Raw genomic sequence first — 121,896 nt, 5'->3', positions numbered from 1 at the left:
CAAGACCCAGCCCTGGACGTGGGGCCCGCCCGCCCGCGCTGCAGCCTCGTGAAAGTCACGTTCACTCTGCCCGTCCTCTCGGGTACTCTATGGTTCTCGTGGTGACTCTACTCTAATTCTAGTTCCGGTCTCTATGGCGGCGGCGGAGGCAGGAACGGTTGTAGGTCGGCCGAATTAGCCGCCTAAGAGCCAATGAGAATGGAGGAGTGATAAAGTGTTAGCCAATAGAAGCCAGGAGTCGGGGTCAGGTGGTGAGATTGGCAGCACTAGTGGCCAGTGAACGATGCTTGGGGCGGGTCGCTCGCAGGGCTTATCCCGCCCGTCCCGCCATTCTCGCTAGTTCGATCGGTAGCGGGAGCGGAGAGCGGACCCCAGAGAGCCCTGAGCAGCCCCACCGCCGCCGCCGGCCTAGTTACCATCACACCCCGGGAGGAGCCGCAGCTGCCGCAGCCGGCCCCAGTCACCATCACCGCAACCATGAGCAGCGAGGCCGAGACCCAGCAGCCGCCCGCCGCCCCCCCCGCCGCCCCCGCCCTCAGCGCTGCCGACACCAAGCCCGGCACCACGGGCAGCGGCGCAGGGAGCGGCGGCCCGGGCGGCCTCACATCGGCGGCGCCTGCCGGCGGGGACAAGAAGGTCATCGGTGAGGGCCGGACGGGACGGGGGTGGGGCCGTAGGGAAGCCTGGCGGCGGAACCGTTACCCGAAGCGGGGCGAGCCGGCGAGCGCGCGGCCGGCGGGGACCGACTCGGCGGCGCGCGGCCGCCCCTCCCCCAGCCTTCCTCACCCGCGCCCTCGCGGACGCCGGCCCGCCCGGTCCGCGTGCCCGGCGGGCGCGCGCGCGCGCCGCCTCCCGCGCCCCCTGCGGACCCCGCGCGGCCGCGCGCCCCTCCCCCCCGCGGGCCGCCGCGCGCCGCCGACCGCGTGTGCGGCGGGGTCCCTCCCCTCTCCGGCGGCCGCGTGCGCTCGGGCCCGCACGCCGTTGTTCCGTCCCCCCCGGCCCGCTCCCTTCCGCGTGTACCCTGAGGGCGCGGCGCGCCGCCTACGCAGGCCCGTGTGGGCCGGACGCTTCCCCTTCCCTCACGTGCTCCCCGCCCCGCAGCCGCGCCCGCCCGCTGAGGCCCGCGCCCAGCGCCTGCCCACGGGCCTCTCCGCCGCCCCGAGCTCACCCACGTGTGCCGCGGGGCCCGTGCGCGGCCTCGGAAGAGAGAGGCTGTCAGGGGGTCTCTGGCCGCTGCGGAGCGCATGCGGGGCCGGGTGCCCCAGCGTGGCGGGTCTAAGAAAGGACGTCTGGTAATCGTGCGTTTTTTGTTTTTGTGTGTGTGTGTGTGTGTTTTTTCCCTCCAGCAACGAAGGTTTTGGGAACAGTAAAATGGTTCAATGTAAGAAACGGATATGGTTTCATCAACAGGTGAGATGACCGCTACCGTAGTCTCGGTCCTACCTTTTCGCTTGCTCTGCTCCTTGGGCAGGCCCTGCGGGCTTGGAAGGGGTTAAGCAGGGGTAGCTTGTTCCTTCTGGTGGGGTAGTGAGGTTTTGTTTTCCTTGAAGACTGAAGGGATCAGGGATCTGGAGATGGTCTTTTGTTTTGCAGCTAAATATTAATTTAAAGCTAAGTGAAGAGGCTGCTTCTGGTACAGAGCAATTTAAAAGGCGAGCGCAGTGGACGAGCCAACTCTCAACAGTTAGGGCAAACTCAGGTAACCAGGATCTAGTGTGATTCTCTGAGGTGCATTTTTATCCTTGTCACGTTAGTGAAATTGGTATTGAAAAATGTGATGTGATCCACTGGATTAGTACGTGGGGATTATTTCTAAGTGGTTAGCCTTTGGAGGTAACAAGAGTTGACAGTGCAGTAGGGGAGGTCTTGTCATCTTGACTGCTAAGGTTATATCGCCTTTGTTTAACGTTTCAGTGTATGATGTCTTGAGGGCCTTGGAGAAATTTCACATTAGAACTACAATTTCTGTTTGTTCCTGTAGTGGCCTCTGGAAGAAACTACCCTTTTCCCTTTCTCAGGTTTTTTATTTCTCCTACTTTTTTGTTCTCATCTTTAGGATTAGTCCTTTGAGTCGTTTGTAGCAGTAGTGATGATAGCGTGCAGTTTTCGTACACCGTACTCTTCTTCATGGTCTCCCTTGTGAGCCGGGCATCATTTCCAAGATGGCTGCCAAGCAAGGCTACTAGTGCATTTGCATATGGGTGTAGGGCATGGTGTGTGCTCGTAGCACGTTGGCCTTACAGGTGGGATACCTTCATCTCCTCCGCGTTTTCTTACATTCTTGTTTCAGAAGGGATTAAACAACTAGAAAAGAACACCTAAGAGTAGGAAATAATACTGAGTGTTTGTGTAATGGACACTACTGCAAGAAACCAAGTGGGCAAGATCAAGCTTAAAGACAGACGTAATTGGCTGATGAACAACCTTTCATTACTCAACCATAAAATATTGTTGAAATGCTCAAAAGCAAAAGAGATTGTAAGCATTTGATGGTCTGTTTTCCACGTTTGCAGTTGTGGGGAAATAATTTTGTTTCTTCCAAAATCTTTGGGGAATTTTCCATCTGTTATTAACACTTTTTGTGACAGGTCAAAGCTACGTTTTTTCCTCAGTTTTTTGATAATTGGTTACTAGTGATGAAGAGAATGCATGGGTGCTTATATTTGACCACTTTTTAGCTGCTCTCTGAATGTTAGCATTTCAGTTATTATTTCCATCTTACCCTGATTCCTGATTCTCTTTAGTGGTCTATACCTTAAACCAATAGTTCTCAAATTAAAGTATGCTTAGTACCTTGGAAGGGTGTTAAAAATGCAAATTCCTGAGTTCTTCCCAGCCTAGATTCTTTGGTTCTGGGGTACATTTTTAACAAGAATTCCAAGCGATTATGTCTTGTGGGCCATTCCTTGAAAAATAATGCTTCTAATTTTTGACCCAGTGTAATGCTGGTGTATACATTAGAAGGGAATGTAATGTGCAGCGTTTTCTGTGGTTGGATCGTAGTTTGTGTACTTTTGAAAGTGTATGCGCGTGCCTTATTTTTGCTATATTTTGTTAAATGGACAGAGGTTATGATTTTTTAAGTGAACAGTTTCTGTCCAAGGGTAAAAGTAGTTTATTTACATATTCTAAGTTTTTTTATTTCATGAGATGCCATTCCTTGAGTATCTTTATTCCAACCTGCAATTAACCCAATTGGTAGTCCTCCAGGGCAAGTTAAATGTAGATTGACTTTCGATGATCCTTCGCTTGGACTATCCTAACCTCAACTATTTTGTCAAGCTAACCGGTTTAAATGTGCTTTGTGTTTCTAAACTGGTTTCAATGATTGTAAGACTTTCAAGTCACTGTAAAATGTGACTATAATAAGTCCAAGAGAGGTTTACCTTGATGAAGGGAAAATGTAGGTCTTAAAGAACTATAGTCTGGAAGTTTGCAAGTTGGTTGGGTATGTAGACATGGGTGGAGGTACCTGGCTGTCGATTGGGAGGGGGTGGGTAGACACTGCTGCTGCTGCTGTGTAAGGGAGAGGATGTAGTCTTTGGGATGATGGCTGTGACTCTAATTTTAACCTTGGGAGTTCTGTGAGTTATAATCTAGGTTCTTCAGATTTTTATAATTAAAATTGAAGGTATTTTTATGTAAACTTTTTTACTGTTGAAGAATGTATTTTCATTGTAAATATTGTGATCTAAATTATTACCCATGAAAATAATGTTAGTTTTGTAAGGATTATATTTAAAAGCGTTTTCTTCTGGTGGTTTTATTGTACAAAAGGCATAAGAGCTTTTAAAACATCAAACGTTTGGCAGCTTTTGTTAGGCTGCAGAATCTAGGAATGGTGAGAAATTCATGGTTAGTCTTCCTGTGCTGTCTTGAACAATAATTGGATTATGTGACTAAGAGGGGTTTGTTGAACACCACCACCACTCCCCCCCCCCCCCCCCCCCCCAGTTTCTTTTCAGTTTATTATGAAAAACTTCACTCAAAACTGTTGGAAGATGTCATTAGAAGGATGCCGCAGGGGTCAGTGGTTTCAGGGTTTGGTTCTTTGCTTTTTAAATCTGGAAACCTGATTTTTGTCTTTTGCTTCCAGCTGTTGAGGATTAATCCATGCTCACCAAACTCATGAAAAGTTACCATGAGTCGGTAACAATGGGACATGCATCTTTCATAGTGACAACAAGAGAAATACTCTGACTCTGTTCTCCAGAGTACTTAAAAATGCTTAATTAATCATCCTAGGGTTTGGTGGTGAGCGAGGGATTTGGAGCAAAGAGGATCCAGTAGGGCAGAGGGCACAAACTAGTGACCTCCTAGCTGAATCTACCCCCAGATGTTTTGTTTGGACAATAGTGTTTTAAAAAGGATTAGAAATAATTACTGACACTTAGGGAGATAATACCCAGATTTTCAAGTTATCTTTTTTTAAGATCTGAATTTTAGCTTTGGGGCCTGAAGTCCATGTAAATAAAAATCAGCTGGCCATGAGTATTATTACAACTTTCAAATAGGGCATACATTTTTTTTCTTTACCGCAATATGACAGGTTGGGTTTTCTCCTGTTGTTGACTTCCCTTCCTGCTTCGCTTCTGTGTATGCATTTGAATATATTACCTGTGGTCTAGGAAGATGTATGATAAACCAAGCCAAGGAAGGACTTAGCTATCTCTCTTTAGCAAAAATACTGAAGTTGTGGTTATCAAGTTTAGTCTCCCTTCTAGGGATTCCATGTGTATGTAACTGATGAAGGTGACTTCCTTCACACAGTGATGGCACATAAAAGTAGCTAATATTTCTCAAACACTTAACACCAGGAACTATTGTAAATGCTTTAGGTGAACTAAACTGTTTAATTTTTTAAATCTTTGAGGTGTAGATACTATTCTGAAGACAGAGGTTGAGTGATTTGCCCTAGGAAACATAGTAAGTGGCAGAGGTAGGTTTTGAACTGTTTTCTTACTGTGGATTTTGTTCATTAGCTGCTGTTCTACTGTCCCTGAAAATACAGGCCCTTAGTCCTCTTCAATTTGGTTGGTGTCCACAAAGTTACAGGTAATTTCTTAGTGTGGCTATTCTTAGCCATTGAAAGGCTGTTTTCCTAAGTGATACCCAGCATGTCACTGGAGCTCCTATATGTGCTCACTATTAGTTCCCTGGATTTTAAAAGCTTTCTGCTTTGCACTGCCTGTTTCATGTAGTTTGGTATTGGCTATAATAGTCCCAGTTTAGTGTGCAGATTGGCCTTAACAATTAAAAAGGACTTGCTTAATAGTCAGTATTGGGATGCAGTTGAGGAATTAAAAGAGAGAGCCTTTTGACCCTCATTTCTTGGATCTTTTCACTCCGTCTTTGTATGACCTGCAAGCTAAGAATGGGTTTTACCTTTTGAAGGGTTATTTAGGAATATGTGACAGTCTGTGACCTTACGTGGTCTAAAATATTTACTGCCTGGTTCTTGGATTTTAAAATGTGTAGACTTATGGAAAAATGATTGCCAAGTCTTTTGGGCTATTGAAAATCAGACTGAAGTTGATTACGCACAGTAAGGTCTATCTAAATCATAGAAGACACGGGTAGTCTGTAATATAACTAAATGCTGTGGCACTAAGAAGACTGTGCTACTAAGGCAGGATGGGTGGATGGAAGCATAAAATATGATACCTAAATAGTCCTTAGGTCATGATGTATCATTGGCAGTCTCGAAAAAGCAGTTACTGGTTGTGGAGGGGGGATTTGTTTTGATTTCAGAACTGAGGCTTTTCAGACAATGGCTTCGTATACAAGGCACTTGAGGATTAATTTACATGCTGGTTGGGTTAGTTGCTCATCTTAAGTTGGCCAGAAGTCATCCTTGTTCACCAAGTCACTGATAATGTAAAAGCTTTTCATCTTAAGTCTAGAGAATGAATGTATTCACGTGCTGGTTTTTTTTATGACTATAGAATTAATAATTTGTGCAATTGAGCAATTTAAGTTGTTAAAAGGGCATGGTGTAGTAATCTGCAGCAAGGTAATAGAGCGTTTAGTTATGGATAGATGAACTTATGTATATGTTAGGTTTCATTTAAGGCAGTGCTGTGGATTGGCGCAAAAAAGTTTCCTGAAATTTTAGGACATCTTAAAACACTTTAATCTGGATAAATTTAGTAGTATAGGAGTTTAGTGCTAGCTACATGTTTTTGCCTTCATTGTGCTGCATTAGGAACTTTTAAGAGACTTGTATTTATAAATCCCAGCAGTATTTCTCTTTAGCATTTTCCCAATTTAAAAACGGTAGCCTCTTTTTTTTTTCTTCAGCTGCTCGCTATCTGTGATTCCTTTTTTCCTTGAAGTCAGTACTGTGTCCTCATTTGCTGAATAAGGACAATACTAGTTAAGAGTGAGAAAACCTAAGAGGAGGGGTTTTTGTGAAAAATTTTCAGTATAAATAATGCCCTTAATAACAGCAAGAGGTGGAGTAGAAGAATACAGCAGAGAGCATACATCTGAGTGCAGAACAGGACTGTGTGCTATATGGAATGACACTGTTGTAATATTGTGGGCCTGTGCTGTCTATACAGTAACTATTAGACTTGTATGGAAGTGTAGTTAGTGCATGCATCTGAGAGACTGAATTATTTTTAACTTGAATTTTAAAACATACCCAATTTAGTATTTGTTTTGAACCACTTTCTTTTGCACAGCTTGCATTTGTGAACCTACTTTGCAGAAGTGTAAAACATAGAGCAGATTATGAAGGCTTAGTATGAAAAAAGAAATGTAAAATACTTGGCATTTTTAATAATTGATTTGTACGTGTTTAAATGCAAAACTCGTTTTATCTGTTTTTACTTTTTTTATTGTGACTACTGGAAAATAAACTTAGATACAGATTTCCCCATGTTGCCCAAAAGTAGTGCATTTCTGTGAAACCTTTCATGAAAGTGAAGTGGTGTAAAAGTTAAAGTGAACTTTTAGGTAACTAGGCAAACCTGTATTTATTTAGCTTGCATTTGATTTCTTTTGGACAGCAGTACTAGGCACTGAACAGCAAGTAAAATAATTGCCTCAAGTGGCAGCAGTAAGGAAGGGTTGAGGTTTGATTATATTGTGGCCTGTAGGTAAGTGTTTTATCCCCACTATGCGTATAAGGTAACTTGCCCCAGATCATGTAGTTAGTAATGGAATAGCCAGAATTCTAGCCTTGGCTCCAGTGGTTCTAGTAAGGAGTTCTAAACCACTGCTCTATGTATATTGCCTGCTCTTCTCTCCTCTTCACCCTCTCTGATCAGAAGGACTTAACGTACTATATAGTGTGTGGAAAACAATACTTGGTAATTCTGCTGTATTGCATTGAATGTGGTGGCCTTCTAGGTTGAAATCCTAGGATAGACCATGTCCTATTTTTGTTACTGTTGTTAGCCTAGTGCCTAGCTAGCTAGTTAGCCTGTTAAAGGGATGCATAAACTAGTCTGCCCTGCCCATAGTCTTCCACCCTCAGTAAAGTACGGTAAAGACAGAAAGAAGTGTACCTTTTAGTTCTCGTGGATAATACCGCAAAAGGTAAGGTGTAGTCCTGGGGATGTCTCTCTGTTCCTTCCTTATTATGTTAGTAACAGCTAAAAGTTTCAAACATACTTCTTGATGATCCATTTTGGTCAGCTTATTTTAATTGCTGCTTTTCCCTCTTTGGTAAGCTCTCTCTATATAGTAGCCGTGAGCATGCATTATTTCCCAGTGTTACTGTAGATAGGGGTCTACTCCACAGCGATTTGTATGACTTGTGAGGCCAAAATGGTTTTTACATTAGGGGAGGGGATATGTAGCAGAGCCTTGGTCTATTTACAGGGAATAATTTGTAGAGTGGGGTTAATGATGGTGCCTACCTTGGGTTGTGAGGATTGAATGGTATGTATAGTTAAAGCACTTGGGACAGTATCTGGAACCTAAATCCCTCAGTAAGGTATGCCTTAGACTTGTGTCTAAGGTTTTCCCGTTTTGCAGGTGGAGATACAGTAGAAGGGGAGGCAGCTTTCCAAGGTTGCACAGCTAATAGTGGAATGAGAACTAAAGATTGGATTTTCTTTTAGCAGTACCTTGAATTTGTGCACAGTCACTTAATAAGTTGCAACTAGATTGATTTGGTGCATCCAAACTGTAGTATTCTATCTTGGCTAAAACTGCATTTTTTGAGCTGTCAAATTTCTTCCTAAAATCAGATGCACTTTGGCCATGGTAATTCCCCTAACAGGCCGGTTTGTTGTCAAAAGAGTGAGTGCTGTTGTTGGCACCACACCAGTTAATGAGCCCATATTGGTTTCCACATATCTTTGTACCTGCAGAATATGTTAAGCTGTCTTCCAAGGGACAGCATTGTGTATATTGCCTACCTTGTACTGTTTTTAGGAAGATATGTTCTAACTAGATAAGTCATTTTGGTAAATTTCTTAATTCCTTTTACAACCTTGAAGTAAAACTGTAGATAAATTTTTATTGCAGTGCATAGTATATTCTGTATGTGCATAGTTACTTGCAGCTATATTAGAAGACATGATGAATAGTCAGTGCCACCACAAATACTGATTGATAAAAGAAATGATGTATTGGCTACCCAGATATGCAGGTCGCATTATCAGTAATGAAAACTTCTTTCCATGGAAGTTGCATTTTTAGTAAATTCAGTGCATGTTAAAACAATGTAAAATACCAGATTCAAAACTCAAATATACTGGGGTGCCTAGGTGGCTGAGTCGGTTAAGTGTCCGGCTTCACCTCAGGTCATGATCTCACGGTTTGTGGGTTCGAGCTCCACATAAGGCTCTGTGCTGTCAGGTCAGCTCAGTCTGGATCCTGCTTTAGATTCTGTGTCTCCTCTCTCTGCCCCTCCCCGATCACACTCTGTCTCTCTCTCTGTCTCTCTCTCAAAAATAAGTAAACATTAAAAAAGATTTTAAAAAACCCTCAAATGTACTTACATGAAAGTCTAGTAGGGTACCAAATAATTCTTTACCTAGTTCTCTAGTGCCTGACACCCTTCACCCCAGTTATGGCAAATAGTGCCCATCTTTGGAACAACTTTAAATGACCTGTGGTGGTCAGCACTGCCCCTGTTGAGAGTTCCTGTTCTAGACTTTCCTACTCTACTAGTTTTTCATTGTACTTCTTCTGAGGGCCCTAGGGTTCAAAATTAAAGGGTTCACTATTAAAGATCTTAATAGTGATGGCTATGGAATTGTTTGTAGGATGCCTGAGGACCTATTTGACAGATGGGCATTTTGGCAACCATAATTCCCTAGGTGTTCCTAATATTCAACTAGCTTATAGAGGTCAATTTTCGGTCACCTGCCTTGAGTAGCTTTTGCAGTGTTCTGCATTTGTGTGTAGGTTTTTCTTCTAAAAATTTAAAATTTTGTTCCCATAAATTAAATGTCCTCATGCTACGTGGGTTCTTTGGCGCGCAGCATTTGTTGCTCCATGGTTCAACAGGAAGCCAACAGTCAGTAAGCCAGTCAGTCTAATTCACTGTAACCTTTGTTCCTTTTGTCATTAAACATTAGAACTGTTTTTAAGCCTATTCACTCTGATCTACCTGACAAAATGAAGAGGGTAGGAGGAGGTCAAAAAAGATCTGGAAATCTATTTCTCCTGTGGTGTTTACTTACAATATCATTGCCTTCACTCCAGCGTCCTAGGTGAAAAGCTAAAAGCTCATTCTCCTATTTTCCTCTCACTTCCAAAATCCACTTGTTCATAAAATTTCCCCTGCTTTTACCTCAAGAAAGAGACCTCAAATACTCTCCCTCACATAGGCTTCCATCAATCCTGGTCTGGGCTTCTGGAATAGTTTTTTATAACTAACTGGGCTTCTCTTGTATCTGAAATTTTCATAGTTGCTACTAGGTTTTAATATTTGATGATGTTATGCCATATTCCTCTACTCAAAAAAGCCTTTGCTGGCTCCTCTGCCTACATAATTTAGCTCTTGTTCTTTCCCTCCTCCACAGCCATATTCCTCATGACCCAGCCAGTTTGAACTCTTCTTGCATTGAGTTTGCTAGTTGCTGGTTTACCCATGTCCATGACCTCCTTTCTGTCTACCTCGGGAACATCTTTCTCATTTCCGTTAACTTCTTTAAGACTTAAGGCAAATGTTGTCTCCTTTAAAGTCCTGAAGCAGGTATTTTCAACCATATTTCTTTAGCACAGTTTAACTAGACATTTAATGATTGTTGCAAAATGGTGTCTGATAAGAAGTTAAAGGGGTTGTGTGCTAGTAGGAAACTCATTCATCTTCACCTCCTTAGTTCTCCAGCACAATGCTTGCCTGCTTGCCACAGGAATGATGGGGGTATTGATGGCATCCATGTTTGTACCTCATTGTGGTCTTTTGTTTTTCTTTAAGAGCAGTTTTAGGTGCATGACAAAACTGAGCAGAAAATAGATTTTCCATGTACTCTGTGCTCATGCATGCAGCCCCCCCAACAGGGTCGACTCCTGCACGACCTCCACCTGCACTATCCACCACAGTAGTGACATTTGTTAAAATCAACAACCTTACATTGACGTGTTGTCACATCACCCAAAACCCATAGTTCACATTGGTACTCATTCTCGGTCTAGTACATTCTGTGAGGGTTTTTTAGGAGTCACCTTTATGACCTCGAGGAGATCTTGGAAATTGGAAATGGTGAGGAGGAACTGAGAAGGAAGCTAGTAATTAATGGAATGAGCTATATTTTTGGTCTCCTACTTAAATTAGTAACAGTGCTCTTAGGAGTAACAGTGGGGTGTGCTGGAACATTGTTTATGTTTAGTAGGATAAGTGTGACAGTTGCTAGTCACACCTTAATGGCTTAGTAGGTCACACTTGGACTTTTTTAAATCCTACAGTAGTAACGTTACAACTGTTGGTAATCTCTTGGTCTTAAAAAATGAAACAAAACAAAACTTTCTGCTTTAAATTTTCTAATGGCTGTATGGCATCCAGAAAGTCCAAGTGATGATAGGAAAAATGGGGGCGGGGGGAGATGTACAGAGAACCAAGCTTATGCTTAATCTTTGGTAACATGAAATGTATTCCATTTTCTGACTTGTTCAACTTGGTTCTGTCTTGTAGGAATGACACCAAGGAAGATGTATTTGTACACCAGGTGAGTGCTTGTGTGAATGTTTACAATTCTGGTTTTAAGGGTTGTGAGAAGGGATGCATGTTTTCTCAACTATTGTTCCTTACAAAAAGGTTATTCTATCCAACCACCAAACAATTTAGTTCCCACAGGAAGTGCTAAAATGTATACATTGAAATGTTGTATTGGCAGCTCACTTAATTAAAATAGGTGTATCTCAGATGGGTATTTTGTTAATAGTAGTTTTTAAATGATGAAGTCTGCTCAATTCATAATAAATTTTTAAACCCAATTTCAGAGGAAGAAAAAAAATCTCCCATTAACCTAAACTTGAACTAATAATGCTATAAATACACACAAAACAAAAAAACACAAAAACTTTGGTGAGGTGTTTGCAAATGCTGCTAGGTTTTATCTCTGTGGTGGGACAAAATCACAATAATCATGGGGGAGAAGTAGGACTAAGCTGCAAAACCTATAAATTTGAAGTGAATGCTGGGGGGAAAAAAAACTAGCAAAGTAGCCTAGGTCCCTCTGTTTATGTTAAAACACTTTGAATAGGAATTACCTTCGGAGAATTTTGTTCTGGCTTGAAAAATTTAAGAGTCCTTAGTTTAGGGTTGAGGTGAAAAGGCGGTGTGGCAAAGTTGGTAATTACTCATTAAATAATTTTTAGATTGGCTTCAGTGTTCTGTGGGTAAAAAACTAACACAGGATTAGGTGCTACAATGCTAAACTTTGACAAGTACATTTAAGAAAACTACTTTGGAAAATGCGCATTGAGGAATTTTATTAAAGCCACTGCCAAGTAAACACTAGTATCTCGAACTTAAGTACATCATGGGCTCCGTTGGACTTCATTATCTTCACAGGTGTGCTGTGGGTAGGAAAAACACATTTGTATGTGTGTACTTGAAGTTTTTTCACTAAGACTATTGAAGTATTATCAGCTTGTATTGAAAATCACTTTAAGAACTTTTTAGCCACTTTATCTTTTTATCCAGACATCAAAAGACATAGTTGGTTTTCACACTCACTGTTAATCAGGCAGGTGTGAGCTTGGATGGCAGCATACTTCATAGGAAGAGCTGTCTGAGGTTGGTACTTTGTCACCTTCTGAGGTATCCTATGCAGCATTCAGTGGCAATCAAGGGGGGAGCCAGATCAATTTCTTGAATATCCAAAGCCCTATCAGATAATCTCAGGGTCAAATATATAAGAATGGAAACAAATGTTCTAAACATAGGGGCCCCTGGCTGGCTCAGTCAGAAGAGCATATAATTCTTGATCTCGAGCTCATGGGTTCCAGCCCCATGTTGGGTGTACAGATTACTAAAAATAAGTAAATAAACTTCAAAAAACAAATTCTAAACATAAATATGGGACTGTTCAATGTTACTTTGAAAACAAGTGTTTAATAAAATTGAATGCCAGCGCCTTTGTGTTCTTAATTTCCCTTCACATGTTCAAAAGAATATGCATAATTAGAAACAGGAGACAGCAAGGCTGGTCAGTCTTGTTACTTGTCAGCAACATTAAAGAGTTTGGGGAAATTGGGGTGTTTTGAAGATGCTGACTGAAAGAAGTTTTGAGATTATAATTCTCCATACTTCTGCTATCCCCTATGACTGCAGGTAATTGAGAGTTGGCTATATATGGAAGGTATGAAAACTTTGTGACAGTTTAGATGACAGATGAGCTCAATTATTTGGCTGAACGCATGTCACCCACTTGGTACTGACAGGTGTCACCAATATGCTTTCCTCTTTATTTTGGAAGTGGTTTCAACATTTAGTTGTTTCTTGGGACTTTGGATGCTCAGGTCTTAGTGTATCTGGGAGACTGTAGTTCTGGGCAACTTAGCTTAATTGGCTTCAGCTTTGTTGGTTGTCCTGCCTCCTATGGAATGGAAATGCATGAGTGATCCCGTAATGGATACCGCTGTGATGTAGTAGAATGAACATGGGATTTGGAATCCCAAGACCTGGATTTAGAAAAGTCCATACTTTTCGAAGTGCCACTTAGCTGTGTGACCTTGGGCAAGTCACCTAAGTTTTTTTAAAGCCTGTTTAATTGTCTGTAAAAAGGGAGTAGTAATAACCTCACGTCATTTGTCATAATGAGTTTGAGTAACACATGAAAGAACTTTATTAAGTAGTACATTCAAATGTGAGGTGTTACTCTTCCCCTTTTACTTTGTTGTAGCAGCAGTCTAGAGAACAAGTAACAATGTGAGATTTCTTGTATTCTGAGGAGGTAATAACTGACTATCCCACACGGTCAGATAATGTAAAGAGTGGCGCATAGTCAATACATGTGAATTGCATTTCCATTGAAGTATTATCACAGAGCGGTTGGAAGGGATTTTGGTTGACATTTGTAATTGAGTTTGATACGGTTAACACAGGGACAAAGTTGGTTTGGTCAACTTTGAAGCATGCAAAACTAAACTCGCCTGTCATCTAAACTGGCCCTGTGTGGGGCTAGCTTCTACTATTAAGTGCAGTCTTTGGGGGATAGATGGATATCCTCATTCTGTCTAAAGCTACATACGATGCTTTTGCAAAAAGCGTGTAAATACATATATATATATTGTTGTGTCTTGAGTGTTAAATTACTTGTTTTAGTTTGGAAAATAGTGGTAAAATGCTGGGGCCTTGTAAGTTTAGAGTATTTTGGTTGAGGTTGGGGGTAGCATTGGTCCCTGTTTTCCTAAATTTATTGACGGTTTGGTCTTATTTAAAGCTAATATTAAGTGTATATCCAAGCTAAAATAATATTGACTCTGGTACATTTTGAATGAAAAAGCACATTATTCTCCCCTGTTAATCTATTTTTGGAATGTGATATTACTAGACTGCCATAAAGAAGAATAACCCCAGGAAGTACCTTCGCAGTGTAGGAGATGGAGAGACTGTGGAGTTTGATGTTGTTGAAGGAGAAAAGGTGAGGATGCTTTTTGTGTAAAGGTTTGACTTCAGTATGGAAATATTTTGGAGATCTCATCCGTTAGGATGGTGGCTCTAATGTGGATGGATGGGTCAGGTGACCACATGAACACAGGTGCATCAAGCCTTATGTGCTGGCTGCAGTTAGAGGGCAATCTCTTCAGAACAGTGAGGAACTGATACTTAATCATTTCTATGCACCCCTGGCCACATAGACCCTTTATTTGCTTTGTGTAAATTTTGTTAAGTGTACTTAATTCTGTTGTCACTGTCAATATATGATGGCTTTTGTAGGGTGCGGAGGCAGCAAATGTTACAGGCCCTGGTGGAGTTCCAGTGCAAGGCAGTAAATATGCAGCAGACCGTAACCATTATAGACGCTATCCACGTCGCAGGGGTCCTCCACGCAATTACCAGCAGAACTACCAGAATAGTGAGAGTGGGGAAAAGAACGAGGGATCGGAGAGTGCTCCCGAAGGCCAGGCCCAACAGCGCCGGCCCTACCGCAGGCGACGGTTCCCACCTTACTACATGCGGAGACCCTATGGGCGTCGACCACAGTATTCCAACCCTCCTGTGCAGGGAGAAGTGATGGAAGTAAGTTTTCACCGAAAAAAGTAAAAGAATGAACAGCATGCAAAAACTTTGAATAAGTCTGCGTTTTAAGCATATTGTGAGTGTCTTCTCCTATCTGTATTGGAGCAGTTAATCTAATGGGAAGCATTTTTTTGATTCCTAATAAAAACCCAAAAGATTAATTTATAATATAATTACAGTTAGATGATTTCTTTATTTTTAACTCCTGTATGCAGACTTTGGATTTGTCTGATGGGGTTCATTTACTGTTACTGATTGAGTCAGCTTGATTGTCTTTCCAGGGTGCTGACAACCAGGGTGCAGGAGAACAAGGTAGACCAGTGAGACAGAATATGTATCGGGGTTATAGACCACGATTCCGCAGGTATGGTTTGTGTTAAATTTCTCAAGCATGTGTTAGGACTCAGCAGCATCATAATTCTCCTGCAGCCTTTTTGAGTCATTTATTTGTTAACACTTAACATTTTCTTTCATCAGATGCCTAAGAGGTGAACCTGAAGTCAGTTATCTTTGAGAATGTGTTCTTTGCATCTTCTTGCTGGTACTCATTAAAAACAGCTTGTATAGATGAGGTCTACTTTATATGATTGTGTCTCCCCCCCCCCCCCCCTTTGTAATAAGGGTGTACGGAATTTCAGTTTTTCTGTCCTTGCACAGGTAAGAGAATAGTTCAACCTGTATTCTATTACATGTTTTAAGACCTTCATTAGGAGGGAGAAAGGTAAAGGTAAGCATTGCCTTTCAAGCGTTAGAGGAATATCTGAACTGTACCTTAACATAAATGAGGAATCGATAGCGTAACCTCTTGAGATGGTATAATTTTCCATTAATCACGTCTCAGTTGAGGGTTTTTTGTCACCCTTAAATTGCAAAATAAAATCACCCAGTAGAGTATAGAGTAATTGGAGAAGCGTTTCATGAGCCAGATGTGTTTGTTTTAGTATATAAATATGGTAGTCCTCTTTGAGGCAGTATGCCCAGTCTGTCCCACAGTGGGTGGATAGAATGGTGTAACAGGTACTTTTTAGGGCTCTTTTTTTTATTAAAGCATTGAGTCTCTAGGTGTGATCCTATAACTGTTTACTCAAGGCAATACAGTAATAACTCTTAACTAATGATGACTTATATAGCAACTTTAACCGTTGATGCCTAAGTAAGCTTTAAGAAACAAATTCCTTACTATAAAAAGTATCTAAAATACAATATAGAAGTCTTCAAAATACATTGTGATTCTAATTTCTATTAAAGAGGTTTCTGACAACACCACCACCCCAATCTTTTGTGTACTTCAACAGAGATGGAATACTGAAGCTTTAGAAACTAGGGAACCCAGCTGAGATTACCCTATCTGCATCAGTATATATGCATTGAGAGTTTTGCAGTAGCCAGTGTCTATAACGTATTCTTGTTTCCATTGATGTATGTTGTGTCCTGAGTTTTTAATTCATGAAAATAGCCTGGAGCTCTAGCTGGTTCATTTAAAATCTCCACCAGGAGTTTGTTAGCTGTGTGTTGGATGTTGGAGATAGATGGTGTTTCCCTGTTGAGTGTGGAAGATTATTTTTGATGCTGACAGATGAGCTTTGTTGATCTTGAACTCAGCTACTGTTCAAAGTAGTTTTAAGCCAACACAAAGATACCTTGTTGAAATACTGCAAATGATATCACAATGTCATTTTTCAAAGTGATCAGTGTTTTTAAGATTGGTCTAAAATAGGCTCTCGTGGCAGTTTCCATTATATCCAAGAATGCCAACAGCAGAAAACTTGGTTTGCCTTTTTGTTAAGCTATAAAGTTGCTTAAGTTTTCTGCCTAGCTTTATTGGTGTCTTTAAAAAATAGCCTGTGAGTTTTTATTGTTGAGTGCTTTGGTTTTACTGTTTGCCTTTTAATTAGGCGTAATAGTCTTCATTTGGTGGATAGACGGGTTGACAGAGCCACATACGATGCATGGGGTTAAAATCCTGATTAGTGTAGGTTCCAGGGCAAATTGAAAGATCTAAGGCAAGTATAGCAGTTTCACTGAGGAGACAAATGAAGTGGCAAGAAGGGAGAAGTGGCATCAAGAAAGTGTTTTTGAGAAGTAAGGGCACTACTATAGGCTGGAAAATTCAGTAGAAGACAATTGTCAGGAAAGTGAGTGTAGAACCATCTTCAGATAGGGTAGGATTTTGTCCACACTTAAGGGGTGGGCCCTTTGTTAGGAACCCTCGGTATTTTATGTGTAAGAAGCCCGAGTATGTGGGTATGATGTGTTAGTGGCATCAAAAGGAGGGGTCAGTGAAGAGGTGTGAGGAGTTTGGGCCAAAGATGTGGGATTATCTCAAGAAGAGAAATCAGGAAAATCAAATAATAGAATAAGGGTCACAAATTTAAAGTGGGGCCAACCAATGTGGTTGTGTTTTCCAGCCATTTTCGAGCAGCAGGCTCAGGTTGAGCAGAGTTGAATTTGTCCTACATTTGTTGATCCAAATGAAGAACCTGGGGTTGGGATTGGTTATGCTTAATTAATGGTCAGCTTTTTTACTTGGGTAAAAGGGGAGACAAATATTAAGGGAGATTGGGAGATAGAATAATTGTAGCATCACTGGATTATAAATTCTCATGGAAATAAAGAATGGACGAACAAGAAGGAATTAAACTAGGAAAATCGGAAAGGGTGTTTGGAGAATGGAATACTTGGAAATTGAGAGAACCCAAATAGAAGAAAACTGGATAGGAGGTAAAGAACTTAAATACCCTACCCAGGTTATTTGGGGCTGTCAGGATAACGATAACAGGAAAAGGATAGTAAATGGAACATAACCTAACCTAAGATGTGAAAGCTTGGGGTTTTAGAAAGAAATGGGGAAAACTGACTTAGAAGCCACAGTGATAGGTGTGGAGCAGCCACTCTTGAAGACTTCAGGGGAGAGCTAGAGCAGTTTTGCCTAAGACTTGCAGCGAGGTCCCAAAACGGGGGGGGGAAGGAATTAGAACCCATGATGACCAATATGTATAAAAGACATGATACTAATCTTGATGTTTTTGAGGTGATGTAATGTATGGATGGAGGAAAGGCCAAGAAAACCTCACTGGTTTCTAACACTTATAGTTATCAGCTGAAGAAATTCTCATCTTTTCTTTGGTGATAGAAGTGTTGATAATTTCTTTGATCCTGATCACCTTAAATTTCAGGCCATTGACCATAATATTGCTATAGTGTAAACTTGAACTTTGTTTTCTCAGTGTATAGCTCTGGATTTTCGTAGTATAGGCACATAGTTATGCAACCATTACCACTATCTCTTAATTCCAGACATTTTCACCCACCTCCCGCCAAAAAATACCCTTGCATCCGTTAGCAGTCACTCATTTCCTTTTTCCCTGTACCCCAGCCCCTGGCTACCACCAATTTCTGTCTGGATTTGCCTGTTTTGCACATCTCATGAATGGGATCATAGATTTGTATGTCTGCCCTCTTTCACTTTAGCATATTTTTTAAGATTCATCCATGTTGTGGCATGTAGGATTTAATTCCTTTTCATGGGTAAATCAAGGTCCACTGTATGGATATCCTATTTGTTTCTTCAGCAGTCAGCTGATAGGCACTTGGATTGTTTCCACACTTTTGTTAATGTGAGTATTGTAATCATAAAATAGATATTTTCTTGGGTATAGACCACTGAGTGGAGTTGATTGCTGGGTCACATAGTAACTAACAATTTGAAGAATTGCTGGACTATTTTCCAAAGCTGCTACACCATTCTTATATTCCTGCCAGCAGTGTGTGGGTTTCCGGTTTCTCCCTATCTTCACCAACACTGGTTATGCCTCTGATCTTTTGATTATGGCCATCCTGGTGGGTATGAAGTGGTCTCTTACGGTTTTGATTTGCCTTTCCTTAATGACTGATGGTGGCTGTGTGCTTTTGATTTCTTTTGAGAGAATATCTTGTCTTTGATTTTGATTTCCTGCCTTTTTAGCAAGTGCTCATCTATCTGTAAAGGGTTAGTGGCACTTGTTCCCAAACCTGATTACCATGAAGCCCATTTAAAATGACCTCATCCAAGTGTCTGTGGTGTGCCATTTTTAGTCAGCTCATGATTTACTCACTGTATCATCTATTAAAAAGTTATAATTTGCTGGTCCATTAAAACCAGTTTTAAACTCTCATCTTCTAGTTTACACTTCCAAATCCTTGCACTAAACCCTCTCATTCAGTTTGTGAAATGCGAACCAAGTTTTGCACTTCTCATTTTTGATAAACAGGCCAGATATGGTGTTTAGTTGTCTGAACCAAGTGATAAACATTGGTGGGTGGGTTAAAGAAAGCGTGAAGGTTTTCTGATTGCAGTTTTGGCACAATGTTCATTCCAGGGGTCCTCCTCGCCAAAGACAGCCTAGAGAGGACGGCAATGAAGAAGATAAGGAAAATCAAGGAGATGAGACCCAAGGTCAGCAGCCACCTCAACGTCGGTACCGCCGTAACTTCAATTACCGACGCAGACGCCCAGAAAACCCTAAACCACAAGATGGCAAAGAGACAAAAGCAGCCGATCCACCAGCTGAGAATTCGTCCGCTCCCGAGGCTGAGCAGGGCGGGGCTGAGTAAATGCCGGCTTACCATCTCTACCATCATCCGGGTAAGTAAGCTTAGATGGCCTCTGGCTTCTGAGCAGTCATGCGTGGGGTCCATTAATGCAATAGAAAGATAAGCCATTGTGACTTAGGGTGTCTTCACCCATATTAATTTTCTAATTCCCTAAATACGAAGTTTTGGTAGTGGCAGGTATCAGGGCCATACTTAGCCTCTCGCCCACCTCAGTTCTGACACTTAGAGGCCTAAGTATTTCTTGAATATTAATTAGAGCCTTTGTCAACTGTTCTGAATGAATTCTGTGATTTTACCAGTAAGCTGAGGAAAGTCTTGCTAACTTTATTTACCCTAAGAAGTATGATGGTTGCGTTGTGTTTCTTCTCAAAAAGAGATGGGATAGCTACTAGAATTCACAACCTGTGTGGTGATGAGCAATATAGTCTCTTTGGGGAAAGTGGCAGTTTTGACATCATACCAGTTCCAATATTAAAGGATTCCTTTGCATTCAACCTTTTACTGATACTCAGAGGCATGTAATTGTCTCTGTTTTGTTCCGGAATTGTCATTTTCAGCCAGTAATGCTTTTGTTTTTTTCCCCTCTATTATTTTGTGATAAAAAGTGGTAAAGGGGAGAAGGCATGCTCTAGCATCCAATAACTGGACTCATGCCTGCATTATTTTCCCCTCTGAATGGCAAAAGGTCATTCAGAACTTACAAGTAGCCATTCTTGTCACAGCATTGTCAGCCCCCTGTTGGAAAATCAGTGTCTTGGAATAAACATAGATTTGTTAATGCCTTCCTACTTAGCTAGTGTGATCTGGAGCAATTTGGTGTGTACTAAAAGAATGTTGTAGACGATGTAGTGCGAGATGATCTTAAATTTATTTATTTATTTTCTACAGTTTAGTCATCCAACAAGAAGAAATGAATATGAAATTCCAGCAATAAGAAATGAACAAAAGATTGGAGCTGAAGACCTTAAGTGCTTGCTTTTTGCCCATTGACCAGATAACTAGAACTATCTGCATTATCTATGCAGCATGGGGTTTTTATTATTTTTACCTAAAGATGTCTCTTTTTGGTAATGACAAACGTGTTTTTTAAAAAAAAAGAAAAAAAAAGCCTGGTTTTTCTCAATACACCTTTAAAGGTTTTTAAATTGTTTCATATCTGGTCAAGTTGAGATTTTTAAGAACCTCATTTTTAATTTGTAATAAAAGTTTACAACTTGATTTTTTCAAAAAAGTCAACAAATGGCAAGCACCTGTTAATAAAGGTCTTATAATTGTCTTTGTGTATATTTCTGTCTTGTCTTATTTTAGTTTGTAAGTCCTTAGCTAGCTTAGATGATACTGGTAATTATTACTCAGGGAAATTTCCTTAAAACATGTAGTTCTTTAAGGGAGAGTATTTATTTTGACAACTTGGCCATTTTCCTTCTTGTAAGATTCCTTTGGCTGTGGGGGGCAGTGGTAAAGGGGAGAGGGCATGCTCCAGCATCCAATAACTGGACTCGTGCCTGCAAGCCACTTATTTCTGGCCTTTTGGAAAGTTATTTTACCCTGCCAGTTGAAGATACCCACCTTAAGAGTTACCATATACCTGCCACAGAGCCTATTGTGCTCAGTAAAGAGGTTCAGCTCCTGTGTGAGGTTGACTGAAGATGGTAACAACAGATAACGTAATGCCTATAGGAAGACTTGCTAAAGAATATGGAAATTGGTGAAGATAATTTTGTGTTCTCAGCTCCCTTCTACCCTAAGCCTCTTCTGGTTATTTTTTATAATATCTTGCTAGATGTTCACTTGGAATCCTCCTGGTCAGCTTTTTGGGCCCAGGGGAGAAAGATGATGGGGATTTAGAGAGGCACATCCAGGAGTCCTACAGTGCTATGTAAGTCCAGGTGGGGGTGCCCCTTTCCAGAATGTGCTCAGAATTCACACAACCAAGATTGCATTGTACTGGTGCTTTTAATTTTAGGGGACTGGTGAAACAAGGCAGGAAAATAATATCAAGTAAGCTAGTATCTTTCAAACTCCTTCCAAACTTAGGAGCAACTTTTTTTTTTTTTTTTTTTGGCCTGCTGTAAAAAAATATTCACTGCTGGCAAGAATGCAGTGGAACAGATTTGAATACTGCTGATGGTTGTAAGATGTATTTTTTGTAATTACATACTTAGGACGTGTTATAATGTTATCATGGAAATTACAACACCAACAATACTGGTTAAATATCCAATACAGGTATTCCTCACTTTTTCAAAAGTTAACATTATATACTACGTTGCCTTTAGGAATCATGTACATTATTACTTGTTTTTGCTAGCAAAGAAATCTGAAAAGAATTTTCGCTTTATGAAAATAGCATTCAGTGTTTGTTTTGCTGCAGTGAGCTGTTAACAGAGGGCAATGCACACTGAGCAAGAGTGGTGCCACCAAGTTCCTTTCCTAGAAACTACACTCAGCATCAAGCTCCCATAGCGTGGAAGAAAGTTTCCTGCAGTGTGGTCTTGATGCCAATGTTGCAAACAAAATTGCTTATGCATTTTTTCATGTGTGTTTGTCTTGGGTCCTGTTGCCCAGCACCTTATGAATGCCTTTGCCATATGTAAGAATTAGATAGCCTGTGAGTCTCTAAGGCAACCCAGAGAACGTATTTTTTTCTCCAGCTAGGATGAAGGTTGAGTGGCCGATCTGGCAGTCAGATGGCACAAGCATGAGACTTGGGAGAGGTCAGCACTTTGCTAGGCGGGAGTAGGGTTCTTCAGAAGCAGCGGTTTCCTCATCTGACAACTCTGCTTTAGTTTTTGAGCCTGGTGCTCCAGCCTTTAACAATTACAAGTATCTCCTATCCCTTTATAAGAATTATTTATGTGGCTGTAGCAGAGAGATCACAGAAGAGTGGTAAGAAATTAGGTACCAAAAATGAATGAGGTGGGGTGCCTGGCTGACTCCATTGTCAGAGCATGCAACTCTTGATCTTGGGGCTGTGAGTTTGATCCCCACATTAGGTGTAAAGATAGCTTAGAAATAGTCTTTGGGGCATCTGGGCGTCTCAGTTAAGTGTCTGACTTCCGGCTCATTATTTCACAGTTTGTGGGTTTGAGCTCCACGTCTCTGTGCTGACAGCTCAAAACCTGGAGCCTGCTTTGGATTCTGTGTCTCCCTCTCTCTGCCCCTGCCCCACTCGCACTGTCTCATATAATCTAAACATTTAAGAAAAAGTTTTCTTAGAAATGGCAGTGGTGTGATATAGAAGAAAGCCTACCAAGAACCCTGATGCTTCAGGTTTCAGGAGGAAGGAAAGACACTGAAAGGGCTCTAAGGGAAGTTTAATTTAGAGGCAGAGTAAGAAAGTGAATCAGAAGAGGCTGGGGACCAAGTTTCAGAAGGCACAGTTGAAGGTTTGGGAAGTGAAGCAGCATGGGTCAGATTTGGAGCTGGTGAAAGCTAATGGAAATTGAGTAAGTGCTGACTGGAGTAAGCTTGAACATCTGCTTAAGCGACAGGTAAACCAGAAAGTGTCACGTGACTGGCTTCATGCTGAGGTTTTGCTAGCCGAAGGGTTAGTCTGATCTGTCATGGTTAGTTGACTTGTGGCTGGGGAAGGAGCAGTCTTCTGGAACTCTCCCTTCTCTGAGTAGTGCTCTGTAGGTAGAGGAGGTTGTATACCTTCAATCTGGCTGCTGTAAAGTTTACAAATAGTACAAAAGTGAATAGAAGGTTAGCTTGAACCATATTCACACCTTGAGTGATGTTTTAGTGCATCTTACAGGTTTGGGCAGTTAGCTCTATAGTCCTTCTGCCCTGTAATTCTGTCTAGGCTGAGGAGCTGGTGATGGAGTTACCTGGATTATTTTTAAGGAGAATGATTTTTATTTTAGAAATCATACTCTGGGGCAAGAAAAAGTGATCAGAAAAGAAATGGCCAATTTGGTCATTATTGCAGGAGTCCAGATAAACAATGAGACCTGTATCATAGTTACAGCAATTGGAAAGAAGGTCAAATTTGAAATGTTTTCAGAAATGGGAGTTGAGATCTAGGTGACTAGTTGAATGTAGGGATGAAGAAGTCCAGCATGATGGCAGAATGTTGATACATACAAATGACAAATGGTGTCATTTGCTAGAATAGAGAATGCACAAAGGGGAGACGTCTTTTGAGTTTATGTGGTGTTTGAGGTGCCTATGTATGCAGCATCCATGGGGAGTATACAGGAAGCAGATTTGGAGCTAAGGAGTGAGGTATAGGTGGAGTTGAAGGACACTCATCCAGCGGCCATTGAAAGCTGTGGTTGTGGATGAAATTCCATCACTCTAGAGCATCTGTGGGGAACAGAAGGTGGAGGCCCAAACTTTTGGAATAAGGTCAAGATATAAAAGCAAAGGCCAGAAAGATATGTGGAAATTCCAGAAAGGGAGGACCTCACAGAATCCTAGAGAACAAAATAGGAAATGACTCGTTTGCCATTACTCCAAAGAGGTTCAAAAAGGTAAATGTGGAAAAGTGTGCATTGTGCTTCACAACAAGGAGACAAGTCATGAGAGCAGTTGTGGAAATGTAGGGGTGGGCAGCAGGTTGAAGGGCTGTTGCTCCCACAGCCTGCCTTCCATCTCAGTAACAACTAGCCCATCCCTCCAGGTCCCAGCCAAAACCCTCAATCCTGATTTCCTTTTTGTTTTTTTTTTCCTCATCTCCTACCCTGACATGGGTCAAGGCCTCCACCTTTCTGCTATAGTTCATTTTAAAAGTCTATCAGCCAGAGTCACATTGCTAACTCTCCAGCGGTTTCCAGTCTTACTTGTGCAGAAGCTGGCCTGGTATGGAAAACTTCACAATGTACCCCAGCCTGTCTTCCACTTTCTCAGCTCTCCCCCTGGTTTATGCCAACCTCATAGGCAGCTTTTTCCAGAGAAACTCCCAATTTCTAGGCTTTTCCCTCTTGATGGGGAAGACAGTTTCCCCATTTAACTAAATGGCTTTCTTATTATGTTCTTTCAAGTCTAAAAAGCCTTCTCTGACCATTGTTTTAAAATAGCAGCCTCTCCCCTCCCCATGGCCAGATCTCCCAGCTTCCTTACCTTGCTTGGTTTTTCTCCAGTGCATTTCCTCATCTGCTAATTCTATATTTGTTTGTTCTTTGTGTTTGAGATTTTTGTTCTGTTTACTGCTGCTGTATCCCAGCATTTACAATAGGACTGAAAGTAAAAGCTCAAAAAATATATATTGAAGTGGGATAAGGAATGTGAAGGCTGCTGGTGAAAGGGCAAATTTGACCATCTAATTTACATATTAGCCAGATAGGATGCTCTTGAGTGGAGGGTTGTGGTTCTTAGTTACACTGGCCTGAAAGGACTACCTTGAGCAACATGGACGTTCTGGTCCCTCTAAAGATAAGTTGGAGGGGGGCGCCTAGGTCACTCACTCAGTTGGGTGTTCAACTTCAGCTAAGGTCATGATCTCACAGTTCGTGAGTTTGAGCCCCATGTCAAGCTCTGTACTGACAGTTCAGAGCCTGGAGCCTGCTTCGGATTCTGTCTCCCTCTCTCTTTGCCCCTCCCCTGCTCCCACTGTCTCACTCTGTTCTCAAAAAATGTATAAATTGAAGGGAAAGTGTTTTTTGTTTTTTTTTTAAATGAGGGGACATGTTTATGAGGGGGAGAGGAGCCAACCAAGAAGACAGCTTTAAGATTATAAAGCCTTATGTACAATAAAATGCCTTATTTTATCCTGTGCATAATGTAATTTGTCAAAAATCATTTGAGCCAATAGGAAGGAAAGTGGTTTAGAGTCAGAATACCTGAGTTCCAGTTCTTTCAGTGAAACTTGACCTTCCAGAGCCTCAGCATGGAGCTACTATGTAAGAGTCAGTCCTGAACTTTGAAATCGCTCTCAAAATAAGATCTATGGACCATCCACAAGAATATGAACAGATTTTCTTGGATCCCACCTTCAAACTGCCTAGTCCAAAGGTAGGGGAGGAGCCTCAGAATGAGCATTTTATATCTTTAGAGATAACAAGAATTACTTCCTGAAATTCTGGTGAGGATTGGGTGAGAGTAAAATAGAAACGTCTGACATTTTGTTAGTGCTCAGTAAATGTTGGTTGTTCCTGTTAAAGGAACATCGTAAGGGTCAAGTGAGATAATAGTTGTGAACTTTGTAAGCTGAAAGTGATGGACATGGGAATGTGACTTGTAGACCTCTGACTATAGGAAACAGAAAAGACCCAACATGCTTTGCTTTGAAATCTACCATGTTTGCCCCGGGGCCATAATTCCCCAGGGTTTCCAAGCAAGGGAGTGACCGGGCAGAGATTCTAAGGCAGACCTGACCTGTTCATGGAAGATAGGGCTCCTCTGACAGCTGACTTTGGCTCAAGAACTCCCCTGATGGCCTTGCTAAGTTTTCCATGATGGTCTAGGATGCTTCCACCTGATATTATTTCACTCAGGTCCTGTCTGATGGCTCTCTCCACTCCCCATTTTCTCTCACAGGTGTTTCCCTCATCCTTGCATGCTTAATCCTATATGGGGGTCTACTGCTTGAAGGACCCAGACTAAATGAGCATCATAGAAAAGTAAGGAGGAGAAAAGTAAGGATGATTCTGGGAACAGAATCTGAATTCTGGGAATTCAAAATCAGGGACAGTATGAAGCACCAGGAATCTGTCCCCCTCCCCTGACAACAAGTACACTGGCAGAATTCATTTGATGTAATTATTTTGGAACTGGATTCTTGAAGGCTTGAAACATTCAGGGAAGGCATAGATGGCAAAATGAGATTAATTTGGGGGAATTCAGCTCTTAGCTAAGCTTCGGCTACCCATCCCTCACCCAGCCCAGCCCCGTGGCAGGCGGTTGTGCACATGTTCTTCCTGGAGTAGCTTACAGGAGCCAGAGAGCAATGAGGAGTCTGTCCTCCAAATATGGGGGCTCTGTGTTCTGATTGTTCACTGCTGCTTCTGGTCAAGGAAACGTAGACCCAGGCCACAGCCATTACTGTTCTGTCTTCTCTCCCCATTAGTGTAAGTCCCTCCCCTCCAGCTAATGTAAATTTTAGGGAATATAAAAGGCTATTCCTCCCCCACTTGTTGATTTTAGTCTTTTCCCCTTTGAGGAGCCAGACATTAAAGGACAATCAAAAGTAACCAGTGTGTGGGGAAATTTTTAAAAAAGACATATATATATGCCCAGGGGAGGGCACAGGCTCAGATAAGAGCTAAAAAGACCTTAAATGTACACCTTAAAGTCTAAAGGGGCACCTAGGTGGCTCAGGTGGTTAAGCGTCCAACTAAGGTCCTGTTTTTAACAAAACTCCTAAAGCATATAAAGAAAATGGGAAATCTGGCCCATTCAAAGGAAAAAAGTAAAACCAGCAAACCATTTCTGAGAAAGATCTGATGGATGAACTACTAGACAAAGATTGTAAAACAACTATCTTAACAGATGCTCATAGAGCTAAAGGAAAATGTGGAGAAAATGAAAATGATATATGGGGACACCTGGGTGGCTCAGTTGAGTGTCTGACTGACTCAGGTCGTGATCTCACAATTCTGGAGTTAGAGCCCACTTAGGCTCCTCTAACCCCCGCCTCCCCACACCCCACCTCTGTCCTTCCCCTGCTTGCACTCCCTCTCTCTCTCAAGAATAACAAATATTTTAAAAATGTATGTGCAAAATGGAAATAATAGATGGAAAACATAAAAGTTCTATAGCTGAAAAGTATAACTGCAATGTAAAATTCACTAGAGACCTGCAAAGGCAAATTTGGGCATAAAGAATCCATGACCCTGAAGCTAGGACAATTGAAATTATTGAATCTGAAGAACAGGAAGAATAGGTTGAAGAAAAGTGAACAAAATCTAAGGGACCTGTGAGGTAACGCATCATGGGAGTCCCAGAAGGAGAGTGAAAAAAGGGTAGAGAATATTTAAAGAAGTAATGGCAGAAAATGTCCTAAATTTTATGAAAGACATGACTAGCGCTGTACAAAAAGTTTAATAGACTCCAAGGAGGATGAACTAAAGAAGGTCCACGCCAAGACCCGTTTTAATTCAAACTGTGGAAAGCTGGAGAGAATTTTGAGATTGGCAAGAAAGAAGCAACCATGTACAAGGGGAAGCCTCTGTAAGATTATAAGCAGGTTTTTCATCAGAAACTGAAAGTCGGAGAGCAGTGGGCTTGATACATTTAAAGTGCTAAGAGAAAAAACCATAGGGGCGCCTGGGTGGCGCAGTCGGTTAAGCGTCCGACTTCAGCCAGGTCACGATCTCGCGGTCCGTGAGTTCGAGCCCCGCGTCAGGCTCTGGGCTGATGGCTCGGAGCCTGGAGCCTGTTTCCGATTCTGTGTCTCCCTCTCTCTCTGCCCCTCCCCCGTTCATGCTCTGTCTCTCTCTGTCCCAAAAATAAATAAAAAACGTTGAAAAAAAAAAAAAAAACAACAAAACCATAAACGAAGAATCCTGTATCTGGAAAATTACAGAAACAAATTCTGTATGATTCCACATATGTGAGGTACTAGAGTCCAACTAGAGGAAAGAGTAGAATAGTGGTAATGGGGAGTGGTCGTTTAATGGATATAAGAGTTTCAGTTTTGTAAGATGGAAAGAGTTCTGGAGACAGGTGGTAGTGATGGTGGCCAGCAATATTAATGAACTTAATGTCACTGAATTGTATACTTTTTTAAAAAAACTTTTATGTTTATTATTATGTTTTTTGAGAGAGAATGAGAGTGGGAGAGGGTTAGGGAGACAGAATCCGAAGCAGGCTCCAGGCTCTGAGCTGTCAGCACAGACCCGACGCGGGGCTCGAACTCATGAACCACGAGATCATGACCTGAGCCACCCAGGTGCCCCTGAACTATATGCTTTAAAGTGGTTACGATGGTGAATTTTATGTGTCTTTTACCCCATTTAAAAATTTTGGAAAAAATGATGGGAAAGGTGTTGAATAAAGGTGTAAGGGCACATTGGAAACAAAACTGATTCTAGGGTCTTGCAGTCATTGTCAGTTTTATAGGAGAGAGGGCTTGTCCAAGGAAGAAAATCTTTACTGGAAACAACTGATATTTAAAGGCCATTTTGGGGGCGCCTGGGTGGCGCAGTCGGTTAAGCGTCCGACTTCAGCCAGGTCACGATCTCACGGTCCGTGAGTTCGAGCCCCGCGTCAGGCTCTGGGCTGATGGCTCAGAGCCTGGAGCCTGTTTCCGATTCTGTGTCTCCCTCTCTCTCTGTCCCTCCCCCGTTCATGCTCTGTCTCTCTCTGTCCCAAAAATAAATAAACGTTGAAAAAAAAAAAAAAAAAATTTAAAAAAAAAAAAAAAAAAAAAAAGGCCATTTTGGGGCGCCTGGGTGGCTCAGTCGGTTAAGCGTCCGACTTCGGCTCAGGTCATGATCTCGCGGTTCGTGAGTTCAAGCCCCGCGTCGGGCTCTGTGCTGACAGCTCAGAGCCTGGAGCCTGTTTCAGATTCTGTGTCTCCCTCTCTCTCTCTGACCCTCCCCCATTCATGCTCTGTCTCTCTCTGTCTCAAAAATAAATAAACGTTAAAAAAATAAAATAAAATAAAAAAAAATAAAGGCCATTTTATAAGGCTTTGTCATTTGAAGATCATCTTTTCCATTTTTGTAAGAATGTCATATAGCAAGGTTCATGTGCTCATTAGATGATTTTTGGAATGCGTAAATTAAAAACTTTTTTAAATGAAGTGGTATAATTTTAAACCAACTCCGGTAAATATTTTAATATCTAATGGTTCTTGTGTTAATTTGGATTGATCATGACCACTTTCACAGAAGTAAAAATGTTGTAAATTTTTAAAATATATTTTCTTAAGTTTTAAAGTTCTATTTATTTTGAGAGAGAGAGAGAGCATGCATGAGTAGGGGAGGGGCAGAGAGAACGAGCAGGCTCCACACAGAGCCCAGTGCAGGGCTCAATCCCACTACCTGTGAGATCATGACCTGAGCTGAAATCAAGAGTCTGACACTTAACTGACTGAGCCACCCAGACGCCCCGGTAATAATTTTTAAATGTTCTCTGAAAGTATATCGTAGCCCTTTGAAAAGATAACTCTGGACTTCCACTTGTGGTAATGTTGGACCACCTATTCTGTGGAAGACAGCTAAAAAGATTAGACAAAGTATATTCTAAAATCTTATCAAAAGCAACAAAATTTTGAGGGATTCCTAGACGAGGTTCAGGAAGAAGGTGGTCACGTAGCAAAATGATGTTCAAGGCTACTTTTTCCCTGGATATGTTTGCAAATCTGGAAGGCAACTTGAGAGGCCGAGTGCTGATCTGAAAGTATGTTTGCTGAGCTGGAAGAGGCAGTTGTACAGTGCTGGAGGGAAAAAAGTCCAGCCCCACCAACTGTGGGAACCCTTGTAAACTACCTTATGCTTTGAGTTGGGGACCTCCAACGGTTGTACGATAGTGGCTAATTAAACCAACCCTCATGTAGATTGCATTGCAACCTGACTTGGAGCCACGTGAGGACCCAGAAATCTCAAGTCTTGAATGGATAAACGTGATCCCGAATAGCTAGTGCCCCCAGGCACAAGTAAATACTATCTGAGGAAAATAATATAATCCTATCTTGAAGTTATTTCTGCACATATTTTACAGATGCCAAATCAAGTGCATATTCAAAGATAACTAGGTTTACAAGGAGACAAGGAACCATGAACAAGGTTGAAACACAATAGAAAAGGACCCACAGGAACCCCAGGTGCCAAAGATAACAGACACAGAATGTGAAGCAAACACGTTTACTATATTCGGTGGAGATAGAAGAAGTAACTTGAAAATTTTAGGTGTTGTGGGCTGAATTGTGTCACTCTCCCACTCAAATTCATATATTGAAGTCAACCTTCAATACCTCAGAATGTGACTATTTCTGCATAGAGTATTTAAACAGGTTATTAAGGTTACATGCGGTCATTGAGGTAGACATTAATCCAATGGGACTGGTCTCCTCAAAAAGAAGATCAGGACATGGGCATACACACAACTGAAGGACCATTGAAGAGACCAGAAGAAGACAGCCTTCTACAATTTCAGAAGAGAAACCTCAAAATGAAACTAACTCCGCGACACCTAGATCTTGATCTAGACTGCTAGCCTTCAGGAACGTGAGGAAGTAAATTTCTGTTGCTTACGCCACCCAGGCTGTGATACTTTCTTATGGAAATCCTCACAAACTGCAATAAAGAAGGGAACCAGAAACTGTATAATTAAACCAGCAGATTTTTAAAAAAATTAACCAGGTGGCAATCTGAGAACAGAAAAATACAATACCCACCCCAAAGAAATCAATAGATTTAGAAGCTGGTTAACGCAACTGAAGGTAGAATTCGTTAGCTGGGAGATAACTGAAGGAAACCATATATAATGAAGTACAGAGAATTTAAAGACTGGAAAGTAGAGAAGAAAGGTAAGAGAGAATAGAGTAAGAAAATCAAGCAGGCTATGACTGAAGCCACAGAAGAAAGGAAGAAGAGAATTAAAGAGAGAATGTCTGAGACTTAGGGATAATTAGGGGGAAGGAGACACCAAAAGAAAGTCAAGTCCAAAACCTACTTAAAATACCCACATCTACACATCAATAACAGTACCACAGTTTTTAGATGACAAAAGAGGAGTCAGGAGGAAAAAAAAATTACTTTGAAAGGGATGATACTAAAGCTGACATCTGATTTCTCAACAGAAAGACTGGGTGCCTTAAAACTGTGGAATGCTATCTTCAGTGATCTGAAAGAAAATACTTGCCAACCTAGGATTCCTATACACACTAGGATATGAAGGTAAAAAAAAAGACATTTTGAGGCAAAAATGGAGAGCATTGGCAAGCAAGCAGACGAGCAAAAGAAAATGATCCTGTTGGAATATTAGGAGATACAAAAGCAATGAAAACAAAGAAGTAAGTTCCAAACAAAGGTTGCCTACTTCTTTTGTTTGTTCCAGGCTCTGAGCCATCAGCCCAGAGCCCGACGCGGGGCTTGAACTCACCGACCGCGAGATGGTGACCTGAGCTGAAGTCGGACGCTTAACCGACTGAGCCACCCAGGCGCCCCTGTTTGTTTGTTTTTAAATTTACATCCAAGTTAGTTAGCATATAGTGCGCTAATGATTTCAGGAGTAGACGCCAGTGATTCATCCCCTACATGTAACTCCCAGTGCTCATCCCAAGTATCCTCCTTAATGCCCCTTACCCATTTAGCCCATCCCCCCACCCTCAGCCCCTCCAGCAACCCTCCATTTGTTCTCTATATTTAAGCATCTTATGTTTTGTCCCCCTCCCTGTTTTTATACTATTTTTGCTTTCCTTCCCTTATGTTCATCTGCTTTGTATCTTAAATTCCACATATGAGTAAAGTCATGATATTTGTCTTTCTCTAATTTCGCTTAGCATATACACTCTAGTTCCATCCTCATTGTTGCAAATGGCAAGATTTCTTCTTTTGATTGCCGAGTAATACTCCATTGTATATATATACCACATCTTTATCCATTCATCTGTCAATGGACATTGGGCTCTTTCCATACTTTGGCTATTGTTGATAGTGCTGCTATAAACATTCGGGTACATGTGCCCCTTCGAAACAGCACACCTGAATCCTTTGGATAAATACCTAGTAGTACAATCGCTGGGTGGTAGGGTAGTTCTATTTTTAATTTTTTGAGGAACCTCCATACTGTTTTCCAGAGTGACTGCACCAGTTTGCATTCCACCCAGCAGGGCAAAAGTGTTCTTCCTCCACATCCTTGTCAACATCTACTGTTGTCTGAGTTGTTAATTTTAGCCACTCTGACTGGTGTTAGGTGGTATCTCATTTGGTTTTGATTTGTATTTTGCTGATGATGAGTGATGTTGAGCATTTTTTCATGTGTCTGTTAGCCATCTGGATGTCTTCTTTGGAGAAGTGTCTATTCATGTCTTTTGCCCATTTCTTCGCTGGATTATTTGTTTTTTTGGGTGTTGAGTTTGTTAAGTTCTTTATAGATTTTGGATACTAACTCTATCTGCTATGTCATTTGCAAATATCTTTTCCCATTCTGTCAGTTGCCTTTTAGTTTCACTGATTGTTTCCTTCACTGTGCAGAAGCTTTTTATCTTGATGAGGTCCCAATAGTTCATTTTTGCTTTTGTTTCCCTTGCCTCCAGAGACGTGTTGAGTAAGAAGTTGCTGTGGCCGAGGTCAAAGAGGTTTTTGCCTGCTTTCTCTTCTAGGATTTTGATGGCTTCCTGTCTTACATTTAGGTTTCATCCATTTTGAGTTTATTTTTGTGTATGGTGTAAGAAAGTGGTCCAGGTTCAGTCTTCCGCCTGTCACTGTCCAGTTTTCCCAGTACCATTTGCTGAAGAGACTGTCTTTATTCCATTGGATATTCTTTCCTGCTTTGTCAAAGATCAGTTGGCCAACGTTTGTGGATCCACTTCTGGGTTCTCTATTCTGTTCCTTGATCTAAGTGTCTGTTTTTGTGCCAATACCATACTGTCTTTGTTTTTCTTTTTCAGGATTGCCTTGGCTATTCAGGGTCTTTTCTGGTTCCACGCAAATGTTAGGATTGTTTGTTCTAGCTTTGTGAAGAATGCTGGTGTTATTTTGGTAGGGATTGCATTGAATATGTAGATTTCTTTGGGTAGTATAGATTATTTTAATAATATTTGTTCTTTCAATCCACGAGCATGGAATATTTTTCCATTTTTTGGTGTCTTCAATTTCTTTCATAAGCTTTCTACAGTTTTCAGTGTGTAGATTTTTCACCTCTTTGGTTAGATTTATTCCTAGGTATTTTATGGTTTTTGGTGCAATTGTAAATAGGATTGATTCCTTGATTTCTCTTTCTGCTGCTTCATTATTGGTATACAGAAAGGCTGCCTACTTCTGGGGTGCATAGACACAAATGCTGCCTGCCACTAGAGGAAAGTAGAAAACCCTTTCAGGACCAGGATCTTGTGTTGATATGAAACAGAAGTCTGCTGCCTGTTGGGAGGGCAGGAAACTCACTCCCACCTAAGACCTAGCACCATTACAACGCAGAGGTCAGATGCTATGTGTGGAGGACAAAGCCCTATCCCCAAGGCTCAGGTGCACAGGGCCTGTCTATAACTAAGGCTGGATCAGGAGGAATGAGAAAACTCTCCTGCCACAAACATGAGCCTTGCATCATAAACAATGACAAGCTGCTGCTAGGAACCGGGCAAGGGTTTGGAGAGGGACTCCCTCTGTGGTGCAGGCATTCAGGGAGTGGTGAATGCTGAGGAACCCCAAAATACCCTGGTCACAAATTAAGCACAAGGCAGCAGCAACCCACTATCAGAAATGAGGAGTTGTGGGGCTCCTGGCTGGCTCAGTCAGTTAAGTGTTCGACTCTTGGTTTCGTCTCAGGTTGTGATTTCACGGTTCATGGGTTCGAGCCCTGCATCGGGCTCTGCTGATAGCATGGAACCTGCTTGGGATTCTGTTCCCTTCTCTCTCTGCCCCTCCCCTTCTCTCTCTCTCTCTCTCTCTCTCTCACACACACACACACACACACACACACACACAAATAAATAAATTGATATTAAAAAAAATTTTTTTTGAAAAAATAAAAAAAGAAGTGAGTTGCTCCAATGTGCTCATCAAATGACACAGCAGAAGAAAGAATTCTTGATGACAGGTCAGTAGAAATTATCTAAACTGAAACAGAAAACATGGAAACAGTAAAAGAGAGCAAAATATTTAAGAGCTGTGCCACAATATCAAGCAGGTAATTGAAGTGGCAGATGAAGACAGGAAAAATATGACACAAGAAATATTTTAAAAAATAACAGCCTTGGGGCGCCTGGGTGGCTCAGTTGGTTAAGCATCCGACTTCGGCTCAGGTCATGATCTCACGGTCCGTGAGTTCGAGCCCCGCGTCGGGCTCTGGGCTGACGACTCAGAGCCTGGAGCCTGTTTCAGATTCTGTGTCTCCCTCTCTCTCTGACCCTCCCCCGTTCATGCTCTGTCTCTCTCTGTCTCAAAAATAAATAAACATTAAAAAAATTAAAAAAAAAAGAAAAAAAATAACAGCCTAAATTTTTCCAAAATCAATATAATAAACCACAGATCCAGGAAGCTCAGAACACCCCCAAGCTGAATAAACACAAAGGAAAAAAACATACCCAGGCACTTCATAGTGAAACTTGGTGAAAACCAAAGGTTGAGAAAATCTTGAAAGCAACCAGAGAGAGAAAGAGGAACAAAAATGAGTAAAGCGAGCTTTTTATTTAAAATCTATGTAAGCTATGGGGCGCCTGGGTGACTTGGTTGGACATCTGACCCTTGATTTCGGCTAAGGTCATGATCCCAGGGGTGGCCCTGCCTTGGTCTGTACTGATCATGGAGCCTGCTTAGGATTCTCTCTCTCTCCCTCTGCCCCCCTCCACCCACCCACACTCTCTCTAAAATAAAAAATAAAAATAAAAACTGCATAAGCTAGAAGGCACTAGGATGACATCTATATAGTACTGAAAGGAGGAGAGTCAACCCTAAATTCTATACCCAGTGAAAACATCTTTCAAAAATGATGGCAAAACAGATTTTCGCTTGTCACCATAGGTGAGCCCAAAGCTTTCCAGCACCATCTTGGGAGGCATCTATGTTTGCGTAGGTTTTCAGGTACCTTCTGAGATCAGCATCTCTGTGTACTAGCTTTCCCTTAGACTTTTTTTTTTTAATCTTTCTATTTGAAATAATTTCAAATTTAAGAAAAAAGTTGCAAGAAGTATTTTAAGAACTCCAGTATGCCCTTCACTTACATTGTCCGATTAACATTATACCGCAGATATCTGCCTTGTAACCCTCTTCAGGTGTATCTATGCATATTTTTTTCTGATGCTTCATTACCCTCTTAGCACTTCAGTGTGTGTTTCCTAAAATACAAGGACACTGTCCTGCGAAACTACAGGAAACTATCAAATTCAGAAAACTAACTTTGAAATGGTACTACCATCTAAACCACAGACACCATTCAAATTTCACTAGTTGTCCCAAGAATGTCCTTTATAGGGGCGCCTGGGTGGCTCAGTTGGTTGAGCGTCCGACTTTGGCTCAGGTCATGATCTCGCGGTTTGTGAGTTCGAGCCCCACGTCGGGCTCTGTGCTGACGGCTCAGAGCCTGGAGTCTGCTTCAGATTCTGTGTGTGTCTCTCTCTTTCTGCCCCTCCCCCACTTACACTCTGTCTCTCTCTCCTTCAAAAATAAATAAACATTAATTAAAAAAAAAAAAAAAAAAGAATGTCCTTTATAGGTCCAGGATCCAATCCAGGATCACTCATTGCATTTAGTTGTAGTATCTCTTCAATCTCCTCAGTCTTTTCTTGTCTTTCATCATGTGGACAGTTTTGAAGAGTGCAGGCAGTTACTTTGGATTTTTCGGTCTTGTCGGAAGTAGGTTCAGTTTGTTCACCTTTAGCAGGAATATCACAGAAATGATGCTGTGTTCTCAGTGCATTGTATCAAGGGATGCACAATTTTGACTTGCCCCATTACACTTACTAGTTAATAAATTATATTAGTTGTCATTTCACTGTAGACCTTTTTTTCCATTTATTTAATTATTCACATCAATATGGACTAGCAGATTCCTATTTTTTTTTATTTAAAAAAAATTTTTTTAATGTTTTATTTATTTTTGACAGAGAGAGAGAGAGAGAGAGAGAGAGAGAGAGAATGAGCGGGGGAGGGGGAGAGAGAGAGGGAGACACAGAATCTGAAGCAGGCTCCAGGCTCTGAGCTGTCAGCACAGAGCCCGACGCGGGGCTCCAACTCACAGACCACGAGATCATGACCTGAGCTGAAGTCAGACGCTCAACCAACTGAGCCACCCAGGCGCCCCTAGCAGATTCCTATTTTTATTCACTGAATTCAAATCCATTACTACTATTATTTTGATGCTCAAATTGTCGCGGATAAAGCAAATAGAAATCCCTTTAATCTGGCTTCTGTATCCTTTGGACATGTCTCCATTATTCCTTGAACACTTTCTTACTTTCTGGGACATCAAGATTCTCCAGGCTTACTTTGAACTTTCTTTACCCCAGTCCTCAAATCAGCCATTTCTCCATGGAGCCTTGATATCTATTATCAGAGAGTGGTATTCAGAAATCAAAGTGTGTATGCCTTGCGACTGGGATGGCATTGCCTCTAGGCTTTTCTAGGGGATAGAACTCAGACATACATACATATGTATTTCACACACATGTACATACAGGTATGCAACTATAGCCATTTTGATATTTATCTAAATATATTAAAAGCCAGGTGTTCATCTAGATACCCCCATTTCCAATCCAGTACCATAAGATTTATTCAAATCTTCCCCATTTCCATCTTCATAAATCGATCCTCTGCCAGTGAGAAAGGAGCCTGGCTCCCATCATCTTCAGTATGTTTATTATTTGTTCGGTCCCTTTATACGTAACTCATCCTCGAACCTGGAAGCCATGGACAACTCGGCTTCGTGGTGACTAAGTGGGCCACCGTGTGGACAAAAGGGAGTGCTTCTCGGATTTTGACTTGGTGATTCCATAGCATTGTGTCAGCCCTTTGATGCCCTTTGAAGAATTCTTTACCCTTTCCCCAACATTTTTAGCTGTTTTGAACAGGGGCGTTGTCAACAATAAAACGGTAGTGTTCTGTAAATTGAGCCAAATATTATTTTAATGTGCTCTATGAGGAGAAAAAGTCTGGAAGCACTACTTTGGGTTGTTACCCGTTCATTTCCAGTTTTGCTGGATCAGGTTTAGCTGTGGCTTCCTATAATCTTGCCAACTCTAGACGAAATCATAAATTGAACTGCGTTCATTGTATCTGGTAGTCAAACCATGGAAGAGACCAACACACCCCACGGCTCTTCCCTCACGAGCCTAGATCAGTGCTTCCCAAATTTCAGTGTGCACCCAAACCACCCGGAGATCTCATGAAAATGCAGAGCACGTTACCCAGTCTGGGGTGGAGCCTGAGAGTCTAACAGAGTCCGGGGTTAGCAAGTCTCTAGAGTATTCCTCACCCTTACTCCAGGGGTCAGTGAGGGGTGATTAAATTGTTCAACCAGCAAAACTTACAGGTATGTTCAGCTTTTTTTTTTTTTCACTTGCAAACGTACACACAAACAGAGCAGAGTGAACCCCGAAGCATCACTGGCATTTACCAAACTTCCCCTGCCCCTGACCTTTCTGTTTTTGGACTATTTGAAAGCAAATCCAGCCATTTTATCATTTCAGTGTACGCCTCTAAGAGAGCAAAATTAAAAACACACACACACACAACCCCGTGTCATTATCACACAAAATTAACAATACACACAACACAAAACATCATTCCTTGACATCACCTAATACTCAGTCCATATCCATGTTCTCGGATGCAGGCAACGGATGGGTCCCCGGGTCAGCTCCTCCGGTGCCCCAGGCTCACTCCCCTAAGCTGAACACCTTCGGTTGCCATGCTCCTTCGGCTTTCCTCACCAGCAGAGAGCACAGGTCCTCCGCAAACCGTATCTTATGGCCTGCCAGTTTCATTCTTGGGAGAACTCTGCTAATAAGCCTTAGCAAAATCTTTAGGATCGCGTCCTTTGACCCCCTTCCTGGGGCTCTGCCAGGTCCTCTAGCCCTGAGGCTGGGACAGTAAACAGCAGCCCGGTCAGGAGGCCTGGAAAGTTGGCCCTGCCTTAAGTTGGCAGCCCGGGTGACCTTGATGTAGACGTTTGAGAAAGGTTGCTTCGGGAGAGGCCTGAGGGATCAGGCTTCCCAAACTCTCCCAGCCTTATAGCCCTCTAACTTTCCCCAGACATCTACCCATTGCTAGGATCCCACTGTGCTGTTAATCGGTGTATTGGGCTCTGTGCGTGGATTACCTCTCCCCTCTCCAACCCCTGGCTATAGGCAGAAAGGACATGCCTTCACAAAGGACCAGAGTGAAGCTTGTTCCTGCAGCTGTCAGCCCCCCACCCCCCACTCACTGGCATGCAGCTCGTCTCTCTTGCAGCCCATCCCCGAAACTCACGGGGAACAGCCCGCACATTTCCATCCCAACGTTTTCCTACCATATCCCAAGCCTCTGGTGGACCGTGAGCCTCAAGAGAATACACATGGTTTCCTGGCCAAGTGCCTTGTGTCCAGAGAGCAAGGGCTGCCAAATCCTCGGCTGCGGACAGGAGAGAGGTCCTGGGGAACCGGGAGAGGTGGCACGTCTGGGCCCCACATCCCACCCTGCTCAGCCAGTGCCCGTGACAGGAGCCCTCACACACTCAATTTCCGGGTTCCAAAGTTGGTGTCGGTTGGGGCTCTTTTGGCTATAGGTGACAGAAGTCAAAATTGTTTCGGCAAAAAGGCGGTATTTATTGGGAAGGTGTGGGAATCTCCATGGAGCAGCCCAGACGCAGGAAAGGCGGAGGGAGACAGGGCTTCCTCTCATCTTTCTTCGGCAGGTCCCCTCCGAGTGGCGAGAAATGTGGGCCCGACAGCCCCGAGCTTCAGGCCTCACCGAGGTGCCCACACAGCGCAGTCCCTTAGGAGCTGCCTGAACTCAGTGCCAGGTCTACCCTAGGCCGATTCCGTCTGGATGCCCGGGGTGGAACCTGGGCACCGGGTCCCCGGGTGACTTGAAAGCAGGCAGGAAGTGCTGCATTATAGCTTCCAGCCCCCAGACAGACGTGTCTTTCTCATTCATAACTCGAGAGCCGGGACTCTAAACCCGTGCAGGGTCAGCTGCCCACCCCTCTCGCCAGAGGCTGCAGGCGACGGCCTCTCTTGAGGCAGCCTGTGGATGCCCAGCAGCTGCCTGCCCAGGGCCCTGCGCCCATAATCCCACAGCTCCTCCGCCGCTTGCTCTTTTCCTCCCATCCCCGACCCCCAGGGAGCGTGCCCGCCATCATCTTGTCAGACTTCCTTCAGGCCAAGCTTGGGGGAGAAGGCTGGGCTGCATCCTTGGGCTTTGGTGACTTGATGAGAGAGGTGGTCACAAGACAGGCGTCGGAGGAAGCCAGACAGCTGGCAGAGGAGGGCAGGGGGAAGGCAGAGGACAGTTATGGTCAGCTCTTTCCAGATGGCAGAGGGCAGTGGCCACTCAGAGACTCTGTTTGGGGTGGGTGAGGCCCGAGCACGAGGTGAGGTGCCGATCTGGGTGAATTTTCCCTATCTCCCTCTGAGGACATTTCCCCCTTCTATACTAACATGGTATCTGTACTTCAAGACCAAAAGCCCCTCCAGGCTGGCTCACACACTTCTGCATGAGGACAGGACTCCAGCCACAGTCCCAGGCAGCCTCAGACCACCTCTCCCTACTCTGGCTCCTACAATGTCCCCTCATTCTGGCTCTGAGGTCAGAGCCAGGCTGGGGAGTTTCCTGGAGCCCTGATCAGCACCGGATGTGCTATGTAACCCACCCTGGAGGTCTGTCTCCCCATCTGTATGTGCAAGGACCCAGGGACCCATCGTAGCCATGCCAGGGACAGATCGAAGGACACCACACTCAAGACTGGATGTTCACTTCTCTTTCCAAAAAATACCAAACACACAGTCTAGGTGTGGCAGGGGGACAGTCGGGCTGGGGACCTGGACATTACACACCCAGGGGGCCCTTGGCGGAGGCGGACAATTTAACAACTGGTCTGAAAGTCAAAAGAGAGGAGAGCTGGTTAGTGGGGTGAGCAACAGGGCAGGGCAGGGGCTGTGGGGTTCAGGCCTAGGAGCAGGGACTGGCCAGTGTGGTCAGACCTGGGCCCTCACAGCAGCCCAACCGGGGGCCCATTCCTGGGAGCGGGGGGTTGTGGGGGAAGGGCACATTCTGGCCTGGCCTTGTGTGTGGATGTGCACGTGGTGCTGGATCTACTGGAAGAGCCTGAGACCTGAACTCAAGGACAGCGGGCCGAGCACGTCTCTTGGTCTTTCTGAACCGTTTCCTCATGTGTAACATGGGGACATTCATCATCCTGGCACTGCCCCCTTCGTGGGGTTGCTGTGAGGAACCTGTCAGCCTGGGAAGGGGACAGACTGTAGCCACCCCAGGTCACGGGGCACCAAGGTCCACCTTTGTGGCCGTGTCCCCGGGGCCGGCACAGCGTAGGCCCTCACGTAGCCCTGCAATGAGTAAATAGCGGCCCGTGAAAGTGACGACATCTGGGCTGGAAACGTGCTGGTGCCCGTGCGTGGTGCAGACGGGTCCCTGCCTGTACCTGGACGTGCACGTGCACCTGCGGGCTGAGTCCTGCCTCTGGCCGCCCTCTGTCTGGTTCTGAGTCTTAGAGTGCAGGGTGGGCGCCTACGTGGGGACAAGCTGCTCAGTGCAGCTCGGGGATGCGCTGTGCCCTACTGGCCCCGCCCAGGGTGGCGCAGGGGACGGCAGAGTGCAGGGCTCAGACGTACTCTCGTGCAGCAGCCGAGGGGCCCGGCCGGTAGGGCTGCGGGCTGCTGTTGGTTCTCTCGGGCTCCGGGCATGTGCAGCAGAGGAAGGAGCCCCCCAGCATGGCCAGGCCGGCGGAGGCCCAGCCCACGAACAGGGCCGAGCCGAACTCGTACCTGCAAGAGGTAGGGAGGATGCCTTCAGGGGTGGCTGCAGGCCCGCCCTGTCCCGGGGCTCCCCCCTCCCAAGGGGCGTGCAGGGTGTGGGGAGCTGAGATCAGGGGCCTCCCAAGCCTCCCCAGTCTCTCTGGATAAGTTCAGATGAATGCCCCCCATTCCCCCTCACCGACATCACCCAGCACAGCCGCATCACCCAGCGTGACCCAGGCCCAGGGCGGCCCGCTCTGTGTGCGTACTCAGGCCCCTTTCCTCATCTGGCCGGAGGAGGGCGTCCAGGGGAGCCGCCGAGTGCCACGGGGAGGAGCAGGGCAATCCCTGCCATCTTTCTCTTGGTCACCCTCTGACCCACAGAACTCCCAGCCTGGGCTCCCTGCTCTCCTCTGGGGCGCGCGGGCCCCTCCACCTAGTGCCCCGTGTCTCCCGCCTCCTGGCCTCTCTGCAGCGCCCCCAGGACTCCCCGCCTCCATGCTTTTGCCTGAGGTGCCCCCCTCCTGGAGGGACCCTGTCTGTGACTCCTGTGCTCCGCTCCTCTGCCTTAAGGGCCCACTTCAGATGCCACCTCCTCCCAGGGTCTTTCCCTGACCCCTTGTGCCTGACCCTGACTCTCACTGGATGGCCATTCAGCCCCCAGGGCTTGCCCGAGCTGAAGGGAGGGCCTGGAGGGCAGAGAGCGTGGGATTCCTCCGTTCCTCCGCGGCTCAGCACAGGGCCAGCATACTGGGTGCCTTGGGAAATGTTGAAGGGATAAGGAACGAGTGCCAGGCTGGTGTCTGTCTCTGAGCTGAGCTGCCTGTTGCTTGGAGATCTTTGTGGCTGGAACTGCCAGCCCCAGGGAACAAGCCCCATGCCTGAGGTCTCCTTTTTCTCCCTCACCACACCTCTGCCTTCTCCAGGGAGCCTTCCAGACTGCAACATCCCCAGCATCTTTTCCTATTCTTCCTCCACTCCGGGGCCCAAGGTCTTTTGGGACGTCTGGGGTGGAGACTGTCCCATTCTCTACTGTGGCAAGCTGAGATGGGAGGTTGGAGCCAGGTGGGCCCAGGCTTTTCACAGAGCCCCCTCTTCCGCCCTCATGCCCTCGGCCTTACTAGTCCTGGTCATGCTAGCTCCTAAATATCTCTGAATGTATTTTTCACTGCTAGCCTCTAGCCCCAAGGCCTGCTCCAGACCTTTGCACTTTACTGGTCTTATCTCCTCCCCACCAACGTTGCATGCCACAGCCAGGATTGTTGGCTGCCTTCCGCCCCAGGATGGGGATCCAAATCTTCCTATGGCCGTAAGGTCCCCCCACATCTGCCCTTACCACTTCTCCAGTCTCCATCTCCCAGCCCAAAGCACCTGCTGCCTTCTGCGGGAATCACAGTAACGGGGTTGCTGAGTGCTCTCCAGGGCCCTGGCATTGTGCTAAGTCCTCTCCGCGGTATCTCACTGAGCCCTCACAACCACGTGTGAGCTGGGTCCTTGGGTCCCAGCTCCATTTTACAGGGAGGAGACCAGGCTCAGGAAGATAAAGGAACTTGCGTTTTCACACAGCAAGCACACACAGAGCTGGGATTTAAACCTGGATCCGGGTTGCTTAGCCCCTGGAGCGCCCTCCACAGGCCTCCTGCCCCTTCAGAGGGCCCAGCCACACCCTGCCTGGCTCCCCGCTCCAGAGCTTCTCAGTGGCGACACCCAGTGCTCATCCCCTGTTTCTCCCTCCAGGTGCCCTGCTGGACAAAGGCAGTGGAGCTGGAGGCCCAGCTTGTCCCCTGGTCCAAGCCGTGCCCTGGCACTCACCTGGCATTGATTGGTGTGCTGGGGTTGAAGAACTCCTGGGTCACCAGGGTGGCATACCACGAGACGGCTGTCAAAGTGCAGAGGCCTAAGGACAAAGGAGGGAGTGCTCAGCCCTTCTCTGGCCCCAGTCGGCCACCCAGAGTGGGGCCACCTGCCACGACCGAGATGGTGGAGAGGGAGCCAGGGACACTCACCTGCCAGGAGGAAAAGGGCACCCCCAGAGATGGCGATGCGGCTCTTGGCAATGGGGTTGCTGTCTCCAACCCGGGTGCACTTCATGCCAACCACACTGAGGACCATGGCCACAAAGCCCAGGAGCACGGCCACCACCATCAGGGCTCGGGCTGACTGGATGTGACCTGGACAGGGCGGGAGGGACTGAGTAGGTGGTCGGAGAAGAGGGGAGGGGGGGTAGGAGGAGCGGCAGGGTAGTTTGAGTTCTCTCGTCTGCTGCTCTTTGGCAGGTGGCCTCCCTTTGGGGCTTGGCCCACCTTCTCCCAAGCAGTACGGGTCAGTTCCTCCTGGGGCCTTGCAGATTCAGCAGAAGAAAGAACCAAGGGTGTCCGAGGCCCAGCTCGTCCCAGGTTGGCTCTCGGGCAGGGACGCCTTCTCTATCGGTCATTCTGCCTCCTGGTCACCTTCCCCTCTGCCCTCTGAGTCACCCACGGCAGGTATACACCTGCACCCAGGTCAGTCCTGGACCTCAGGCAGCTCAGGGGATCTGGGTCCCTGAAGGAGCCAGGTGATCTGCCTGGATGGGCATGGGGAAGGGGGGTCGTGTGATAGCTGCCCGACTCAGGCCTGTGGGGCCCTGGGCAGAGGGTGGGTGGGCTGGCCCTGAGCCAGGGACAGAGCTTCAGTGGCCCGTTTACAAGCCAACTTGTCAGGCTCAACCCCGCACCCCAGGAGAAGGAGAGGGACCTACGTGCCCAAACGCCATGTGCACAGGCCTGTGCGTAATGTGAGTCGGTGCACCCAGATGGGGGCATGTGTGTCTAGGTGCAGGCCTGGCACGAAGGTGTGTGCGCGCAGTGTGTCTGCATAGGGAGTATGGGGAGAAGCGGAAGGGAATGAGCCTCTTTGAATGCCACGCACCCCTCTCAGCTAACCCTGCCACAGTCCTGTACTCTCCTCTACAGATGAGGACAAGAGAACACAGAGAAGGGGTAGTGGCTCCTTTAAGGTGAGCTGGGATCGTGGCTGCCAGAGCCAGAGCCCCTGCCCTCCACGGAGCACCGGGCTGGCCTGGATTTTCTAAACACACAGGGATAGGGGCTGGAGAATGAGGCCCAGCGCAGGTGGCAGGCTGTGGGCAAGCCTCCTCCAGACTCCCCTCTTCCCCCACATCCCACCTCCCCCCACCCAGCCGGTGGGAGGCCTACCTTCCAGGGCGAGCAGGGAGTCGTAGAGTTTGCACTGCACCTGCCCTGTACTCTGGGAGGCACAGGACATCCAGAGCCCTTCGTAGAGGCCCACGGCCGTGATGATGGCGTCGCCCGCATACGAGGACTGCTTCCACTGTGGGAGGGCTGTGCTGGCGATGATGCCCACCCAGCCACCCAGGGCCAGGAAGTAGCCCAGGAGCTGGAGGCTTGAGTTGGCCATGGCCCAGGGGAGGGGAGGAGGGGGCTGGAGGTCCCAGGGCTCAGGGCCGGGCCAGGATCCCTGGGGAAGCTGGGGTCATGGCCAGGTGAGAGGAACAACTGGGTGGGGGGTGAGGGAGCGGCGAGTGGCCAGAGGCTGAGAAGGAGAGGTGGCAGCCCAGCAGCGGCAGCGGCAAAGGCAAAAGCTCTGGGCTCTAGAATGCAGGGGGAGGCCGAGGGGCCGGGAAGGCCAGGGGCCCGCCCACAGCAGCTGCCTGAGCCAGGGCAGGGTCCCCAGCAAAGCTCCTGCCAGCCCCCTGGGGGTGGAGGGTGGGGCCCTGGCCCAGGTGGGTGCCTCGGCCCCGCCTCCCAGGGAAAGAGAGGGGAGGGGCTGGGAGGAGTGACCCTGGTTGCCCTCAGGGCCTTCCTGCCGGGGAACCCCCTTTAGCAACCGTGCACATGTCCAACAATTTTAATTCCTGCCCCAGCACCAGCCCTGAGATGATGGACTTTGCTGTTGCTTGGCTGACCTGCCCCTTGGGTTTTCTGTCCTCTGTAGGACAGAAAGGAAATGGAATCCCACTTTGCGTCAGGTAAGACTAGAGTTAGACATCAGAGAGAACTTTCTGGAGAGGGCTCTGAGGCCAGATCCAGATGTGGAGAGACTGGGCTGGGGAGGGGATGTTGCGGAGAGGGAATCCCGGGTTCTGGGGGTAGGGGGGAATATGTATCAAAAACAGGGGAGGCCAGGCCAGGGAATATGCACTGTGGGGTCTGAGATCTGAAGGGGGCAGAAGGACCCCAACAAGGCTGGGCCAGACCTGGCTGCCAGCCAGCAAGGGGCCTGGTCGGGGAGGTGGGAGATAGGACTGACCTCCTGGCATCAGTCTGAAGGAAGGCAGACTGTTCAGCCCCGTTAATCCCCTTGCTGGCTGGTTTAGCAGCCCCTGTTGGGGCCGGAGGCACGGGGCCCTGGCCTCCAGCTCCAGAACAGCCTGGCGGGGAGCCGTGGCCTCTGCACATTCCTGGGGTTCAGGCTGCCCCTCCTAGCTCCCCACACCCTCCTCCTCTCTCCCATCCCAGCTCAGCCCTCTGGAACAGGGGAATGTTTAACTCTCCTCGAGCTCATTAGCAATCCCCTCACGTTCAGTTTGGCCCCGTGGGCACCGCCAGGCGTGGGTGCAGGGGGAATGCCACAATCTTGCTCCTACTCTGGCCAGCGCCCCGCCTCCTGGCCACCCCCTCCATCCCCAGCGGCCCACCTGCCTTTCCTGGACCGCACTGGGGGAAAGCAGGGTCCTGCCGTGGACCCCCCCACCCCCACCCGCAGGCTTCCTCCCCCACAGCCCGGCCCCCCTCCGCAGGGACTCGTCCCCAGCCTGCTCCCTCACATTCTTCACGTGGCTATGCAAACGAGAGGGTGCCAGGCACTGCGCAGACAATGGCTGCCCTGTGCACCCGCCCAGGGCGTGGGCCCCTGGTATGGCCTGCAGCTCCAGCAGCTGGGGGCAGGGGTGGGCGCTGCTGGCCTGCAGTTCCAAACCCCGGGCCCCCTCTGTGCCTGGACAGCCAGGGCCACGTGGATCCACGGACACAGAGACCTGCTTCCTGGGACACCCCGAGGGTCCCCAAACTCAAAGGGGGCCTAGAGCTGTTGTAGAGAAGTCAGGGTGGGTTGGGATCCCGTTTCTACCGCAGACAGTTCGGACACAGTATGATCCGGGGAAACAGAGGACATCGCCGGAGCCCAGAGCAGAGACTTCTGGGGATGAAGTGAGCATCCTTTCTGCGCCCAGAACCGTCTAGTCCTCAGGGCAGCTCTCTCCGCCCCAGTGGAGGCAGGCCCTCCACTGACAATGAGCCAAGGTGGAGAGGTAGCCTACCCTGGGCGAGGACGCAGCAGGTCTGTGCGCTAGAGCCACATGGACCCCACACCCCGCCTTTCTGAGGAGGACTCTGATCAATGAGGGGGCCGAGAGCCAAAGAGGGGAAGTGAGCCACTTAGGGTCACATAGCTGTCTCCAAGAGCAAAGTCTGGGGGTGCTGAGGCCTCGGATATATGGGGATGCCTATACACCCCTCCGTCCAGGGCATCCCTCCCTCCTACTGGGGACCCAGAGCCACTTTGTGGTCCAGAATGAGGCTCACCTCCCCTCTGAAGCTTTTCTGTGTAACCCTCCTCTTTGTTACTTGAGGTTTCAAGACTGCTCTACCAGAATGTTCTCTCCTACCCTGAGGGCCTTCCCTCACCAAGGTTCCAGCCTTTTGGAATCCAGATCCTGCTCCTGGGTGGGGTCCCCTGCTACGCCTGCAGTCCAGTGACTCCCAGGCCTGTGGGGAAAGCAGGAACACTCAGGGCCCCAACTCAACCTCCATCAGGAACTAATTAGAAACTGCCCTGGGGTGCCACATGTCCCTGCCTAAGTGCTTTCACTTAGGTTACAAGGCTTCTGGCTTTACCTCTGCCACCAAAAAGCTGTGGGACAGGCAAGTCCCTTAGCCCCTCTGAGATAAAATAGGGATAATAGCACTGGCCCTGTCTAGTTCATCATGGCGAGGGGGTGGGTGGGGGGGTCGCAGGGATCAAATCATAGGTAAAAGTACTTTTGGAAAACATAACATGCCTGAAGAAATGTGGCTAATGAAATCTCTTCTAAAAGACTCCCACCTGGGCGAGACCCCCATCCTCACCCCCCGCCTTTGCCCTCTCATCCTGGGCGGGGTTGGCTGCCTGTGGCTGGAGACCCACAGCCACGCTGTGCCCAGCAGTACCTGGCAGAGAGCCCTGCTTAGCAGATATGTGTTGATCATTGACTGGTTTGGGGATTAAAATGTTTCTGCCTTCCTCCTCGTGAAACACTGGAGCTGTTTCCCTGGCCCTCTCCCACTGCCAGCCAGGAGGGCCTGATTCATTCGGCTGCCATCCAGCACATCCTCAGCAGCCGCCACCTCAAGTGTTGGGGGCTCAGGAGGTGGTGCCGGTCTTCCCTGCCACCGAGACTCAGGCTGTCCTGTGGAAACACAGGCTGGGAATGGAGAGGACTTGCTTCCGGCCACACAACCAGGAAGTGAGGGGGTCCCCACACTTCACCCAGGGGCCGGGAGGGTGTCTCTGCAACTCGCGTGGCTGCTGGTGGTGCCCTCTCCTCCCCAAACAACGCTGAGCACAGGCTTTCTTTGATAACCTTGCCGAGAGTCCTGCCAGCGGCCTGGGGTGCCAGAGACCAGCTCCTTCCAGGTCTGTATCTCCCTCCCGTCGGCTGGGTTGTCTCCCATCCCTGCCGTCCCTTCATCTCAAGCAGACTTCTCGCCCGGGCTCGGCCAAGCAGTCACAGCCAGCACCCTGCCATCACCCCCCTGCTTCCTGGACAACCAGCCCTCGCTCCTAATTGCGTGCACCTTTCCTGGTTCTCTGGACGGTGAAAACATTTGGCCTTTCCTGGCAATCGGCTGTCTCTGTGTGGTTGGCATACAGTGAGATTGTATAAAGGTCATCATCTGCCTTACTGTGGAAACTTCTGGAGGACACCAGAATCAGGCCGATGTAGTTTTCTGTTCCGTTGGGTCTCCACTACATGCTAAGCATGGAGCATTCCTTCCTTACTCCTGTCAAACATCCTGGGTGGTAAGGGCCCTGGTCCCACGTTACTGGGGAGGACACGCACTCTGAGGTCGCACGACTCCCAGGGTGGAAGTGAGCTTCGCCCAGCCCAGCCTGTGGGCAAAGCTCATGCTCCATCAGTGTGTCCTCTCTCCCTATGGTGAGCGCGTCACCAAACAGGACACGACTGCCAGTGACTGGCGGAGCAGTGACTGCCCCTTGCCCTTGAGCACGGTCACACATGCGGCTGTGTCCCAGCTTAAGAGCAGCTGCTCCGCCACGTCACGTCTCCCGCCAGCTCATCCCGATGCCCCCACGTAGAGCTGAGCTCCTTCCTGAGAAGAGCTGTCTACACCCGCCATCCCCACTTCACTCTCTTCCCCTTCCTGCGAGGCGCTCTAGCCCACCTTTCATCCACACCGCCTCTCCAGAATGTGGCCAAGCTATCGCAGATCTCCACGTCACCTGGTCCCGAGTGGCTCCTCAGTTCCCATCCGCTCAGCCTCTCAGCAGCACTGCCACCTGCTCACCCCTCCTCTGGGAGCCACTGCCATCGGCCGCCCCGGGACGCCGTCCCTTTTGGTTCCCTTGCTCGCGGCTGGCCCCCCATCCTCTGTTGGGTCCCGCCGCCCCACCAGGCTCAGTCTTCTGCCTCTTCCTGTCTACGCTGACCTCAGCCTCCCTGCTTTGAACACCGTCCACGGCCGTGATGGTTCCCAAAGTTTTGGCCCCTCCCCCCTCCTCTCCCTAAACTGTCCAACCGCCTCATTGGCATTTCTGCTTCGAGGCCCAACAGGCTCTTTGAACTCCGTAACACTCGTAACACCGGGCTCCCGGTTCCATGCCCAGCGCCATCTCTCCACAGTCTCTCTGTCAGGGGGAAGTGGCTCCATTCTTCCAAGTGCTGGAAGCCTTCATGATGTTCCATGATGTTCCTCCTTCTCACACCACCCGACCCACCAGCAACTCCTGTGGGCTCTACTTCAAAAATGGGTCCGGAACCTGATCGCTTCCACCACCTTCACCGCCGGCACCCTGATCCACATTACCCTCCCCTCCCTGAGGACTGCCGCAGTCTCTTCATCTGGTCCTTGCCCCAAAGCCCCTTCTCCACATCCACCCTTCACTGAGGCCTTGGCAAGGTCAGCAGATGCTGTCACTCCTCCGAGGGCTTCTGTCTCACTGAGTCACGGCCCAAGCGTCCACAGTGACCGACGAGGCCCCTGAGATGCCCGTCTCATTGGCCGTCCTTCTTGCCTACTCTGTGCTGTGTGGGCCTCCTTGCCCTGCCCCTGCCTCCTCTGGGCCTGACTCGCTTTCTTTCCTACCTTGAAAGGTCACACACACATGTGGGATCACATGCACACGTTTCCACATTTGTTACCTGTCTCCCCCCACTAAAATAGAAGCTCTGTGAGGCCAGGAACTTGTTTGCTACTGTATTTCCAGCACAGGCACTTCGCTGGCGCTCAGGACATCACTCCTGGTTGAGGAAATAAATGAGAACTCAGAGTGCAGGTTCCCAAACTCCATACCCCACAGCATCTCAAGCCCAGGAGGAGAGACAGGCTTGTGGCCAGGGGAGCCGTCTGCTCCTTGTCTCCCGGAGGTGTGCGTTGTCTTGCACACGAAGGCCCTGAGGTACGGGGACTCTGAGGCCAGACGGCAGAGCAGGACGCATGTGGCTGACATGGAGGCATCACGCCAGAGCACTGCTGACCAGCTGGTCGCTGCCAGAGAGGGATTAATAATAATCCCTACCATTCATCCAGAGCATTCCAGTGTACGAAGTGCTGTCACAGCCGATACCGAACCCGGGCCACACAACTGCCAGGAGGTGGGCAGAGCGAGCACCGGGGTCCCCATTATACCGATGACGCTCTGAGGTTAAGTGTCTGGCCCACGGCTGCACAAGAAGTGGCCGAGCCGGGCCCTGAGCCAGGCGTCCCCACACGGCACCGGAGCTGTATCCTGCCCAGAGCGATCTTTATCAAGTGAAAGTTCCACAGCAGGTGGACATATTTCTACCCTCCGAATAAACTACTGAGTAAAAAAAAAACCCCACAAATCATTTATTCTTTGGTTGTCTACACAGACACTCAAATACCGTAGTGCTGTCATGTGGCTGCCTGTGCAGGCCTCCGGGGGCGGCTTGGGGCCTGCGTCCTGAGCCCACAGCCGGGTCCAGAGGAGAGAGGGCCGTCCTGCCATGTCCACTTCGGGGAGCAGTAGCACCGTGCGGATAGCCGTGAGCAGGGTCCCGTTGGCCGGGCAGCAGATGGAACCTTCTCACTGCTCCGCAGCCCCCAGGGGCCGGCCGGTCCAGGGTACAGGACGTTTACTCCAGGTGGGTCTGGCCACCCACCCACAGTGAGCCGGACGCTGTCAGAGCTCATCCCTGCGCCCCGCCTCACCGCCAGAGAGAGACTCCTCGACGGGCTGGGGGGGCCCCTCCTGGGGGAGGACCATCTCTTCGGGGTTGAAGAGCATCTTCACCAGGTCATCTGCCTGCACCCTGTCCTACAAGGACAGACCCGCCTATTCAGAGAGGCCTCGGGACCAGGCACTCCCCTCTCTCAGGCGCTACTCACCCGAGAACAAGAAAGTCTTCCTCCCTGGCTTCTGAGCTCCTCTCCTTCCCAACAGCTCCTCCTCTCTGGGCGGACAGCTGGGGTGCTGCCCAGCCAGGGAGTCAAGCACCAGGACCGTCCCTGATCCTGGCATCCCTGACCTACAGCCCCGTTTACAAGTAAGGAAGAAGGGCCGGGGAGGACAAGGAGACGTGGCCACGGTGACACATCGCTGGAGGGAGGGGCCTCTGTGGACTCAAGGCCTGGGACTCTTGTCATGTCTAAGCCACTGGCAATGAGACGGGAAGGTGGGAGCAGAACCCGAGCCCTTCCAGGAACAGACCACAGCGGTACCAAGTGCTCTCACCCGCTCACTGTGCCGGGCGTCCAACGTGAACCACAGGGCGATGGCACAGCGCTGGCCTCTGGTGACAGCCCTCACTCCGTGCGGGTTTTCGGTGCCTGAAGAGAACCCCACAGCCCTTCCGCACTGGGGCTGTACTTCTGCCTGAAGGAGACACAAAGTGTGGGGTGGTGGGGTGGTACATGGGATGGAGACTGTAACCTGCCTTCAGAAGGGACACGGGATCATCAGGGTCCGGGATCAAGGGTGGTTCCTCAGCCTGGTTTCCCAAAGACCAGAGCTGGAGAGGTGGCCATTCAGAGGAGTAGGTGACACATCTCAAAGCCTCACCCCCCCCCCCCCCCCCCGCCGGCTTGAGGAGGGGAGCCCTGGCCGCTGGGCCCATGGCACTTTGGGCGTTTCTGTCTCCCAGGGATGGGGACAAGGGCATACTCACTGTCACAGTCTTGGCGTCTAGTTCAGTGAAATAGAAGGTTCCTCCATCGAAGTCTCCATTTAGATAAAGAATAGCACTGGGAACAACAGACAGTGTCTTGCCAAGGGTCTCCTCCTCCTCCTCCCCCCCTCCCTTCCCCTCCCTTCCCTGCCCTTCCCCTCCCTTCCCCTCCCTTCCCCTCCCTCAACAACCCACAGCTCCAGTTCCTTCATCTCCAGGTGCTCTCAACCAGCAGCTGGAGGATGGCTTCATGGAAAGAGAGCCTTCTAGACCCTTCTCTGAAGCCTCAAACATGACCCCAGCCTTCCCACCCCTCTACCCTCACTCCAGAGAACCCGCTGTCCTTCTCATGACACCACACTGGAATGACTCCCTAACTGTCTGACCTCCTAGCCAGAGGGCGTGGGGATAGGGATTGGATTCTGGGGACAGCTGGGCCCACAGCCCCGTGTGCGTGTGTGTTGGGGAGGGGGACAGCTGTCACCTGTAGTCCCGGAAGGTGTAGGCAGGGGGCTCCTTGATGCATACGAGGGCCTCGGCGTTCAGGATGCAGTTGTCCACGTGGACTGGGTGGCTGCTGTCCTTCCTCTCAGCCTGTGCCTCTGGGGCCGGGGTAACGCACATTAATGCAGGGACACCTCAGGAGACACTGCAGCTCTCCTGTTGGCATGGGGGGGTACTTCCCCAAATGTGTCTGGGTCTATGGAAATGGCCAACGAACTAGGGGGGGTCTCTGGCTCAGCCACCAGCCCAGAGGCCAGGACAAATCTGCAGGTTTCCCAGGAAGGTTCTTGGTGGGGCAAACAGGTGCAGCAAGTAGGGTCAGGAGGCTCTAACCAAGGGGCAGGTTCCTGGGCTGAGCTGCCAGACCCCAGCTTTCTGGCTACAATACAAAACAGGAATCCCCAGAGAAGTAAAAATGAGGAGTCAGGAGGGTGGCAGGATGCAGGCAGGGTACGGTGAGACTCCATATGCAGTGGGAGACAAGGTGAGGACGGTATGGAGGGGGAACAGATAGGAGCAAAGGTAAAGAGTTAGCAGGGTGCCTGGGTGGCTCAGTCGGCTGAGCGTCTGACTTTGGCTCAGGTCATGATCTCACGGTTAGTGGGTTCGAGCCCTGCGTGGGGCTCTGTGTTGACAGCTCGGAGCCTGGAGCCTGCTTCAGATTCTGTGTCTCCCTCTCCCTCTCTCTCTCAATCAATCAATCAATCAATCAAAAGGTAAAGAGTTAGTCTCAGTAGGGCTTTGCAGGTGGAGGAGCCACGCAGGAGGAAGGTCGTGAAAGAGAACAGACGGCACATACTCTAGGACGCCAGGCAAGCACGCACATCACACGGAGCCATCGCCCCCAGCGCAAATGTCTGGCATGCCCTGAGCAGACTGGTGGCCCTGTCGGGTCACCATAGATTCCTCCTATTTGTCCCCACCTGTGCAGCCAGTCATCAGGCCCTGTCCCTCCGCCTCCTACACCCCCCTCGTGTCTTCCCTTCTCTTTACTCCCAACACCACCTGCCATCTCTAGGCCTTTGTCCTCACCCACCCAGGTCACGGCTGATGGGCTTTCCTCCCTCTGGCTTGATCCATGCCCTCCGAATCTCTCAACACAAAGCAGCAAAACTAACCTTGTAAAAAAGAGGTCTCACCGAGTCCTTCCTGCTTGATGACTCTTCCCAGCTTCCCACTGCCCATGCCCCCAGCTTGGGATGCTGTGACACATATAGTTGTGTATCTGACACATTCCTTTGGGTGTGTCCAGATTTTGATAGAAATCCAAACCTTCCGGGGGAGAGTAAAGCTCTCTAATCCCTGCCACCTAGCCACAGCGCATCAGTGCCGAGAGCCTCTGAAGGCTGTGGCACGACAGATCTAGCTGTAGGCCACGTGTGACCCCCGCCCCCCTCCACGGGCACTGGCCATCCCTCACCCCTCCTCAGGACAGCAAAAGGGATAGAAGAGAGGGCGAGTGGGCAAGGACTGACCTTGAATCTGCTCTGACTTGGTTTTTGTTTTGTTTTAAAGATTTTATTTTTAAGTAATCTCTACACCTACTGTGGGGCTTGAACTTACAATCAAGAGTTGCATGCTTGGGGTTCCTGGGAGGCTCAGTCAGTTAAGCATCTGACTTTGGCTCAGGTCATGATCTCACGGTTTGTGAGTTCAAGCCCCGCATTGGGTGAGCTTGAGTTTTGGGCTCTGCGCTGGCAATGCGGAGCGTATGTGGGATTTTCTCTCCCTCTGGGATTCTCCTCTCTCCCTCTCTCTGCCCCTCCCTCACTTGTGCACTCTTTCTTTCTCTCAAAAAAAAAAAAAAAAAAGTTGTACGCTCTCACTGAGCCAGCTGGGTGCTCCTTAATTTTCCTTGATTTATAAAATTAGATCTCTCACAGATTTGGTATTTAACAGGTGGTGACAGAGAACTTGCAACTTAGCTCATGATTGATCTACACCCCTGTACGTCCAACACCACTGCTGAGAACCAATGGCCTACAGGATGAAAACCAAGTCCTGAATGTAGTTCTCCATAATCTGGCTTCTGAAGGCCTCCCCAGTCTTATCTGACTACCCCAACTTCACCCCCACTCCCCAGAAACGGCCACTTTCTTAGCCCCCACCACCAGGTTGTCCAATGCCTGCCCTCGTTTGCACATGCTGTTCTCTCTGGCTTAAACAACCTCTCATCACCTGCGCACTCCACGGCTCCTATTCATCCTGCACAACTGTCATCACCTCCTCCGGGAAGCCCTCCTGTCCTCCCGGTTGACTGTAACTTCCTGGGCTGCACTGATTGCACTGGGCTGCCGCTTTCTGGTTCCCCAACTAGGATGAAAAGGACCTTGTCCTGTTCCTCCCCACGTCCTCGGCACCAGTGCCAGGGCACAGAGCGTGTGCAGTGAGAGCGGCAGGGATGGAGAAGGCCCACCTTCGATGGCGGTGCGGCACACCAGGTGGGAGTAGGAGAAGTAGAGGGGGGTGTCCAGGCGGAAGTAGGACTCCATGACGCGCCGCACCTTCTCGGTCACGTTGTAGTACAGGTGGGCGCTCTGCAGGGGAACCTTCCCTTCCTGTCCCAGCTGCCAAGGAGACCAGTGGTCGGCTGCCCTGAACGCCCGTCTGTGGGCTGACGGGACCCACCAAGGCAACAGGCCCCCCTCCCTGTCCCTCGCCCAAAGTGCCAACGCTGCACCCACGCACAACGGCCCCCCAGTGTTACACCCGCCCCTCCTCCACCCTTCTCTTTATGAACAGTTTGTGCAGCCCTTCAGAAAGCACTCTCCCGGCTCTGGACACTGGTCGGTCTTGCTGCCTCGCTCTGATCACACTGAGTTTACTAGCCGGGACACAACAGTCCACCTCCCTCAACTTAATTCATCCTGTGACAGGCAGACACCTTCACCTTTCCTGCCTCCACCCCCAAGTCTCCCTTCTCCCAAAGCCTGAGCGTCCCCTCTCCCCATCCCCCACACTCTAGAACACTGAGTATTGATTTTACCTTGAGGGCCTTGAAGACAGTGACTCCATAGAACTTTTCACTGGGGGTGTGTGGGGAGGTCTGACCCCGGTAGCCATCTCCTGAGGTCGCTGCTGCCTACAAGGCCCAAAACACAGGACATAGACAGGGCAGCTGGGGTGGTTAAGGGTGAGCAGTGAGGGGCACTGGTGCAGGGGAGGCTGGGCCTTGGGGTGAAGGCGCGGTCACCGGGTTTCCCTTACATTGGTAAGTCTCTGCAGCTCTCGGCACTCATCATCGGAGATGACACCATCCATCACCACCCTCTGGGAACCATTCAAGACTTTGGAGTTCATGGTGAGACTGATGCCTTCGTAGAGCAGGGGGCCACCTGCAAAGCAGTCATGAGACTGGGCTGAGACCTGCAGCAGTTCTGTCCAGACACTCTCCATTGGATGGGGATAGAAATTCCAGGTGTTTCCAGGTCACCAGAGAAACCTCCTACTCGGTCACTTCCAAAGGTGGGGTGGCCAGGAGGACAGAACTGGGAGCTGACAAGACAGAAGAGCCAAGCGCTAGTCCTGGCTCCCCTCCCAAACAGTTGTTGGTTCTTGGGCCTTTGCCAGTAAGGAAACATCACCAACACATTCCTAAGACCATGAGCCCCAGAATCAGAAAGAACATGCTTATTAGCTGTGTGACCTTAGCAAGTTACTTAACCTCCCTGAGCTCTAATTTCCTCATCTGGAAAATAGCATCTACCTAAGTCTGATGCTTGTTTGATGTAAGAGAACAACAAGGCAAATTAAAAACCTAGCACAGGGGTGCCTGGGTGGTTCAGTCAGTTAAGCGTCTGACTTCAGCTCAGGTCATGATCTCACAGTTTGTGAGTTCAAGCCCTGCGTCGGGCTCTGTGCTGACAGCTCAGGGCCTGGAGCCAGCTTCTGATTCTGCATCTCCCTCTCTCTCTCTCTCTGCCCCTCCACCGCTCACACTCTCTCTCTCTCAAAAATAAACATAAAATTTTTTGAAAGGGGAGCGGCTAAATTAGCTGCCCCGTTTCAAAAAAAACAAAACAAAAACAAAAACAAAAAACGAGCACAATCCCTGGCACATAGTTAATGCTCAAAACTTTAGTTCCCATCATATCATTGTCACCAGCAGCAGCGGTATTTATTTACAATGGGGACTTCCATCTGCCCAACCCACCCCCCCAGGCAGTTATGAGGATCCAAAGAAACAACAGAGTGAAAACGGAGGAATGCGGGGCCAATTCTTTTCATATGCTAATCTTGTTAAATTAACCACTGTCAATTTAAGCCACAGCAGAGCAAAGGCCAACCTTCTCTTCTATTTCTCGTGGCCTCCCTCCTTGCTGGGGACCCACTGGAGACGCAATTCAATTCCATCTATTTACTGAGGCTGCACTGTGTGCCCGGCCCCCGCGAGGGTCTCACACCAGAAGGTGGCACCTCTTCCAACAATTATGCACACGGGCAGACCTTGTGCAAGCACAGACAAGGCTGCCAAGGAAGCGCAAAAGGAAGACGGAGGGGATCCTCAGGGCTGGGAGATTAAGAAAGGCTTTGTGGACAGAGATGATGGGTGGGCCCTGGGAGGAGGGACAGGCTGGCAGATGAACAGAAGGTATAAGCAGGGGAAGAGCTCAACATGAGGTGAAAGGGGCAGGCAGGGTGGGTAGGGGCAAGGTCCTTGTATTTGGAAGACTGGTCTAGCCACGTGGCGGGGGAGGGGAAGGACAGACCAAGGAGGGACAGGAGTGCTCTGACAGCACCGGGGCCTGCAGCACCGGGAGAGGAGAGGCCTAGGGAGACAGGTGAGGAAAAGCAGTTTCAGTGCAGGTTGGAGGGGGCAGGCACGGGGGCAGAGCCCTCGGATCTGGAGGCTTGGTAACAGGGTACATGATGGAAGCGGTGGGGGGGGGGGGGGGCGGACAGGATGAGGTCTGTGCCGTAAACACTGACTGCAGTGAGCTGAACCAGCGTTGCAGTGACAACAGGAATCCTATCTCTTAACCAAAGACCAATCGTCAGTGCCCCTTCTGGGTGGAAGTCCTGGTGAGTTAAAAAGGGCACCAGGCGAGGCTAAGCCTGGCACAGGTCCCGGGGCTGGTCAGCTAGCGCAAGGACACCAGCTTGCTGCGTACATGACAGCCACAGACCCCTAGGCTCTGACCTCTCACCTTCCCGGGTCAGCCTGCTCACATCCAGCGACTCCTTGGTCTTCTCCTCCACCAGGGTCTCAATCTCCTTCATGAGGTTTCCGATCTCCTGGGAGATGCGGACGGCTGTTTCCCTTTCGGACCTGTGAGCACGGCCACCCTGAGCACTGTGTTCTGGGGCCACCCTGGCTCCCACCCCAGCCTCCCAGCCTGGACCAGCCCACCCCCCTGCCAGGAGTTCACATCTGCCTGGACTCAGGAAGCCTCGAGTGCCTCATCAGGCCGGTCCAGCCATGCAGTTTCTTCAGGGGCCTCACTTTTGTTTCTCTTGCAATCTTTTGGGAATCACCTCTTCTGGAGTCCATGAATCCTAAAAGCAGAACAGGAGAAAGATCAACACTGTAGAGCGACCTGCATCATCCTCCAAGGTCTCCATGCGTAGATTAGGGCCTACGGGAGGACCCGCCTCATCGCCTGCCTCCTCTCAGGAGGTAAAGTGAGGTGTGGGAGCCGGAGTCACCCCTGGCTGCCCAGAACTCCCCTTTGTCTTCCTCTGCCTCTCGTCCACAGGTTTCACAGATCCCATGTCTGGCTCAGGCCCCTGATGGTTTTTGCCCAGAGTCACACAGCTAGCCCCCTCACCCCCAGCTCCTGCATCCTGGCTCACCGGGTCAACAAAGGGAATTCCGAAAACATCGTAAGCGAAGAAGAGCAGTTCTTTCTCCAGCAGGCTGCGCTGTCGGTACTCCCGGGCACTCTGAGGAAAAGGAGTGGAAGGAAGGCCCTGGAACTCAGTCCTGTCAGCTCTGCAGCAGGGGTGGGGAGGGGGAGGTCCAACCCCACATTCTGCGCTGTTGCTCCCTGTGTGACCCGAGACTCCTCTCCCACTCCCACTATTACTAGTGTGTCTGTTCTCCAGCACCTCTGTGCTCCGGGTTCCTCTGGCCTGGCACAAGCAACACCTCTGAAGGTGGCATAAGACCCCCTGCCTCCCCCCATTAATCTCTGAGACAGGAAATCTGATGATTCTCAGGAGATGGGGAAATATTCCTCAAAGAAGGAGAGTTCTTTCTGGACTTCCATAGGGGTTCAATGCTGAGGCAGGAGACCTAGGTGCTCCGTGACCCATGTGTTATCACTTAACCTTTACAGCCACCTTTGAAGTTGACAGTATCATTTTAGAGACAAAGACGCTGAGGAGCAGAGGGGATATGTGACTTGTTTAAGGTAACACTATAGGAAATGGGGCAGGGACCGACATTCAGACCCAGGTCTTCCCAATCCTGAAGCCCATGTGATTTTGGTTAGGCCCCTGGCTCCTCTCAGACTCTGAGCAGACCGGATCCCTCCCGGAGTCCCACGGCTGCAGCTACAACAGCAGGGTCTGGCCTTCCGGCCCTCCCCACACATGCTCACAGAGAGGGCTTACCCAGGGCAGAGAAACTAAGTACCTTCCGGGGACACATCTCTCCCTAGGTGCCCTGCTAGCCTCCAAGCAGCAGAAGGAGGAAAAAAAAAAAAGAAAAAGAAGACACCATCAATTGAAAGAAAAGATTAGGGGAGTAAGGAAAGTGTTAACAAGACATCAATGAGTTCTACATCATGTATCATATTTACCCAACGGGGAGATGGAAATTTTCTCCTAAGGAGTTTAAGTGGTTCACCAAGTTCTAGACACCCAGCTAGGTGCGTTCTCCCATTCAACCCTCTCCCACAGCTCTATGAGGCTCCTAGGAAGCAAATCCCACTCCTATGTTTATTCACTCGGCAATGATTTGTGGAATATCAGCTATGAGACAGGAACTGTGCCAGCCCTGGGGTAATGCAGGGCCAGAACCGGGTCACCACCACCAGCCAAAGGCCACTGTGCGAGTCAGCCCATCTCCTGGAGCCAGAATGTTCTCATCTATAATGTGGGAGAATAGCGCCCCCTACCAGGGCTGCTGCAGTGATTAAATAAGATGATGGGTGTGAACCACACAGCACAGTGCGTGGCCTGGGACAGGGCTCAGCAAATGCTAGTTACCTTCTTTCCAGAAAGGAAAGTTCTAGTTAAAAGTGGTTTATTTTCTCCCTCTGCTCCAAACTCACTAATATGACTATAAAGTGGAGGGAAAAGGGTCCTAACTGAACAAGACAAAGGCACCTGAAGCAGCACCCTCTCAAATGAGACGGTCCCCACCTAGTGGCCAAAGAGGACAACTACAAGGTCGGGTCTCCACAGGAGAGGGGATCGCAAAGGAAGGGTTATTTCTTCTTTTTTTTTTTTAATTTTTTTAACGTTTTATTTATTTTTGAGACAGGGAGAGATAGAGCATGAACAGGGGAGGGTCAGAGAGAGGGAGACACAGAATCTGAAACAGGCTCCAGGCTCTGAGCTGTCAGCACAGAGCCCGACGCGGGGCTCGAACTCACGGACCGCGAGATCATGACCTGAGCCCAAGTCGGCCGCTTAACCAACTGAGCCACCCAGGCGCCCCGAGAAGGGTTATTTCTATTAGAGACTCGGGATTCCAGAGCCAGGAAGGAAGAACCTTGCTTTTTTTCCTTCAGGGCAAGCTGGTGGCCCTACCTCACCATATGAGAATCAAATGAAACAAAAGCTGTGGAAGAATTTTTCAGACTAAATGCCACACACATCGGAAGAGTGGTTATTTTCAACAGTAAGCTCCGCAACAGCCACAATGGGAAGTTGGCTACTGCCTCATTCTCTGCCTCCTTCTCCTGGTGAACAGGGGAGAATTTAGCTACCTGGGGCTGGAGTACAGACAGGGCAGACGTGTGAGGAAAGCGCCCTGCTCCACCTGTATGTACCTGAGTTAGGTAGGCAGCACCACTCATGTGTCTCCAAAGCCGGAAGTTTGGTTCTAATTAGATGGGAAGATGGAGAAGTGAACCATTCTGCCATCGCCGCCTCCTATTCCATCTAGACAGTTCCTTCCTCCAGCCACCGCCTCCCTCGGCCCAGCAGCCCCCCTCTGCCTTGCCACCGTAGCCCTGTACTGGTCTCCTGCTTCTAGCTCCTTCCTGTTCTGAGCCTTGCACCGTGTCAGCTGGTCGGGCTACTGTTTAAATCCCTTCGCGCACCCACCACTGTCTGCCTTATGGAATAGAGGCCAAGGTCCCGGGAAGGCACTCAAGACCCTTCAAAATCTGACCCTCCCAGGCCTCGTTGTCTGTAACTCCCCAGTATCATCTTCCATTTATGTGGGACAATCGTCCAGGTTGTCTGCCCATGCTGTTCTTCATCTAAAAGGCCCTTCCTTGCCTCATTCACCTGCTGAAGGCTTTTAAAACCAAATGTCAACGGCACTTCCTCTTGTGAAGCCTTCCATGACTTGTCAGTCGATTATTTCCTTTTTTTTTTCAATTTGAGAGAGCGAGAGAGGGCACATCATCAGGGGAGAAGGGGAGAGGGAGAGAGAGAGAGAGGGGAAATTTGAAGCAGGGTCCACACTCTGCATGAAGCCCAATGCAGGTCTCGATGCCATGACCCTGGGATCATGACTTGAGCCAAAATCAAGAATCGGATGCTCAACGGACTGAGCCACCCAGGCGGCCCAGTCGATCATTTCTCTTCCATGATTCCACTACAGCTTGCATACGTATCCACTATTAGATTTACTACGGTATTCTGTAAATTTTGGATTAAATACCTTTCAGTATCATCAGTGCCCTAAGGTTGTGCTTTAGATGGCATTCAAGGGGCACTTGGGTGGCTCAGTCGATTAAGTGTCTGACTTCAGCTCAGGTCATGATCTCACGGCTTGTGGGTTCGAGCCCCGCGTCAGGCTTTGTGCTGACAGCTCAGAGTCTGGACCCTGCTTCAGATTCTGTGTCTCCCTCTCTCTCTGCCCCTCCCCTGCTCGTGCTCTCTCTCTCAAAAATAAACATTAAAAAATTTTAGGTGGCATTCAAAAAGACACAAAAGTAATACATTATAGTGACTCCAGCTCAGGTTATGATCTCACAGTTCATGGGACTGAGCCCCATGTTGGGCTCTGTGCTGACAGTGTGGAGACTGCTTGGGATTCTCTCTCCCTGCCTTTCCTCTCTCTCTCTGTCTCAAAATAAATACATATTAAAAAAATTTTTTTTAATGTGTATTTATTTTGAGAGAGAGATACAGTGTGAGCAGGGGAGGGGCAGAGAGAGAGGGAAGCACAGAATCCGAAGCAGTCTCCGAGCTGTCAGCACAGAGCCCGACGTGGGGCTCAAACCCACGAACTGTGAGAGCATGACCTGAGCCAAAGTCGGACACTCAACCAAGTGAGCCACCCAGGCACCCCATCAAAATAAATAAATATTTAAAAAATCCCACATGTGTAGCTATAAGAAATCCACAAAGTGCCAACAGCCATAAATACAAACATTTTGGTCTCTCTCCCTACCCAGGACCTGTAGGCCCATTCCTTGGGGGTAATTTGACGAGCAATTTCTCATCAATCTGTCTAAAAAGTATACAGTTGAAAAAATACCTATGTGTTTTAAAACACACAAATAGGATAGAATATAACTACAGATCTCTTTTGTTTTCCTTACCTAAAACAGTCTCATGGAGACAATTTCACAGTGGTGCATAGTAATCTGCTCATGCAATAAGACAGGTGTCTTGTATACCATTGAACAGATGTACTGCCATTTACGTAGACAGTTCCCAAACTGACGGCATTTAGCGTGGTTCAGTTGGTTGCTTTCAGTGGCAAGGTTCTGATGCATATCTGTGCCCGTTTACCTCTGCATACCGGGGCAACTCTGCTGCGGGCCAAATCTCTGGCGGTAGAATCGCCAGTTAAATGAACAGTCCCACCGACAGTCCCGCCAGCGGCGCGGGAGTGTGCTTGCTTTTGCACCCCCTACATTTGTCCCAGAGATTTGGTGCATAAGCAAATGGGTTGCCTCTAGAGTAACAGTAGCTTTTGGCATCTGTTTGAAAAACTGGTCCAAAGTTACTTTTACACAGTATGTAGACAGGGTTTGAGAGGAGCCAGCAGAACACAGGCGACAGGCTCATTCTCCTGTTCTGAAGTCTCACTCATTCTCCTATTCTGAAACCAGGGATAGCTCCTGCAGTGACAGGCCACCCCCTATTTCAAGAGATGGCTGAGGTAAGAGGTGAGGAAACTGGCCACTGGCTACTTGTGTCATATACCATCAGTAAGGCCCTCGTGATGCTACCTGTCCACAAAACACTTGGGAGATATTTGTGCCTGTTGGCTTACAAAGTGCATTTATACTCAGTGTGTCATTTGACCCTCACGCCCATCTTGTGTTAAACAGAGAGTAAGAACCACAATCCCATTCTATGGAAGGAAAACCTGAGACTCAGAGGGGCCATGCCATGTGCCTGAGATCCCACACGACATGCAGAAGTTTATACAGCTAGTAACTAGAGGAGCAGGTGCTTGAGCCCAGACTAGTGACTTCAAATCCAACTCACCGTTCTGGGCTCAAGAAGAGGGTCCAGGGTGTGTGCAAGGCGTATGTGAAAATATCAAGGATCATAGTATCACATTTCACTAAGTTTAAAAACAGAACTTTCGGGGCGCCTGGGTGGCTCAGTCGGTTAAGCAGCCGACTTTGGCTCAGGTCATGATCTCACGGTCCGTGAGTTCGAGCCCCGCGTCGGGCTCTGTGCTGACAACTCAGAGCCTGTTTCAGATTCTGTGTCTCCCTCTCTCTCTGCCCCTCCCCTGTTCATGCTCTGTCTCTCTCTGTCTCAAAAATAAATAAATGTTAAAAAAAAAAAACAAAACAAAAACAAAAAACAGAGAACTTCCTATGTTTCTAAGTGCAAAAATGATACCATTCGCTGAAGGGAATTTAGAAAATATAAATGGGCAAGATACAAACATCACCCATATTCCACCACCTAGAAATGACCACTGAACATGTCAGAGAGTTTCACTTTGGTCACTGGGTCTGCTTGGGAGGGAGTCGGGCATAGTGCTGAGAGAGGGAGAGCTCAGCTCACACAATGGCAGAAAGAAGGGACAGGGAGGAAACGCAGGCAAGAAAATAGGTGAGTGAAAAAAGAGTTTAGCTTGAAGTAAAAAAACGATAGATGTTGGCCAAACAGTATCAAGTGTCAAAGCAGAGGTGCCAAGAAAGGGGAAAAGGGGTGCCCGCACTGCAATTCTGTTTTTCTTTTATGACTCAGACAACAGACTTCGGGGCCCCGATCGCACTGAGAGAGGCTGTTCCCTGTCCAAGCAGTGCCAGACCGCACCCCGCCCCCCTTCTGCCCTCTGGTCTGGGTTCGGCTCGCAGCTGCCAGAACTAAGGCAATCTCTCACCTCACGGGGGCCAATGGATCTGGCTGGTTCTTCTCCAAGCATGGCTGTGTAGTAGGCCAGATTCTGGTTCATCACCTCATCGTCGGGGAAGAAGAGGAGGTAGGTCTTGGCACATTCAATAGCCTGTGTATAATTCCCAACTGCAGAGCAAAAAAAAGAGACGGCTGGGAAGAAAGGGTCTAATCCTGGGTACCAGGAACCACTGATGCCGAGTCTCAGTGCTGCTCGAGGCGGTGATGACACACAAGATGGCCCTGCTACCTAACATAGCTGCTTGATCTGAGGGGGAAATTATAGAATAAGAACAGAAGTTACATAAATACAGAATATAGAATTGATTTAAGATGCTCAACATCCTCAGGCCTGCCTAATGTTTAAAAAAATTTTGTTAAATGTTTTATTTATTTTTGAGAGAGAGAGAGAGAGAGAGAGCATAAATGAGGGTGGGGAGCAGAAAGAGAGGGAGACACAGAATTTGAAGCAGGCTCCAGGCCCTGAGCTTCAGCACAGAGCCTGACATGGGGCTTGAACTCATGAGCTGTGAGATCATGACCTGAGCCGCCCCTCAGGCCTGCCTAATGTTGAATGCCCACATCTTTAACATTTCATAAGTAATTTAAACACTACCCTCACATGAGACCAATTTCACGAACATTCCCATTTTCCTACCTTCTTTTCCCTACAGATTTTCAGAAGATGGGGACAGACCAATAGCAGATTGCCTCTCTGACAGGACAGTTCTCACGCACATGTGTTGGTCTCCCCAACTCAACTAATAAACATTTTATACTCGGGCCGCCTGGCTGGCTCAGTCAGAAGAGCATGCGACTCTTGATCTCAGGGTCGTGCGTTCAAGCCCGTAGAGATTTCTTAAAATAAATAAAATTAAAAAACAAAACAAAACACTAGATGCCTATCTTCTAAAAAAAAAGAAAAATAAATAAACACTTTATACTCTTGAGCGTGTGGTGATGCTTAGCACACAGAAGGAACTCAGGAAGGATCTGCTCATTGCTGCTTGTTTGGATACTGGCAGTCCCCTGCCCGGAGCATCAGCACTGTCCTAGGGAGAAGGGCTGGAAAATGTCCTGTGGACTGGTTTAAATGGCAGTAATGGTAGTATATACCCTTGCCTTTGCTCTATCTTAATTCAGATGGGAAATCAGGTTATAAATGTTATAGAAGGCAGGAGAGAGGTCCTAGGTCCTCTCCCAGCTTTGCCGGTTGCTGGCCTCGGCTCCTGGGGCCAGCCCCTTGTCACAAAGCACCCAGGGGTCACCTGGCTGGGTGCCTCCCAGAGTCACAGTGAGAAGCCAAACATGTTGAAGCAGCACAGGGGCCATCGTCCCTGCCTACCTTGCTTTGGGCATTCTACTGAAAAGCAGCAGAGAAGGAAGAAAGCCGGTCTTACTGTTATAGTAGGCAAACTGCAGATAATTATAATGTGATGGGAGGAAGTCTTCAAAGGGCTTCTCTCGGCTTGGGTGGGAAGCCAGCTCCGTGACGCAGTTCTGCTTACAGCTGAGGACCTGGATGTAATGATCTGAAAGGAATCAGAGGGGTAGTAACCATCAGGTCGACCTTCAGGATTCAAATTCTGGTGAAGATGAACACGTTCAAGCGGAGGGAACTTTCAGGCCCATCCTCAGACGGCGGGGATTGAGGCGGAAGACGCCGTGTGCGCATCGTCAACCCGTGGCCCCGGGAGCCCCCGGGCGGCAGGGAGCCCCGGGCGGCAGGCGAGGGCAGGCCCGCGGCCGCGCACCTGCGATGGCCTGGAAGAGGTCCGCGTTGTACTCCAGGTAGTTGTAGCCGTCATAGTCGTACGGCCCCTCGCAGAGCGCGCGGCACTCCGCGTCCGCCACCGAGTACTCGCGCAGCGCCGCCTCCAGGTGAGCCACGGCTTCGTGCGGCTGCTCCTCCGAGTAGAGCCGCACTCCCAGCCGGAACTCGTGCTACTGGGAGGAAGGGGGGACTCAACTGCGGGCCGCACCCAGACCCCGGCCCGCGTGCCCCCACCCCTACCCCCCCCCCCCCCCCCCCCCCCGGCCACCTGCACCTGCGTCCTCATGGCCTGCCTCGGGTTAGGGACGCAAAACGGTGGCTGCTACCCAGTGGAGGCCTTTCGTAAATGTCCTTCACAGGTTTCTCTGGACACTCAAAAGCATTTAACTCAATCTCGATAAAAGATACACGGGAGTTCGTTGCAATTTTCTTGTACTTTTCTATAGGGATAATAGTGTTCAAAATAGAGATTTAATGAAAAAGAACTCTTAGATGCTAGAATGAGGTCTGTGCCGATGGTAGCGACCTTTCCAGCATAAGGGGTGATGTGGGCTGCAGATGACTGTAGCATGGGTTTTGCTATCTGTGACACATAGCTCCCATTCTCGTGTACAGCAATTTTCATTTGCCACAGAGTCACTAAGACACACACACACACACACACACACACACAAACTGTGTGTAGTTGTATAACATATTTGATGTACACAATTTACTTTTAAAGTCATTTTGGTATTGTTTGTTTCTAATATCTCTATTTCTAAACTATTAAAACTTGAGAGAACATAAGCTCTTTACAAAATGCTATTAGCATCACAGATAATATCTCTTGTGGGACATGGATTTCTGCTAAACAAATAGAATAAGATCATCAAGGAACACTGCACCACTTATTGTAGTGAAAGCAAAAACCTACACAGTAGATTAATACAATTATGCAAAAAATGGACTGTCATGCAACCATTAAAAATTGTATTTTCAAAGAAAATCTGAAGCCATGAGAGAAGCCTCCTGATATAGTGTTAGTTCAAAAAGGATTTTGAAAAATACGTATACAACATGATACCAAATTAGGTTAAAAAATTAAGATATAGTGGAGGTGCCTGGGGGCCGAGTTGGTTAAGCATCCAACTCTTGGTTTTGGCTCAGGTCCTGATCTCATGGGTTGTGGGATCAAGTCCTGGATCTGGCTCTGTACTGACAGTATGAAGCCTGCTTCACACTCTCTTTCTGTCCTTCTCTGACTTGTGCCCTCTTTCTCTTTCAAAATAAATAAATAAACATTAAAAAAAATTAAGATACAGAAGACTTTAAAAATAGGCTAAAATATGAACTACTGGTTTTCTTTTTTTCTTTTTTTAATGTTTATTTATTTTTGAGACAGAGAGAGAGAGAGAGAGAGAGAGAGAGAGAGAGAAAGACAGAGTGTGAGCAAGGATGGGCAGAGAGAAATGGAGACACAGAATCCAAAGCAGGCTCCAGGCTCCCAGCTGTCAGCACAGAGCCAGACACGGGTATCAAACCCATGAGCTGTGAGATCATGACCTGAGCCAAAGTCGGACGCTTAGTCGACTGAGCCACTCAGGTGCCCTGAACTACTACTGGTTTTGTTAAGATGGCAGTATTATAGATGATTACTTTCTCCTTTGTACTTACCTGCATTTTTCTAGTGTTGTACAATGAACATTTACTACTTCTGTAATCAGAAAACAAGCCTAGTAAAAGTCACTTTAATAAAAAAAGAGAGAGGGGGGTGCCTCGGTGGCTCTCCGTCAGTTAAGCATCCGACTTCAGCTCCGGTCATGATCTCACGGTTCATGGGTTCGAGCCCCGCGTCGGGCTCTGTGCTGACAGCTTGGAGCCTGGAGCCTGGAGCCTGCTTCGGATTCTGTGTCTCCCCCCCTCTCTCTCTGCCCCTCCCCCGTTCATGCTCTGTCTCTCAAAAGTAAACAAACATTAAAAAAAAATTAAAAATAATAAAAATAGAGAGAGAGAAAGGGACAAAGTTTTTTTCACCATATGGGGTTTGGCCTCAAGATCCTTGAAGTCAGCCTCCTTCACCCCAGACATGGTTTGGTAATAGTCCAGATTCTGCCGCATCTCCATGTGTTCAGGATTGCCCACGAAGAAGGTATGTGCAGCTGCTACTGCTTTCTCCAGCTTGTTTATCTAAGAATAAAGCACAAGAACATAAGCCTCACATCCAAGCCCTGAAGGTTTGTGTCCAAATGCACAGTCCACGGTAAACAGGAAATCCCAGCCTTCCTGAGCCATCCACTCAAACGGTATGCTCTAGACCTTGCCAGCCGCAGAAAACACACCTACTACAGGAACTACATACCAGAAATTAGGAGTACAGGGCCCTGGGCAGAATTAGCCTTTCTCAAATCAGGCGTAGCAGTTCCCCAAATCATTGGAGGTGAAACCTTCAATAGTGTAAACATTCTATTTTTATTTATTTTTTAATTTTTTAAATGTCTATATATTGTTTAATGTTTACTTATTTTTGAGAGATAGAGACAGAGAACAAGCAGGGGAGAGGCAGAGAGAGAGGGAGACACAGAATCTAAAGCAGGCTCCAGGCTCTGAGCTGTCAGCACAGAGCCCAACACGGGGCCTGAACCCATGAACTGCGAGATCATGACCTGGGCTGAAGTCAGACACTTAACCGACTGAGACACCCAGGCACCGCTAAACATTCTTTTTTTAAACAAAGGTCATATTGTGGGGGGAATGCTATGGAAGATTGACTGCCCAAATAATATATCCTCAAGATTCAGATGTGGCAACTGAGCTGAAAAATGTGTAACGCTTCAAGAATTTAGTAGTAGAGGAGAAAGAACAGTTAACAACGACGCCGTGTCTAAGGATTTCCCTAGAAGATACTTTTCTTTTTTTTGCATAAAATATAATCAAGTGTTTTTGACACATTCAAGGAAAAGATGAGTGACTGAAAAATCCTAAGGTCTTATACAAAATCCAGACATGGCATCTTCTGACTCAAAGCCTGGGGCTCACGAGGCTAAAACAAGTGGTTATATTGAAACCTGAGGAGAAAAAATTGTGCTACATGCCACAATAATGCCCATAGCAATGGACTCAAGCATATCGGTGTTACACAGTTTCCTATGTAGAAGCTAAAATAAATCACTGATGATCTAATGATTAACATGGGCTTAAGTGTCAGACAGATCTGTGACAAAGCTAGGTTTAATTAGTCACTTGCTGGGGCTTTAGATAAGTCACTTAAAGTTTACTCTCTAAATTCAGTTCCCTAATCTGTCATCTGCAGATAGCACTCACTAACTCACAGGGTTGTTGAGAATGTTACACAAGGTGATATACACGCAGCTTCTAATACATGGAGCTGGGCACATACGAAGCGCTCAATAAATGTTAGCTGGTATGATCAATATCCTAAAAATTTTTTCCTTTTCCTCTTACCATCAGAACTAGTAAATGCACATTAGATAAGGAGTTGGCCCTGGCTCTGACCCTAAAATAGCTAGGTAACCTAGGGTCAATGGTCGCCATCTCTGTACTTGTTTTGTTAATTGTACAATTAGAAATTCTCCCACGCCTGTCCCCTTTATGGATTTATTCTCCCACTGTTATCTTTCTACATTGCTCGTGCATTTTCTCGTTCTCTCTTCTCTCTCCACCCCCAGTCCTACTTTACTAAGCACCAAGGCACCTAATTTCCTTCTCTCGTGTGGACAACCCACACTCATCTCCTAATGGTTCACCCCGCCACCTCTTTCTCCTTCTCCCAAGGCTTATTCCACCTTCCAGAAATAGCATTCTAAAACCTGACACTGGCTCCTGAAGCCTGCAGAATTCTCTTCTGAGTCTGGCCTCACTTTACCTGGAATGGCCATTCTTCCTCTCCTCTAGTGAGATTTAGGACTGACCTCAATTGTCAACTCTTCTTTCAGTCTCCCTGGTTTCTCTGAGACAAAGCTAGGTTCTCCCTCCTTTGTGCTCCCACAGCCCTATGTACATACCTTTTTTAGCCTCTTCTATAGTGATTCTTAATAGGGAAGCGATACGAAACAAAACAATGTAAAGTTAAGCATTTTAATGACCTGTAGGAGAACTGGAATGTAGTAGGTAGTCAGGAAACATTTGTCAAAGAATTTTAGAAAGTGCTGTTAAGTGACACGACCAAAGACATGACCCACTTATTTTGGTTTCAAATACAGTACTTTCCCAAGTAACAAGGAGGAAGGGAACAGAATTGTGTAAGCAAAATGCTTGTGGAGAGGTGGAAGTCTGGTCTCCACAGTTCTCTTAAGTCTCTCTTTAGGTGGAATTGAAGGTCTGTGAAACTATGGATATAATAAATATGCAGCACGGCTCCTCCTTCTTTGTTTCCCCCCGATAAAATGGGTCTAATAATAGCACCTACCTTACAGGATATTGACAAGATCTGGGCAAATAAATCAATAAACACAAAGTTCTTAAAATAGTGTGTGGAACAATGTGCTGGCTATCATCACCACCACCACGCAAGCCAGGGACGCTCCAAATCCATGTATACACTTGGTCTTAAGCCACTCTGGAATTCCTAAAAATACTCATTTTCTTTGAAAACCTGACAATAGCCAGAGGGTCCCCCCACAGCCTTAGTGGCTAGACAGCCCCTACTGGCGACGTGGCAAACTCACGTCCTGAAAGAGAGCTGCAGGAATCGTGTGGCAGGAAAAGCATCACTGAACAACGAACCGGAAGGAAGATATTGTAGAAAGGTCCTAGCTTCTCACTCGGACACTTACAATGAAATCCGGATGAGAGACCCAAGCTGCCGCTTTAGTTCCCTCTAGGAAGCCTCCCGGGGGATACAAGGCCAAGGTTTGCTTGGTCGTGCCTTAACCCCACGCTGGACCTTTGGGGTTACCATCTGCCTATGTGAACCTGGCGTAGCAGGTCTTCCGGCAGGGTCCCTCTTCTCCCTGGGTCCGAGGAGAGCTCCCCGGCCAGGAGGCCACCTTCCCTCTCCGCGGATACTTCCCCGGCCCCCCAGGTTCGCCCGGGTCATCTGCAACCACGCCCAGAAGGATCCCTGTTATCCAGGGCCGGACAGGTCTGCACCTTGAAGTAGGCGACCTGCAGGTAGTTGTAAGGGCTCCGCTTGCGGAACTCCAACTCCAGCTCCTCGCTGAGCGAGTGGGCGGCCGGCGGGCCGAGGCAGCGGCGCAGGCAGGCGGCACGACGCAGCAGGCCCCCAAAGAAGCGCAGGTCGTGCAGGGCGGCGGCGCCCGAGGCCTGCGCCAGGCTCGGGGACGAGTCGGGGTCCACCTCCCACGGGAGGTCGGCGGCACACCGGGTGCGGCAGCGCAGGCGAAGGGCGCGCAGGGCGGCCCTCGAGCGAAGCGCCCGCTCCATGCTCAGGACCACCCCAGCCCAGTCCCCGCGCGCGTAGGCCGCGGTCCCCTCCGCGAAGAGCAGATCAGGCGCAGGCATGTCCCATCCCGTCTCGGACTCGACCTCGGCCCGGGAGGCAGCGGCGGCAATCGCCAGCAGTGTGGTCAGCAGCCTCAGAGCGCGTGCAGCCATTGCCGCCTCAGACCTAACGGGACAGCCTGCCACCCGCCACGGAGGCCGGAGTCCCACCCCCGAGGAGCCCCGCCCACCACGTCCCTCCCCTCCCCGCCCCTTCCCTGAGTGGAGCCCCGCCTCCCAAGCCCGGCGGCGCATGCCCACGAACGTTGCACTGCCCTTTTTGGCTTTCCCTAAGCCAGCACCCCGCCCCTCAGCAGAGCCTAGGGCGTCAGCTGGAGCCCCGCCTCCGGGTTCAGGCGGTGCCCCTCAGCCCTGATGGCCAATGGCCAGGGAACACAGAAGCTCCGCCCACAGGTCTCTATGCGCATGCTCTTCCCTTTCGCGCCGCGGCTGGGGACGCAGGGAGGTTCGGCTGTTGTCATGGGGGACGCCGAGACGCCGGGGCAGTCGGGGGGAGTCCCCGCAGACCAAAGAGTTCAGCCGGCTACAGGTCGGGGAGGTACGCAGGGCGGGAGTCCGAGCGGGGAAAGAAGCCCTCACGGAGCAGCTAGTCTCCCGGGCTGCGCGGGAGGCCGAGGGCGGGCGCTCACGGGCTGTGTTCCTGGGTATGTGTCGCAGGAGCCCTGGTGGAGCTCACCCCGACCCCCGGAGGCCTGGCCCTAGTGAGCCCCTACCACACCCACCGGGCCGGGGACCCCTTAGACCTCGTGGCGCTCGCAGAGCAGGTGCAGAAGGTGAGGAGGCGCGGCTGGGGAAGTAAAGAACCGTTGTGGTTCACGTTTGGCCCTGCATCTTGAGACTGGGAGCTCACAGCCAAAGCCAAAGCCATTTGCTTTTTGTCTCCATTTTACAACTCGGGAAAACTGATTGTCATTGAGGGTCGGTAGTCTGACTCGCACTCTGAGCTTCTGAGACCAAAGGCTCCATCTGCAATATGAGTGCCCGTAATCTCCTTTCGTGGGAAGTTTTGCACAGCACTTTGAATATTCAGTATTTCATTTGGGCCTCAGGACAGCCCTGTAAGGTAGGCAGTACAGAAATGATTCTACCCATTTGACTCGTGAAGAGAAGTTTCCATGCAAGTGTCAGATTACCCTAACGGATTCTGCAGGGATGCATAGTCCACTTACTTTAAACCGCTTCCCATTAGATCGTTATCTGTGCCCTGAACGGTTTTAGAACGTAACATCGTTTAGAAGGACAGGGACTTTTTGAAATTTATTTTCATTTAATTTATTTTTAAAATTTATATCCAAGTTAGCATATAGTGCAACAATGATTTCAGGAGTAGATTCCTTAATGCCCTTTACTCATTTAGTCCCATCCCCCCTCCCACCACCCCTCCAGTAAACTTCTGTTTGTTCTCCATATTTAAGAGTCTCTTATGTTTTGTGCCCCTCCCTGTTTTTATGTTATTTTTGCTTCCCTTATGTTCATCTGTTTTGTATCTTAAATTCCTCATATGAGTGAAGTCATATGATATTTGTCTTTCTCTGACTGGCTAATTTCACTTAGCATAATACCCTCCAGTTCCATCCACGTAGTTGCAAATGGCAAGATTTCATTCTTTTTGATTGCCGAGTAATACTCCATTGTGTGTGTGTGTGTGTGTATATATATATATATATATATATATATATATACCACATCTTCTTTATCCATTCATCCATCGATGGACATTTGGGCTCTTTCCATACTTTGGTTATTGTTGATAGTGCTGCTATAAACATTGGGGTGCATGTGTCCCTTCGAAACAGCATACCTGTATACTAGGAGGACAGGGACTCTTAAATTTTGTCCTGTGTTCTCATTCACTGGGCACAACATTCCCAAGCCCAGTGCTTACACATTCATTGCCAAAAGAATAAGGAGGAAATGTGAAATAACAAAAAGCATCAGAAATTTTGACACGTGCGTGTTAATCCCACTGTTGATAATAACTTGCGCTGTAACTTAAGGGAAATTACTTTTCTCTGGACTTAAGCTTCTTCATCTGTAAAATGCAGGGTCTCAATTAGGAAAGTTCCTAGATCTAAAGCTGCAAAAAACCAAATTCCATCTAATTTTTTTTTTTTATAAATTTTTTTTAATGTTTATTTATTTTTGAGACAGAGAGAGACAGAGCATGAATGGGGGAGGGTCGGAGAGAGAGGGAGACACAGAACCTGAAACAGGCTCCAGGCTCTGAGCTGTCAGCACAGAGCCCGACCCGGGACTCGAACTCACGGACTGCGAGATCATGACCTGAGCGGAAGTTGGTCGCTTAACCCACTGAGCCACCCAGGTACCCCTCCATCTAATTTTTACCAAGACTTCCAGTTGTAGAACCCTCTTCAATATGTACAGATAAAGGGCCCTGCTGCTTTAAAGCTTCTGATATTCCTCTCACCCTTGTGTGCACTATCACATTTGGCTTTGGTTATATTCAAAGGTCTTTATTTTGTTCAAAATATTTAATAATTAATGTGCTCAAATTCCCTCACATAAACATCTCTGTACTTTAGGTTTTTTTTTTTTTTTTTTTTTTTTTTTTTTTTAATTTAAGGAGTATTCACATGCTTAGGAAAGTGCTTTTGATTCAAACTTAGTGACTTGTCTTTTCTAGAGAGGTGGGAAGCAAAGCATAACTTTTATAGATTAGGAGAATACCATGTGTCTGTTTAACTGGATCACTTGTTGGGAGGGAGGCAACTAGGCCCAAAGCTTGGGCAAACATTTTCATGGCTTACTGAGTGACCATCATATTTATTACAATGGCCTGAAACAAAACAAAAAAAAAGAAGATGGAACACAGTTTTTGCCCTTCAGCGTATGATCTAGTAAAATACAGAGGATGCATTATGGTGCTGCCTCCTTTTTTCCAATATTATCAATATTGAGCAGCTGGAATAAAAACACTAGAAACAAACAGATTGAATCAAGCATATTTACTGTTTGTGTCCTGAAATGTACTTTGTAGCAGGACTGACTGCTGCCATGCCATTTTGGTATTGATGTGTGTTTAGAATGCTCTAGAGGTCTGGTATTAAGGCAGAAATTTGGAATCAGACTGATCTGTGTTCAAATCTTCAACTGCCATTTATTAGCTGTAATTAACCCTTGGACAGGTTGCTTTACCTCTCTGGGTATAATTCCTAAAATGAGACTGAAGTTATCATCTCCAACTTCATAAGGTATTATAAAAATTAAGTTAAATAATATATGTGAAGGGCCTCAGAATGATTGGGGCCAGTAATTAGAAGTACTCTTTAGTAATTAGAAGTGTTTAGTAATTAGAAGTACTCTTCATTTCTGTTGTGAATTAGACTGTTTTGTTTACAAGGAACAGATTTGCTGCCACCACCTTAAGAAGATTAATAATGAGGACACTCCTAACCTAGAACTCTCTTAGCTCTAGAAACCACCTGCTTTCTCTTTGGCCATCAGGTGCCTCACTGTCCTTGGAACAAAATGCAGTACTTTCACCATGGGCCATAAGGCCTTGCATGATCTGGTCCCTGCCCCCTTACTGACTACTCATTAACTACAGCCCCTCGCTAACTGCCTTTCAGACATAACTTCTCCAGTTTTTGTTGCATGGCTGGCCCTTTCTTTTCTTCAGACCCAAGTCAAATGTCACATCTTCAGTGAGGCCTTCTTGTCTATTGAAAGTTATACTCCACTCCATCCAGATGATGGTATTATTAAATTGAATATGGGTACCTGGTGGCTCAGTCAGTTAAGCATCTGACCTCGGCTCAGGTCATGATCTCATGGTTTGTGAGTTCGAGCCCCACATCCGGCTCTCTGTGTCAGCAAAGAATCCACTTCAGATCCTCTGTTCCCCTCTCTCTCTGCCCCTTCCCAGCTTATGCTCTCTCTCTCTCTCTAAAGAAAAAAAAAAAAAAAGTAAACAGGGGCACCTAGGTGGCTCAATTGGTAAGTGTCTGACTTCAGCTCAGGTCATGATCTCCTGGTTCACGAGTTCGAGCCCCCACATCGGGCTCTGTGCTGACAGCTCAGAGCCTGGAGCCTGCTTTGGATTCTGTGTCTCCCTCCCTCTCTCTGTTCCACCCCCACTCATGCTCTGTCTCTGTCTCTTGAAAATAAATAAACATTAAAAAAAACAACACATTAAAATAAATAAATAAATAAATAAATAAATAAATAAATAAATAAATAAATTGAATTTGCATCTAGCCTGCTCATGCATGCATGCCAATCCCTGGGGTGCTTACCACTACCTATTAAACCAGTTACTCCACTCACTTGTTACCTCTGATCTTCTTTTTTTTTTTTTTTTTAATTTTTTTTTTTTTTTTAACGTTTATTTATTTTTGAGACAGAGAGAGACAGAGCATGAACAGGGGAGGGGCAGAGAGAGAGGGAGACACAGAATCCGAAACAGGCTCTAAGCTGTCAGCACAGAGCCCGACGCGGGGCTCGAACTCATGAACTGTGAGATCATGACCTGCGCTGAAGTCGGACGCTTAACCGACTGAGCCACCCAGGTGCCCCACCTCTGATCTGCTTCTACCACATAATTCTGGTTATTTTCTTCATAATAGCACATCATTATTCTGAGTCCACATAATACTAGCTCTAATTGTCTTTCTTGTTGGTGTCTGTATCTCTCACCAGAGCTGTGTTATGCATTATGGTAGCCTCTAACCACATATGGTTGTTGAGCATTTGGGCTATATGGTAAATGCAGCCGAGAAACTGGATTTTAAATTTTATGTAATTTGAACAATTTACATTTTAAAATGTGGTAATTGATTCAATTATTGGACACTTTTTGAGTATATTTGGAACAAGCTTAGTATGTGAACTGACCCTTTTAAATGCAAATTTTATGAAGTTTAAGTACCGATTGAGTATTTCTTTTAATTTTTTTTAATGTTTGTTTATTTTTGAGAGAGAGAGAGAGAGCACGCACGAGCAGGAGAGGGGCACAGAGAGAGGGAGACACAGATTCTGAGGCAGGCTCCAAGCTCTGAGCTGTCAGCACAGTGCCTGATAGGGGGCTCAAACCCACAAACTGTGAGATCATGACCCGAGCCGAAGTCAAACGCTTAACTGACTGAGCCACCCAGGCGCCCCAGATTGACTATTTCTCATGATAATTTGGTATCTCAATTGATAGTATGAGTGTAAAATATAAGTATATACTTAGTATGAAATGTAAAGTATCTCATTAAAATTTTTTATACTGATTACATGTTGGAATAATGTTTTTTGATGTATTGGGTTAAATAAAATATTATAATTAATTTTACTTATTTATTTTTATTTTTTTTTTTTCAACGTTTTTTATTTACTTTTGGGACAGAGAGAGACAGAGCATGAACGGGGGAGGGGCAGAGAGAGAGGGAGACACAGAATCGGAAACAGGCTCCAGGCTCCGAGCCATCAGCCCAGAGCCTGATGCGGGGCTCGAACTCACGGACCGCGAGATCGTGACCTGGCTGAAGTCGGACGCTTAACCGACTGCGCCACCCAGGCGCCCCTTATTTTTATTTTTAACACAGCTGCTAGAAAATTAAAAATTTACTACTTTGGGGTACCTGAGTGGCTCAGTTGATTAAGCAACTGACTCTTGGTTTCGGCTCAGGTCATGATCCCACAGTTTGTGGGATTGAGCCCCTCATTGAGTTTTGTGCTGACAGTGGAGCCTGCTTGGGATTCTCTTTCTCTTTTGCTTTCTCTGCCTCTCCCCCACTCGTGCTTTCTTTCAAAATAAATAAACATTAAAAAAAATTACATATTTTACTTCATATTCTGAAGGACAGTGCATTAGGCTGCAATCTTGATGGAGGTAGGGACTTCTTTCTCCTGTTTCTAGTATGTCCAGGGCCTGGCATGATGTCTCATACACAGTGGTTGCTCAGTCTCTATTTGTGGAGCAGATAAATGATTGACTCTGTTGACTCCATTGTTTTCTTCTCATGTGATGCTGGCTTATACCTGACTTTTACCTTGAGCTTCCTCAACTCACCAGCAAATTCTCTTAATATTTCTTTTTTGTATTTTTATTAAAATAAAATTTAAATATATACAATATACATATATAATTATGTATAATATTATATGTTAATTATGATAATATATAATTACATATATTATATAATATGTTATATTATATAATATATCTTTATATTACAAAATATTTGTAATAAATTTAAATTAAAAAAAAATTTTAATGTCTATTTTTGAGAGACAGAGACAGAGCATGAGGGGGGAGGGGCAGAGAGGGAGACATGGAATTGGGATCAGGCTCTAGGCTCTGAGCTTTCAGCACAGAGCCCGACCTGGGGCTTGAAACCACGAAGCCTCAGTTGGAGGCTTAACTGACTGAGCCATCCAGATGCCCCTAAAAAAATTTTTTTTAACGTTTATTTATTTTTGAGAGACAGAGACAAGAGTGTGAGTGGGGGAGGGGCAGAGAGGGAGGGAGGCACAGAATCCTAAGCAGGCTCCAGGCTCTGACTTGTCAGCACAGAACCTGACGTGGGGCTCGGACTCATGAACTGTGAGATCATGACCTGAGCCAAAGTCAGACGCTTAACCGCCTGAGCCACCCAGGCACCCTCTTGATATTTCTTAGTTTGAGTTTAATCTCATAATTTCTTCTTCTTAACTTGCCGTATACCCCTAGACATTAATCAGGTTTTCTTGATAGTAAGCTGGAAGTCTTTGACAGATTTCTGATGCCTGAGTGATAATCCTTCCCATTGGTCACACCAGTCTCTCTGGTTTTGAAAAGTGTTTGATTTATTTTAAGCAATTTCCATTGCCTTCATTTGCACTTCCTAGCACAAGACAGGAAGTCTTATGTGCACAATATAACATTGTTTCAGATCTACATCCTAGTATAGTCTTTAAAGGCTCAGTGGGTAGTTAGAGCATGTGACTCTGGATTTCACGGTCGTGAGTTCGAGCCCCACATTGGGCCTGGAGCCTACTTAAAAAAAACAAGAAAGCGTTTGAAGTAACAATTAGGAAGCCAAATATAAGTTAAAATATAACTAGGTATGATGTAAATAATTCAGCTGAGGCAACGGTCAGATTAATAGGTCCTTCCTATATATAGCTAGATTCCTACATAACAGGTGATAAGAACTTTATCACAAGTGTCTTTTTATTTTAAGACCCATCCCAGATCTCAGAAGTATTTAAACATGAGAAAAATAAATGGAGACCTGAGGAATAAGTGTGTTTATTTGGGCAAAGAGTAAGAGGGGAAGTATTTTCTGTTGAGGAGAGGGCATATTCCGTACATGCGTTAGCATGTGAGAGTAGACCATGTTAGAGGACTGAAGAAGTGCAGAGTGACTGGAATACAGAGGGTAGAAAGCTCTGGGACGTAGAAAAGGAGGAGGACTTAGTTCTGCTGTGTGGGGTCCTGGCAGGGTGAGCTTCTTATAAACAGTGCTGTTTGAGTTGGGTGGGAACTGGGTGAGATGAGTGCGAGTTCCCAGGACTGTGTTGAGGCTAGGAAGGGTATTTAAGGCATAAGCAAGGATGTTGAGGTAACTCTTCACTCTGAGCTCTAAATACGAACATTGTCGAAGTCTTATCCTTTTTCCACCCACAGTTTGGTTTTGTCTCACCTGTAGGCTGACGAATTCATCCGAGCAAATGCCACCAACAAACTAACAGTCATAGCTGAGCAAATCCAACATTTACAAGAACAAGCCAGGAAGGTGAGTAACACGTAACAGCTTTTAGGTAGGGACTCCTTTTCCTCATTTAATTCACAGGTCTGCCTGGTCTTGCTTATAATCGTTAAACTATTTTGTCTTCAGGACCTCCTAGAAATATAGAAGTGTTGAGCAAAATAGAGTAAGCCCAAGAAGTTAGGTATAAGGTAAGCTTTTTCACTGGGAGACAGTTTCAGTGAAGTAAAGCATTTTGAGGGGAAAAACATGTTCTCAGTTTTAAAAGAAATGTACATACTGCAGAAAAATAAGAAAGAAATTTAAAAGGCACTCAAAGCCAGTAACGTTTACCAATGCAATTCTTCTAAAGGCATTTTTACAGTCTAGTAGCATAGTCTAATTTTTGTCTCCTCAGAATCATCTGGGTCCTAGTAGTGACTGTTTGCTATGGGGGAGCAATTCCTAAGCATTGATTGGGATGATCACTGAGTGTGCCTGTTAGGTCCAATACTTAATTTGTTACATCTCTGCGGTTCTTAGGTACTGGAAGATGCTCGCAGAGATGCCGACTTGCACCATGTAGCTTGTAATATAGTAAAAAAACCTGGCAACATTTATTACCTTTATAAACGGGAGAGTGGTCAGCAGTATTTTTCTATTATTTCTCCAAAGGTAAGAACATGTATTTTTGCGCAGAAATCTACTCTGGTCTTTGAGAAACTCTTGGCATATGTGCGTGAAGATGTAGGCATAAGGGTTTGTAAATGGCCTTCTAGAAAATTGGAGGTTTTCGTGAGCCCTGGCATGACTCTTAAAAAATATACATGAAAAACACAAATTATCTCACAGTCATTATCTCTGTTAAGGGAGGTATCTGATGTGTAATGCAGTGAGGATGATTCTGACTGATCTGAAGTGAAAACCCAAAAAAGAAATTTGTGGCATACAATGAGGAAATGAGGGGAGCCTGGGTGGCTCAGTGGGATAATGATTCTTGGTTTTGGCTCAGGTTATGATCTCACTGTTTGTGGGTTCAAGCCCTGCATCAGGCTCTGCACTGACGGCTCCGGAGCCTGCTTGGGATTATCTGTCTCCCTCTCTCTGTACCCTTTCCCCGCTTGCTCTCTGTCTCTCTCTCTCAAAATAAGTAAATAGACATTTTAGAAAATGAGGAAATAAGCTCAATTTCTTTACCTTCTACCCTGATGAGAACTGACTCCTTTGCCTTCTTTAGGAATGGGGGACAAGTTGTCCACATGACTTCCTTGGCGCCTACAAGCTCCAGCATGACTTATCCTGGACTCCGTATGAGGATATTGAGAAGCATGATGCTAAAATCAGCATAGTGGACAGGTTGCTAAGCCAGCCAGCGGCCCTGCCTCCAAGCACTGAACCCGCCTTCCAGGGACTGACTGACTGAGAGAGGTCTCTGACAAACAGCTCTCACAGCAAGGACTTACCACTATCACCTCCTTGTTGCCCTCATTTTCTGCGTTGATGGGAGGGGGCATGAGAATTGAAGTCTTGTGGGGGAATCATGCACTTCTTGAAAGGAGACCCTGTGTGCATATAAATGCTGTCGTAATTGCTTTCAGTTCCGATGGTAATGAATCATACCAGACCCAACCAGTCACTTTCAGAGTACTGGCCAGTGTACTTTCCTTCTCCTTTATCTCCATCTGTTCTCCCGTAAGTCAGAGCATTGGAGAAAGAGGGGTGTCTTCTACCCACATAAAGGTTCGCGAGGCATTTTCCAGAGAGGACTGTTTTTAGGCTTTTTGTAACTGGAAGTGTTTGAGATTGGTTTGAGGTTGAACATAGGGGGGAAAGAGAGAGAGAGAGAGAGAGAGAGAGAGAGGCAAACCATAAACTTTAACAATAGGGAACAAACTAAGGGTTCATGGAGGTGGGTTGGGGATGGGCTAGATGGATAATGGGGATTAAGGAGGGCACTTGTGATGAGCACTGGGTGTTCTATGTAAGTGATGAATCACTAAATTCTACTTCTGAAACCAATATTACATGATACGTTAACTAGAATTTAAATAAAAACTTGAAACTTAAAAAAAAGATTGGGTTGAGGCTGTTGAGCAGTTAGTGTAGCTCCAACTTCAGATGCGTCTGGGAACGGGAATGTTGCGTAATGGAGGTTGATGAACAGCTCGGCTTGCCTGGACTAGACAGTGTGTGATTCTGGTATTTTTGTACTTTTGCGGAAGTGTGGCTTGCCTGTTTTGCTCTTTCTGCCTACTTTGAGTGACTGGAGATTCTGGGGCAGCAACAATGGACAGGTTTGGGGAAGGTCTACCTGTCACCTCGCAGAATTCTAGACTTGGAAGAGATGTGGGAGGCTGCCGCTGACCACTGTATGGATCTGTGCTGTAGCCTTGCTGAAGAGGAGATCCAGAGTTTAGCCATCTGCAGCAGGCCAACTCCATTTAAATGGCAACCTCAAACTATTGTGGAAGAGGGGCAGTGGGTGAGAAACAAGAAAAAGAGCCCACCTGTTGATCATGAGTTAATTCAGATTGAAACTGATTTTGACCTGAATTACCCAATAAGTTAGCAGAGGCTTTTTAGCTGAGTTCCTCTAGTTCTCATTCTGACTAGACTCTTGTGGGACTCTACCTCACCTCGTGTGTTCAGTGGAATTAACTAAATTTACAGCATATCCAGTGTGGCTGTACTTCAGTGCCATATATCTTATCACAGTCTGCTGTAACCACAGTTGCCCAAGTTCCTTTCTGGGTATGGATGTCTCTTGTGCTGATCTGCTTGGTAATATCCTAACCCCATCCTAGTTTTCATGGCCTTTCCTCATAAGGTGTATTTCTTGTTAGCTGTAAAATGGTCCATGAAGGCCTCACACAGAATGGGGCTAGAACCTGTCAGGGCCACCCAGGTGATACTTGGTCATTTCGTTTCACGGGGGGATGTTCTGTGGGGTCAGCTGCAAAAGCCTCTGATGGGGATGGTATAGGGGACACACACACACACACACACACACACACACACACACACACACTTTAGTGGTATAATAGTTGATTATGTAAGTTTCCCAGGTTTTCAAAAGGTCCTGACCTGCATGGTAATGACACATTCTGAGTAGGTGTTTATTAGTTATCTGTTGCTGCATAAATTACCAGAAACTTAGTGGCTTAAAACAACACACGTTTATGATTTCATAGTTTCTATGGGTCAGGAGTTCAGGCACACTTAACCTGGGTCCTCTGCTTCAAGGTTTTTCACAGGCCTGCGTTCTGATTATTGGCCAGGACTGGGTTCTCATCTGAAGGCTGGAGAAGGGTCTGTGTCCAAGCTAACTTAAATTTTGGCCCAATTTTAATTCCTCCTGTTGGACTAACATTGTTAATTCTGTTTACCAATAGACTATTAACCAGAAACTGACTTCAGTTCCTTGCCACATGGGTCTCCCCAACATGGCACCCTTCCTTATCAAAGCCAACAAGGATGAGTCTGCCAGCAGGATGGAAGTTACAGCTTTGTGTATTCTAATCACGGGAGTGACATCTCATGCTTTTGCTGTATTCTGTCCATTGGAAGCAAGTCCTAGGCAAGCCCACACTCAAAGGAGGGAATTAAACGAAGGCGTGAATACCAGAAGGCAGAAATCATCAAGCAGATCTTAGAATCTCTGCCACAGTGCTTAGCCGAGAGGGAGAAAAGAAGGTCCTTGGGTAAAAGAGGCAGTATTACGAAGTGGTTAAGCATGGTAGTGGTAAAGTCACAGAGCGGAACTGGACTCTGCTCTGACAAAATAACTTCCCCAGCTAGCATCCCTGCTTCCTCCTGTATCCCTTCTCCAATCCATTCTGCAAAACATCATCAGCTTGATCTTTTTAAAATCCAAATCTCCCTCACTCTTTACATTTCCTAACCACTCTAGAGCAAAAAAGAGAGCAGTGGTTAAAAAAAAGTTCTTCTGTTCAATAAGGTGCGTTCCCTGCACTGACCACCAGGTAGTGCCATTGCCCTTTGCTACTTCTGCCAATTACCAAACTTCGGGAAAGTCAGTGGCAATGTGAAATGACTTGGGAGGTAGCACCTCTGAATGGGGATCTAGGACTCCTTGGTTATATACAGTAACCACTTTTCATTCACCCATCCATCTACCTATTCAACGATTTTAGAAGTATTAAGTGCCTTCTAGGTTCCATGTTCCGGAGAATAACACAGCTGAATAAAACAGGCACCTATTCCCAAGAAGCTCACAGTCTAGTGGGGGAGGAACCAAATCAACAATTATAGTGTGGTATAAAAAAGGCTATGATAGTGGCATGTAGGATATGGAGCACCACGGAAGGATACCTAACGGCTTGGAGAATTTTGGAAGACTTTGTGGAAGAGCAGACACCAGCTTACTGTTGAAAAACAAAAGTTAGAGCTTGTTTGGACACTCTCACCTGTCCTCTAGAGAAAGATTGTCTTTGGAATTTGGAGTAGGGTTCATTTTTGGATGTATGTTTGTGAGTGAAGAAAGGGATATCCATTTTAACAAGCCATGTCAACCAAACTAGTCCTGGCAGGAGGGCTAGAGTAAGGTATGACCCGGCTAGAAAACTCTTTCTCCTCCTCTTCCTCTTCCTCCTCCTCCTCCTCCTCCTCCTCCTTCTTCTTCAGAGAGAGGGAGAGAGAGAGAGAGAGCGCAGGGGGTGGAGGGGGAAGAAGAGAGAGAATCTTAAGCAGGCTCCATGCTGAGCCCCCGACGTGGGCTTGATCCTACAACCTTGAGATCATGACCTGAGCTGAAATCAAGAGTCGGAAGCTCAACTGACTGAGCCACCCAGGTGCCCCTAGAAAACTCTTACTTCTAGTAGCTAAGAGATAAGTAGATGAAGGGGAGGAAAAGCAATTCCGGACTAGAAGCAATATGACATTTGGAAAATTTCAGCCAGTTTAAAGTGAAGAATGTGGGCCAGGGGCTATGGGAAAAGGGTTGACTGAAAGATTTGGGGGTACGTAGCTGGCAATATTGGCCTTTTAGAAATCTGTTTGGGCGTTAGAAGATGAGTGGAGGGAAGACCATTAGGAGCTTCCATCCCTAGTCCAGGCAAGAGAGGACGGAGGCCTGAACTAAGGTAGCAGTGATGCAATGAGAGATATAATTTCATCAGTTGTAAGGTGTATTCTTCTTCCCCCACGTTTTAGTATCTCTGAAACTCAGATGCTTCTAAAAGTCAGTGGCACGTCGTAGTTTAAGTGGCAGCACTTTTTCCTTTCTCAGAGCTGCATAACATAATGCTGTGTCTTACAATGGTTGGGGTCTTGGATTTGATAAAGCTTGGCATTTTTTTTTTTAACGTTTTATTTATTTTTGAGACAGAGAGAGACAGAGCATGAACGGGGGAGGGGCAGAGAGAGAGGGAGACACAGAATCGGAAACAGGCTCCAGGCTCTGAGCTGTCAGCACAGAGCCCGATGCGGGGCTCGAACTCACGGACCGCGAGATTGTGACCTGAGCTGAAGTCGGCCGCTTAACCAACTGAGCCACCCAGGTGCCCCAAGCTTGGCATTTTGAAGGTACAATAGATTGTAGCTTGTTAAGTAATAAGATGTTGGGGGATGAGTGAAAAGAAAGTCTTAGGTAATGCTTGAGTTTCTGGCTTGAATGCTGATACGGACGTTGGGGATCCACGCGACAAAATACAGAAGTGGAAGACATCCTGATATTTCCCAGAATAATGAGCAATCTGTGTTTGCTTTATTAATCCACCATGCTGGTCCTGTCCAGGTTCACTAGGTGTGAATAGCAGCTGACTGTACTTGCCTCTCTCCACCCTAGCTGCCTGGAAGGAGGTTTGCTGTGTCTTAACCTTCTCAAGTTATCAGTCAGTCCACCAGTTTTGGGAGTATTGGTGTCGTAGATGCAAAGATGACTAATACTGCTTAGTGAGCTTTTATTCTGCCAAGCATATCCATTACCTGATTGAATTTTCATATAACCAACTATCTATGAGGTATATTGTATTCCTGTTTTAGAAAATGGAAACATCTGCTCAAAGATTAAACAACAGGCCCATGGTTATAGTGATAGAGAGTGGTATGGCTCAGACTCAAACCGTCCTGTTGGATTCAAGTCTGAGCATAACCAGCGCTCGAGGATCCTGACATAGAGGTGTAAGAAAGTTAAATACCAAAGCGACAGAGGAAGATGTGCATATGGGATACCATAGGAGTAGTTCACTGGGATGTGTAGTGATGAGCACACAGGGCATGTATATCACGGCCCGGAGAAGTTAAGTAACTTACCTAAGGACATAACTCATAAGCAGTGGAGCCCATGTTCCTGGCACTAAAAGCGTGTGCAAACCCCCCAGGCACAAGATAGGGTTCATCCCCTTAAAGAGCTGGAGATTGGGAGGAAGGAGCTGCTAAGTGCCTGGAGTGATTATTTCTAAAGTACCTTTGATTCAGTGGACCAGCCTCTAGTTGAAAGCTTTTGTCTTCATTTTGATTTGGAATATTACCATCTCCTGCTTTTTTCCAACCTCACTGACTACACCTTTTCTGTCTCCTGACATCCAGCTTTTGGATTGCTCTGGGGCCTATTCCTTAGCCCTCTTTTCTCTCTATTAGGTGATCTAACCCATTCCCACGGATTACATACCCCCCATACGCTGTTGACGCACTTACATGTCTCCAACCCTGCTCTCTCCTGAGCTTCATGCAGACTTACTTACCCAACAGCCTCACTTGACGTCACGATAAACCTAACATGTCCAAAATGAGTCTGGAATTCTGCCCCAAGGGTGTTTCATTGCCAGTTCTCTCCACTGCCATCAACACCTAGCTCACTGTTTTGGAGGCCAGAAATCTAAATCATCCTCGATTCTGTTTGTTCTTTCTGTGCCAGTCAGCAGGTCTTGTCAGCTGTCTTCAGAATATATCCCACATCTGACTGCTTCTCACCACTTCCACCCGTACCCCTAGGGCCAGACCACCGTGGTGTCTCTGGCCTGGACTAATGTAGTGACTTCCCAGCAAACCTCCCTGCCCCGGTTCTCACGGTGCTTCAGGCTACCTCCACAGAGACTGGTAGCATTGTCCTTTATTATTGTTATTTTTAAATGTTTATTTATTTATTTTGAGAGAGAAAGAGCCTGAGTGGGGAGGGGTAGAGAGAGGTGGAGAGAGAGATCCCAAGCAGGCTCCATGTTGTCAGCACAGAGCCCAATGTGGGGCTTGATCTCACCAACCGTGAGATCATGACTGGAGCCCAGATCAAGAGTTGGACGCTTAACCGACTGAACCACCCAGGTGCCCCGGTAGCGTTGTCCTTTCAAAATATACATTGGGTCCCAACACTTCTCTATAAAGATGATTCAAGAATTTCTCATTACACTTAGACTAGAGCCCAAGCTTTTTTCCAGGATTCTGTGTGATCTTGCCACGTTCCTGCTGACCTTGTCCCTTTAACAAATGAAGCTCATTTCTGCTTCAAAGGCTATACATTTGCTGTTCCACCTGCCTGGAGCATTTCCCCCAAGGTCTTTGCATGGTTTGTGGCTTCTCACCATTTAGGTCCCTGCTCAAGTAGCACTGCACTGATTCCCCTGTCAGAGATACCAACTCGTCTCACGTCAAAATAACTTCTGGCCCTGCCTTGTTTTCCATAGCACTTATCACGAGCAGACGTTATTTGTGCCCACACTCGAATGTAAGTTTCGTGAGGACAGAGACAGTGTCTGCCTTGTTTGCTGCTATATCCCTTGCACCTGCCATAGTGCCTGGCACGTAATAAATACTCTAATAATGTACGAATGGATGGACATCTATAGCTGTGTACTTACTTAGATCCTGTAAAGGATCTAAGTCAACATCACTAATAGAAATGTAACGTGAGTCACATGTATGGTTTTAAATTTTTTAGTAGCTACATTAAAAAATAGAAGCAGGTGATATTAACTTTAATAATACATTTTATCTCACCCAGTATATCCTAAATATTAACACTTCAAATAATAGTAAAAAATTATTAGTGTGTCATATATGGAATAACACGCTAATAATTTTTTAGTATTATTTGAATATATATTCCATATATATATTCCACATATATGTATTCCAACTCATAACTCATATATATATATATATGTATATATATATATATACACTTGAATATTTGAACTCTGGTGTGTATTTTACACATATAGCACATCTCAATTCAGACTAGCCACATTTTAGGCACTAAGGAGCCATGTGTGGCTAGTGGCTACCATATTAATACAAGTGTAGACAGTCTACTGTTCCTGCTCTCTACTTCCTTGTGACATTCCAGAACAGAAGGACGCTAGAAACTTCTGACAGACGGGGACAAGTGTCTTTTGTAGCTATCCCTCCTTCCTCTCCCTCTTCAGAAGGAAGCCTTGGGGATGTCCAGGCTGACAGATGCATGATCGTGTGCTTAGAATAATACTGATAATGATTGAACTTCTACTCTGCGCTAAGCACTTCATATAATCTCATTTAATTCACACAAGAATCCCATTTTACAGATTAGGGAATAGGTTCAGGAAACAAAGTAGGATTTACACATCTGGTAGTGTTAGTGCTGCAACATAAACTTGGTTAAGAGGTAAAGCCAGCATTGCCATTAGTATGCTGTAGTGGTTTTTGTTGTTTGGCTTTGTTTTTAGAGAGAGAGAGAGAGAGAGAGAGCAATCACAAGTGGGGGAGAGGAGCAGAAGGAGGGAGAGAAAAAATCGCAAGCAGGCTCCACACCTAGCACAGAGTCCAATGTGGGGCTCAATCCCCCCACCCTGGGATCATGACCTGAGCTGAAATCAAGAGTCAGCCGCTCAACCGACTGAGCCACCCAGGCACCCCAGTAGGCTGTAGTTTGTAATTTGCCACTAATGGTCCATGTGGCACGGACAAATTAAGGTAAATACAAGGGACTCTTGGACTTGTTGCCTCCATTCTGGTTTTCTCTTTTAGTTTCTCAGACACCTTAGGTCCGGCTTTAGTGTTAGACTGTGTTCAAGTCTCAGTTCCACTAATTATTAAAATCAACGAATCCCCCATTTCCTCTTCTGGAGAGTAGAAACGCTAATGCTAACGTCAAGAGCATTTGAGAAAATCCAGTAAGATGATAATGTGTGTAAAGCACCGTGAACAGGGCCAGAGGCTAGTCGCCACTCAGGACACGCTCCTCTTTCCCCCTCCAGGTTGCTGGGAGAGACAACAGTGTCACAGGACCGTGTAGCTCCACCCCTTCCCTTGCATCTTCTCCCGTGGGGTCCTGGAAGCCAGTGCTGCTCTGACTCAGCGTTAGGGCAGGTGGGAGGATGTGGGGCAGGTGTTAGAACCTGTGCCTGGGAAACTACCCAGTACTAACAAGCTTCTTTCTGTAGTGCAGTATTCATCCAGTTGCCAAATCCAGACACCTCTGAGAGGCTCTTAGCTTCTCCCTCTCACACCTCTCCCACACCCTGGGGATTTCTTTCACAATGGCTCCTAGTCCGGCTACTTCCATTCCCTTCCGTTGCTGTCCAGCGAATGAGTCCTTGCTCCAGCCTGCCTCATCTGTCCTGTGGTATTATAGACCCTTCTTCCACGCTGGCTGCCAGAATCATATTTCTAAACCAAACTGACCATGTCATCCATACTTAAACCAACATTCAGGACAGTGTAAATTACTCAGCTTGCCATTCATCTGACAAATACTGGGGTGGGATGGGGTGACTTACCATATGCCAAAGCAGTTCTTACAGGTACAGAAATACAGCAGTGAACCAAACAGCAAGAGCCCTGCTCTAGGGACCCGTCACAGTCTGGACCCCAGCAACCCTTTACAGCCCTGTCTTCCCCAAAGTCCTTCTAGCCCACCTCTCCTGCACCATGCACTCTGGTCTCTGCCTCTCAAGGCTTCCTTTGCTGGCCACGTTGGAGAGACCAGTACCCTCCTCCTAGATCCCTCCATTCCCCAAGTGGCCCACAGGGTGGCCTAGGGCTCCTCTGCAAATTGAGGCCCCTCTTCCAGCCAGCTAGAGCCCCGCTGCCCCTCCCCTGCCCCTCCTGGATTGTGAGCTAAGAGCCAGGGGTGAGAGGCTTGGGACCTGCGTGGCTCCCCCAGGCCTGTGGTGGCCGCCACCCACCACACAGGAAGCGGGGAAGGAGTGCGGCCCTCACCCCACCCAGGAATGTCTGGTCCCCAGGTAAGCATCCTGACAAAGGGCATGACCCTCCCGAGATTACTGTCAGCGACCAGGACCCTGTGGGTAAGCGCTGCCCTAGAGCCCAGCCTGCCTCCATCTCTTCCATCTTCTCAGAGGGGGTGTCTTCCTGGGAGCCCGGCAGGGCCTGGACGGGACCGAGAACTGGGAGAGGGGGCGTGGCTATCTGTTGGGGGTGTGGTCTGTAGGGCTGAGGGGTGGGGAGCATGTCTACCTAGAGTGGCTGCGCCCCGGAGTCCCTGCGCCTGATGGAGCACCCTACCTGAGCATGCTCACTGCAGTTTGTGCCCTGGATGCCAGACACAGAAGCTGTGCAGCCTAGGGCCAGGCCATACCCTTCTGCCCTCTCCTGCCCACAGTCCCCGCGTCTGCAGTTCCCGCTTGCTCACTTCTCTGTCCTCTCTCACCAGCCTCAGGGCTGCCTTCCTTTTCTTCACTTTCTCCCCTCCACTCCCAACCATATCTGACCCAGACACATCACTGCTACTCAAGGTCATTCAGGCACACCCTCAACTGCGACCTCCCTGCCCACTACGCCTCCGCCTCCGGTCACCCCCCTTCCTCCCGGGGATCCAGCCTCATCGTGCTATTGCACCTTTTACCCCTTTGCCCCTTCATCCTTGGAGCCCCTCCCTAAATGTCGCCACATCAGAGAAACCTTTCCCCACTGCCACCGCAGACTCAGTCTGGTGTTCCCTTGTGCGCCCAGAGAAATGGGACAGCGTCTTGCCCGTCGTGACACTTGCTGCACTGCCCCTACTCGAATCTACCTCCCCTGCCAGACCCCTTCCTTCTTGGCGATGCAGCCTGGCTCTTGTTCTTTCTGCCCCAGAACGTAGTCCTGGGGGTAGCAGGCATCAACAAATGTATCTTAAAATGAGTAAATGGAAGATTGTAGGCATTAGGTAGATGCTGGGTGTGTGGAGGGTCTGGATTGTTGAGAGTTCATTTGAGAGGGCTTCTTGGAGGACAGACTGAACAGGCTTTGGTGCGGGGGCGAGATGTGGTTTGGTGCAGTGAGAGGATCCTGGGGAAGCACCAGAGTGACACATTCTACCGATTTAACGATCCTTCAACAACTTCTATTGTCAGGCTTCATGCTGGGCACAGGGGACCTCAGTCTCCACTCAAGTTGCTTGCCCTGCAGTAGACAAGGAAGACAAGAGAGGCGGTGCCAGTGTAGAGTGCCGAGTGTCACACGGTGAGCACACGGACATGTGGCAGTGCGGAGGAGGAGTACTCACTCCAGGGGAGAGTCAGCCTTCCCAAAGAGGACCACCGGCCAACCCGAGAGCAGAGGGAGGGCCGGAGCCAGGGGCAGTGGAGAGAGGAGGCTGGGGGCTGAGCCAGCCTCATCATAAGGGCTTATACGCCAAAGGAAGCAGGTGGACTCCATCCCCGGGAGATGAGCCACTGACGGGCTTCCGCAAAGTTCGGGAGTGACACGATCTAGTCCTGCAGGCCAATGCTGCGCAACGCCTCAGCTCTGAACCCCTCCTCAGAGAAGTCTTGTCTGAGCCCTCTGTCAGGCTGGACCCTCTTCCACGCTCCCCTGGCAGCCTGGTCAACTCCCCTTTTGGTTGAACACCTCTGCTGGCCTGAGCTCCTTGAGACACGAGGCCAGGTCTTAATCTTCTCCATGTCCCAAGCACCAGGCGCTCATTCTTGCTCATGACCAAATGTTTGTTGAATGAATGGATTGCTCCTTTCTTGTCTGGATTTCTAGAGCCCTTACTCTCAGGTCCACATCCTTTTACACCCGGAACCTGTGCATTATGTTGGAAATAGCATTTAATTGCGAAAGAGGAGGCCCAATTCAAGTCCTGGCTCCATTTCACTGGGCCAAGTCACTTGACTATCTTGAAACCTCAGATTCTTCATCTGTAAGATGGGGTACCATCGTGAACAGAGTCTGGGAGTCCCCACATGCATGCGTGAGTCTTGTGTCCCTGGGTAGACTGTATGCTCCGTGAAGGTGTTCCCCAGCACCTAGTGCAGTCTGAGCTTACAGGGAGCACAGTGCTCAGTCCTGTTGGTTGGTAGACAGCAGAGTGCAGAGTGGAGGGGAAGGAACACCTAAGGTGAAGTTGTAAGCCCTGTCCTGCCACTTCTGTGTGACTTTGAGCAAGGTTCTTCCCCTCTCTAAGTCTTCCTTGCCTCATCTGGCAATTGTGGATATTAACCCTCACTTGGCAGACCTTACGGGCCAATGGAAACCATAGACATGAAAATGCTTCATGAATGAAAGATGATAGAGTAGATAACCGATCATTAATTAAAAACAAAAACACACACAAAAAAAACAACTCAAGGAGTACAGATGAGGTGTGCGTGGCAATTGGTAGAAATGCCCCAGGCATCTGCTGACTACCCCTAGCAGGCAGAGATGCTGGGTTGCTGCCCTGGCAGCAGCTGGGCTGGGGACAGAGGTGTTTGGTCTTGCTGGGGTCAGCCCTGGGGCCCAGGAGAGACCGGGAGGGACGGGTTCCTGAGGAGGGACTGAGCAGCCGGCCTTGGCTCTCCTTCCCTCCCGGATTTCTTAGGCAGCGTTCTTCTGTCTTAGGTTTTGAGGGGTCTCAGGAGTCCTGATGGCCTTGGTGAATGGGACCTGCCTGGGGGAGCAGTGAGCCCCTTAGTGCTGCCTGATCAACTCCCAGTTCCAAACTCCCAGTCTAGCCCCCTCCTCCTGGCCTCTGACATCTTGGTGGCAGGGCTTATGGGCCCTAATTTGTCTTAAGTCCAGCCTGGGGCAGAGACAGGGGCTGGGCAGAGGGAGTCTCAGCTTTCTCACTTCTAAAATGAGTGAGGATGAAACGAGAAAGCTGCTGCGACAACACCTCGGAACTTGCGTATTTTATTCAGGTGCAGGATTGCTGTTTATGGGCAGCGTGTTTATGGTGACCAGTGGGGCGTCCCTGTTTCAGGGAGCACTGGGGCTCTTTCTCCCCAAGAAACTTGGTGCCACAGGCCATTTATGTGTATGGAGTGCAGTTTTGGTGTTGGAGGCAAAATAGAGCCGGCCAGGCTGTGGAAACAGGCAGGGCCAGCTGATTCCCTGGGCTCTGAGGGGCCCGGGGCAGGGCCGCTTCCTCTTGGGCAGGATGAAACCGCCCCGTGGGGCTGGCCCCCTGAGCTCCTCCTTGGCCTCCTACCCCACAGACCGCCTCCTTCCGGACCTGTGCCCCCGGCAGAGGAAACACCAGACTTAGAATCCAGCAGGCAGGATTACCTTTCACTCACTGAGGATGTGATTTGAGCCAATATATCTCCATTTCTCTGAGGCTCAGATTTTGCATTCATCAAATAATGACAGCACCGTCTCCTGAGGTCGTCAGGATCAGGAGAGAGAACAGAGTGAAAGGTGCCTTGTGCACCCTTTTGTGCTGGACCCATTCATCTCTTGTCTCTCATCTCTTCCCCTGTCGGAGCTGGGCCTGATGTTCTGGTTGGGGCTTGTCAGAACCAGGACCTCGGGGCACCCCCGGTGCAGCCCCGTCCTTCCAAGGGAAAGAGCAAGGCCTGCAGGACAAGGGAGGCTGACTCTGCCGTGGGTCCCTTTCGTGCTTTCTACCCCTCGGGTAGCCTCTCACCCCCTGGAACATTCCTGGGGGTGAGGGGGTTGCCCTTTCCCAGTGTTATTTTTTATTCCTGTGGGGCTCACCTCACAGGAATAAAAAATATGAAAAGTAGCTTTGTAATTTTTTTTTTAACGTTTATTTATTTTTGAGACAGAGAGAGACAGAGCATGAACGGGGGAGGGTCAGAGAGAGGGAGACACAGAATCTGAAACAGGCTCCAGGCTCTGAGCTGTCAGCACAGAGCCCAATGCGGGGCTCGAACTCACGGACCGCGAGATCATGACCTGAGCCGAAGTCGGCCGCTTAACCGACTGAGCCACCCAGGCGCCCCTGTAATTTTTTTTTTAAAGGGCTCACCTATGACAAAAGGCTCATCTCCCAGATAGGGGAAGGGCCCATATCCCTTATACCCTGGGCCATGGGGGTACCAGGAGGGCCAACCGTGGGCTGGAGGGAGGTCTGCACTGTAGGCAAGGGGGCAGACAGAGGGGTTGGAGACTGTGGCTGTACTGGCGTGGGGGCTTTGCTGTTGTGCCTTCCCAAGACGCTCATTTTTAGCACCTTGGTCTTTACCTCCTGGTGTCCTCCAGCTACCTCCTGTCTCATTCTAGTCAGTGAAACAGTGTTGGGAGGGTACAGTTCTGGGATGAGGTCCAGGGAACAGGAGCTGCCTGGTCCTGGGAGCCTCTTTTGGGACACTTTGACCTTGGGAACCCCTGACCCCTCTCCCCGGAGCCCCAGATCCGTGCACCAGGTTCTTCCTGACCAACGACCAGATCCATCTCTATCTGAATGAATTTTCCTGGAAGGACGTTACCAATGCCTTGTCCCTGGCCAACATGATCCTGGGGCTCTTCTCCATCTTCTGCAGCTTCTGCAAGTAGGTCTGGGGCCCAGTAGGATCTTAGCCAAGAGCTGGAGCCAATGGCATGCAGGGAGGAGTGGGGAGCCTAGGTAGCCAGGCACTGAGGCCCAGGATCAACCGGGGGCAGGAGAAAGGGTAGTGATTGGGAGTCAAGAGGCCAAGATCCTGGCCTCAGCTCTACTACCAGCCTGATGTGTGACTTTAGGTCACATCCCTGAGCCTTGGTTTCTCCATCGTTAAAACAAGGAGCTTGCACTGTGATCTCTAGGTGCCTTCCAGCTGTGGCAGTCCAGAATGGTCTTTATGAGAAAACCAAGAGATTCTATTCTGGTGGCCTTTACATAATCCTTGGGGTAGGCAGGCTATCATGAGAAATTTTTGATTCTTAAATTAGAACATATGATCTGGGGAATATTTACAGTCAGCACTATTATGGAAAATCTGGGACATGTTTATGGGCCCCTAAAAAGTTATAAGCAAATTATATTTCTACAAATTGAATCATATTTTAATGCCTTGTCAAATCAGTTCTTTTTTTTTTTTAATTTTTTTTTAACGTTTTTTATTTTTGAGACAGAGAGAGACAGAGCATGAATGGGGGAGGGGCAGAGAGAGAGGGAGACACAGAATCCGAAGCAGGCTCCAGGCTCCGAGCCATCAGCCCAGAGCCTGACGTGGGGCTCGAACTCATGGACTGCGAGATGGTGACCTGAGTCAAAGTCGGACGCTTAACCGACTGAGCCACCCAGGCGCCCCTCAAATCAGTTCTTTAAAGATAAATCCTTTATAATGCAGCCTCCTAACCTGTTTGATTCTCTATAACCATCAGCAAATGCCTTCTCTGGATCTGTTTCTCATCCATTAAATCATTTTATCTGATGATGTTTGAGTTCCCTTCCAGTTAAATTTTATGATTCTCTAAGTCTGGATTTTTGGGGGTCTTATAAAGTAGAGCATATCTACAGCAGAAAATCTCTAACTTCTTAGTTCAGTGCAATCTTCTGGGAGTATAGCTAAAAAATTTTTTTTAATGTTTATTTCCTTTTGAGAGAAAGGGAGAGACAGAGGCATGAGTGGGGGAGGGGCAGAGAGAGAGATACACAGAATCCAAAGCAGGCTCCAGGCTTTGAGCTGTTAGCAGAGAGCCCAACGTGGGGCTCAAACTCACAGACCATGAGATCATGACCTGAGCTGAAGTCAGACACTTAACAGACTGAGCCACCCAGGTGCCTCAGTTTTGGGAGTGTCATTTTTATGGCACGGTGGTGGGCCCATTTCCCTTTAGACACATAGGTATGGCTCTAAAGAAAGGTAGTGCTGAGCATGTTTGGAGACAGCTGAAGCCTGGGGTGAGGTTCTCTGCTTCTGCTTGGTCATCAAGCATTGCAATCAGGGTGTAGACTTAGGAATGGCATTCTAGGGCAGCCTTGCCTGAGACTATGGTGGCTGCTTTTAGAAAGGGGTCTGGGAGCATGTGCTGGACTAAAGCACAGAATCCTTGAATGTAAGATCTGAAAGAGATCTTGGAAATCATATAGAGCATCAAAATATGTAGACAAAAAAACAGAACTGCAAGGAGAAATGGGCAAATCCGTTATCGTAGCTGGGCATTTCAACACCCCTCCATCAGAAACTGACATCCATTTGGCAAAAAATCAGTAAGGAGATAGTTGAACTGAACAGCACCATCAGTCAACTGGATCTAATTGATATTTATAGAATACTTTACCCAATAACGGCAGAATACACATTCTTCTCCTCACACTTTGGGGTATAAGACATACCTCAACAAATGTAAAAGAATAGAAATCATATGAAGTATGCCCTCAGATCCCATGGAATTAAAGTAGAAATCAATACGGGGTGCCTGGGTGGCTCAGTCGGTTAAGCAGCCGACTTCGGCTCAGGCCACGATCTCGCGGTCCGTGAGTTCGAGCCCCTCGTCGGGCTCTGGGCTGACAGCTCGGAGCCTGGAGCCTGTTTCGGATTCTGTGTCTCCCTCTCTCTGACCCTCCCCCATTCGTGCTCTGTCTCTCTCTGTCTCAAAAATAAATAAACGTTAAAAAAAATAATAATAAAGTAGAAATCAATAACAGAAAGATAACTAGAAAATCCCAAAATATGTGAAGGTTAAGCAACACGATTCTAAATAATATATTAAAGAAGAAAAGTATTTTGAGCTAAAAGAAAATGAAAATACAACTTATCAAAATTTGTTGGGGTGCCTGGGTGGCTCAGTCAGTTAAGCGTCCGACTTCGATCTTGTGGTCCGTGAGCTTCGGGCTCTGTGCTGACATCTTGGAGCCTGGAGCCTGCTTCAGTTCTGTGTCTCCCTCTCTGCCCCTCCCTTGCTCGTACTCTCTGTCTCTCATAAATGAATACATGTTAAAAAAAAATTTAAAAAAACCCAACTTATCAAAATTTGTGAGATGCGGTGAACATGGTAGTTATAGTGAAATTTGTAACATTGAATGCATGTACTAGAAAAGAAACCTCTGTGAAAGACAACATCAGGAGAATTAGAAGACAAGCTATAGGCTGGGAGAAAATATTTGCAAAAGGTACATCTGAGAAAGGACTGTAAAATAGACAAAGCTTAAAATTCTTCAATAAGAAAACAAAGAACTCAATTAAAAAATGGGCCAAAGACCTTAACAGAGACCTCATCGAAGGAGATATACAGATGGCAGTAAGCATGTGAAGATACTCCACATTGTATGTTATCAGGGAGATGTAGTGAGATATTACTACACACCTACCGGCCAAAGGAATTGCCCAGAACACTGACGACACCAAATGCTGGCGAGGACGTGGAGCAACAGGAACTCTCATGCACCGCTGGCGGGAACACAAGATGGTTCAGCCGCTTTGGGAGACAGTGTGGCAATTTCACAAAGCTACACCTAGTCTTACCATATGATCCAGCAATCACACTGTTTGGTATTTATCCAAATGAACTGAAAACTATGTCCACACAAAACCCTGCACTGGGATGTTTATGATGTTTAATTTACAATTGCCAAAACTCGCAAGCAACCAAGATATCGTCTAATAAGTGAATAGATGAATAAACTGAGGTATTTCCAAATTTTCCAAACAATGGAGGATTGCTCAGTGCTAAAAAGAAATGACCTATCAGACCATGAGAAGACACAGAGGAATCATAAGTGCATATTACCAAGTGAAAGAAGCCAATATGCAAAGGCTACATACTATATGATTACAGTGATATGATATTCTGGAAAGGCAAAAATATCAAGATAATAAAAAATCAGTGATTGGTACAGGAGGGTGGGGGGAATGAATAGGTGGAGCACAGAGGATATTTAGGACATTGGAAATAATCTTCATGATACTATAATAATGGATACTCATCATGCGTTTGTCCAAAACCACAGAATGTACAACACCAAGAGTGAACCCTAAGGTAAACTATGGACTTTGGGTGACTATGTGTCAACATAGGTTCATCCTTGGTATGTGTCAAGAATTAGAATGTACTGTTCTGGTGAGTGATATTGATCATGTGGGAAGCTATGCATAGGTGGGAGATGGGGGGGTAGATGGGAAATTTCTGTAGCTTCCTTTCAATTTTGTTGTAAACCTAAAACCTCCCCAAAAAAATAAAGCCTTAGAAAAATTGGGAAAAAAAGGGAGATAGAAATCAATAGTATAAGGCTTCCACCTTAGCAAACTAGGGGAAAAAAAAAAAAGCATGTTAAATCCAAAGTAAGCAGAAGAAAATAATAAAAATGAGAGGGACACCTGGGTGGTTCAATCGGTTAAGCATCTGATTCTTGACCTCAAGTCAGGTCTTGATTTCAAGGTCGTGGGTTCAAGGTCCGCATTTGGGCTCCACGCTCTGGGTGCAAAGCCTACTTAAAAAAGGGGGGGTGGGGGGCCACCTGGATGGCTCAGTCAGTTGAGCGTCCAACTTTGGCTCACGTCACGATCTCGCAGTTCGTGAGTTCAAGCCCCACATTGGGCTCACAGTGCCAGCCTGTCCACACAGAGCCCGCTTCTGATCTTCTGTCTCCCCTCTCTGCCCCTCCCCTGCTTGTGCTCTCCCCAAACTAAATAAATATTAAAAAAAAAAAAAAAGAGCAGCCATCAATGAAATTAAAAATAAGAAATCAGTAGAGACAATCAATGAAACCAAAAGCTGATTGATTCTTCGGAAAAATCAATAAAATTGATAGGCCTCTAGGCAGGCCAACCAAGAAAATAAAGAAAAAAAGAGAAGACACAAACTACCAGTATCAGAAATGAAAGAGAGCCATCACTACTGATCTCATGGACTTTAAAAGGATAATAAAGGAATATTATGAACAACTCTGTAAGTGATGTAGCCTAAATGAAAGGGACCAAGTCCTTAAAAGTCATGAGTTACCTAAACTTGCACTAGGAGAAATAGCTTATCTGAATAGGCCTCTATTACATCATTTGGCACAACCCCCTCACTTTCCAGATGGAGGAAGAGAGGCCTAGAGGGGTAGGGAGTGGTTTATCTGAGAAACCACAGTGAGATGGTTGCAGAGGCTGGGAACATAGGACCCCTGTGCCCTCAAATATGCCTGGGATTTAGAGTTGGAAGGGACCTTAGTGATTGTCTAAGGGGCTCGAGGCACCCCCTTTAAGACTGTGGGTTGAGAGTGTGGCAGGGGTGTGTGTGTGTAGTGTGTAAAGCAGTGTATTTCAGAAAGAACACGAGTGTGGGGAACACGCAGGGCAGGGTGTGTGTGTGTGTGTGTGTGTGTGGAGGGGTTGCCCAGTGCAGCCCATGACACAGCTGTCCTGTCGGGGCCTGCTGCCCTACGCTTCAGGAAATGCTACAGTGCCTCCTGGATGCTTCTGATCAGCTTCCTATTAGACATGGCAGTTGGGACGATAACCAGACACCTCAGCCTCTGCTCCAGATCGGGTGAGTCCAGGCCTCAGACCCCTGATCCCTGACCCCAGGAGCCCATCTCGGGTCACCCTCCATCTTCTCACATCCAGCAGGCTTTCAGGAGTCAGCACTCCTGCTCACCTCCCTCCGAGGACAGCAGAAGCAGCCGGAGAACCGTCCCGGAGCCCCATAGTCCAGATCTAGGCCCCCCGCGGGCTCACCTGTTGATCCTTAGCCATCCTTGCCCAGGCCGCAGTTTCCTTGGCGGTGCTGCCTCCCCGCTAGGGGTGCCCCAGGAATTGGGAGTGGGTGGTGGCAGCGGTGCTTGGGAGGGGGGAAATGAAAAATCACCCCAGCAGAGCGGCTGGTTTAAAATACAAGAAAATATTTCCATGTAAGAGTTTGCTTGAAAAAAAAAGGGTTCCGTGGCTTGTGAATTTGTATCCAGTTGTGGTCCAACCCTGGATGTTAAAGGGCGGGAAAACTAAGACCTGAGAAGGAAAGATTTGCCTCAGGCCGCATGGTCCATGTGAGGCAGAGCCAGGAGGCCCCCCCCCGCCCCGCCCCCATCCTTGATCCCTAGGGGAGCAGCTGTTGCTCTCTGGGACCTCAGTCCCGGCTTGGCACCCCTGCAGCTCCCCCACCACAGGGGACTAAAGTGCAAGACAAATGAGCATAAGTTCTGACCTCGACCTTCTGGAGCAGGGGTGGAGCTGAATGACTTTGCTGTCTTCACCACCTTTGGCCTGGCCTCAGCCCTGCTCCTAGGCGTGGATGGGCCTCTGAATGCGTTCCTGGCCGTCATCTATGTGTTAGCTGCTACCTTCCGCCTGTGTTTTTATTCAACTGGTGAGTGGACCCCAGCCTTGTAGCTAAGGGTGGGGAGCCACGGAGGGGCGCTATTGGATGCCAGAAGCCTTGGGGGGGGGGGCGGTAACTGACTCCTACCCTCCTCTTTGGTTCCTTTCCCTTCCTTGTCCTGTGCCCCAGGCCCACTGGAGGCTGCAGGCTGCAGTGGCAGAGACCTGGAGAGGGGCAGGGGCCCATGGTTCTCGGACCAGCTGTGCCTTTTTCTCGTTGTATGACCTTTGGGTGGTGCACAGAGACTCACAGAATCCAGAACTAGGGGTCATCCTCCACAGTTTTCTACAACAGATAGAGAAACTGAGCAAGGCAACCAAGGGCAGTTGCCTTGCCCAAGGTCACAATGCAAGGGGGCGTAGAGGTGGACTAGAAGACCTCAGAGGACCCTCCTGCAGAGCCTTCCTTGGTGCTGGGGCCCACGCCATGTCCCAGCCGCCTGCTTCCCCGTGGGGATCCGGCGCAGAACCCACACACCATCTCTGCGAACGGCTGACCGCTTTACAGCCTGCCACTGCCTGGCGAGGAGGGGGATCTGGAGTGGGTGGCAGGGAAGACCCAACGGGCTGGCTTTGCTCAGCGGGAGGCAGCTAATCTCCACCTCTTCCTTCCCTGGCAGGTGTTCCCTTCACGTACAAGGGTCTACCCTGCCGCTATGCTTCCTGTGTTTTGGCCTCCACCTGCCTTCTGACCAAAGGCAACACGTTCATTCTGTCTTGCATGGCCTCACTTATGATTCTGTTCATGATGGACCAGAGCTACTATCCACGTGATGAGATCCTGGGGTCTGAGAACTGGAAAAAATTGATTTATCTGGGGGGTGAGTGAAAATACTGCTTTCAAATGTCACCAGTGCTGGTCTATTATCACTGCTGCTCATGGCCACCCTGTACCTCGCCCCCACACTCCCGATCTCCCTTACCCTGTTTTATTTGTGTCCATGGAGTTTATCACCATCTGAAATGTATCTACTTTTTTATTGTCTATACACACTCAAACTGCCCCCGGATAGACGACTCTCTTTCATTCGTGCAGTAATCCCTGGGCCTAGGATTGTGCCAACCACGTGGTAGATGCCCAGTAAGTATTTGTTGAATGCTATTAAGTTCAATCAGGAACACCTACCATACGCTGGATACTGGGAACCAAACTGATAAACTAGACCAACCCTTCCTGCCTCAGGATTCACAGTCTAATAGGGGAGACAGACCCCAACCAAATAATGGCAGAAATAACTAGAAATGCATAGTTGTTTTTTTTTTTTTTAAGTTTATTTATTTATAATGACAGAGAGGGAGAGAGGCAGAGAGAGAATCCAGCAGGTTCCATGCTAACAGTGAGGAGCCCGACGCGGGGCTCAAACCCATGAACTGTGAGATCATGACCTGAGCTGAAACCAAGAGTTGGACACTAGAAAGGCATAGTTTTGATGTGTTGTGGAGCACAGGGTTCTCTGAGAAGGGGACTTAATGAGACTGAAATGGTCTGAAGGGTGGAAAGGATGCTTCAGAAGGTAACATTTAAGTGGAACCTGGGTGAAGGTGGTCAAAGGTACAGACTTCCAATGATAAGTTCTGGGGACGTAATGGACAACACGGTGACTACAGTTAACAATACCATGTTGTGGGGAGCCTGGGTGGCCCAGTCGGTTAAGCGTCTGACTTTGGCTCAGGTCACGATCTCACAGTTTGTGGTTCAAGCCCTGCCTCGGGTGAGCATGAGCCCTGCTTTGGGTGAGTCCCACTTTGCTCTCTCTTTCTCTCTGCCCCTTGTGGGATTCTCTCTGTCTCTACCCCTCGCTCACTTGTGCCCTCTCTAAAAAAAAAGAGGGGCGCCTGGGTGGCTCAGTCAGTTGAGCGTCCGACTTCAGCTCAGGTCATGATCTCACGGTCCGTGGGTTCAAGCCCCGCATCGGGCTCTGTGCTGACAGCTTGGAGCCTGGAGCCTGCCTTTGATTCTGTGTCTCCCTCTCTCTCTGCCCCTCCTCCACTTGTGCTGTCTGTCTGTCTGTCTCTCTCTCAAAAATAAATAAACATTAAAAAAAAAGAATATTGCATTTGGAAGTAGATAGGAGAGCAGATCTTAAAAGTTCTCGTCGCAAGAAAGGGAAATGGGTAACTGTGCAGTGGCAGACACTAACGAGACTGCTGGTCGTGTCACAGGATACACAAATATCGAATCATTACGCTGCACACCTTGGACTAATACAGTTTTGTGTTATATGTCCATAATATCTCAATAAAACTGGAAAAAATTAAAAAGGTGACCTTCAAGATGACTGGCTAGGTGGGTAAGAGAGGTAGTTCAGAAGAGAAAACGGCATTTTCTAGGCTCTAGGCTAGAAGGTGCTGGGTGCGGTCGTGCAGCCATGTGGATGGAACTTGGTGAGAGATCCTAGTGATACAAACCGAGTCCGTGAAGGGGGTGGGTTTGGGGAACTGATCCTAGCGGCAAACGGGAAGCCTCTGAAGGGACTTCTGAGCAGCAGTTTTAAGTGGCCACTTGGAATACAATGTGGAGACCAGATGGTGGGAGACTGAGAACAAAGAGGAAAAGTGACTTGCTGTTGTATGAGAGGTGGTGGCAACAGAGCAGACGAAGGGACTTCAGATGCATGTTGGGAACAGAACCGATATTGAGGAAGCCCTGAGGTCCTGGCCACACTGGGGACCTGGCGGATATCTCCCTAGAGTTCTCCCTGACTTAGGGCTTCCTTCAAGGAATACCAGTGTTTCTTCTTTGAGAATGTGCTCATGGGGACAAGACAAACATCTACAGGGATACTTGGTTTCTTTCTTTATTCCCTGTGGGTCCATTCTGGTTCATAGGGTCCCTGCTTTCATCCTGACTGTCCTTTTTTCTTTTAATTTTTAATGTTTATTATTTATTATTGAGAAAGAGAGAGACAGAGTGCAAGCAGGGGAGGGTTAGAGAGAGAGGGAGACACAGAATCTGAAGCAGGATCCAGGCTCTGAGCTGTCAGCACAGACAAGGGCTCAAACTCATGAACCGTGAGATCATGACCTGGGCTGAAGTCGGATGCTTAACCAACTGAGCCACACAGGTGCCCCCTGACCTTCCCTTTTGGGCTCATATCCTTTCTCTGTACCACCAGCACCGACGCCCCTGCTCAAGTTCTAGGCAGTGGCTCCTCTGTGGCCCAGCTAGCAGAGGCAGAACAGTGTTGAGAAGCATCTGGGTTTGCTGCTAAACAGACCCGAGTTCAAGTTCCAATGCCAGGACGTGTTAATTGCATCAACTTGGGCTGACGACCTCATTATTTTGAGTTTAGTTTTCTTCATCTATAAAATGAAGCCAATAATTCCTACCTCAGGATTCTTGAGATTAAATGGGATAATGCAGATCAATCCTCTGGCACAGATGTGTCCTGTAGGGAAATTTCTAGTCCCTTCTTCCCTCCACCTGCCCTCCTATCTCTCAGCAACAGTGTTTCCCACAATGCTCTTTGCTTCTGTAGATACCACTGCTCCCCTTCTCTCCCAATAAGCCATATGCTTGGCCTCAGCCTTCCTTGGATTGTCTTGGCTGTGAGAGTAAAGGAGGAAACTGTACCTCACAGATTTCGATACCACTTAATACCAGAGCCCAACTGGACAGATTCCAAAATGGCCACTCTTGATATTCCTCTTACCTGGAGTGCAGCCAATCACCTTTTTAGACGGAGGTTCCGTCTCTCCCACAGAGCTTCTGAAAAGCCGGCCTGTGGCTGTGAGACCTCATGTCACGCATTTTCCAGGACAACTCTGGTTTAAAATATTGTCCCATTGCCTCAACAGGTCAATGACTGTTCTGAAATATTATAAGTATTCCAAAGCTCCAATACATCTCTGTAACTGAAAGTGGTCTTCTGTCAGATCATATGTTCTGATTTCTCTTGAGGAATGTATGGTAGTTATCCCCACGGAAACGATGTTGCCTCGTACTCTCCAACCCTCTTTGAGCTTTCCGAGGCTGTCTAGTTTTTACAAGTCAGGCAGACACGGCTTTGAATCAAGACCTTGTACAAGTTATATCCCCTCTGTCTCTTCATCTGAAAAACAGACTGGATTCTGAGTCACAGAATTAGTGTGAAACGTAAATGGAGCAATCTTTGTAACATACCTAGCAGATTGTCTAGTGCAAAGTAGATATTCCACAGGTGTTGGGGCCCTTTTGCCTGTCGGTGGTGTATCTCAGATTCAAATGTGTTGGGGTCCCCCAAGACCACCCCAGGTTCAGTGGTTCTCTTGGGGATTCACAGGATGCATATAGTCATACTCATGGTTAAGACTTATTACAGCAAAAGACACAAAGCAAAGGCAGCAAAGGGCAGATGAAAGGGGCAAAATCTGGAGGAAATGAGGCACAGCCCCTCAAGTGTCCTCCCTGTGGGGCCACCCTGCACAAAACTGTGACAACACCCATGAAAGTCTTGTGTACCTGGAAGCTCTTTAGAGACTCAGGGTCCAAGGTTTTTATAAGGGCTGGCCACATCAGCACCCTAGACCTAGCGGTACCAAAATTCTAGACTTACACAGAAGGAAATCAACACTCAGCACAGTCTAAGGACAGGGAACCATTCTTGCCCATTAGGGAAAGTTCTATATTAGAAATAGGCTCTTTTTTTAATGTTTATTTATTTTTGAGACAGAGAGAGACAGAGCATGAAGGGGGAGGGGCAGAGAGAGAGGGAGACACAGAATCCGAAACAGGCTCTGGGCTCTGAGCTGTCAGCACAGAGCCTGACGTGGGGCTCGAACTCACAGACCGTGAGATCATGACCTGAGCCGAAGTTGGATGCTTAACCGACTGAGCCACCCAGGCGCCCCAGGAAAGTTCTATATTGATATAGGGAACTGTTTACTAGCCATGTTCCTGGACTCCAGTTAAAGGCCAACCTGGCAAGTAGGCCGGCCTTCGTTCATTCGTTTGTTTGTTCGTTCCTTCCTTCCTTTCTTTTTTATTTATATTGAGAGACAGAGTGACCAGGGGAGGGGCAGAGAGAGACGGAGAAAGAGAATCCCAAGAAGGCTCCATACTGTCTGCATGGACCCCAATGCAGGGCTTGAACTCACAAACCCAGGCACCTTGCAAGCAGGCCTTTCTAAAGAGAGCTGTCCCAGGTCTGCTGTGCTCTTCTGCATATGTGTAACATTGTATTGGCCACTATCACATATTAAACTTGACACAATTGGAAATATATATGTCATTCATATATATATATATATTTTTTTTTTCTTTTTAATGTTTATTTATTTATTTTTGGAAGAGGGGGGAGGAGAGAGTACAAGTAGGGAAGAGGCAGAGAGAGAGGGAGAGAGAGTCTCAAGCAGGCTCCATGCTGTCATCACAGAGCCTCACACAGGACTCGATCCCACGAACCCTGAGATCATGACCTGAGCCAAAATCAAGAGTCGGACGGTTAACTGACTGAGCCACCCAGGCGCCCCTGGGATGGATGGAGATATATACATATATTTCTAACAAGGGGTCTGGACAACTCAAATTTATTCTCGGCTAAGACTGATTTCTGATCTGAATTCAACCAAATGGCACCTGAGTTTGCATTACATTATAATTATCTAGTTACAAAGAGACAAAACCTCTTAAAGGCAGGGCTCGGGTCTCGTTGGTTCTTGTTTCTTAGGCCGATGAGTAAAAACTGAAGGATGGGAGGATGGGGATGGGAGAGAAGAGGGCGGGAAATACACGAAGACAGCTTCATAGACATGGAATGCTTGCCTTTTTTCTCCCTCCAGGTGTCATCATGCTGCTTGTGTCTCCATTCTCCCTAACTGCTTTTTACTGCCTGATGTGGTCGCTGTCCTACATCTTCTTTCCAGATGCTCTGTGGGGCAAGGCAGCATGCTTCAGGCTATAGCACCAAAGAAAGTGAACAGCTTCACCCACTCCCACTGACCTCTGTGGGGTTTGCGCCAGCATATCAGGCCAAGCCTTGCCTTATCCTCACTAAATCTTTCTTTGTCCCTATGTCTCCTGTGTGCTAGATACGTGTGCCTTGAACCAGAGCAAACCACGATAGGGCCAGTGGCCTTCACTTCTTCCTCTTTACTCAGGGTTCCGAATCCCTTGGGGACAATAGCTGTGTCATACAGAACAGAATTCTTTCCAAGGTAAAGTTGGGTTGGGTTTGAGTTCCAGCCCTGTTACCGTCTGGGTGATGTTGTGTACTAAGGTCAATCCCTTGGAGTGGGGTGAAACCCTTTAGCATTGGTACAGTCTCCACCTTGGCCTGATCCTTATTACTCCAGGGCGCAGGGGTGAGGGGGCGTGGGGGGTGCTTATTTTAAAGCATTTCTTAAACTTGCAGATTGGTTCAGTAGAGCAGAGCTAATCACAGGACAATCATGCTGCCCAGTGTGAATGTATACAGGATTTTGTAACTTAAAATTCTATATTTCGACAGTCAAAGCTTCTGCCTTTTGCTTCAGTTAGAGATTAGACACATTGGCAGCTTGAAGGCGTCACCTGGTTCCCATCTGGTTATAAAATACTAACCTCTAGATATTCAGATGCCACTTCATATTTTTTTTTAAGTTTATATATTTACTGAGAGAGAGAGAGAGAGTGAGTATCAGCAGGGGAGGGGCAGAGAGAGGGAGAGACAGAATCCCAAGCAGGCTCCGGGCTGTTAGTGCAAAGCCCAACCTGGGGCTCGAACTCCAGAATCGTAAGATCATGACCTGAGCTGAAGTCAAGGGTCGAACACTTAACCGACCGAGCCACCCAGGCACCCCACACTTCATATTCTAAAATCCAAATTGAATAAAAATAAAGAATATTGTATGGAACCTTAAAGTTGCCCCTCACAAAGAATTTAGGCCCGAAGGCAGTGACTCCCCAGCACGGCCTCTGGGCCGTCTACCTCCAAGCAGTATACCAAAGGATTGTTGGCTGGCTTGGCCCCTTCCCCAACTCTGGAGCCAGAGAACCTTTTACCTCAGATCCAATTTCTTGGTTTGCAGAACAACGTATTTGGTAAATAGGTAGGAAGTCTAAAATTAGATTTTAAAAATAACCATCTGGTGAATCACACTGCCAGGATCTGGCTTTGAAGGAGCAGGTCGCGCCCTCCTCGTCCCTCCTGCTCTCCATTCGTATCTGTTAGATCATTTATATTTTTTCACGGGTAGATGAATATGTCTGTGTGCCACCAGATTTTAGGCTCCTTCAGTTCGCATGTTTTTATTTCTGCTGTTTGCCACAGTGCCCGGCACTCAGAAACGTTTGCTTTGCAGGTGAATTGATTTTGTTGTGCATTCTAGCAAATTAGATCCAAGATTACTATAATGTAGTAAGAACCTTACAAATATACGTCTATATACCCGTACAAATGCATGATGTCCTTGGTCCTACACCCTTATTTCAGAGATGCTACGCTTCATCAGAATATTTTAGGAAATCCAGTTTGAGAACTGTCTTCACATACGCTCTTAGAGGCCAGCACGTAGCACAGTGCCTAGACATAGCAGGTGCTCCAAAAATACTTGTATTCTGAACCAACCAAATCTAGTCCCAAAAATCTACTATTGAAGATTAGCCAATGATGTTTTTTTCCTGGAGCCATGTTATTTATCAGATTTGGCCTCCAATGACTTCTGGCTTTTTCTAAAATTTTCAACTACATTCAAAACAAGATGCAGTCTGAAAGAGGATTTCTGGTCCATTTTGAGCCATAGCAGCAGAGTTAAAATAAATAGGCAGAGCCACCCCTCCCCCCCCATCTGTCCAAAAGGGGCTGTTTGGAGGAGGAAAGTACCCATTTGAATATGTAAATTGTGCTTCGCTTAGGACAATAATAATTCATACTTCATTGTCTCAAACTCAAGTTTAGGTTAGTGACACAAGGATAGTTATAGGTCAACGGGAAGCCTCTAGATTTCACAGAGGTGAGGCGTGCTTCCTTCCAACCACGTGGAGGGATCAATGACTGTTCTGAAATATTATAAGTATTCCAAAGCTCCAATACATCTCTGTAACTGAAAGTGGTCTTCTGTCAGATCACTGGTTCCGGGGACTCAGGCTGCTAATGCTAATCTTGCAGGCCTTCCTCAGTTAGGAATAAAAATTTTAAAGTAGAACAGCTAAAATAGGACATTGTTCTAAAGTAAAATAAAATTGGGGCGCCTGGGTGGCTCAGTCGGTTAAGCAGCCGTCTTCGGCTCAGGTCATGATCTCGCGGTCCGTGAGTTCGAGCCCCGCGTCAGGCTCTGTGCTGACAGCTCAGAGCCTGGAGCCTGTTTCAGGTTCTGTGTCTCCCTCTCTCTGACCCTCCCCCGTTCATGCTCTGTCTCTCTCTGTCTCAAAAATAAATAAACGTTAAAAAAAAATTTTTTTTTAATAAAGTAAAATAAAATTAATAAAAAATAAATAAAATGTTTTAACATAGAACAGCTCTCAGGAACAAGTGGAAAGTCCAAGACTTTAAAAATATGCTTCTTAGGGCGCCTGGGTGGCTCAGTTGGTTAAGCACCCGACTTCGGCTCAGGTCACGATCTCGAAATTTGTGAGTTCGAGCCCTATGTCAGGATCTGTGCTGACGGGTCGGAGCCTGGAGCCTGCTTCGGATTTGGTGTCTCCCTCTCTCTCTCTCTCTCTCTGCCCCTCCCCTGCTTGTGCTCTGTCCATCTCTGTCTCAAAAATAAACATTAAAAAAATAATAAATGAAAATATGCTTCTCAGATGAGCACCTGAAGTCAGAGGGGTTGGTTCTTGATTCCAGGCAGCTCTACTTCTCCCCTCGGGATAGAGTATAGATTTCCCTTCTAGCCCCCCCTGAGCTATCCTGTGCCCAAGGAGCAGGATCAAGTGACTGAGAATTCTGGGACTATTTATTTAAGCTCTGTGACCTTGAATGGCCCATTTCCTTAACTGTAAAATGGAGTATTTACTTCCTCTCTGGGTTGCTTTGTGAATTAAATGCAACACATAAGATAACTAGAATAGGGGATGGCACGTAATAAGTGTTAAATAAAAGTTAGATCTCTCCTCTCTCTCTCTAGGCTTTCTCCCTTCCCGTTATACACCTCTCCATTTAAAATAACAGTAATAATAACAACATTTATTTAGTCCTTTCTATGTGTCAGGAATTGTTCCTTGCACTTTACTCTTTCACTTAATCCCCCATACAACCCAATGGCATGGTGACTGTAGGCTTAAGGTCAGCACTTCTCAAAGTCTGGTCCACGGACCCCTGGAGTTCCTGAGACCCTTTCAGGCTTAAAACTATTTCCTTTTTCTTTTTCTTTCTTCTTTCTTTCTTCTTTCTTTTTATTTATTTTTGAGAGACAGAGAGAGATAGAGCATGAGCAGGGGAGGGGCAGAGAGAGAGGGAGACACAGAATCTGAAGCAGCTACAGGCTCTGAGCTGTCAGCACAGGACCCAATGCAGGGCTCGAACTCACAAGCCTCAAGATCATGACCTGAGCCGAAGTCAGATGCCCAACTGACTGAACCACTCAGGCGCCCCAAAACGATGACGGTGAACAAAACAAAAAAAAAATCTCACTTAAGAGTGTCCTTGATAAAGCGGTAAAAATTATTCTTTTTATTAGACTTTGACCCTTGAGTATACATCTTTTTTTTAAATTTTTTTTAAATGTTTTTTATTTATTTTTGAGACAGGGAGAGGCAGAGCATGAACAGGGGAGGGTCAGAGAGAGGGAGACACAGAATCTGAAACAGGCTCCAGGCTCTGAGCTGTCAGCACAGAGCCCGACACGGGGCTCGAACTCACGGACCGCGAGATCATGACCTGAGCTGAAGTCGGCCGCTTAACCGACTGAGCCACCCAGGTGCCCCTACATCTTTTTAATATTCTGTGCAACAGTGGAAGGCACAGGTAAAGAACTCCAAACTGATATTATGATGGTTGTCTCCAGGAAAAGCACTGCTTTTAGTTTGAGCTGAGCTAGCTGCATTTCTTGTAAAATACCAAAGGGTGACTGACAAACTAGGGTTGTTCAGACTTGGTTTTCTTGAAATACGAGCTGAGACTGTCACTTCATGAAACAAGTTTTTGTTACCAAGGGTAAAATTTGAGCTTTTCAATGACTTTTTGAACACTTGTATCTAGTACCGTGGGCTTGACAGCTTTCCAGTACTCAAAGACTCTTCTGATGAGATCAGTGGGGATATTGATGAAAATGTATTTTTAATGGTATATAACAAAATGTGTAAACATTTGAAAGATCTGCATAAGTCAGTGAAGCGGTATTTTCTAAATGATCCGCGCCAGATGTTACAAGATCATGCATGAATAAGTGATCCAAAGGGCAAGAGTCAAAGACCAGTGGATTTTAATGTAACACAGTACAAAAAGTTAATTAATATGGTATCAGATTTCAAGTTGCAACTAGCCTTTAAGAAACTACCACCCGCTGAATTTTGGTATTTGTAACAAAGAAGAACATCTAAAATGATCATTAAAATACCCCTCTCTTGGGGCGCCTGGGTGACTCAGTCGGTTGAGTGACCGACTTCGGCTCAGGTCATGATCTCACGGTTTGTGAGTTCGAGCCCCGTGTCGGGCTCTGTGCTGACAGCTCAGAGCCTGGAGCCTGCTTCAGATTCTGTGTCTCCCTCTCTGCCCCAACCCCACTCATGCGCTGTCTCTCTCTGTCTCAAAAATAAATAAAACATTAAAAAAAAAAATACCCCTCTCTTTTTCAACTACATATCAATGTGAGGCCAGATTTTCTTCACATAGTTTAACCAAAACAATATGAGAATGCAGAATGCGGAAGCAGATATGAGAAACCAGCTCCTTTCCTGTAAGCTGGGTGTGAGATTTGCAAAAATGTAAAACAATGCTGCTCTTCTCACTCAATGATTCTTTATTTTGGAAAAGTATTTTTTTCACAAAAGTTATTTCAAAAATACTCATTTAAAATGAGAAAAATCAACCACAGTTTAACATAAATAACAAAAACAAAAGCCCTCCATTTTTAGAGTATAAAGAAATCTGAGACTGAAATGTCTGAGATTCACTGACTTAGGGAGACAAAAACTTGTCCAATGTTCATAGAGTTAGTAAGCGGGGGACCCAAGCGTCAAGCAGCCTGACTTCCCAAGTCAGTGTTCTCATGAATTTTTAAAACAAATTTTAACGTTTTATTTTTTGAGAGACAGAGTGCGAGCAGGAGAGGGGCAGAGAGAGTGGGAGACACAGAATCCGAAGCAGCCTCCAGGCTCTGAGCCGTCAGCACAGAGCTCGATGTAGGTCTCAAACCTACGAACGCGAACCAGGAGATCATGACCTGAGCCGAAGTTGGACGCTCAACCGACTGAGCCACCCAGGCGCCCCTCATGAATTTTTTGATGCAGAACTTCAAAAACATGTCTTACCTCTGAGAAACCGGGAGTAGATCCCCTCAGGGTTAGGGAATCCCAGGCAGGGAAGCAGATACAAGGTGCTCCCAGTTTCACTGATTGTGCTCCCAAGAGCCTTAGCGTTCAACGCTATTCCAATTAGAGACTCAGAGGCCTCTGGAACCTTTACCTGAGGCAGATGAAACTTCTTTCCTTTTAAGTTGTGAATAAAAAGATGACTCAGTCTTGCCTCACAAGACTCAAACTTTTTTTTTGCCACAACCTACAGTAATAAGGAACTTTTCCCTCCAATGCAGCTGACACTTTCAGAAGTACACATAAACCTGAAACAAAAGCTTCATGAAACAGTATCTTTACCATATGATATTTTTGAATCTATTATTTCATTAAAAAGACAAGCGGGTCATAATTTATTAAATGGATTTTACAACCACCTGCAGTTTGAAAAATTGCAACACTACAGTATTTCTCTTGGATGGAAGATATCGGGCTGACATGTTAATACAGGCAATTCCCTACTAAGGATCAGAATCTTTCCGACCAATGCTCATGTATTACTTGGTTATTTGACATTTGAAACATTTCCCGTGAAACAAGATGGTTGGGAAAGGAAGTAACATTCACTAAGGATCTATTACATGCATTATCTCATTTATTACTCCAACAAATGATCCTGACCGGAAGAAAATACTCCATCACACAGATGGGAAAAATTAAGGCTCAGAGATTAGTAACTTTTCTAGTGTAGAATTTGACCCCAAGACACTTGACTCCCCAAAATGTGCTTTGTAGCACACTACAGCATTTTCTTAGGTTTATAATCACTCACTCCAAACCCTGACTTCTTCTCCAAAAAATAAAACCAAATAATCCCTATTCAACCCAAATTCAGCAGGATATTATAGAGCCTAATCACCATTTATGGGGATAATCTTTGTAGAGGTCATCCCTAATTATAACTTGGGCTCTCAAAAACACATTCTCTACAGTGGTAGCAAGATTCTTATACCCCGCAAATTCCCCAGTTGACTCCTAAAACAAGCCACAGCAAATGGGAACAGAATTCTCAGTGATTTCAGAGGCAGCAGGGAGACAAAGAGGAGATGGGGACTGCTTGAGACACCCCCAAGGCCAGTAGGGGAAATCTAGGCATTTCCAGGGTGGAGACTTAAGGAGGTAGAGTCTGGCTCCTTTGCCCTGACTAGGTCTACTTCATTTCCATACATATTCCCACTGTCTTGACATCCCTTTCCCTACTCCCCAGGAGTATCTGGGGAGAAAGAAAAACGCTCCTTTTGCTCAGCTTTAAGAGAACTCTGTTGCTAAAGCTGAAGTATGAACCACCATTCCTGATACAAGTGCCTGAAGCAGAAATAACTTTACACTCCGATACTTAAAGATGGCAGGTGGAAGGATGGGTAGGTGAATGGTTCTTGAGGAACCAGTCTGAATATGCCCATCGCAAACCCGTTTCCAGGCCTGATAAAGTGGTTCCCGGAATGAAAAGCAAAAAGCACCCGCACACTCTCCCTGCTGGTGCAAGCCTGCTGCTAACTGTCCATCACGAGGTCAGAGGAATCCTAGCTGCGGCCCTCCACCCCGAGTGTTGGCTCACGTGGGAGTGAAGCGTCACGTATTTATGTCCGTGTGGCTGAAAATTCAGGAGCTGTTGGGTGTGCTGGGCTCTCGCCCCAGGAAGGAGAACTGGAAGCACTGACTTTCTCTTCCCTCCTCCCTTCCACTCCCTCCCCAAGGACGAAGGGTTGCCTCTGCTCACCTCAACCTGTCTTACCTATTACATTCTTCCTTTTTATTAATTTTTATTGGTTTAAATTCAAGTTGGTTAACACACAGTGTTATCAAATCCTTTCTGACTCCACGGTCTATGGCTAGGCACCCCCCGCCCCCAAGCTAAAGTGAGCAAACGAACATTTTATCAGTCTTTTATTTATATTTTTGGAGAAGATCTACAGTTTCACGAGAAACACTGATTTTTTTCTCAAACAAGAGAAAAAGTTTAAAAAAAAAAAGAAATCTAGGGTCTAGTGTCTTAGAAGAATAAAACAAGTCTCTTCAGCAAGCATCGGGCCAATTCAGACGGGAGTAACCAGTGAAGCAGGAGTCACACACAGGAAGTTCACATTTACCCAGTTTTAGGAAGAACCCAGATGTCGTCTTGTCTGGTTCTGTAAGGTTCCAAGTGGACCGGCTCAGCCTAAAACCGGCAACAAGCTGACCAGCACAGCCTCCGGGGGCCGTGTCGTTTGGACACGGGTGGCTCACTCTCCGGGAGGCTGCATCTGTTTACAGAACTCATCGAACTGCTGCTGCTCCAGCTCTGTCATGACTCGGTTGAGGGCATAGATCTGAAGGGAGAAGCCGACATGTTAGCAGACGAGGCAGCTGCTTAAGCAGACACCACAGGCTGGGTCAGGGGCAGATGCCGGGCCTGGGGCAATAACGCAGGGACAGTGATAACGGAGTACAAGAGACGGCTACTGATTCCATCTGGAGCATGAGGAGAGAAGCAGGCAGGTGGCTTGATCTGGCTTTTGAAGCTTCAGTAGGATCTGGACAAGCAGGGAAGAAAGGACATACTAGGGGGCGGGCAGAGGGTGGTGTGACGGAATAAACAGAATGGAAGAGTACAGGATTAGTTCTGGAACCTTCGACTATGCTAATATGAAGGATATTACAGCGTGTGGGGAGGTGGAGAAAGCACTGAGGATGTTGGAGCCTTAAATGCCCTGCCGAGGCATCTGGACTTTGGCCAGACTCTGGAGAGCCAGCAAGATTAGTGTGCAGGGGAGCAACCCGATTGTATCTCTGCTTTGGGAAAGATAACTAGAGACCATGTGAGGGATCAAGTAGGGGAAAAAGAGATTACAGGCCCCTTAGGAGGCATCATCACAATAGTCCAGGGAGGAGGCGGCAAGAATATGACGAGGTAGGGCAGGCAGCAGTGGTGGAATGAAAATCGCAAGAGACATTCTCAGGTGAAAGGTGGGGTATCTACCTCATTCCTCACCTTTATCCTTGTGGTACTGACCTGTCCACTAAAGAACAGAAACATCATAAAACGCCCCCAGCTGTAAAAGAGAAAAATGAAGGAGTGTGTTTGTGTTTGGGGGTGGGGGGATGTAACTTGGATCAATTTAAGAGAAGACAAGAAAGGGGGAAAAAAGAAACCGAGCAGTGAGACAAATAGAAAACACAAAATAAAGAGCAGAAAAGGCAACCAAATGTGTAAGAGAGGATCACTAACCATGCAAGATGGTTCTTTGAAAGCAGTAGAGAAAATCCTGCAAACCTATGACAGGGTGAACAGAGATAAAAAGGGGGAGACACAAACATGACTGGCATCAAAAAGAAAAGATAATCACTGATCTAATGGAGACTAACTCCAAGTATTATGAACTTTGTGTCAATAAGTTTGAAAACTTAAAATGAAATAAATTCCTGCAAAGAGTAAAATGATCAAAACTGACTACATAGAAAGGGTGAATGATCCTACAGTCCCCCCATGTGTCTACTGTGGTGAGACCCTATAATCTCTAAGGAAAATGGGAATCCCACACAGTGATGAAGACAGTTACAAGCAACACAAATGATTATCAAAAAGCAGAATACTGATGGTTAAGGGGCACCTGGGTGGCTCAGTCGGTGAAGCGTCTGACTTCAGCTCAGGTCACGATCTCGCGGTTCATGAGTTTCAAGCCCTATATCGGGCTTTGTGCTGACAGCCCAGAGCCTGGAGCCTGCTTCAGATTCTGTGTCTCCCTCTCTCTCTGCCCCTCCCCCACTCATGCTCTGTCTCTCTCTCTCTAAAATAAAAACTTTAAAAAAGCAGAATACTGATGGTTAAAATGGTTAGCTTTTAGGTTATATACACTTTACCACAATGAAAATAAATGCATAGATCTGAATAGTTAAAAAAAAAAAAAAAGCAGCAGCAGCAGAGTGAAGACAGCCAGTCACAGAACGTAGTAACATATATAAAAATTCAGAAACATGCACAACTAGATAGTATACTTTTAGGCCACAAAGTATTACTTGGGGGTACACAGTGGAAGAGTAAATTAGTACAGAACAGCAAGGGCACGATCGGCATAAAATCAAGGAATTAGGCCATGGGTTGGGGACAAGACCAGAGTGGGGCCCGAGAAGCTTCCAAGTTCCTGGTCATGTTCTATTTCTTCAGTTGGGTGGTAGGCACAGGGTTGTTTTATTCATCTCCTTTAAGTTGCACACATTATATATACATATGAATACACACACTTCTTATATATTATATGTAGGTTAGATATAGATCTATAGATATAGGTATCATATGTTTGAACCTCGGCTTCATCCGTTCATGCTTTACTGAGCATTTTAATCTGCATCTGACTGAACTGGGGACTAAGAAGGATATGAAGTAGCTTCTTGGAGACCAGAAGGCAGACTGGTAGAAGGGAAAATAAAATAAGCAGAGAAAGAAGGGACTCAAAATAGGTCAGCAGGTCTGAGCCAAGGAATGAAAAGACTTTTGAGAAGGAAAGAGTCGCTAACAGTGTCAAATGCTGCTTCACAGCCGCATGTGCCCTCTGTTCCCATTTATCCCCCACATCGCTCCATCACATCGAACATTCTAGAATGTGCCATCTTTGTAGAACTGAATGGAAACTGTGTCTCCTTTTCCCCACAAGGGTCTTGCCATTTCTATCTTAAGAGACTACATCCCAGGCAGCACAGATAAAGCGAACAGCAAGGTCACTGTGGGGCAAAGCAAAAAGCAGGAGCCGAAGGTCAGATTTAGCTGGCAGTCCTGCCCCTCAATCCCTCAGTAACTAGGGTTCTGTGCTTTAAAGTGAGGATAATACCTTCTACCTCACAAAGTCACATATCCTCTATCTCTTCCTTATGCCAGGCAGGATTTACAAAGGTCAGAATAATGGGAGGAGTAATAAGCCCTAGTGTGAGGATACACGTGGTCATGCACGTGCGGCTGGCCCCATGCCTGGGAATGTTACATTTCAATATTCGAATATTCCATTGCAGCATATCACCATAAACACGATCAGTCCTTCAATTCAGAATCCGCACAAGTAAAAGCAGGCCAAGTGCCTGGAAACACCCGGTCTCCGCTAACAACCTGCTGCCATTTACTGCGTGCTCTCTCGGTGCCAGGCCCTGTGCTAAGTGCCTTACATACATTTCTGTTCCTCATGACAATCTTGGAGGTAGAGGTCATCATCCTCGTACTAAGGGGGGGACTGAGGTTCAGAGAGATGAAGCATCTTGTCCAAGGTCCCATGGGAAGAACTGGGGTTCATAGAGGAGCAGGGATTTAGAGTTGGACTAATAAATCTAACCTGTGGAACCTCACCAGAAGGAGGTCAATAAGGACGAGAATGTCCCTGACAGCATCTTTCCTTACAGTGTGCACAAAGGACAGTTGCCTCAGGCTGTTTCTTAGAGCAACCCTCCAACTGTTCCCCAGAGCGCAATGCAATAAGAACATCTGGGGCCTGGATCCAGGTGGGGATGGGGAGGTGAAGAAGGGGAGAATAATTTGTTAGAATCCAAGTCCACAGCCCTCAGACGGTCGGTCTTAACCCAAAGGTAGATTTCTGTGTTATGGATTAACTTCAAACACTCTATTATACAGTTTACTTAGTATAAAGCGCCTCCCCCAATGAATGCAGCTCCACGAAGGCAGGCATTCTTCTCCGCCTGGTCCAGTCACGGGTCTCAAGCTCCTGCAACGGCGCCTGGCACCTAGTAGCAGCTCAGGACTTAATGAACGGATCAAATCAACAAAAATGTGAAGTCTTTCGCTATCAAGTAGGAAAAGAAGTGAGGAATAAGAACCCTCTTACACTGCTAATGCACACTGTATCACCTCTTTGACAGCAATCTGGCAATGTCTAGTACAACGGAAATATACACAGCCATTCTACTTCTAGTTATAGATGCTCTACGGAAATTCTAGCACAGGTGCCAAAGCATCTATGACATCGAAAAGTTTTTCACTACAGTAATACCTGTAGTAGTAAAAATCTACAAGTAATTTAAATGTTCATTACTGGAAGAACGGGTAAATATACCCAAGTGGATTCATAAAACAGACTACTGTATCTCTTTTTCTCCTATGCTCATTTCTTTTGTTTCTTAAACTAAGAAACAGACTCTTAACTATAGAGAACGAATTGATGGTTATCAGAGAGGAGGTTGGGGTGGGGGGGATGGGTCAGGTGGATAATGAGCACCGGGTGATGTATGGAAGTGTTCAATCACAACATTGTACACCTGAAACTAATATTACACTGTAAGTTAACTGGAATTTAAATAAAAAGTCAAAAAATAAAATAAAATAGATTACTGTAAGCAGTGATGAGGAATAAACTACATTATTATAATAACATGAATAGTCCTAAAAAACATAATGTAGGCAAAGGGTCAAATAAAACACAGAATTTTATTTTTTACTTATTTATTTTTCTTTTTTTAAAGGAGGATTTTGTCAGGTTTTAATTTTTTTTAACGTTTACTTATTTTTGAGAGAGAGACAGAGAGAGAGCATGAGTGTATGAGTAGGGGAGGGGCAGAGAGAGAAGGAGAGAGAATCCTAAGCAGGCTCCACACTGCCAGCACAGAGCCCAACGTGGGGCTTGAACTCACGAACTGTGAGATCATGACCTGAGTTGAAGTCAGATGCTTCACCAACTGAGTCACCCAGGTGCCCCTACTTATTTATTTTTTGATAATTTTTTTTAAGATTTTATTTTTAAGCAATCTCTACACCCAACATGGGGCTTAAACTCACACCCCCGATATCAAGAGTTGTACACTCTACTGACCAAGCCAGCCGGGTGTCCCAAAACACAGAATTTTATTAATATAAAATTTTAAAACACAAAAGAACATTGTATATTGCTCAAGGATATCTATTAATATATTTGAGTGTAAAAGCATAAAACATTATAATAGTTGCCCACAGAAAGGGAAAAAGGGTGTTAAGACAGGAATGGACAAAGAGGACTTCAAATTCATATGTAATTTTTATTTATCTGAAAGGCTCCAGGCGAGTATGACAAAATATTAATCACCACCAGTCTGGGGTGCTGAGTACGCAGGTGTCTGTTATAACAGTCTGCTCTTCCGTATTTTTTAATGTCTCAAAAAAGGAACAAATAAAATGACTAGAAAGAGGGAAGACAGTGCAGCAAGCTTTCTTATGATATTAAATACTAAAAAAAAAACCAACACCCTACATGTCTGGATGTGCTCCAACAAAGGTAGTGTCAACAGTTTAGCTTTTCATTCTCAAGTTGATTGTGTCGACTGAACAAAGGAACAGGTCTGGTGGCTATAGGACCTGCGCCTCTTCTGGTTATGAGCAGCTAGCTGCTCCCTGGCCAAATCCCGAACATCTGTGCTAGGGGGTATCCAACACTTGTTGTCTCACTCTGACCCCTCCCTCACATGTCCCTTCTGTTTTTCCTTTCTTCCTTGCACAAAGGCTCTGCACCAGGAATCACGTGGGGACGGTCAGGGCTCTGACAGTAACCTGGCATGAGACTCTGGGCTGCCACTCCATCATTCTGGACCTCGATCTCCTCCCAGGAGAGCACCTGCTTTCCTGGAGGCACCACTGCATCACAGTTCTCTCTCCTGTCTCTATTCCAGCATCATCTCCAGCAGACCACAGGTATACTCGCCCATCTTTATCTCACCTCTGCTCTTTGTCTTTGCTTCAGCTCCTGCTGGGCTGATTTCTGCTTGGCCTTCTCCACTCTGCTGACAGGTTCTTTAACTTTGGATTTTTCTTTGCGGGCAGGTGGATCCATGACTTGGCTTCTGAACGCTTCCTAGCTCTGATGATGCAGAAGAGACTGATGAACGACAGAAAGAAAGAAGGAAAGAAAAGAAAAAAGAACTGGCGGTCACTTCCCTAACAATCCCTAAGCTCAGCCCCTTCCTTTGACAGGGAAGGCAGAGTGGCCCGGTGAAAAGGGTGCTGGATTTGGTGGACCAAGACTGAATCCCACCGCCATGACCTTGCTGGGCGTCACTGGGCGAACCGTTATAATATTCTATTTTTCTGTATTTTTAAATTTATAAGAAAAAGAAAAAGCAAGAAATGAATAAAACTAATATAAGGAGGGAAGAGAGTTCACCAAACTTTCTCCTGATATTAAATACTTAAAATCCCCTCCCCACTCTGAGCCTGTTTCCTGTCTGCAAAATGGGCCAACAGCCACATTCCCTGCCTCCTTCCAAGGCCTGCGGCGTCAGGATCAAGCCAGAGGACCTCTGAAACGTTCATACACGGCAGCGCGGTTCTGTGAGGACACCGCGGCCGGGCGGGGCCGGCCCACGCCTCGGAGCGGGTCGGCGGGGAGGCCCGGGCCTCGCGCGGTCTCCGGCCTCCGACCCGGCGCCTTCCCACGCCCCGCCGGCCCGACAGTTACGGCCCCCCTCCGCCGAAGGGTCCCCGCCTCCCGCCGCTCCGCCCGGGCCCGCCCGCCGCAGCCCGCCGCCCGCCCGCGGCCCAAGCCCGGCCCCGGGGTACGCCTCCCCGCCCGCCGCTGCCCTCTCCGGGGGCAAGATGGCGGCGAGCAGCGGCCCGGAGTCGCCGCCGGCCCTTCTCGCCTCGGGACTCCGGGGCCCGGCCGCGTCGCCGTGCAAGACCCCAACGCGGACACCCCCGCCTTTCCCTACCTCCCGGCTTGGACTCGCGAGCCCGCCGCGCCTAGGATTGGGCAGGGCCGGGGGCGGGGCCGAGAGGCGGGGCGGTGGGGCTGGCGGGCTCTGAGGCCCCGCCCCCGGCAGAGCCGCGCGTGCGCAGAGAGCACATCTGGCCATTCCCAAGTCATTCCAGAGTGTGAGCTCTGGGGCAGGGGCGGGGGGTGACTAGCAAAAGCTTTCCCTGGGATATTTTCTGGGACAGCTACTAGGCTTTGAAGAGTGAGATCTCAAGCCGGGACGAGAATTGTTAACTTCCTGGCCTTCACTATTCTTAATTCGAAAAGTGGGGATGGTGACCGCCGCCTTCTTGGTTTACAGGCTCGTTAAGAAGACCAAGGGAGGGAGGTCCTGCTGGCCACAGTGTTTGGAGAAAGGAAATCAGGACAGAAATGTAAATAACCAATATAAACATAGAGAAACGTTCAAGCTCATCGATAATACATAATTTTACATTTTTTTATAATTACAATTTTGCAGTCATTTAAAATAATTTTACAAATCAAAATAGCTGGTCATCGTTTCTCATTTATTAGATTAGAAGGATTGAAGAAAATGGTAGGTAAATGACAACAGAAATCTTGTTCAGTCTAATCGTAATAATAATAGTAATAATAATGATAATGGCTGCCTCACACACTGTTCTTAGAGCTTCACATTTATTAACTCATTTATTCCTGTTGATAAGTATGTATGACAATGTACATGTACAGTACCATGTTGTTATCCCCGTTTTACAGGTAAGGGAACAGAGGCACAGAGAAGTTAAATGACTTGTCCATGGTCACACAGCTAGTAAGTACCCCAGCAAGTATTTCAGCCAGGATTTAGGATAGGAAATGGCTTATCCAGAGAAAGACGCGGCCATGTAGACCCCCTACTTTTGTTCCTCTAAGGACTAGGCAAGAATTGAAACAATTGATGGATGCTAAGCAGGGAGCTGTTCAATGGATATAGACTTTGAATTTTGCAAGATGAAAAAGTCCTAGAGATCTTTTGCCCAAGAATGTGCATATGTTTAATACCATTGTATTTGTACACTTAAAAATAAGTAAGATGGGAAATTTTGTGGGTTTTTTTTTTACCACAATAATAATACAAGCATGATCTTTGACTCAGCAATTCCACTTCTAAGTTATCCTAACTAAATAATCAGAGATAGCACTATTCTTAAGAGTGAAAAACTGAAAACAATAAAAATAATTGTAATAGGGGTTGATTAAATACATCATAGGATAGCTGTCATGGGAGTCAATGCAGTCATTAAAATGACATAGCAGAATATTTACTGATGTAATAAAATGTTTTTATTAAATGAAACAGTTAAAAAGAGGCACATACAACATGATCACAACATTTGTTTTATTTTTTCAAAAAAGATTATTCTGGACATATGGAAAAAAGATTGGATGAAAACATACCAATAGGTAAATCCAGATTACTTTGAGAGTAGAGGGGATTTTTATCTTCTTTGTGCTTTTCTGTATTTTCCAAAATTTCTGTAATGAACACTTAATACCTTAGCAAGATTTATACTTTCTTCTTTTAATTAGAAGTAAGTCTAATAAATTTCACTTAAAAATGCTATACGAATGGTGATTGGATTATTGTTAATAATAAAAGTAGCCAAGTTAGACTGGATTATAATACAGCTGGAAACAGGCATGGGCCTTTGGAAAACTTTAGAAAACCATTCTAAAACGGACTGCATGCAGGGTATGAAGGAGTGGAAAAGCCGAAGTAGAAGATTAGGAAGAATAGTGGAGCCACTGATAAAAGTGAAGGTATGCTGAGTTAGCTTGGGAAAGGATAAAGAAGAGGGTAAATTAGAGGTGTGTGTGTGTGTGTGTGTGTGTGTCACACACACACACACACACAGTTTGTATGTTAGTTTACACTCGAGGTGGCAATAGGCAAGAACAGTTGTCTAGCTCCAGAAAGGTACAGGTGTAGAGACACTGGTTTGGGATTCTTCATCAGGATAGTGAGGCTGGAGTCTGGAAGGAGGGGGAGTCTGGAAGGAGTGAGAGTCTGGAAGGAGTGAAAATCCCCTCCCCCTAATTCCTCCATGAGTTTATGATATCTATCTATCTATCCATCATCTGTCATCTTTTTGTGACCATCAACAGACTGTTGGCCAGTCTGCTTAATTCCCTAGTTGGCTGAGTCAGAGTTTATGTTGATACAACCACAGTATATTTTTACAATTGAGGTGTATACCATACTAAGATTACATTCACTTTATTGAATAATTTTTTTTCCTATAGTCAAAAATTGCCTTTTTCCCCCATTCACTTAGTTATGTATGCATCTATTGTTAATTCTTCCCCAAATTCTCCATCTGGACTATAAAACATCTCTTGATCTGGTCACGTGAATCTGGTGATCTTTCAATGTCTTTTTTTTTAATTGGAGACATCCTTCCTTAGGCCCATCCTCTTCTCTCCAAATTATCGTCTTGGCCTCACTAGGCAACTATTGTTGTAGGACTTCCCCTAACCACATTCTGGGGATTCCCATCTCTTCTCCCCGGTGCCAAATCCGTTGTGTCCTGCATCTTCCCATTTGTGGTTTATTCTCTCATTTTAGAATAGTGCATTCTCCAGTAACCTCCCCAGAAGGGGTTCATGGGAGGTAAATGTTTGAAACCTTGCTTGTCTAAAAATGGCTTTATTTTACTCTCACATTTGACAGTTTGGCGGGGTACAGATTTCCAGATTGGAAATCAAATTCTCTTGGAATTTTAAAGGTATTGATCTGTTGTCTTTTAGCTTCTCATGTGGCTAGACTTTTGAGAAATCTGATTTTTATTCTGATTTCTGTTACTTACTGTGTAATTTTTGTTTGTTCATTTGTTCTCCAGAATTTTTTAGGGTATAGGTTTTTCCTTCATCCTTGGTGTTCCGAACGCTCATAATGACTTGTCATGGTAAGTCTTTTTCATTCATTGTACTAGACACTCCCTTTCAGTCAGGAAACGTGTAGTGTTTGATTTTGGGAGACTTTCTCTGTGATAGATTCCTTTGTTTTTAAAATCTTTTCTTTCTCATTTTCTACCTCTTGGTTTTGCTCTAGTTTATAAGAGATTTTCCTGAACTTCATCCCCGCTTCTTTTGTTGAGTGTTCTCATTTCTGCTCCAAAATTGTAATTTCTGAGTTTTTCCTGGTACCTGACTTTTCTTTTGGCACCCTCTTGCTTTCATGTTGTGGATTCAGGACCTTCTCTCATTTCATATACCTGAGGACATCAGTTGTAATTTTCTGCTCTTTCCTTTCACTTCCTAGATTATTTTTTGTTGTTTATTTTGGTCTCTAGCTTTGAAGCTGGAGGCTGTCCTCAAATAATGACAATAGCTACCAAATGTTGGGTGTCAAGCTCTGTTCTGAGTATTTTATATATTTTAACTAATTTAATCCTTATACTCTCCCAGTGAGGTAGTTACCATTCTTATCCTCAAT

At 46.8% G+C, this 121,896-nt stretch overlaps 6 protein-coding genes across 15 annotated transcripts; 3 read left to right on the top strand and 3 right to left on the bottom strand.

Annotated features, from left to right (window-relative positions):
• Positions 1-326: 326 nt before the first annotated feature.
• On the top strand, positions 327-20,514 carry YBX1 (Y-box binding protein 1). 2 transcript variants are annotated; one of them, XM_060622149.3, is made up of 8 exons: positions 328-643; positions 1,347-1,410; positions 11,099-11,132; positions 13,965-14,054; positions 14,351-14,653; positions 14,935-15,017; positions 19,012-19,277; positions 20,135-20,514. In XM_060622149.3, the coding sequence occupies exons 1-7, from the start codon at positions 478-480 to the stop codon at positions 19,244-19,246; spliced, it is 975 nt and encodes a 324-aa protein (XP_060478132.1). In that variant the 5' UTR covers positions 328-477; the 3' UTR covers positions 19,247-19,277; positions 20,135-20,514. The 2 variants fall into 2 exon arrangements, with proteins under 2 accessions (XP_060478133.1, XP_060478132.1); XM_060622150.3 differs by lacking the exon at positions 13,965-14,054 and having other exon boundaries at positions 327-643.
• A 19,223-nt stretch (positions 20,515-39,737) lies between these two features.
• Positions 39,738-45,442, bottom strand: CLDN19 (claudin 19). The gene is made up of 5 exons (XM_060623793.3): positions 43,943-45,442; positions 42,755-42,919; positions 42,561-42,645; positions 40,626-40,778; positions 39,738-39,871 (listed from the first exon to the last, which is right to left on the bottom strand). Exons 1-5 carry the CDS (start codon positions 44,163-44,165, stop codon positions 39,823-39,825), a joined length of 675 nt encoding a protein of 224 aa, XP_060479776.1. The 5' UTR covers positions 44,166-45,442; the 3' UTR covers positions 39,738-39,822.
• A 4,357-nt stretch (positions 45,443-49,799) lies between these two features.
• Positions 49,800-70,446, bottom strand: P3H1 (prolyl 3-hydroxylase 1). Its single transcript, XM_060623784.3, has 15 exons — positions 69,917-70,446; positions 66,842-66,994; positions 64,806-64,995; positions 64,452-64,583; positions 63,041-63,180; positions 57,412-57,501; positions 57,062-57,114; positions 56,766-56,887; positions 54,826-54,953; positions 54,605-54,700; positions 54,035-54,185; positions 51,599-51,716; positions 51,115-51,190; positions 50,682-50,822; positions 49,800-50,264 (listed from the first exon to the last, which is right to left on the bottom strand). Exons 1-15 carry the CDS (start codon positions 70,379-70,381, stop codon positions 50,130-50,132), a joined length of 2,190 nt encoding a protein of 729 aa, XP_060479767.3. The 5' UTR covers positions 70,382-70,446; the 3' UTR covers positions 49,800-50,129.
• Positions 70,447-70,627: 181 nt separating this feature from the next.
• Positions 70,628-79,554, top strand: CC1H1orf50 (chromosome C1 C1orf50 homolog). 2 transcript variants are annotated; one of them, XM_060623792.2, is made up of 5 exons: positions 70,628-70,817; positions 70,946-71,061; positions 77,926-78,012; positions 78,508-78,639; positions 79,202-79,554. In XM_060623792.2, exons 1-5 carry the CDS (start codon positions 70,643-70,645, stop codon positions 79,385-79,387), a joined length of 696 nt encoding a protein of 231 aa, XP_060479775.1. In that variant the 5' UTR covers positions 70,628-70,642; the 3' UTR covers positions 79,388-79,554. The 2 variants fall into 2 exon arrangements, with proteins under 2 accessions (XP_060479775.1, XP_060479774.1); XM_060623791.2 differs by having other exon boundaries at positions 70,628-70,826.
• Positions 78,530-104,346, top strand: TMEM269 (transmembrane protein 269). 5 transcript variants are annotated; one of them, XM_060623787.2, is made up of 9 exons: positions 78,530-78,639; positions 87,156-87,267; positions 88,146-88,208; positions 89,256-89,364; positions 92,477-92,621; positions 97,430-97,527; positions 98,200-98,343; positions 98,975-99,175; positions 104,115-104,346. In XM_060623787.2, the coding sequence occupies exons 3-9, from the start codon at positions 88,167-88,169 to the stop codon at positions 104,234-104,236; spliced, it is 861 nt and encodes a 286-aa protein (XP_060479770.1). In that variant the 5' UTR covers positions 78,530-78,639; positions 87,156-87,267; positions 88,146-88,166; the 3' UTR covers positions 104,237-104,346. The 5 variants fall into 5 exon arrangements, with proteins under 5 accessions (XP_060479770.1, XP_060479771.1, XP_060479769.1 ...); XM_060623788.2 differs by lacking the exon at positions 88,146-88,208 and having other exon boundaries at positions 87,156-88,145; XM_060623786.2 differs by having other exon boundaries at positions 87,156-88,208; positions 92,483-92,621.
• A 7,288-nt stretch (positions 104,347-111,634) lies between these two features.
• Positions 111,635-118,535, bottom strand: SVBP (small vasohibin binding protein). 4 transcript variants are annotated; one of them, XM_060626642.3, is made up of 3 exons: positions 118,414-118,535; positions 117,426-117,566; positions 111,635-112,073 (listed from the first exon to the last, which is right to left on the bottom strand). In XM_060626642.3, the coding sequence occupies exons 2-3, from the start codon at positions 117,537-117,539 to the stop codon at positions 111,987-111,989; spliced, it is 201 nt and encodes a 66-aa protein (XP_060482625.1). In that variant the 5' UTR covers positions 117,540-117,566; positions 118,414-118,535; the 3' UTR covers positions 111,635-111,986. The 4 variants fall into 4 exon arrangements, with proteins under 4 accessions (XP_060482625.1, XP_060482626.1, XP_060482627.1 ...); XM_060626643.3 differs by having other exon boundaries at positions 117,426-117,584; positions 118,414-118,505; XM_060626644.3 differs by lacking the exon at positions 118,414-118,535 and adding an exon at positions 118,004-118,407.
• Positions 118,536-121,896: the final 3,361 nt, after the last annotated feature.

The sequence above is a fragment of the Panthera onca genome, chromosome C1, assembly GCF_046562875.1.
Source record: "Panthera onca isolate mPanOnc1 chromosome C1, mPanOnc1 haplotype 2, whole genome shotgun sequence".
Classification (NCBI taxonomy): Eukaryota; Metazoa; Chordata; class Mammalia; order Carnivora; family Felidae; genus Panthera; species Panthera onca.
This window is presented reverse-complemented; position numbering and strand designations above follow the sequence as displayed.

What these genes read in the sequence shown, in the direction of transcription:
- YBX1 (XM_060622149.3), top strand. Translation starts at nt 478, where the DNA reads ATGAGCAGCGAGGCCGAGACCCAGCAGCCGCCCGCCGCCCCCCCCGCC. An exon ending in ATGTTGTTGAAGGAGAAAAG is followed by an intron (nt 14,055 to 14,350) that starts GTGAGGATGCTT and finishes TGGCTTTTGTAG; the next exon opens with GGTGCGGAGGCAGCAAATGT. An exon ending in TGCAGGGAGAAGTGATGGAA is followed by an intron (nt 14,654 to 14,934) that starts GTAAGTTTTCAC and finishes TTGTCTTTCCAG; the next exon opens with GGTGCTGACAACCAGGGTGC.
- CLDN19 (XM_060623793.3), bottom strand. Translation starts at nt 44,165, where the DNA reads ATGGCCAACTCAAGCCTCCAGCTCCTGGGCTACTTCCTGGCCCTGGGT. An exon ending in CTCCCTGCTCGCCCTGGAAG is followed by an intron (nt 42,920 to 43,942) that starts GTAGGCCTCCCA and finishes CGCCCTGTCCAG; the next exon opens with GTCACATCCAGTCAGCCCGA. An exon ending in TGCCCTTTTCCTCCTGGCAG is followed by an intron (nt 42,646 to 42,754) that starts GTGAGTGTCCCT and finishes CTTTGTCCTTAG; the next exon opens with GCCTCTGCACTTTGACAGCC.
- P3H1 (XM_060623784.3), bottom strand. Translation starts at nt 70,381, where the DNA reads ATGGCTGCACGCGCTCTGAGGCTGCTGACCACACTGCTGGCGATTGCC. An exon ending in CTGTCTTCAAGGCCCTCAAG is followed by an intron (nt 54,186 to 54,604) that starts GTAAAATCAATA and finishes TCTCCTTGGCAG; the next exon opens with CTGGGACAGGAAGGGAAGGT. An exon ending in TACACCTTCCGGGACTACAG is followed by an intron (nt 51,191 to 51,598) that starts GTGACAGCTGTC and finishes TGTTGTTCCCAG; the next exon opens with TGCTATTCTTTATCTAAATG.
- CC1H1orf50 (XM_060623791.2), top strand. Translation starts at nt 70,643, where the DNA reads ATGGCCAATGGCCAGGGAACACAGAAGCTCCGCCCACAGGTCTCTATG. An exon ending in GCCGGCTACAGGTCGGGGAG is followed by an intron (nt 70,827 to 70,945) that starts GTACGCAGGGCG and finishes TATGTGTCGCAG; the next exon opens with GAGCCCTGGTGGAGCTCACC. An exon ending in TTTCTATTATTTCTCCAAAG is followed by an intron (nt 78,640 to 79,201) that starts GTAAGAACATGT and finishes TGCCTTCTTTAG; the next exon opens with GAATGGGGGACAAGTTGTCC.
- TMEM269 (XM_078452002.1), top strand. Translation starts at nt 88,131, where the DNA reads ATGTCTGGTCCCCAGGTAAGCATCCTGACAAAGGGCATGACCCTCCCG. An exon ending in CAGCGACCAGGACCCTGTGG is followed by an intron (nt 88,209 to 89,255) that starts GTAAGCGCTGCC and finishes TTCTATTGTCAG; the next exon opens with GCTTCATGCTGGGCACAGGG. An exon ending in CAGCCTCTGCTCCAGATCGG is followed by an intron (nt 97,528 to 98,199) that starts GTGAGTCCAGGC and finishes CTTCTGGAGCAG; the next exon opens with GGGTGGAGCTGAATGACTTT.
- SVBP (XM_060626642.3), bottom strand. Translation starts at nt 117,539, where the DNA reads ATGGATCCACCTGCCCGCAAAGAAAAATCCAAAGTTAAAGAACCTGTC. An exon ending in AGCAAAGACAAAGAGCAGAG is followed by an intron (nt 112,074 to 117,425) that starts GTGAGATAAAGA and finishes TTCTCCCTTCAG; the next exon opens with ATCTATGCCCTCAACCGAGT.